This window comes from Pseudonaja textilis, chromosome 2, assembly GCF_049901715.1.
Source record: "Pseudonaja textilis isolate UNSWEBS1 chromosome 2, rPseTex1.2, whole genome shotgun sequence".
Classification (NCBI taxonomy): Eukaryota; Metazoa; Chordata; class Lepidosauria; order Squamata; family Elapidae; genus Pseudonaja; species Pseudonaja textilis.
Genome location: NC_141991.1, coordinates 6,039,830 through 6,181,355, shown reverse-complemented (window position 1 = coordinate 6,181,355; position 141,526 = coordinate 6,039,830). Strand labels below are relative to the sequence as shown.

At 45.5% G+C, this 141,526-nt stretch overlaps 7 protein-coding genes and 1 pseudogene across 12 annotated transcripts in view; 6 read left to right on the top strand and 2 right to left on the bottom strand.

Moving 5' to 3' along the window:
• Window positions 1–4,132, top strand: part of LOC113455009 (uncharacterized) — a 13,206-nt pseudogene extending 9,074 nt beyond the window's left edge. Inside the window, exon 3 of the transcript XR_015742463.1 lies at window positions 537–4,132. The product of XR_015742463.1 is annotated as an uncharacterized LOC113455009 (transcript). The remainder of the gene's footprint in view (window positions 1–536) is intronic.
• A 1,505-nt stretch (window positions 4,133–5,637) lies between these two features.
• Window positions 5,638–9,981, top strand: LOC113455014 (uncharacterized). The gene is made up of 2 exons (XM_087928293.1): window positions 5,638–5,900; window positions 7,486–9,981. The coding sequence occupies exon 2, from the start codon at window positions 7,576–7,578 to the stop codon at window positions 8,977–8,979; it is 1,404 nt and encodes a 467-aa protein (XP_087784419.1). The 5' UTR covers window positions 5,638–5,900; window positions 7,486–7,575; the 3' UTR covers window positions 8,980–9,981.
• A 1,820-nt stretch (window positions 9,982–11,801) lies between these two features.
• On the top strand, window positions 11,802–20,332 carry LOC148126614 (uncharacterized). The gene is given in 4 exon segments (XM_087928486.1): window positions 11,802–12,066; window positions 13,126–13,428; window positions 13,430–14,604; window positions 19,129–20,332. Coding segments are annotated over 3 exon segments (2,499 nt in total). The 5' UTR covers window positions 11,802–12,066; window positions 13,126–13,215; the 3' UTR covers window positions 20,240–20,332.
• Window positions 20,333–28,089: 7,757 nt separating this feature from the next.
• Window positions 28,090–60,158, top strand: LOC113450949 (uncharacterized). The gene is given in 4 exon segments (XM_087923041.1): window positions 28,090–29,828; window positions 43,536–44,324; window positions 49,024–49,153; window positions 53,074–60,158. Coding segments are annotated over 4 exon segments (3,999 nt in total). The 5' UTR covers window positions 28,090–28,181; the 3' UTR covers window positions 54,507–60,158.
• Window positions 60,159–69,764: 9,606 nt separating this feature from the next.
• On the bottom strand, window positions 69,765–85,391 carry LOC113450951 (zinc finger protein 18-like). 2 transcript variants are annotated; one of them, XM_087927950.1, is made up of 6 exons: window positions 85,149–85,391; window positions 83,035–83,871; window positions 77,592–77,706; window positions 77,409–77,476; window positions 73,723–73,843; window positions 69,765–73,135 (listed from the first exon to the last, which is right to left on the bottom strand). In XM_087927950.1, exons 2-6 carry the CDS (start codon window positions 83,722–83,724, stop codon window positions 71,961–71,963), a joined length of 2,169 nt encoding a protein of 722 aa, XP_087784076.1. In that variant the 5' UTR covers window positions 83,725–83,871; window positions 85,149–85,391; the 3' UTR covers window positions 69,765–71,960. The 2 variants fall into 2 exon arrangements, with proteins under 2 accessions (XP_087784076.1, XP_087784077.1); XM_087927951.1 differs by lacking the exons at window positions 83,035–83,871; window positions 85,149–85,391 and adding an exon at window positions 79,047–82,989 and having other exon boundaries at window positions 69,767–73,135.
• Window positions 85,392–85,404: 13 nt separating this feature from the next.
• On the top strand, window positions 85,405–102,725 carry LOC113450942 (uncharacterized). Of its 4 annotated transcripts, XM_087927715.1 has the most exons (5): window positions 85,405–85,714; window positions 88,373–88,481; window positions 92,070–92,759; window positions 97,117–97,240; window positions 99,097–102,725. In XM_087927715.1, exons 3-5 carry the CDS (start codon window positions 92,076–92,078, stop codon window positions 102,090–102,092), a joined length of 3,804 nt encoding a protein of 1,267 aa, XP_087783841.1. In that variant the 5' UTR covers window positions 85,405–85,714; window positions 88,373–88,481; window positions 92,070–92,075; the 3' UTR covers window positions 102,093–102,725. The 4 variants fall into 4 exon arrangements, with proteins under 4 accessions (XP_087783841.1, XP_087783844.1, XP_087783843.1 ...); XM_087927718.1 differs by lacking the exon at window positions 88,373–88,481; XM_087927717.1 differs by lacking the exons at window positions 85,405–85,714; window positions 88,373–88,481 and adding an exon at window positions 85,743–85,887.
• A 4,679-nt stretch (window positions 102,726–107,404) lies between these two features.
• LOC113453668 (zinc finger protein 232-like) lies at window positions 107,405–123,727 on the bottom strand. The gene is made up of 4 exons (XM_087928262.1): window positions 123,493–123,727; window positions 121,762–122,612; window positions 118,690–118,768; window positions 107,405–114,368 (listed from the first exon to the last, which is right to left on the bottom strand). Exons 2-4 carry the CDS (start codon window positions 122,461–122,463, stop codon window positions 113,623–113,625), a joined length of 1,527 nt encoding a protein of 508 aa, XP_087784388.1. The 5' UTR covers window positions 122,464–122,612; window positions 123,493–123,727; the 3' UTR covers window positions 107,405–113,622.
• A 9,729-nt stretch (window positions 123,728–133,456) lies between these two features.
• The window catches only part of LOC113450963 (zinc finger and SCAN domain-containing protein 16-like), an 8,458-nt gene continuing 388 nt past the window's right edge, over window positions 133,457–141,526 (top strand). Inside the window, exons 1-3 of the mRNA XM_026722306.2 lie at window positions 133,457–134,389; window positions 135,163–135,277; window positions 139,757–141,526. The exon at window positions 139,757–141,526 is cut by the window's right edge and continues 388 nt beyond it. Coding sequence (XP_026578091.1) covers window positions 133,607–134,389; window positions 135,163–135,277; window positions 139,757–140,283 — 1,425 coding nt within the window. The 5' untranslated portion in view covers window positions 133,457–133,606 and the 3' untranslated portion in view covers window positions 140,284–141,526. The remainder of the gene's footprint in view (window positions 134,390–135,162; window positions 135,278–139,756) is intronic.

The window sequence follows — 141,526 nt, the reverse complement described above, 5'->3', positions numbered from 1 at the left end:
GGCTATCTTAACTCTGCATGGACAAGCCAACCTGAGAAATGGAAACTCAGCCAACTTAGAGAATCATTTGTTGAGGCTGACTCTGGTTTGGAAAATAAAAACACCTGAAAGAGCCAAGCCCTGGGAGTTTGCAGGCATTCGGTCCCAAGCTGGGAACCCCAGAACTGGGAAGTCAGCTCTGCAAGCCCTATCAAAGAGAAAATGAAAATGCCCAGTTTACTCCAAGCTTAGTCTAAGTTACAACGCACCCCAGTGGTTAAGTAGCGAATTGCAACGATGTCTCCTAAAGCAGTGGTCCGCAGAGAAATGGACCCCCCCAAAAGCAATTAATCCAGGCTCCCCGGGGGAACGCAAGGCTATGCCACTCACATGGCCTGCTGGCCCCCTGGGTTGGGTTGAGCTGAGCGCTTTGGAAGCCCCATACTTTGCCTCCTCGCTCTTGGTGCATAACAGATTTTCTTATGTAAATCCTAGAGATTTTCTGACTCTATTTCTGAAAATGAAATACTCTTCTCCGCTTTTTCTCCTTCCAATAGCCAGTAATACACTGTGACCACAGATTTACCTGGAAGACAACTCCCAACAGATAGTAGAAAAGTAGCTCAAGACAGCACCCACCCAAAAGGATGGAGCCTGGGAAACTCTTGGATCCCCCGTCTGACACAAGCTGCTCTCCAAAAAAACACCCAAAATCCCAGGAATGCTGAGTGCGGGAAATCCTTTGCTTGCAGGTCCCTCCTTTTGACCCACAGGAAGGTCCATGTGGGAAGTGGACCCAGTGAAGGTTTGGAGGGTGAGAAATCTTTCTCTGGAACAGAAGCCAAAGATCTCAAAAGTCCCCCCAGACTAAAAGCCTATAAATGTGAGGAATGTGATTTGTGCTTTGGTCGAAGGTCAGACCTTCTTTCACATCAGAAAATCCACACTGGAGAGAAACCTTATCAATGTCTCGAATGTAGAAATTTTTTCCGTCAAAAAACCACTCTCAGAAACCACGAGAGAATCCACACAGGAGAGAAACCTTACAAGTGTTGGGAATGTGGGGAGTGCTTTGCTCAGAACTCAGGTCTTGGGGTCCATGAGAAGATTCATGCCGGAATCAAATCTTACAAATGCTTTGAATGTGGAAAATGTTTCACCAGGAGTTCATCTCTTCTGAGTCATTGGAAAACACACAGAGAGGAGAAAAGTGAAAAATGCCTCGAATGTGGAAAATGTTTGTCCACAAAATCAGTCCTGCTGCGATATCAGAAACTCCACACCGGAGAGAGACCCTATGAATGCCCAGACTGTGAGAAACGATTTGTGGATTCTTCTGAACTTCGGAGACACCAGAAATGGCACAAAGGGGAGCTGCCCCATAGATGTGGGGAGTGTGGGAAAAGTTTTGTTACGCCAGCCCATGTTCAGATTCATCAGAGAACCACGGGAGAAGCAAATGTGAGAGGTGGACAACTAAAGAGGTTCCACACAGGAGAGAAGCAATACAAATGTGTAGAATGTGGAAAATGCTTTGGAATATGGGACCGGCCCATGGTGGGGTAGGAAATATCTGCTGTGGAAGATTTTATACCACCTCCTCAGCCCTTAAATGTCATGTGAAAATTCACACAGGGGAAAAAAACTACAAATGTTTGGACTGTGGGAGAACATTTGCTCATTCAGGTTCCTTTAGAAGTCACAGCCGAATCCATACAGGAGAGAAACCTCACAAATGCTCAGAGTGCGACAAATGTTTTTCACGGAAATTTTCTCTTGTGATGCACCAACGAATCCACACTTGAGAAAGGCTGTATAAATGCCTGGAGTGTGGGAAATGTTTTGCCCATCCTTCAGCACTTCGGATGCACGTGCGAAATCATACAGGAGAGTAGCCTTACAAGTGCACAGAGTGTGAGAAACCTTTTCATAGTAAATCAAAGCTAAAAATGCACCAGAAAGTCCATAGCAGAGATAAATCTCTTCAGTTGTGAAGAACCTTGGGAACACTTTTTTCAAGTCACATCTTAACATTAACCAAGAACTTCACACAGTAACAGAAAGGAAATGCTACAATTTTTGGTGTGGGGAAAATGTTTTTCCAACTCAAGCAACCTTAAATCCCATCAGAGAGTACACTTTGAAGCAAAAGGGCGTAAGTGTTGGGACTTTGAGGATATTTTTGCTCAGAAAGCCAAATTAATAATTTACCAGAGTGATTACACAAAAGAGTTACGAGTGTGTAAAGAGTAGATATAATGTTTTGTAGAGTGCAGGAAGTCCTAAACTTGTGATCACAACTTGGAATGGATTTCCAATCATAAGTTGTTACAGGTGTAAGTGAAGGCACCCAGGTATATCTGTTAATTTTTACTAGTCTCTGTTGATCAATGAGGACAACTGAAGATTTAGAGAGGAGAAAATGGGGTGAGGGGCGGAATGAAGATGCATCTGGTTGTTTATTTAGCTATAAAGTGTTGGTTTCAATATGCTGGCTGGGAAAGTTGAGGCCCTTTAAAACAGCCGCCATCTTGATTCTTTTGACTTGGACTTGGACTTTGGGATTGAATGGGAAAGTGTGGATTTTGGATGAATTTTCGGAGGAAAAATGTCCTGGAAATTTGGATGGACCCCTATTCTTAAAGGCAATATTCTTATTGGTGGCTACCTACATGTGCCTGACACACTGGTGATTAATTGGGCGATATCTTGCTTAGGGCACACATTATTGAAATGCAGCTAACAAATACCTCGAGGAAAACTACAGACCCGAAAGAAAATGAAACTTAGGATATAATTTTTAAAATATAGAATGGCTGGATTTGAACATTTTATTGGCAACATCTTGAAAAGGCATTTTAAAATGCTGGAAACATTGGACTGATTATTGGGAAAAGTGAAGGAAAATTACTTGAAGGGATGCTGTTATTGGGTGTCAGGTTGAAATTCTATTAGCGAAAGAAAGGAAATATACTGTATTTTCATAAGGCTGGGAAGACCTTGGAATACTCTAACACTGAGTGGAGGTGAACACATCTGGAAGACTGTTTTTTGCTGAAAACTGTTTGAAACCTATTTGTTTCATGTCTAGGAGGGAAAATTTCTGAGACTTGAAGATTGCTAAGTGGAGTGATTCACAAACACTTGGAAATGTTATTGGAATCAAAGCTGGTTAGGTGGCTGATGAAGACCAGGGGAAATCTGGAAGGATTAAACTGACTGCTGGAGGACTATAAAGAATTATAAATATGTACTTTGAGGAATGGGACAGTGAATAGTTTTTCACTAGCTTTTTGATGTGTCAGACAATTTAAGTGTGGGATTTTGATAGATTGATTAGTAATTTCTGGATTTATTAAAAGATAAAATGTTTCAATAGGAAATGATAAACATATCTCAAAAAGAAATGTCATCGATGTCTCAAAGTATCTATAAAACTATAACAAAGAACCATAGGGAGATAAAGGATTTGATGTATGAGACTAGAAAATGTTCAAGAAATAACAATGGAAAATGAACAGGAAACCCAGGAAATGAGAGAATAGAAAAAAAAAGAGGAAGGGAAAGAGCAGATAAAAGAACAAACAAATGCAAAAGATAAGAAGGAAGAGATAATCAAAACAGATGAAATACATCAAGCTGACAATATATTTAGAGACTCAAAATAGAATTGAATAGGCAGGTAAACATTCTTGAAGTGAGGACGGAGACATTCACAGGCCTAGTGAAGATTTGGCCGTGAAAAGCAGAGGTAGAAAAGGGAACACCTAAATCAAGAAAGAATGATACAGGGAGACATAAAACTTCAGAGGAGGAATATGGAAAGCATGCTTAAAAAATCAATAAGAATTGAAATACTAAAACAAACGAGAGATGAGGGGTAGAAATAGAATATTCAACATAAGAGGTGCTATCAAGATTTAGAAAAGAGGTAGAAATTACAAAGAGGGTAAATATTCTTATGTATCCTCCTACCATTCAGCTAGGGGTTGCGGTGGCTCAGTGGCTAAAACGCTGAGCTTGTCGATCAGAAAGGTCAGCGGTTCAGCGGTTCGAATCCCTAGCGCCGTGTAATGGAGCGAGCGCCTGTTACTTGTCCCAGCTTCTGCCAACCTAGCAGTTCAAAAGCATGTAAAAATGCAAGTAGAAAAATAGGAACCACAGTGTACTGCATCTTGCTGTCAAGTATATCCCCAAGTACTTGATCTTATTCGTGACCTGAATTTTCAATAGGTCTGCCAGTTCTTCCTTTTGTCTTGATAGAATATTCTTTGTCAAGATCCCTTTTTTTTCAACATTCACGTTAACATTTACCAGGAACTTCACACAGTGACAGAAGGGAAATTCTACAAACATTTGACGTGGGGAAAATGTTTTTCCTAGTCAAGCAACCTTAAATCCCATCAGAGAGAACACAAAGAGGCAGAAGAGCAGAAGTGTTGGTTGCGTGAGACTGTTTTGCTCACAAAGCCGCATTAGTCACTTACGAGAGTGATGACACAAAAGAGTGATGAGTGTGTAAGGAGTAGATATAATGTTTTGCAGAGTACAGGAAGTCCTTGACTTATGACCACAAGTGAGAATGGATTTCAGGTTATAAGTCGTTCAGTCGTAAGTCAAGGCACCCATTTAATTTCTAACAGACCTTTGTTGATCAACGAGGAGCACTGAAGATTAAGAGAGGAGAAAAATGGGGTGAGGGTGGATCGGAGATGCACCTGATCGTTTTATTTAGAGATAAAAGCGTTGATCTTGAATCTGGTTGCTGAGGATGAAAAGGGGAAATTTCTTTTTCTTGGAGGGCTTTTCTCCCGCACATTGTCTGTTTCTTGTTTTCACACACACACACACATACTTTTATTCCTTCTTCGTTGCCTTTCTCCTCCGTCCTCCATGAAATGGCGAAAGGTCAAACGGGCCATCGTGTAACCTCTGGACCAGGGGCTCTTGCAGATCACTGTCAGCCATGAAGCTATTTGAATTAGAAGCTCCTGGGAGGAAAAATATAAAGTTATTGTGGATCCTTTATTGGGGATTTTGTGAGTCTCTACATTTCTGAAAAGGAAATACTTTTTTTCTACCTCTCATAAACTTGCTCTTTGGAAGCATCAGGGAATCCACACCATCTACTTTCCTGTCTCGGGGGTTTCTAGTGATTCCCAAACAAAGACATGTGAGGAGACCCCTCCCCTCCATGCTCGGAGACCCCCCCATCCAATTTTAATCCTCACAATGGAGGGTCATCCTGTAACCCCCTGCACCAGCGGGCTATTAAGAGATGACCAGGGTAAGACCGGAAGTAAAAGTTTCTGGGCGTGAAAATAAATACTTATTATCCAGTTAGGGACCCCCCAAAAAAGGAAAGATCTGGTGGTTACTGGCACTTTGAACGGAGTTCCTAAAGAGAGAAACCTTTAAAAAAAACACACAAGACACGAGCACTAGGGACAGCCCGTGCCGGGAGAGACGCTCTTCCCATGGTCAGAGGAACCCTCCCTCGGCGGATCAGAGGTGGTTTCGGACCACGTGGCCTTGGCCTCGGAGGGGGCGGGGCTTCAGGAAGGGGGTGGAGCCCGAGAGGCGAGCAGAAGCCCCGCCCACGCCTTTCCTCTCCCACCCTCTGGATCCCTCCGCTTCTGCCTTGGAGGATCCCGGCGCTGGATCCCGCTCGGAGCAGGTGGGGCTGCTCTCTTTCCGGCCTCCTGCCAGGAGATCCTCTCCCCGCCCGGAGGAAGGGAGCTGCAGCGGATCCCGCTCTTCGCCTTCCCGGGTTTCCTTCGGGGAGATCCATCTCTGGCGTTTCCTCCAGGGAGCGGATTCCCCTCCCTCCACCGTCCCTCCAGCGGGGGACCAAGGGGGCTCCGTCCCCGGGCTGGATCTGGCCCCTCCTCGCCCGGGTGGATCCGGAAAGGTAGTTTGGGGTAAGTTTCTTTCAGGTCTCTCTCTGGTCCGTCGAGCACGAGTTCTCCGAGCTTGCCTGCCCCTCACGTGCAGTTGCAAAAACGGCGTAAACGGAGCTTGAAACCGTGTATTGGGGTTTTGCAATGTGCTCTTAACGCAGACTGACCTCCTTGCAAGGGGGAGGCGGGGGGGGGAAGGAAAGATGAAAATGAACTGCATTGAGTTCAGGCTTAGCCCATAGGAGCCTCCCTTCCCCCCATGAACGGTACAAATGGGGGGGAGGGGTGTCCCTCCCTGGGCTGGATCTGCCCCTCCCCCCCCCCAAGGCTCCCCGGATGGATCGGGGAAGGAGCTTTTTGGGGAAAGTTGCTTCAGAAGGTCATTCTGGGGTCCGTTTGAAGAGGAAACCTCTGAACATCCATTTCCCTCAAGGGCAATTTGAAAAAAAAACAAACAGTGAAGTGCACCTTTAAAACATTTGCCGAGGGTCCCATGTGATATTATCACATCCCGAACTCAGTTTTAATCCATCGGGAAGGGGTTGTTAGGGAAAGAAAAGGTTTAGTTGGTTGAATTGAGCAACTGATTTAAGTGTCAAAAATTCAGAATTCCCTCTGTGACTCTGCTGGAGTCCCACTCCTAACAAATGGGCTGATAGATAGAACAAATAATAAATTAACTAACTTCAATAAATTGTTAAATAAATACATTATTCTCCATGACTGATTATAAATGATTAGAAGGAATAATACAATCACTTTTTTAAATGCTTATCCCACACACTTCCAGTTCACCCACAGGCAGGAAACCTCATGGCTTTTGCTGCCTCCCAAAAGGGAATTAAACCAATTGGGGGCTTTTCAGAGGCTCCGCAGGGCGACTTCCGGGAGGGTCTGAAGGCCTGGTGGTCACAGGTTCTTTATGACCCAACTGAGCTCATGTTCTCCCAACCCAAAAAGGGATAATAGAATAATAGAGTCGGGAGGTTTTCTAGCCCAATTCCCTGCTCAGGCAAGAAAACCCATAATATTTCAGATCAGCCCTTCTCCAATCTCTTCTTCAAACCTCCAGTTTGATATTCTGGAAGCAACTTGTTCCTCTGTTTAATTTTTCTCCCTTTCAGGAAATTTCTCCTAATTAGAAGGTTTCTCCTAATTTCCATCCATCCATGGCTTCTTGCCCTACCTTCAAAGCTGCTTGTGGCAGCCCCTTAAATAAGGGAGCCCTATGATTAAGACAGATCCTTTTTCTTCTTAATCCGAAAAAGAGAGGATTGGATAAGCTTTGTTCTTAGGCTAGTGTTTAGTTTGCTTTTTCTTGAAAAGTTGGGCAAAATCTCTAAAAATCAACATTTTTCTTCTTTTCCTTGAAGAGATTGTGATGTGGCAGCACCTTGTATGTTTTACAAAGGACAAGTTTTGTGGCAGTTTTAAGGCTGGTCTTGTTATCAGATATCAGAAAAAGCTGATGGCCAGAAGGCTGCCTTCCATAATTGTAAATATCTTTTGAAAGGCCTACCCAAGGCAGCCCTTTCAAAGCTAAGATTTTGTAACTCTATGAATCTCACAAGGAAATACCGTTCTCTCTTCTTTTCTCTTCCACCAGCAGGAAAGCAACTGTCACCAAAGATCTTCCTGCAACACAACTATCAACAGACAATAGAAAATCCGCTCAAGACAGCAGCCGCCATAAAGCATGGAACGCAGAAAACTCTTGGATCCCCCGTCACACACAAGCAGCACTCTGAAAAACCACAAAAAACCTCACGGATGCTCAGAGTGTGAAAAATCCTTTACTCGCAAGTCCCTCCTTTTGACCCACAGGAAGGTCCATGTGGGAAGTGGATCCAGTAAAGATCTTGAGAGTGAGAAATCCTTCCCTGGAAAAAACTCCAAAGATCTCGGAAGCCCCCCCAGACTAAAACCCCATAAATGTGTAGAATGTGATTTATGTTTTGATCAAAAGTCACACCTTCGTACACATCAGAAAATCCACACTGGAGAGAAACCTTATGAATGTCTGGAATGTGGGACATTTTTCCGACAAAAAGGCACTCTCAGAAACCATGAGAGGATCCACACAGGGGAGAAACCTTACAAGTGTTGGGAATGTGGGAGGGCTTTTATTCAGAACTCAAATCTTTGGATCCATGAGAAGATTCATGCAGGAATAAAATCTTACAAATGCTTTGAGTGTGGAAAATGTTTCACGCAGAGTTCATCTCTTCGGAGTCATCAGAAAAGGCACAGAGGGGAGAAAAACGAAAAGTGCCTCGAATGTGGGAAATGTTTTCCCACAAAATCATCCCTGCTGCGACATCAGAAACTCCACACTGGAGAGAGACCCTATGAATGCCCAGAGTGTGAGAAAAGATTTATCTCTTCTTATGAACTTCAAACACACCAAAAGAGGCACAAAGAGGAGAAACCCTATAACTGTGGGGAGTGTGGAAAAAGTTTTATTTGGCGAAGAGAGTTTCAGATTCATCAGAGAATCCACACGGGGGAGAAGCCCTACAAATGTGAGGAGTGTGGGAAATGCTTTTCCCAAAAACAACACCTTGGAATCCATCAGAGGCTCCACACAGGAGAGAAGCCCTACAAATGCGAGGAATGTGGAAAATGTTTTGGACGAAAGGGAGGCCTTTGCAGTCATCATAAAACCCACACTGGGGAAAAGCCACATCAATGCAACGAATGTGGACAATTCTATCGTACCACATCAGCCCTTAGAAGTCATATGAAAATTCACACAGGAGAAAAAAACTACAAATGTTTGGACTGTGGGAGAACATTTGCCCATTCATCTTCCCTTAGAAGTCACAGCCGAATCCATACAGGAGAGAAACCTCACAAATGCTCAGAGTGCGGTCAGTGTTTTGCTCGGAAAGATTCTCTTGTGATGCATCAGCGAATCCACACTGGAGAAAAACCTCACAAATGCTCAGCGTGTGGTAAATGTTTTTCACGGAAAGTTTGTCTTTTGAATCATCGACGAATCCACACTGGAGAGAAACCATATAAATGTCTGGAATGTGGGAAATGTTTTGCCCAATTGTCATCACTTCGCAAGCACACCCGAACTCACACAAGAGAGTAGCCTTATAAGTGTGTAGTGTGTGACAGATCATTTCATTGCAAATCAAAGTTAAAAATGCATCAAAAAGGGTCAAACCTGTTTAGTTCTGGACAATGTGGAAAACGTGTTTTTGTAAACATGACATCTTATAATTCACCAGAAACATCACACAATGACAGAAGGGAAATCCTAAATAAATTTGGTGTAGGGAAAATGTTTTCCTAGACAAGCAACCTTAAAATTCCATGAGAGAGTGTGCAATCAGGCTGAAGGGCATATGTGCTGATTGTGTGAGGCTGTTTTGCTCACAAAGCCGCATTAGTCATTTACCAGAGTGATGACACAAAAGAGTTATGAGTGTATGAAGAGTAGATATAATGTTTTGCAGAGTACAGGAAGTCTTTGACTTAAAACCACAACTGGGAATGAATATTGGTCATAAGTTGTTAGAGTCAAGGCACCCAGGTATTCTTGTTAATTTTTACCAAAACTTTGTTGATCAATAAGGAGAACTGAGGATTTAGAGAACAGAAAACAGGGTGTGGGATGGAATGAAAATGCACCCGATTGGTTATGTAGTGATAAAGTGTTGATGTTGAATATGCTGGCTGAGGAATATTTCTTTTGTGGAGGGATTTTTTTGTGTGTGCTTTTTTTCATATGTTCAAACAAACATATACAGTATGTTGCAATGTACTGTTACGCTAAATGTTGCAATGTACTGTTACTGACTGGTACGATAAGTGATGGATGGACAATGGAATGTAGCCATGTGATAAGGTGCTGTGTGAAAAAGTACTAGCTGGAGAAGCGGAGAAATGAGAGTAATATGGGAGAAAGGAAAGTTATGGAGATAAGAGTAACTGGGAGGAGCTAAGAAGTAGGAGCATAAGATATCAGCTATGGCATAGGTTTGCATTAGCATAATTATGTAGAAAGCTTCTTTGTCCTGCTATGACGTATGCATGTAGCCTATAAAAGGAGTACCCACCATTATTAAAGTGCCTTTTCATCCCGAGTAAACACTGGTGCCGTGTGTTTATTTACCATGAGAAGGCCCAGGGCTCTGAGTTCAGACCCTGTCGTCGAAAGAAGGCAGGCAGTGAAAAGCCACAACAGTATATTCACAGACATACTGTACATACAGTAGTTGTATTGAGTTTCTTTGTTTGATCTGCGAATATAATACTCAATAAAAGTATTATTCAAAGTAACCAAGAAGAGTGTTTTTCGAGCGTGGACTGGAGTCAAGATGGCCGTCAGATGGCGCCATGCTCTGCAGTCACAGGTCCTGCTGTTTTTTAGCTCTTGTATGTGATGCCTTGTGGAAAAGCTGCCATCTTGATTCTTTTGGCTGCATCCTCCCTCGCTGGATTCTTCCGACTTTGGGATTCACTTCAGGAAAAATGTCTTGGTGATTTGGATGAACTTCTGCTCTTAAGGGCAGCTCAGAGGCGGCCCCCTAAATGTGACACGCTCGCGATCAATAGGACTCGCATCTCCCTTAGGACATAAAGCGCATCTCAGCCTCCTTCACTTTTGTCCATTTTATTATGCTGCAGCCTGGTTCTACTTGTTGAGATTCATTTTTCGCCCATTCATCTACACTCAGTGCCCCATAATGAGAAATCAAAACAATTTTAGAAATTTGCCTGCCAATGTATTTAAAAAAGATAAAAAGCTGAAATAAGACATTGGCAAAAGCATTGAGGAGACCCTTCCCTCGGTTACTCTGTTGAAGTCCCTGTGGCAGCTATTTCACCCTCCAAGACTCTCTGAGGATGAAGAGGGGAGCTTTGCACACCTGGATTGGGTGGGTGGGTGGGGGATTTTCTGCCCTTCTCCCTTGCAAACCCCCTCCAGCTCAGTCAGGTCGGATGGAGGGGAGTCCCTGGAGAGCCATTTTCGGGTCCCTCCCAAGATGGGGAGGAAGATGGGTGGGATATGTTCACTGCCTTGGACTTACTGGTAAAAATAACAAAGGTGGATATAAATAAGGAGAAAAGTGAAACCAGTTCCATTTCGCAGGGGCTTGGCAATATTTTCGGGCTTTGCTTCCCTGTCGTGATGTGTTGCCTCTATGGGAACAAGCAGGAGATGTGAACTGCTCCCCCAAATTCTCTTCTTTCCTGTCTGGGGGTTTCTAGTGATTCCCAAAGAAAGGAAAGGGAGAAGACCCTCCCCCCACATGCTCAGAGACCCCCACCCAATTTTAGTCTTCACAATGGAGGGCCAACGATGCAACCCCTGGACCAGAGGCTATTAAGAGATGATCAGAGCAAGACCTGCTGATGATGATACCTGAAGTAAAAGATCCTGGGAGTGAAAATAAATACTTGTTATCCAGTTAGGAAGGAACTCCAAAAACGGAAAGGTACCCCCCCCCCCCCCCCAAAGTAAAGATCTGCCGGTTTAAACGGAGTTCCTGAAGAGAAAAACCTTAAAAAGGGCTTCTCTGGGTCTGGCTTCATACAAGCACACACACACACAAAGTCACACACACGCACACTGGAGCGGGAGAGGCAGCGCCCACTTCCCCCGAGCAGAGAGGGACACTCTTGCCATGGGCAGAGGAACCCTCGACACCGACGCCCATCGGAGGAGGTTTCGGAGCCCGGGGTCCTGGTTGGGGAGGGGAGATCAGAGGAGAAAAGGGAAGGAGGGGGCCGAGGAGTCGGTCCAAGGGCGGAGCTTCCTGGCGGAGGAGGAGCCAGAGAGTAGAAGCCCCGCCCCCGCCTCTCCCCTCCCACTCCCTGGATCTCCCCTTCCCTCCGCGGCTCCCGCTTCTTCCTTGGAGGATCCGCGCTGGATCCCTCGGGAGAGGCTCCTGGATCCCGCTTGGGCTTGCCGGCTTTTCCTCGGGGAGATCCGGCTCTGGCGTCGCCTGCAGGGAGCGGATCCCTCCCTCCCTTCCCTCCAGCGGGGGGCCGAGGGGGCTCCCTCCCCGGGCTGGATCTGCCCCCTCCTCGCCCGGCCAAGGCTCCCCGGAGGGGCTCCGGGTGGATCCGGGGAGGAGCTTTGGGCGAGGTTGCTTTCAGAAGGTCTCTCTGCGGTCCGTTGGAAGAGGAAACCTCTCAACATCCGTTTCCCCCACGTGCAGTTTGAAAAGTGAGTGAAATGTAGCGTGAAAACTTTTCCCGAGATTGTAATATGTGTGATGTTGTCACAGACTGAACTCGTTTTAATTGGGGGGGGGGGGGCGGTGTTTTTGGGGAAAGAAAAGGTTTAGAGGGTCGAATTGAGCCATTGAGTTGAATATCAAAAATTCAGATTTATTTCCATGAATTGTTAAATGCTTACATAATTGTAAATGTTTGTTAAAATGCTTCTGCTCTGGTTCACCCAGGGCCAGGAAACCTCATGGCTTTGCTGCCTCCCAAAAGGGAATTAAACCGCTTGGGGGCTTTTCAGAGGCTCCGCAGGGCGACTTCCGGGAGGGTCTGAAGGCCTGGTGGTCACAGGTTCTTTATGACCCAACTGAGCTGACGTTCTCCCAACCCAAAAAGGGATAATAGAATAATAGAGTCGGGAGGTTTTCTAGCCCAATTCCCTGCTCAGGCAAGAAAACCCATAACATTTCAGACCAGCCCTTCTCCAATCTCTCCTTCAAACCTCCAGTGATGCAGGTCCTAATCTTCTGGAGGCAACCAGTCCCTCTGCTTAATTGTTCTCACTTTCAGGAAATTTCTCCTAATTTCCATCCATGGCTTCTTGTCCCTCCTTCAGGTGCTTTGGAGAATAACCGCCTCTTCCTTGTGGCAGCCCCTTAAATATTGGAACCCTGTTATGATGTCAGATCCTTTTTCTTTCTTCTTAATCCAAAAAAGAGAGGATTGGATAATCTTTGTTCTTAGGCTAGTGCTTAGTTTGCGTTTTCTTGAAAAGTTGGGCAGAATCTCTACAAATCGACATTTTTCTTGTCTTCCTTGAAGAGATAGTGATGTGGCAGCTGTTGTTGGATGTTTTACAAAGGACAAGTTTTGTGGCAGTTTTAAGGCTGGTCTTGTTATCAGATATCAGAAAAAGCTGATGGCCAGAAGGCTGCCTTCCATAATTGTAAATATCTTTTGAAAGGCCTACCCAAGGCAGCCCTTTCAAAGCTAAGATTTTGTAACTCTATGAATCTCACAAGGAAATACCGTTCTCTCTTCTCTTCTCTTCCACCAGCAGGAAAGCAACTGTCACCAAAGATTTTCCTGCAACTCAACTATCAACAGACAATAGAAAATCCGCTCAAGACAGCAGCCGCCATAAAGCATGGAACGCAGAAAACTCTTGGATCCCCCGTCACACACAAGCAGCACTCTGAAAAACCACAAAAAACCTCATGGATGCTCAGAGTGTGAAAAATCCTTTACTCGCAAGTCCCTCCTTTTGACCCACAGGAAGGTCCATGTGGGAAGTGGATCCAGTAAAGATCTTGAGAGTGAGAAATCCTTCCCTGGAAAAAACTCCAAAGATCTCGGAAGCCCCCCCCAGACTAAAACCCCATAAATGTGTAGAATGTGATTTATGTTTTGATCAAAAGTCATGTCTTCTTACACATCAGAAAATCCACACTGGAGAGAAACCTTATCAGTGTCTGGAATGTGGGACATTTTTCCGACAAAAAGGCACTCTCAGAAACCATGAGAGGATCCACACAGGGGAGAAACCTTACAAGTGTTGGGAATGTGGGAGGGGTTTTATTCAGAACTCAAGTCTTTGGAGCCATGAGAAGACACATGCAGGAATAAAATCTTACAAATGCTTTGAGTGTGGAAAATGTTTCATCCAGAGTTCATCTCTTCGGAGTCATCAGAAAAGGCACAGAGGGGAGAAAAACGAAAAGTGCCTCGAATGTGGGAAATGTTTTCCCACAAAATCATCCCTGCTGCGACATCAGAAACTCCACACTGGAGAGAGACCCTATGAATGCCCAGAATGTGAGAAAAGATTTATCTATTCTTATGAACTTCAAACACACCAAAAGAGGCACAAAGAGGAGAAACCCTATAACTGTGGGGAGTGTGGAAAAAGTTTTATTTCATCAGGAGGGTTTCAGATTCATCAGAGAATCCACACGGGGGAGAAACCCTACAAATGTGAGGAGTGTGGGAAATGCTTTTCCCAAAAACAGCACCTTGGAATCCATCAGAGGCTCCACACAGGAGAGAAGCCCTACAAATGCGAGGAATGTGGAAAATGTTTTAGACAAAAGGGAGTCCTTTGCCGTCATCATAAAACCCACACTGGGGAAAAGCCACATCAATGCAACGAATGTGGACAATTCTATCGTACCACATCAGCCCTTAGAAGTCATATGAAAATTCACACAGGAGAAAAAAACTACAAATGTTTGGACTGTGGGAGAACATTTGCTCATTCAGGTTCCTTTAGAAGTCACAGCCGAATCCATACAGGAGAGAAACCTCACAAATGCTCAGAGTGCGGTCAGTGTTTTTCTCGGAAAGATACTCTTAACAAGCATCAGCGAATCCACACTGGAGAAAAACCTCACAAATGCTCAGCGTGTGGTCAGTGTTTTTCTCGGAAAGATTCTCTTGTGATGCATCAGCGAATCCACACTGGAGAGAAACCATATAAATGTCTGGAATGTGGGAAATGTTTTGCCCAATTGTCATCACTTCGCAAGCACACCCGAACTCACACAAGAGAGTAGCCTTATAAGTGTGTAGAGTGTGACAGATCATTTCATTGCAAATCAAAGTTAAAAATGCATCAAAAAGGGTCAAACCTGTTTAGTTCTGGACAATGTGGAAAACGTGTTTTTGTAAACATGACATCTTATAATTCACCAGAAACATCACACAATGACAGAAGGGAAATCCTAAATAAATTTGGTGTAGGGAAAATGTTTTTCCTAGACAAGCAACCTTAAAATTCCATGAGAGAGTGTGCAATGAGGCCGAAGGGCATATTGTGTTGATTGTGTGAGGCTGTTTTGCTCACAAAGCCGCATTAGTCATTTACCAGAGTGATGACACAAAAGAGTTATGAGTGTATGAAGAGTAGATATAATGTTTTGCAGAGTACAGGAAGTCTTTGACTTAAAACCACAACTGGGAATGAATATTGGTCATAAGTTGTTAGAGTCAAGGCACCCAGGTATTCTTGTTAATTTTTACCAGACCTTTGTTGATCAATAAGGAGAACTGAGGATTTAGAGAGCAGAAAACGGGGTGTGGGATGGAATGAAAATGCACCTGATTGGTTATTTAGTGATAAAGTGTTGATGTTGAATCTGCTGGCTGAGGAATATTTCTTTTTTGGATTGAATATTTTGAATATTTCTTTTTTGCTTTTTTTCATATGTTCAAACAAACATATACAGTATGTTGCAATGTACTGTTACGCTAAATGTTGCAATGTACTGTTACTGACTGGTACGATAAGTGATGGATGGACAATGGAATGTAGCCATGTGATAAGGTGCTGTGTGAAAAAGTACTAGCTGGAGAAGCGGAGAAATGAGAGTAATATGGGAGAAAGGAAAGTTATGGAGATAAGAGTAACTGGGAGGAGCTAAGAAGTAGGAGCATAAGATATCAGCTATGGCATAGGTTTGCATTAGCATAATTATGTAGAAAGCTTCTTTGTCCTGCTATGACGTATGCATGTAGCCTATAAAAGGAGTACCCACCATTATTAAAGTGCCTTTTCATCCCGAGTAAACACTGGTGCCGTGTGTTTATTTACCATGAGAAGGCCCAGGGCTCTGAGTTCAGACCCTGTCGTCGAAAGAAGGCAGGCAGTGAAAAGCCACAACAGTATATTCACAGACATACTGTACGTACAGTAGTTGCGAATATAATCCTCAATAAAAGTATTATTCAAAGTAACCAAGAAGAGTGTTTTTCGAGCGTGGACTGGAGTCAAGATGGCCGTCGGATGGCGCCATGTTCTGCAGTCAAAGGTCCTGCTGTTTTTTAGCTCTTGTATGCGATGCCTTGTGGAAAAGCTGCCATCTTGATTCTTTTGGCTGCATCCTCCCTCGCTGGATTCTTCCGACTTTGGGATTCACTTCAGGAAAAATGTCTTGGTGATTTGGATGCTCTTAAGGGCAGCTCAGAGGCGGCCCCCTAAATGTGACACGCTCGCGATCAATAGGACTCGCATCTCCCTTAGGACAGAAAGCGCATCTCAGCCTCCTTCACTTTTGTCCATTTTATTATGCTGCAGCCTGATTCTAGTTGTTGAGATTCATTTTTCGCCCATTCATCTACACTCAGTGCCCCATAATGAGACATGAAAACAATTTTAGAAATGCCTGCCAATGTATTTAAAAAAGATAAAAAGCTGAAATAAGACATTGGCAAAAGCATTGAGGAGACCCTTCCCTCGGTTACTCTGTTGAAGCCCCTGTGGCAGCTATTTCAGCCTCCAAGTCTCTCTAAGGATGAAGAGGGGAGCTTTGCACACCTGGATTGGGTGGGTGGGTGGGGGATTTTCTGCCCTTCTCCCTTGCAAACCCCCTCCAGCTCAGTCAGGTCGGATGGAGGACAGTCACTGGAGAGCCATTTTCGGGTCCCTCCCAAGATGGGGAGGAAGATGGGTGGGATATGTTCACTGCCTTGGACTTACTGGTAAAAATAACAAAGGTGGATATAAATAAGGAAAAAAATGAAACAATTTCTATTTCGCAGGGGCTTGGCAATATTTTCGGGCTTTGCTTCCCTGTTGTGATGTGTTGCCTCTATGGGAACAAGCAGGAGATCTGAGCTGCTCCCCCAAATTCTCTTCTTTCCTGTCTGAGGGTTTCTAGTGATTCCCAAAGAAAGGAAAGGGAGAAGACCCTCCCCCCACATGCTCAGAGACCCCCACCCAATTATAGTCTTCACAATGGAGGGCCAACGATGCAACCCCTGGACCAGAGGCTATTAAGAGATGATCAGAGCAAGACCTGATGATGATGATACCTGAAGTAAAAGATCCTGGGAGTGAAAATAAATACTTGTTATCCAGTTAGGAAGGAACTCCAAAAACGGAAAGGTACCCCCCCCCCCCCCAAAGTAAAGATCTGCCGGTTTAAACGGAGTTCCTGAAGAGAAAAACCTTAAAAAGGGCTTCTCTGGGTCTGGCTTCATACAAGCACACACACACACACACAGTCACACACACGCACACTGGAGCGGGAGAGGCAGCGCCCACTTCCCCCGAGCAGAGAGGGACACTCTTGCCATGGGCAGAGGAACCCTCGACACCGACGCCCATCGGAGGAGGTTTCGGAGCCCGGGGTCCTGGTTGGGGAGGGGAGATCAGAGGAGAAAAGGGAAGGAGGGGTCCGAGGAGTCGGTCCAAGGGCGGAGCTTGGTGGCGGAGGAGGAGCCAGAGAGTAAAAGCCCCCCCCCGCCTCTCCCCTCCCACTCCCTGGATCTCCCCTTCCCTCCGCGTGTCCCGCTTCTTCCTTGGAGGATCCGCGCTGGATCCCTCGGGAGAGGCTCCTGGATCCCGCTCTTGGGCTTGCCGGCTTTTCCACGCGGAGATCCGGCTCTGGCGTCGCCTGCAGGGAGCGGATCCCTCCCTCCTTTCCCTCCAGCGGGGGGCCGAGGGGGCTCCCTCCCCGGGCTGGATCTGCCCCCTCCTCGCCCGGCCAAGGCTCCCCGGAGGGGCTCCGGGTGGATCCGGGGAGGAGCTTTGGGCGAGGTTGCTTTCAGAAGGTCTCTCTGCGGTCCGTTGGAAGAGGAAACCTCTCAACATCCGTTTCCCCCACGTGCAGTTTGAAAAGTGAGTGAAATGTAGCGTGAAAACTTTTCCCGAGATTGTAATATGTGTGATGTTGTCACAGACTGAACTCGTTTTAATTGAGGGGGGGGGGGCGGCGGTGTTTTTTCTGGAAAGATAAAGTTTAGTGGGTCGAATTGAGCCACTGAATTGAGTATCAAAAATTCGGAATTATTTCCATTAATTGTTAAATGCTGACATAATTGTAAATGTTTGTTTAAATGCTTCTGCTCTGGTTCACCCAGGGCCAGGAAACCTCATGGCTTTGCTGCCTCCCAAAAGGGAATTAAACCAATTGGGGGCTTTTCAGAGGCTCCGCAGGGCGACTTCCAGGAGGGTCTGAAGGCCTGGTGGTCACAGGTTCTTTATGACCCAACTGAGCTCATGTTCTCCCAACCCAAAAAGGGATAATAGAATAATAGAGTCGGGAGGTTTTCTAGCCCAATTCCCTGCTCAGGCAAGAAAACCCATAACATTTCAGACCAGCCCTTCTCCAATCTCTCCTTCAAACCTCCAGTGATGCAGGTCCTGATCTTCTGGAGGCAACCAGTCCCTCTGCTTAATTGTTCTCACTTTCAGGAAATTTCTCCTAATTTCCATCCATGGCTTCTTGTCCCGCCTTCAGGTGCTTTGGGGAATAACCGCCTCTTCCTTGTGGCAGCCCCTTAAATATTGGAACCCTGTTATGATGTCAGATCCTTTTTCTTTCTTCTTAATCCAAAAAAGAGAGGATTGGATAATCTTTGTTCTTAGGCTAGTGCTTAGTTTGCTTTTTCTTGAAAAGTTGGGCAGAATCTCTACAAATCGACATTTTTCTTGTTTTCCTTGAAGAGATTGTGACCTTGTTGTTGGATGTTTTACAAAGGACAAGTTTTGTGGCAGTTTTAAGGCTGGTCTTGTTATCAGATATCAGAAAAAGCTGATGGCCAGAAGGCTGCCTTCCATAATTGTAAATATCTTTTGAAAGGCCTACCCAAGGCAGCCCTTTCAAAGCTAAGATTTTGTAACTCTATGAATCTCACAAGGAAATACCGTCCTCTCTTCTCTTCTCTTCCACCAGCAGGAAAGCAACTGTCACCAAAGATTTTCCTGCAACTCAACTATCAACAGACAATAGAAAATCCGCTCAAGACAGCAGCCGCCATAAAGCATGGAACGCAGAAAACTCTTGGATCCCCCGTCACACACAAGCAGCACTCTGAAAAACCACAAAAAACCTCACGGATGCTCAGAGTGTGAAAAATCCTTTACTCGCAAGTCCCTCCTTTTGACCCACAGGAAGGTCCATGTGGGAAGTGGATCCAGTAAAGATCTTGAGAGTGAGAAATCCTTCCCTGGAAAAAACTCCAAAGATCTCGGAAGCCCCCCCAGACTAAAACCCCATAAATGTGTAGAATGTGATTTATGTTTTGATCAAAAGTCATGTCTTCTTACACATCAGAAAATCCACACTGGAGAGAAACCTTATGAGTGTCTGGAATGTGGGACATTTTTCCGACGAAAAGGCACTCTCAGAAACCATGAGAGGATCCACACAGGGGAGAAACCTTACAAGTGTTGGGAATGTGGGAGGGGTTTTATTCAGAACTCAAGTCTTTGGACCCATGAGAAGATTCATGCAGGAATAAAATCTTACAAATGCTTTGAGTGTGGAAAATGTTTCATTCAGATTTCATCTCTTCGGAGTCATCATAAAAGGCACAGAGGTGAGAAAAAAAACGAAAAGTGCCTCGAATGTGGGAAATGTTTTCCCACAAAATCATCCCTGCTGCGACATCAGAAACTCCACACTGGAGAGAGACCCTATGAATGCCCAGAATGTGAGAAAAGATTTATCTCTTCTTATGAACTTCAAACACACCAAAAGAGGCACAAAGAGGAGAAACCCTATAACTGTGGGGAGTGTGGAAAAAGTTTTATTTCATCAGGAGAGTTTCAGATTCATCAGAGAATCCACACAGGGGAGAAACCCTACAAATGTGCAGAGTGTGGGAAATGCTTTTCCCAAAAACAGCACCTTGGAATCCATCAGAGGATCCACACAGGAGAGAAGCCCTACAAATGCGAGGAATGTGGAAAATGCTTTGGAGACAAGGGAAGCCTTTGCCGTCATCATAAAACCCACACTGGGGAAAAGCCACATCAATGCAACGAATGTGGACAATTCTATCGTACCACATCAGCCCTTAGAAGTCATATGAACATTCACACAGGAGAAAAAAACTACAAATGTTTGGACTGTGGGAGAACATTTGCTCATTCAGGTTCCTTAAGAAGTCACAGCCGAATCCATACAGGAGAGAAACCTCACAAATGCTCAGAGTGCGGTCAGTGTTTTTCTCGGAAAAATACTCTTAACAATCATCAGCGAATCCACACTGGAGAAAAACCTCACAAATGCTCAGCCTGTGATAAATGTTTTTCACGGAAAGATTGTCTTTTGAAACATCGACGAATCCACACTGGAGAGAAACCATATAAATGTCTGGAATGTGGGAAATGTTTTGCCCAATCTTTATCACTTCGCAAGCACACCCGAACTCACACAAGAGAGTAGCCTTATAAGTGTGTAGAGTGTGACAGATCATTTCATTGCAAATCAAAGTTAAAAATGCATCAAAAAGGGTCAAACCTGTTTAGTTCTGGACAATGTGGAAAACATGTTTTTTTTAAACATCACATCTTATAATTCACCAGAAACAACACAGAATGACAGAAGGGAAATCCTAAATAAATTTGGTGTAGGGAAAATGTTTTTCCTAGACAAGCAACCTTAAAATTCCATGAGAGAGTGTGCAATGAGGCCGAAGGGCATATTGTGTTGATTGTGTGAGGCTGTTTTGCTCACAAAGCCGCATTAGTCATTTACCAGAGTGATGACACAAAAGAGTTATGAGTGTATGAAGAGTAGATATAATGTTTTGCGGAGTACAGGAAGTCTTTGACTTAAAACCACAACTGGGAATGAATATTGGTCATAAGTTGTTAGAGTCAAGGCACCCAGGTATTCTTGTTAATTTTTACCAGACCTTTGTTGATCAATAAGGAGAACTGAGGATTTAGAGAGCAGAAAACGGGGTGTGGGATGGAATGAAAATGCACCCGATTGGTTATTTAGTGATAAAGTGTTGATATTGAATCTGCTGGCTGAGGAATATTTCTTTTTTGGATTGAATATTTTGAATATTTCTTTTTTGCTTTTTTTCATATGTTCAAACAAACATATACAGTATGTTGCAATGTACTGTTACGCTAAATCTTGCAATGTACTGTTACTGACTGGTACGATAAGTGATGGATGGACAATGGAATGTAGCCATGTGATAAGGTGCTGTGTGAAAAAGTACTAGCTGGAGAAGCGGAGAAATGAAAGTAATGTGGGAGAAACGAAAGTTATGGAGATAAGAGTAACTGGGAGGAGCTAAGAAGTAGGAGCATAAGATATCAGCTATGGCATAGGTTTGCATTAGCATAATTATGTAGAAAGCTTCTTTGTCCTGCTATGACGTATGCATGTAGCCTATAAAAGGAGTACCCACCATTATTAAAGTGCCTTTTCATCCCGAGTAAACACTGGTGCTGTGTGTTTATTTATTTACCATGAGAAGGCCCAGGGCTCTGAGTTCAGACCCTGTCGTCGCCAGGAGGCAGGCAGTGAAAAGCCACAACTGGTGACCCCGACGTGATCCAGCAGGACGAGCCAGCTGCAGCTCAGGGACGCCGTTCGTGTTATGGGTCCCTCCCCCCAGGAATCTTCAGCAGAGAAGATATCCTCCCTTAATCAGGGGCGCCATTCGTGTTACGGGTCCCTCCCTCAGGAATCTCCAGCAAAGAAGATATCCTCCCATAGCAAAGTTGTATCTGGCTGCATCCTTATAACGTGGAAAATCTCACAGCATGACTTCAGGAAGAAGTGTGTTGCCCTGACTCCCATCTTGTGCACTGGAAGAATCAGCAAAGCGCGTCGCAGGTATGGGCTCCCCAATTTCGAAGGCTCTGTCCAAGCATGTGGAAGAGCTTCATTTTTTAGTCAGGAAGGCGAACAAATCGCAGAAACTTAGCGGCACAACTATGTATCCTATATCAAAAAAAGCCATCATAAAATTTCTTGTGTTCCTTGAAAAAAATTGCCCCGCTTATCCAGAAGGTGGCACTCTAAGACAATCTATTTGGGAAGAAATAGGAAAATACATCCAGGAGCCTCCGCGAGCCCCTCCTGAAATCCTTCACGCCTGGAGAGCTCTTATGAATGCTATTAATATTCTTTATCCTCCACCTCCTAAAAAGCCTCCTCCACCTTCTAAAAATCCCACGCCTCCATTCGGAGAAAATCTCCTGTCTTCTCCGGAAAAAACTTCTCCACCTCCTGATCCTCCCTCCCTCCTCCTTCCCCTCCCTCCTTCCTACAACCCTCTTGTTTCTGATGTTAACCCTATCCACTCCGATGATCTTCCTGCTTCCTTGCCTGTTCGTAATACCTTTCAGGAAGCCTTGATTCAAGGAAAAATAGATCCAGAGGACCTCTCTTGTTTTCCTAAGGTCCTCCAAGCCCTGGCAAGTGGTGGAAATGCAAATCCTGCTCCTCAATCTCTGCTTTTAACATCTTCCCAACTTGCCGCTTGGCACAATGCTCCCCCCTCCACACAAACAGCTTTTTCTGTTCTGCTTTCAACTGCTATCATCCCAAACTCCTCTTTGATCATGGAAGGGGTGGTCGCTGCCCCCTTTCTTTATGACTCATCCGCTCTTAATTGCCTCTCTCTCAGAGGTGAAAGATCTTTTTCATTTCCTGTTAACACTATAGTAGCCACTCTTGTTATTGCAACCCTTTCCCCTCTATTCCATGCCCTCACGGGCTTGATCGCATCATCCCTAACTGTTTGCTCTCCTTGGCTGTCTTGCCCACACCAGCCCTTTTCACAGCCATTCTTTTCCAAATTGATCCCAAGACAAAAAAGCTATACATCATCGAATGGCTTCACCTCCCTCACACTCCTAGCCATCACAGTTTTCACTGATGGCTCTAAAACTCATGGTGCTTGTGTCTGGTATGAACTGGCACAAGCAACTGACAATTAAGATGCCTCAACCTTCCCCTCTATTAGCAGGGGAAAGTCATAGTTATTTTCATCAAAACAAAAAGGCTCTGGTTAAACAATTTGGCATTTCTCTGCAGTTTGCAAGCAAAAACTTTTCCTCAAGGGATTAATCCCAGGGGCATAGAGGCTTGTGAGACATGGCAAATGGATGTCACTCAATTCTCACCTTTTGCCCCTTGGAAATACCTTCACGTGTCTATTGACACCTATTCAGGGTTCATCATGGTCACCCCTCAAAGGGGAGAAACGTCAAAGCACGTTATCAATCATTGTATTCGGACCTTCGTAGTACTGGGACCGCCAAAAAATCTAAAAACAGATAATGCACCAGCCTATATCAGCTCTCAATTCTCTGAGTTCTGCTTTCACTGGTCCATTATCCACAAGTTTGGGATTGCCTACAATAGCCAGGGGCAAGCTATTGTTGAAAGGGCTCATCAAACCTTAAAATTGGCATTGCAACGATACATGGGGTCAAAAGGCCTTAAAGGCCCCCCTAGCCTCCCAGTATTACAAAATGTGTTAAATGTTTGTCTGTATACGCTTAACTTCCTCAATCTCACTGGCACCCCTCCCCTGTCTGCTGCGTCTCGACACTTTACTAAACCACCTGTTCCCACTTGGAGACCACTTGTCTATTATAGACAGTTACCTGATCCTGCGTGGAAAGGACCTGCCGAATTGATCACCTGGGGTCGAGGCTACGCAGCAGTCCAGCTTCCTGACAGAACTCTTTGGGTTCCTGCAAGGTGTGTCCGCCCATATCACCGCCCACAACCAGCGGAGCCATCATCCGAAAAAGATGACAGCACTCCTCTTCTTCCTGCTTGGCTGTTCGTTTCACTGGACTGATGGGACATCCACCAGCCTTAACGCCCACAAACCACACAACATCACATGGGTCATCAAGGACGCTTATGGACAAATACTCAACTCTACAACTAATTACACCATGATTTCTTCCTATTTCCCCAAATTACATTTTGACTTTGCTGAAATGATTATGTATTATTGACAAAAAAATCATTTTGTATTCAGGTACAATTGTTTCCCAAAATTGATGTATATAACTCAGAAGATTTTGTTTCTTTACTAGAACCTAGACAATATAACCTTAGGGCAAAAAGAGAAGTAGTAACTGCTTTGATGCTAGCTGTACTGCTGGGATTGGGGGCTTCTGGGACAGCCACAGGTATAGCTGGCCTTGTTACTTCTGATCAGCATCTTCGCCATTTAAGCGCCACCATAGATGCAGACTTACGCCGCATTGAACAATCTATAGTTGCTTTGCAGAACTCCCTCACTTCCCTATCTGAAGTTGTCTTACAGAATAGAAGAGGTTTAGATTTGTTGTTCCTCAAGCAGGGTGGGTTATGTGCAGCACTGAAAGAAGAATGTTGTTTTTATGCAGATAGTTCAGGAGTGGTTTTGGATTCTATGAAAGAGTTAGACTAAAAGAAAGGCAAAAAGAACGAGAGGCTCAACACACATGGTATCAAGGTCTGTTCAACTTCTCCCCATGGTTAACCACCTTAGTATCTGCCATTGCTGGTCCTCTTATTCTCCTACTTGTGCTCTGTACTATTGGCCCTTGTATTTGGGGCAAAGTTTTGGCCTTCTTAAAACGCAGATTAAGCCAGTTGGATTCCAACCTGTCACGAACTCAAAAACAGGTAAATACTCTCATATCCCATAAACAAGAAAAGCAACCTTTGCTATCATTCTCCTCGGACTCAGACAACGATGAAATCATCAAAAGTGTTGCAAGCCCCAGACTCGGAGGAGGAGGGGGCGAGCAAGAATCACCATTAGGTAGTGTTAATCTCACTTTCCCAATAAAATAAAAACAGAGGAGATGTTGCAATGTACTGTTACGCTAAATGTTGCAATGTACTGTTACTGACTGGTACGATAAGTGATGGATGGACAATGGAATGTAGCCATGTGATAAGGTGCTGTGTGAAAAAGTACTAGCTGGAGAAGCGGAGAAATGAGAGTAATATGGGAGAAACGAAAGTTATGGAGATAAGAGTAACTGGGAGGAGCTAAGAAGTAGGAGCATAAGATATCAGCTATGGCATAGGTTTGCATTAGCATAATTATGTAGAAAGCTTCTTTGTCCTGCTATGACGTATGCATGTAGCCTATAAAAGGAGTACCCACCATTATTAAAGTGCCTTTTCATCCCGAGTAAACACTGGTGCCGTGTGTTTATTTATTTACCATGAGAAGGCCCAGGGTTCTGAGTTCAGACCCTGTCGTCGCCAGGAGGCAGGCAGTGAAAAGCCACAACAGTATATTCACAGACATACTGTACGTACAGTAGTTGCGAATATAATCTTCAATAAAAGTATTATTCAAAGTAACCAAGAAGAGTGTTTTTCGAGCGTGGACTGGAGTCAAGATGGCCGTCAGATGGCGCCATACTCTGCAGTCAAAGGTCCTGCTGTTTTTTAGCTCTTGTATGCGATGCCTTGTGGAAAAGCTGCCATCTTGATTCTTTTGGCTGCATCCTCCCTCGCTGGATTCTTCCGACTTTGGGATTCACTTCAGGAAAAATGTCTTGGTGATTTGGATGCTCTTCAGGGCAGCTCAGAGGCGGCCCCCTAAATGTGACATGCTCGTGATCAATAGGACTCGCATCTCCCTTAGGACATAAAGCGCATCTCAGCCTCCTTCACTTTTGTCCATTTTATTATGCTGCAGCCTGGTTCTAGTTGTTGAGATTCATTTTTCGCCCATTCATCTACACTCAGTGCCCCATAATGAGAAATCAAAACAATTTTAGAAATTTGCCTGCCAATGTATTTAAAAAAGATAAAAAGCTGAAATAAGACATTGGCAAAAGCATTGAGGAGACCCTTCCCTCGGGTTACTCTGTTGAAGCCCCTGTGGCAGCTATTTCAGCCTCCAAGACTCTCTGAGGATGAAGAGGGGAGCTTTGCACACCTGGATTGGGTGGGTGGGTGGGTGGGGGATTTTCTGCCATTCTCCCTTGCAAACCCCCTCCAGCTCAGTCAGGTCGGATGGAGGGGAGTCACTGGAGAGCCATTTTCGGGTCCCTCCCAAGATGGGGAGGAAGATGGGTGGGATATGTTCACTGCCTTGGACTTACTGGTAAAAATAACAAAGGTGGATATAAATAAGGAAAAAACTGAAACCAGTTCCATTTCGCAGGGGCTTGGCAATATTTTCGGGCTTTGCTTCCCTGTTGTGATGTGTTGCCTCTATGGGAACAAGCAGGAGATCTGAACTGCTCCCCCAAATTCTCTTCTTTCCTGTCTGGGGGTTTCTAGTGATTCCCAAAGAAAGGAAAGGGAGAAGACCCTCCCCCCACATGCTCAGAGACCCCCACCCAATTTTAGTCTTCACAATGGAGGGCCAACGATGCAACCCCTGGACCAGAGGCTATTAAGAGATGATCAGAGCAAGACCTGATGATGATGATACCTGAAGTAAAAGCTCCTGGGAGTGAAAATAAATACTTGTTATCCAGTTAGGAAGGAACTCCAAAAACGGAAAGGTACCCCCACCTCGCCTCCCCCAAAGTAAAGATCTGCCGGTTTAAACGGAGTTCCTGAAGAGAAAAACCTTAAAAAGGGCTTCTCTGGGTCTGGCTTCATACAAGCACACACACACACAGTCACACACACGCACACTGGAGCGGGAGAGGCAGCGCCCAGTTCCCCCGAGCAGAGAGGGACACTCTTGCCATGGGCAGAGGAACCCTCGACACCGACGCCCATCGGAGGAGGTTTCGGAGCCCGGGGTCCTGGTTGGGGAGGGGAGATCAGAGGAGAAAAGGGAAGGAGGGGGCCGAGGAGTCGGTCCAAGGGCGGAGCTTCCTGGCGGAGGAGGAGCCAGAGAGTAGAAGCCCCGCCCCGCCTCTCCCTCCCACTCCCTGGATCTCCCCTTCCCTCCGCGGCTCCCGCTTCTTCCTTGGAGGATCCGCGCTGGATCCCTCGGGAGAGGCTGCTGGATCCCGCTTGGGCTTGCCGGCTTTTCCTCGCGGAGATCCGGCTCTGGCGTCGCCTGCAGGGAGCGGATCCCTCCCTCCTTTCCCTCCAGCGGGGGCCGAGGGGCTCCTCCCCGGGCTGGATCTGCCCCCTCCTCGCCCGGCCAAGGCTCCCGGAGGGGCTCCGGGTGGATCCGGGGAGGAGCTTTGGGCGAGGTTGCTTTCAGAAGGTCTCTGCGGTCCGTTGGAAGAGGAAACCTCTCAACATCCGTTTCCCCCGTGCAGTTTGAAAAGTGAGTGAAATGTAGCGTGAAAACTTTTCCCGAGATTGTAATATGTGTGATGTTGTCACAGACTGAACTCGTTTTAATTGGGGGGGCGCGGCGGTGTTTTTCTGGAAAGATAAAGTTTAGTGGGTCGAATTGAGCCACTGAGTTGAGTATCAAAAATTCAGAATTATTTCCATGAATTGTTAAATGCTGACATAATTGTAAATGTTTGTTTAAATGCTTCTGCTCTGGTTCACCCACAGGCAGGAAACCTCATGGCTTTCCTGCATCCCAAAACGGAATTAAACCGCTTGAGGGCTTTTCAGAGGCTCCGCAGGGCAACTTCCTGGAGGGTCTGAAGGCCTGGTGGTCACAGGTTCTTTATGACCCAACTGAGCTCATGTTCTCCCAACCCAAAAAGGGATAATAGAATAATAGAGTCGGGAGGTTTTCTAGCCCAATTCCCTGCTCAGGCAAGAAAACCCATAACATTTCAGACCAGCCCTTCTCCAATCTCTCCTTCAAACCTCCAGTGATGCAGGTCCTGATCTTCTGGAGGCAACTAGTCCCTCTGCTTAATTGTTCTCACTTTCAGGAAATTTCTCCTAATTTCCATCCATGGCTTCTTGTCCCGCCTTCAGGTGCTTTGGAGAATAACCGTCTCTTCCTTGTGGCAGCCCCTAAAATATTGGAACCCTGTTATGATGTCAGATCCTTTTTCTTTCTTCTTAATCCAAAAAAGAGAGGATTGGATAATCTTTGTTCTTAGGCTAGTGTTTAGTTTGCTTTTTCTTGAAAAGTTGGGCAGAATCTCTACAAATCGACATTTTTCTTGTCTTCCATGAAGAGATTGTGATGTGGCAGCACCTTGTTGTTGGATGTTTTACAAAGGACAAGTTTTGTGGCAGTTTTAAGGCTGGTCTTGTTATCAGATATCAGAAAAAGCTGATGGTCAGAAGGCTGCCTTCCATAATTGTAAATATCTTTTGAAAGGCCTACCCAAGGCAGCCCTTTCAAAGCTAAGATTTTGTAACTCTATGAATCTCACAAGGAAATACCGTCCTCTCTTCTCTTTTCTTCCACCAGCAGGAAAGCAACTGTCACCAAAGATTTTCCTGCAACTCAACTATCAACAGACAATAGAAAATCCGCTCAAGACAGCAGCCGCCATAAAGCATGGAACGCAGAAAACTCTTGGATCCCCCGTCACACACAAGCAGCACTCTGAAAAACCACAAAAAACCTCATGGATGCTCAGAGTGTGAAAAATCCTTTACTCGCAAGTCCCTCCTTTTGACCCACAGGAAGGTCCATGTGGGAAGTGGATCCAGTAAAGATCTTGAGAGTGAGAAATCCTTCCCTGGAAAAAACTCCAAAGATCTCGGAAGCCCCCCCAGACTAAAACCCCATAAATGTGTAGAATGTGATTTATGTTTTGATCAAAAGTCAAGTCTTCTTACACATCAGAAAATCCACACTGGAGAGAAACCTTATCAGTGTCTGGAATGTGGGACATTTTTCCGACAAAAAGGCACTCTCAGAAACCATGAGAGGATCCACACAGGGGAGAAACCTTACAAGTGTTGGGAATGTGGGAGGGGTTTTATTCAGAACTCAAGTCTTTGGATCCATGAGAAGGTTCATGCAGGAATAAAATCTTACAAATGCTTTGAGTGTGGAAAATGTTTCATCCAGAGTTCATCTCTTCAGAGTCATCAGAAAAGGCACAGAGGGGAGAAAAACGAAAAGTGCCTCGAATGTGGGAAATGTTTTCCCACAAAATCATCCCTGCTGCGACATCAGAAACTCCACACTGGAGAGAGACCCTATGAATGCCCAGAATGTGAGAAAAGATTTATCTATTCTTATGAACTTCAAGCACACCAAAAGAGGCACAAAGAGGAGAAACCCTATAACTGTGGGGAGTGTGGAAAAAGTTTTATTTGGCGAAGAGAGTTTCAGATTCATCAGAGAATCCACACAGGGGAGAAACCCTACAAATGTGAGGAGTGTGGGAAATGCTTTTCCCAAAAACAGCACCTTGGAATCCATCAGAGGCTCCACACAGGAGAGAAGCCCTACAAATGCGAGGAATGTGGAAAATGTTTTGGACAAAAGGGAGTCCTTTGCAGTCATCATAAAACCCACACTGGGGAAAAGCCACATCAATGCAATGAATGTGGACAATTCTATCGTACCACATCAGACCTTAGAAGTCATATGAAAATTCACACAGGAGAAAAAAACTACAAATGTTTGGACTGTGGGAGAGCATTTGCTCATTCAGGTTCCTTTAGAAGTCACAGCCGAATCCATACAGGAGAGAAACCTCACAAATGCTCAGAGTGCGGTCAGTGTTTTGCTCGGAAAGATTATCTTGTGATTCATCAGCGAATCCACACTGGAGAAAAACCATATAAATGTTTGGAGTGTGGAAAATGTTTTGCCCAACCTACAACACTTCGAATGCACACCCGAAATCATACAGGAGAGTAGCCTCACAAGTGTGTAGAGTGTGAGAAATTATTTCATTGCAAATCAAAGTTTAAAATGCATCAGAAAGAGTTAAACCTGTTTTGTTGTGAACAATGTGGAAAACATGTTTTTTTAAGTGTCACATCTTATAATTCACCACAAGCAACACACAATGACAGAAAGGAAATGCTAACATTGTTTGGGTGTGGGGTAAATGTTTTTCCTAGTCAAGCAACCTTAAATTCCATCAGAGAGTACTCATTGAGGCAAAGGGGCATAGGTGTTGGTTGTGTGAGGTGTAGAGTTGTAATTGCAGGAATGTTCCAATCTCAGATGGCAAACCTCAGATAAAGAATGTTTCCAAGCAAATACAACTCAGGCAAACAAAGTCACTAATCTATGGATAAAGGAGGATTAGAGAGGGGAAGTAGACATATGTTAGACTTTAACTAGAGATAATTAATTGTATGGATTACTGTACTAAACAGTAACCAAAGTTAAGCAGTAACCAAAGTTAACCAATGATGGAGGATAACTAAAAATGTATATAAATGCAAGACTATACTCCAATAAAGATCATCATCATGATTCAGTTGTTCATGATCAAACAACTCGACTGCCTCGTCATTATAACAAGTGGCGCCTGAACAGGGACCCTCTTACTTCGTCCGGCAAGGATTTGGTGCACCTTCAATCCTTTGTGGTTTCTTCAACCTTTTGGTTTCTGTAAGTATGGGGTCTTCGCTTTCTGAGGAACAAAGGAAGCATGTAGATGAATTAGGCTATTTGTTGAAAAAAAATAATGCCGAGGTAACACAGCAAAATCTCTTAAGGCTGGTCCAGGAGATTGCAGTTCAGTGCGTATGGTACCCAGAAAGGGGGTCTTTAAAATTAACTGATTGGGAACGTATTGGGAAAACATTGCATACTGAACCTAGAGCAAAAATAGAGGTTTTTTTTAAAAAAAAAACAAATTTTATTGATTTTCAAAAACAATACACAAACAAACAAAACATACAACATAGAAACATAAAACATCTTTTCTGAAAGCAGCTTGATCCCGGGTTACATCTCTTCATACAGACACAAATTCAAATTCATGCTCATTTTATATACCATTCCATATCTTATTGCCATTTTACATTTTCTATATAGCTTCTCCCCTCTTTTAACTTTCTTAGTTTTATTTTATTTATCTCATTTCAGTTCAGATCATTATGCTTATATTCTTTGTCCTGTTTCCAGCTGTTTATTATCTTTTCTCTTTAAACAAAATTTCTCCTGTAATCACTGATTGGAGTATGACGCCTTTATCTCTTTCCCTTAAATTTATAACACTTAATATAGTACATAATTTCCATTTTGATTCTGCTTAGTACATTCTAAAGTGACACTATTTTAAAAAGAGAAAAAATTATAAATATATAATTAAAACAACAATCCATACCAGTTCAAATCTATCATTAATATTCATTTAAATCTTAAACATTTTTCACATTACTTTTCATTTAAGTATCATACTTCTATGGGAACACTTATAAACTTCCCATAATTATTTCCCCCCCACTTCACTTATATTTTAAAAACATTGTGTCATTAAAATGTTCCCATTCCTTCCTAATTCAATTCTCTCATTTATTCCATTTCCTTCCTTTTGTTCACAAAAGTTTCACTGAATTACACTGAGTATTTATTATTTCTAATACAAATATAACAATACAATATTATATACCTTTGCAGAATCATTTTTTCAATTAAGTTTTTACCCATTATCTCTAAATAAATCCTGTTTCTTTACATCTTGCTCCACACCTTTGAGGCTTCTCATCCCTTCCTCCCTCCCTTGCTTCTTCTCTCTGCCCTTTTTACCTCCTTGTCTCTCCACCTCCATTTCCCTCTTCTGTATTCCCCCTTTCTGTTGCTTTCTAATATTATATCCACTTTTCACCTTATTTTTCTCTTTTTTGGTTGTTTTTTAGATCTTAAAGTCTCCATTTTTTTTCCTCCTTTCCCATTTCTTCCCCAAGTAAAGTTACTTGTTCATTAAAGATGGCTTCTTCTTTGTCCCAATCCTCTTGTTGCGCAGTCCTTTCTTGTAATTTCTCATGGGTACAAATCACCATTTCTAAAAATTGAAAAAGAGAGCCAAGGGAGCCCTTCCCTTCTAGTTCCTCCTCTTTGTATTTTTTGAATTCCATTTTCAGTTCATCCACAAGTGTTGACATTGTAAAAAAAAAAAAATTTTTTTTTCAAACAACCACCCAAGTGTTTTTAGTCATTCAAATAAAATTTCCAAAAGTCCCAAAGTCACTAAACAATCCAAATAACACACAAGCTGTTTCTTTTGACACTTTCTTCTTTTTTCACTTTCTCTTCCTGGGGTTACTGTTTAGTTACAAAGTTCCAATTAAAATGTATCTTTTAGAAGTCTTGTTAATCAGATTCTTTTAAGTTCTAGGCAGTCTCCTTCCAAATCTTACTCCTATTCTTTTCCTCTCCCTTCCCACTTACAGCAAAAAAAAAAAAATAGTGTTCAGAAATCCTTATTATCCCCTTGATATTTAATTATCCAGTTTAATTACCTAGTGATGCCAAAGTGGGTTTTTCCGATTTCTCATTCATTTCTGTTCGCTGTCAACATTAGGAAGGAGAGTGAAAAAAAACCTTTCCCTTTTGACTTTCATTCGCCGCTTCCGAGTCTTCTTTGGGAGCAATGTATCTTTTACAAAATTTAAATTCCAGGGTACCTTAGATGTTGCTTTTTGTCCCAGTCAGCCAAAAACTTTCACTTCTTAATTTCCTCCTGCACTTTCTTTTCCAGCTGAGTGCTTCTTTGAGACGGCCATTTCTGATCGCCTCTCTTACCATCTTCGAAAAGGGAGTTTAGCCGGCTGGGGAGGAGAGGTGCGATTCCTCTTGACCCTGCCAGATGTCCCCTGTCTTCACCACCTCTACGGGGTGACTTTAGCCCCGAAGCCAGCTGGCTTGGGACACTCCAGCGGCGAGCGCAGGCAGAAACCGCGCACGATCGCGGATTCCTGCCTCCCCGAAGTGCTGCAAACCAGAACCAGTATCAAGCAAAAATAGAAGTTTTGCATGTGTGACATTTATGTAGGCATGTAATTGAAACATTTGGTCACAATGAACTTTCTCTTTTAACACCTGCAACTTCACGTTATACTAATGCTGTCATTTGTCCCCCTTCTTCACCTGAACGTATGTCTTCAATTCCCTCAGCTCCTGCAGATACAGGGAAAAAGCCTCCTTACTCTATTGTTCAGTCTTCTTTTCAGAAAATAGTAGAGACTTGTAAAAGGGATGCCTCTCTCTCCGGAATAGAACTTGCAGAATTACTGTCTGTTTGTCCAGTACAGTATCGTCCTGGTCAGAAGCCACAGCTTGGACTGCAAGTAGCAGAATGGGAGGGTCTGCCTTATCAGATCTTAAGAGAATTAAAAAAGGCAGTTGCAGACTATGGGATTAGTGGTAATTTTACAAGAGGACTTGTAGAAGGAATAAAAAATGGTTATACAATGATCCCTGAAGATTGGAACCAAATATTTCGCATGATTTTAACATCCATGCAATATCTGGTTTGGGAGAGTGAATATATGAGACATGCTCAAGCTGCTGCTTTAAGAAGAGGAGGAGCATATACAGTTGAGCAGCTATTTGGTTCTGGACCGTTTGGTACAATTCCTACTCAAGTTGTTCTTCCTCCAGCTACGTTAACTATTGTTTTTGAATGTGTCTTTCATGCTTTTCTTAAGATACCCCAAGCTGGAGAACCTAGAGCAAATTTTTCAAACATTCGACAGAATGCCAATGAGCCTTATGCTGACTTTGTTGAGCGTCTGTCCAAAGCAATTAGACAGCAGTTTGATCATCAGGAAGCTGCTGGTGAACTTCTTTGCCAGTTAGCTATTGAAAATGCTAATGCAGATTGTAAAAGAGCTTTACAGCCATTAAAGGCTACTGCTCATTACACTCTGGCAGATATGCTGCGAGTCTGCCAGGATATTGGATCACAAATGTATAAAATGCATATGTTAGCAGCTGCTATTCAGAAAGGACAGCGACCAATTGGTAACTGTTTTAAGTGTAAGAAGCCTGGCCCCTTTCAGAAGGACTGTCGTTCTACACCTTCTATACCTCAAAATCGTCCTAAGAAGTGCCCTATTTGCAAAAAGGGATTTCACTGAGCCAATCAATGTCGGTTTTGGTCAGGAAACTTGCCAATGGGTGTGGCACCCACCCAGAATCCAAAGCATGCCTTTCCCATCACTCTGACTCCTCCAGCAGTCTCTCTCACTCCTCCCCAGCCACAGCCGGTAGCGCTGGGATCGATTTAATCACTCAAGAGGAAATTGAGTTTAAATTTCCCATGGAAGTTAAAATAGTTCCATCTCAGTTTAAAGGTCCTCTTCCTTCGGGATTAGTTGGCTTAATTTTGCCTTGTTCTTCTGCACACAAAAAGGGCTATTTTGTTGTGTCTGGGGTAATAGATTCAGATTACACTGGTATCCTCATGATTCAGATTTGGGTGAATCTTCCTCAAGTTCTTCCTTGTAATTCTTCTGTTGCTCAATTGCTGCTTCTTCCATATGAAATTCCATCTCCTGGTATAGTTAATCGTGGGAATGCAGGATTTGGATCAACTTCCTTATCTGTAGGCTTACTTCATCAGCTGAACTCCTCTCATCCTTGTTAATGCTCTTCCTTAATAAAAAACCATTTCAAGGGTTATTGGATACTGTCATCTCCTCTTTACAGTGGCCAGTACAGTGGCCAAAAATGACAGTTTCTTCATTGTAGGGAATAGGAGGTTCTGCAGCTACTTGGCAGATTGTTCAAGAAATTAATGTTACAACATCTGCTGGTAAGTCCTTTTTCCTACAACCATACAGATATTCATGCTAATGCTTGAGGCCGTGATATCCTTTCTCTTCTTAATATCCATTTGATTCTTGATGGCTCTTTCTCTTAAATGGCTCTGTTCTACGCCGGTTTGGGTGGAACAATGGCCATTATCAAGGGAAAAACTCACTGCTTTACAACAATTCGTTCAAGAAAAATTGGCTGCTGGTCATATAGAACCTTCTACTAGTCCTTGGAATACTCCTGTTTTTGTTATAAAAAAGAACAATGGGAAATGGTGTTTCCTTCATGATTTAAGAGAAATTAATAAATGTATCCAACCCATGGGTCCTTTACAATGTGGTCTACCAAATCCTAACTTAATTCCCCTACACTTTGCCAATATTTCGTGGATAATGCCCTTCAACCCTTTTGGAATAAATTTCTTTCCTATTTAGTCTATCATTATATGGATGATATATTGATAGCAGCCCTGGATTTTGATGAATCTAAGTTGTTAAAATAGTTAACAGATATTGTGGCACAACAGGGATTGTATATAGCCTCAGACAAAATTCAAAAGGTAGAACCTTATACCTACTTAGGACATAGAATGTTGCACAATTCCTCCATTCCAATTCTTCCTGAATTGCAAGTACAGAAATCATATATATTAGTACAATGGCAAAAATTACTTGGCATTATTAATTGGGCACGCCCATTCTTCTACATTAAAACTGGTGATATGTTGCCCTTATTTCAGTCTTTGAAGGGAGCACAATCACCAGTACATCTAGTTGTATTAACTGATCTTCAAAGAACATGCCTTCAAGAAATATTGAATAAGTTTAAGCATCGATATGTGTACAGGATAACATCCTTAATAATAGGACTTTGCTTAGCAATTCTTCCCAGTACACCCTTACCCATGGGATGTCTTTATTCTAATGCGTCCCCGCAAGCGGTCAACATTCATGAATGGATTAATTTGTTAGCTAGTCCGCCTAGAAACATTTATCCTTATCAATCAGCATTAGAGGATTTGATTATTAAAGGTCATAAACGAGCCTTATATCTTACAGGACAGGATCTCATTAGCATAGCTTTCACTCATACAAAAGTTGAACATGAGCATTTGATGATGATTTCAGAATCATATCAGCCTTTTCTCAATATGTGGGAAACTTGTTGTATTCTTTATCCAAGGATCCTAGAATAGTGGTTACTACTACTTTAAATCCGGCCTTTTCTTCCTTTTTTGTGCAAAATCCTATTTCTAAAGCTCTTACAGTCTTTACTGATGGATCACCTACAAGGGGTGTGGTTGTCTGGCAGATTTAACAACAATGTATTCTAAATTTACTGCCACGCAGACTTCAGTTCAACGTGCTGAGCTGGCTGCTGTGATTTTGGCTTTACAGTTGTTCAATGACCAACCTATTAGCTTGATCGTTGATATTCAATATGTGTATTTAGCCATGCAATCTCTTCCCTTTTCTTATTGTGCTCTCTTTGGATAAGAATTTGTTATCCTTGTTTTTATATTTAAAGAATAGTTTGGAAACTAGTTTGTATTCTTTGTATGTAGAACACATTTGAAGTCATACTTCCTTTACTAATGCCTTGACTGAAGGAAATTGGAAGGCAGATGAATCCTTAAAGGATGTTGCGTCTTTGTTTGCCAGTCATTCTTATTTTCATCAAAATGCCAAATCGCTTGCAAAGCAATTTAAAAGTTCATTATCTCAAGCCCGGGATATTGTCCGTGCTTGTCCAGCTTGTCGGCAACTGGCAGTTCCCTTTCCAGTGGGTGTCAACCCACGAGAACCCAAGCTAATCAAATTTGGCAAATGGATGTAACTCAATTTTCAACCTTTAAACCATACTGTTATCTTCATACTCTATTGACACTCATTCACACTTCCTTTGGGTTACTGCTTCAAAACATGAACGTACTTCAGATGTTATTTCTCATTGCCTATCCTCTTTTGCTGTAATGGGTCGGCCTTCTCAGTTTAAAACTGACAATTGCCCCGCTTATATTAGTAAGGAACTTCAAACCTTTTGTCAGAAATGGAATATTACTTTAGTGCATGGAATTCCTTACAACTCTCAGGGTCAAGCTAGAGTTGAGCGAGCTCATTGTACTTTTAAGGCATTGCTTCAGAAACAATTACAAACTGAGTCTGGCCCTTACCATCTGCGAAAGATTCAAAATCTCATTGCTGTAGCATTATATACTTGGAATTATTTAACCTTTTTAGATTCTCTTGCAGACTCACCTGTTAATTTGCATTTTCGAACTACTGAATCTTTAGCAAGGCCTTTGGTAAAGTATCGCCAAGCTCCAGATCCAACCTGGAAAGGCCCTACACCGCTGATCACCTGAGGTCGTGGTTACGGCACCATGGAAGATCCTTCTACTCGACAAGCAGTGTGGGTTCCAGTGCGCTGTGTTTGTCCGTATCATGGCATGGCATCAGGACTTCACAACCCGATTCCAGATTTCAATCTTCATCTGAACATGGAAATCCATCTTCCAAGGTTGACGCGCCCGCAACCCATCACTTGGGGCCAGATTAAATCTACTACATATCAAGCTCAACAACTGCAACAGGCCTCATTACCTCAGACTCCTGAAAATCTTGTTGCTGCTGTTTTTGCTATTATTACTGCTAACTCTGTTACCGTTTTACTTTGTATTTTCTTGTTTATGGTTAATGGTGTTTCTGCTCAAAATGACACTTCTGTGGTTCGTCTTAACCCTAATTTGTGGGTTCGTCATGCCCAATACATGTTTATGACCCATGGCACAAATATTACTTTATACTATGAGCCCCCAATGGCATTTGGTCAAATTTCTTTTGCTCCTAACTTGATCGTGTCTTCTACATTTATTGTCTCACAACTACAATCTATTTCACACTCCTGGCTATTTTCTATACCCCCTATGCAATTGAATTCTGTCCGTTGGCGTTACTTGAAAGTTAGTCAATTTACAAAGGGTCTGTGTTTCTGTTGTCACGCTAAACACACTTGGCTTCATAATTGGTCTGATTATGATGCTGCTCGGCACATATTAAAAAAGCTAGGGAATTATAGTTATTGTTCTGACTACTATTGGTTGTCAAGTACCTTTAATTCTTCTTTGCATGGAATTAATATAGCTCCTAATATGTATCCTGACAATTTTCCTATTTTTAATGCCTCTGATCAATCTAATACAGGATCGATATGTGCTGGTTGGCAGCTTAAGGATCCTAATATATGGTTCTTTTTTGATAAATATGCTACTAATGTTCATCCTCAGAATTATCAATGTCCAAGTATAGGTTATTTTACTCTACCTGTTCAAATAGGTATGCTCCCATCAACTCGACAGCGCCGTTCCTCTCTGGGGCCTACATGTAATGATGAAGTGATTATTGACACAGTTGTCTTCTGGTTCTACATTTGGCCGTGCATTGGCAGGGGCCGTTACAGGAGTCCTTACTCTAGGCTCTTATCCTGGCATAATTGCTTAAGAAAACAGACAATCTATTCTTGGTCTCACCTGCAGACTTGAAAAATCCATCAATGCTACCGCTGCTATTATTCGTGATTTGCAGCATTAAATAGAAGACTTAAATTAAGATGTCTTACAGCAGTGTTTTGCCATAGACTATCTTTTAGCCTGTCAGGGAGGGTTCTGTACGTTAGTTGTTTGCCGTGGATGTGCTGTGCATTTTCATTCTTTGAATAAAACTATTGAGGATGAGCGTGCCAATTTACAATCATACATTCAAAATAATACCCATGCTCATTGCTCACCTTTTGAGTGGCTAACCAATTGGCTCCCTGATTGGTCTTGGCTCAGAAAGTTTTTCTTTTATGCCATAATTATTATTATTGTACTAATTGCAACCTGTTGTTTTATTCAGTGCATTCCAGATATATTCGCATTGTTTCGTCCCGCTTCCCCCTCTCTTAACCCTCTACAATTGCGATACACTTATAAATCTTTGAATCCTCCATTTAAAATAAAAAAATGAGGATATGTAGAGTTGTAATTGCAGGAATGTTCCAATCTCGGATGGCAAACCTCAGATAAAGAATGTTTCCAAGCAAATACAACTCAGGCAAACAAAGTCACTAATCTATGGATAAAGGAGGATTAGAGAGGGAAGTAAACATATGTTAGACTTTAACTAGAGATAATTAATTGTATGGATTACTGTACTAAACAGTAATGAAAGATAAGCAGTAACCAAAGTTAACCAATGATGGAGGATAACTAAAAATGTATATAAATGCAAAACTATACTCCAATAAAGATCATCATGATTCAGTTGATCATGATCAAACTCGATTGCCTCATCATTACATTTTCTATTCTATATTTTCTATTCTACCTTATGATTCTTGACGAATGTATCTTTTCTTTTTATGTACACTGAGAGTATTTGCACCAAAGACAAATTCCTTGTGTGTCCAATCACACTTGGCCAATAAAGAATTGAATTCTATTCTATTCTATTCTATTCTATTCTATTCTATTCTATTCTATTCTATTCTAATCTACCTTACGATTCTTGATGAATGTATCTTTTCTTTTTATATACACTGAGAGTATATATCCTTGCGTGTCCAATCACTCTTGGCCAATAAAGAATTCTATTCTATTCTATTCTATTCTCTATTCTATTCTGTATTCTATTCTATTCTATATTTTCTATTCTACCTTGATTCTTGACTAATGTATCTTTTCTTTTTATGTACACTGAGAGCATTTGCACCGAGACAAATTCCTTGTCTGTCCAATCACACTTGCCCAATAAAAAGAATTCTATTCTATTCGATTCTATTTGATTCTATTCTATTCTACCTTATGATTTTTGATGAATGTATCTTTTCTTTTTATATACACTGAGAGTATATATCCTTGCGTGTCCAATCACTCTTGGCCAATAAAGAATTCTATTCTATTCTATTCTCTATTCTATTCTGTATTCTATTCTATTCTATATTTTCTATTCTACCTTGATTCTTGACACTTGCCCGATAAAAAGAATTCTATTCTATTCGATTCTATTTGATTCTATTCTATTCTACCTTATGATTTTTGATGAATGTACCTTTTCTTTTTATGTACACTGAGAGCATTTGCACCAAGACAAATTCCTTGGGTGTCTAATCACACTTGGCCCATAAAGAATTCATTCATTCATTCATTATTCATTCCAAATTGTACACTAAAAATCTGTAGAGATTCTCAGTCCATCCAGGTCATGGGTTGTCCCAAAGGTGCTTTTTTTTTTTTTTTCTTTTCAGGCGGGAACTGGACTTTCTTGTCGTTTCCTTTGAAGACCATTTCAAAGAAACCATTCAAAGGGTTCTTCCCTCCCGCCTTTTGCCGCTCACCCCCTGGCCCGCGAAGGGTTAAAACCATCGAGTTTGGCACCGGCCAGAAGGACCAGGAAGAAACTTGCGCGGCGGTTGGGTTCCTTCCTGTTCCTGGAGGGGGAGGAAAAAGGGGCGGGTTGCAAAGGGAGGGGGAGAGAGGGGAGAGAGAGAGAGAGAGAGAGAAAGAAAAAAAAACCCACCCGAGGTTGGTGGGTTTTGCAGTCCCGGGTTTTTGCTTTCTCTCCTGTCCCGTTGCAAGACCCGGGTTTCGGTCCTGCTGCAGAGGTGAGTTTTGGAAGGGAGGGATGCAAAGTCGGGGCTACGCCAAGCCCGCCCGATCTCTGTCCGGGTCCCGATGGCGGTTCCGCGCGCGGCGGATTCGCTACAGAGAAAATCTTTCCTGCTCGCTTCTCGGCTTTGCAGCTCCCCCGCCCCCGCTTGCACGCTTGCACCCATAAGGAACAGGTCCTTGCGCGGGTCGCAACTATCGGTCGATCAGAATGAGAGAGCTGGAGGGGGGACCCTTGGAGGTCTTCTAGTCCAACCCTTTGGCTCAAGCAGGAGAGCCCTACGGTACCCTTTCAGGCGGGGGGGCTGTCCAGCCTCTTCTTTAAAAGCCTCCCGTGATGAAGCGGCAGCGATAGGATGGAAGCACAAGCCGAGGGAAACGTTGGTCATACCCTTTTAGTCAGGCCAAGGAACAGGCAGAAGTCTGTCCAGAAACGTGGCTTGGCTTGGCATGTTGGCCTCCCGAAAATGCCCCTCCCCGTTTTCAGTCAATCCCCCCCACACACCCCGTTTTGTTACGAAGGGTGTGTCTGCAACTTCTTATTCTTTCTTTTGTTTTTATCTATAGGTGATTCTCTGCTGGAGGCATAGAGTTACAGCAGGACACAGGGCTCCTGCACACCTGAGGAATATCACTCCTTCCTTCCTTCCTTTCCTTCTTTTCTTCCTTCCCCTCCTCTGATTTCTCCCTTCCTTCCTTCCTTCCTTTCTTCCTTCCTTTCCTTCTTTTCTTCCTTCCCCCTCCTCTGATTTCTCCCTTCCTTCCTTCCTTCCTTCCTTTCCTTCTTTTCTTCCTTCCCCCTCCTCTGATTTCTCCTTCCTTCCTTCCTTCCTTCTTTCCTTCCTTCCTTCCTTTCCTTTCCTTTCCTTTCCTTTCCTTTCCTTTCCTTTCCTTTCCTTTCCTTTCCTTTCCTTTCCTATCCTTCTTTTCTTCCTTTCCTTCTTTCTTCCTTCCCCTCCTCTGATTTCTCCTTCCTTTCTTCCTTCCTTCCTTTCCTTCTTTCTTCCTTCCCCTCCTCTGATTTCTCCTTCCTTCCTTCCTTCCTTCTTTCCTTCCTTCCTTTCCTTTCCTTTCCTTTCCTTTCCTTTCCTTTCCTTTCCTTTCCTTTCCTTTCCTTTCCTTCTTTTCTTCTTTCCCCCTCCTCTGATTTCTCCTTCCTCCCTTTCCTTCTTTTCTTCCTTCCCCCTCCTCTGATTTCTCCTTCCTTCCTTCTTTCCTGTAAGCGCCATTGAGGTCAATGGGCTTCTACTCCAGGTAGGTGGGACTAAGCTGCAACACCTGGACAAGGACATAATTTTGACAAACTTATGCAGTAACTGGGAGAGGGATCTTGGAATCTTAATGGACAACCAGCTGAATAGGAGCCAGCAGTGTGCAGCCGCCGCCAAAAAAGCCAATGCAATCCTAAATTGCATTAACAGAGGGATACAATCGAGATCAAGGGAGGTACTGATACCACTCTAAAAAGCCTTAGTAGGACCACACCTAGAGTACTGCATCCAGTTTTGGGCACCACATTATAAAAAAGATATTGAAACTCTAGAAAAAGTAGAGAGAAGAGCAACCAGGATGATGAGGGGACTGGAGACTAAAACATATGAAGAACGGTTGCAGGAACTGGGCATGGCTAGTCTAGTGAAGAGAAGGACCAGGGAAGACATGATAGCAGTCTTCCAACATTTGAGGGGTTGCTACACAGAAGAAAGGGTCAAGCTATTTTCTAAAGCACCTGTAGGCCAGACAAGGAACAATGGATGGAAACTGAACAAGGAGAGATTTAACCTGGAAATAAGGAGAAGCTTTCTGACAGTGAGAACAATCAACCAATGGAACAGAAGTTGCCCTCGGAAGTTGTGGGAACACCATCACTTGAGACTTTCAAGAAGAGATTGGACTCCCATCTGTCAGATATGTTGTAGAGTCTTCTGCATGGGTGGGTGGGGGTGGACTAGATGACCTATAAGGTCTCTTTCAACTCTGATTATCTGTTAAGTGCCATTGAGGTCAATGGGCTTCTACTCTAGGTAGGTGGGACTAAGCTACAACACCTGGACAAGGACATAATTTTGACAAGCTTATATATATTTTAGCTCAGTAAAGCCTGCAGTTCTACGGCATTAAATATCATTTGAGCTGAGCAGGTGTCAACAGGTACATCAAGGTGAGTGAGGTTTTGCGGTGCTACTGATGCCTCCTTAAGTTCAAAAATGCATTTTTTGGGGTTTGAAGGGCCACTGTGCAAACTCAGGAACAAATGCAGCTGCTTTAAAGAGGTACCAGTCGTTGCACAGTGCTGCTTCCCATTTACCGCAATATTTTTTCAAACTTGGCAACGGGTGGATATATGGAATTCCAACTCCCAGAATTCCTCTAGGCTATAAGTTCACATCTCTTAAAGTTGCCAAGCTTGAATAACACTTGCCTAGAGAAATCTGTAGCCCTGCCCCCTAAATTCTCAGCAATAGCCACGCTGACAGAAGAATTCTGGGAATCGAAGTCCAGAGTCCCAGAATTTTTATTAATGGCCATGCTACCTGGAGAATTCTGGGAACTGAATTCTGAATTATGCACTCCCAAAGTTCTCCGCTGTGATTGGAGAACTCTGGGATCCATTGTCAGTGTCCAGGCAGCATGGCCAACGGCTGAGACCTGTATCTGTACTCCCAGAATTCTCTGCAATAGCCACGCTGCCTGGAGAATTCTGGGAAATGAAGTCTAGAGGGTACCCAGATTGGAGAAGGCAGCGTTGTGGTTCGCCGGCAGCCGGTGCAGACAGCAGTGGAATTGGACAGTGAGGAAGAAAGGGGACCAGTTAGGGAGTCGGGAGAGGGCACGGATGAGGGTCCTGCGTCTAATGCAGAGATGGGGCCAGGACCATCTGGGACTGGGGTGCTGCCTTGGGAGTCTTCAGAGTCTGGCAGCAGCGAGGCAGAGGAACAAGGGGAGCCTGTTCCCAGTGCGCGTGTGCGCAGAGCTGCTAGAAGGCAAGAGCAGCTGAGACAAAAGGGGCGACTCAGGAGTAAGGCTAGGAAGTGATTGCCCCTCCCATTAGGGATAAAAGTCAGGCCAAGATGACGAAACCTTTGCAGGAAGCAAAGTAGTTTGATCAGTTCAGACTCATTCCTAAAGCTCTTGGTACTTTGGTTGGGTTTTTCTTGTACTTTGGTTGGTTTCTTTTCTAGTTCATTTGATATTTCTGCTTTTTGGCAGCAATTCACAAAGCTGAAAGGTGTGTGCTTATCTTGGGGATGAACAGACTTGTTTGAGATTAATTCCGGCTGGGAATGAAAACAATTCCCAGTGTTGCAATAAAATATGTCGTTGTTTTTAAAATAAATTTGTGCGCGATTACGGTCTACGAAGCCTGGGTCAGAACAGGCAATAATAGTTCTTCTGTCTCAGCTCTTTTAAATAACGCAATGTAATGACCTTGATGTCCTTGTGGCAGGTAGATCTCTTGAGTGGCTGCGAGCCGACCAAGGTTGGACTTTTCTCACTTCAACCAAATTGGGACCCAAAGCCAGTAGATACAAAGAATCGAAAGGGAAGGAAGAAAACCCGAGGTGACTCAAAGTCACTCTGGCCTGGAGGAACTTGAAATGGCCTCCAAGGAGGAAGAGGAAGACGTCATGAGCCCCCGGGATCAACAGGATTCTCGTCCAGTGGAACAGCAGGAGGAGAAAGCGGGAGGACAGAATGTGGCAAGTCCTGGAGATGTTTCTGAAGGAACTGGGATGAGCAACCACGTTAGCCTGCTGAAAAATGAAGAGAAAACATCACACGGGAAAGACGCCTCAGGAATGGAGGGAAGGTCTCCGTCTCAACCTGGGCATGCTCCCTTCCCGGCTTCCCAACCCTGGGATGATCTCTTCCTGACCTCCATTGAAAAGGCCGTCAACACCCACCCCGGAAAATGGATGTCTCAGCTCATCCCAGGCCTCAAAAACGAAGGAGGAGCATTGGAGGACAAGGAGGTTGGAGACTACGGGAAGGTGAAGGCAGCCATCTTGCGGGTGGACGCGATCAGCACTGAGGTCCAGCGGCAGCATTTCCGTCGGTTCTTATACCGAGAGGTCGATGGTCCCCGCGAGGCCTGCAGCCGCCTCTGGTTCTTGTGCCACCGATGGCTGAAGCCAGAGAGGCACACCAAGGAGCAGATCCTGGAGCTGCTGATCCTGGAGCAGTTCCTGGCCATCCTGCCCCTTGAGATCCAAGGCTGGGTCAAAGATGGCTGTCCTGAGACCTGTGCCCAAGCAGTGACTCTGGCTGAAAACTTCCTCTTGAGCCAACAAGAAGTGGAGAGACCGACTCAGCAGGTAATAGATTTCTCAGTAGAATAGATTGGTTCTGCAGAATAAGAATTAGAATAGAATAGAATTCTTTATTGGCCAAGTATGATTAGATATACAAGGAATTGTCTGATGCATATGCTCTAGTATACATGAAAAGATACATTCTTCAAGAATCGTAAGATGGAATGGAATGGAATGGAATGGAGAGATGGAGAATGAATAGAATAGAATAGAATGAATAGAATATGGATATAGAATAGAATAGAAAGATAGAATAGAATAGAATAGAATAGAATAGAATAGAATAGAATAGAATAGAATAGAATAGAATAGAATAGAATAGAATTATTTATTGGCCAAGTATGAATAGATATACAAGGAATTGTCTGATGCATATGCTCTAGTATACATGAAAAGATACATTCATCAAGAATCATAAAATGGAATGGAATGGAATGGAATGGAGTAGAATAGAATAGAATAGAATAGAATAGAATAGAATAGAATTCTTTATTGGCCAAGTATGATTAGATATACAAGGAATTGTCTGATGCATATGCTCTAGTGTACATGAAAAGATACATTCATCAAGAATCATAAGATGGAATGGAATGGAATGGAATGGAATGGAATGGAATGGAATAGAATAGAATACAGTTCTTTTTATTGGGCAAGTGTGATTGGACACAAAAGGAATTTGTCTTGGTTCAAATGCTCTCAGTGTACATAAAAGAAAAGATACATTCATCAAGAGTCAAGAATCATAAGGTACAACACTTAATAATAGTCATAGGGTACAAGGAGCAATCAAATCATACTAGGAAACAGTCAATATAGATCATAAGGATACAAGCAACAAATCACAAGTGGGAGGGGATGGGCAATAAGGAGTGATGAGAAGATTAGCAGTAATAGGAGTGCACACTTTGTAAATAGTTGGACGGTGTTGAGGGAATTTTTTGTTTAGCAAAGGGATGGCATTTGGGAAAAAACTGTCCTTGTGTCTAGTTGTTCTGGTGTGCAGCGCTCTGTAGCATCGTTTTGAGGGAAGGAGTTGAAACAGTTTATGTCCGGGATGTGAGGGGTCCGTAAATATTTTCACAGCCCTCGGGGTTCAGGTTTGTGCAAAGCGTTCCAAGCTTAAAACATTTTGAAGGTTGAAACAGTTTGGGGTAGGATTCCTCCTTAAGGGGGCATAGAATCAGATCTGTTTCTTCCCTCTTCCCCGCTCCCTCCCAAGAGATTGCAATTGGTTTGATCAACCTTACCTTCTGCACGCTGAAGTTTTTAACAGTTGTTCAGTTGTGTTTATCTGGATCTTCGGTCAATAAGAACAAGATCTGCAAATCTGTTGAATGGCAGTCATTTAACAGCATAAATGGTATGATGCGCAAGGAAAGAACTGCACCAGGGATTCCCCAACTTGTGGGCCCCGGCCCACTACAAGGCAGGCTGTGGCCTAATTGCCACCGGGCCACTTGAGTGGCTGGCCGGTATGGAGCATTGTGGGCGGTTGCTGCCCCACTCGCACAAACGTCTGGGCCACTCACATGCCCATGCAGCTCCTCCTCCCGCTGTTGTGATTAGCCGGCAGCAGGTGCAGATGGCTGAGGAGAGCGAGGACTCAGATGAGGGGCCAGGACCATCGGGGAGTGGACTGCTGCCTTCAGAGATTGTGGGGGCTGGCAGCAGCAGCGATGAGGAGGTTCCCGAGGAGCCTGTGCCAAGTGCGTGTGCGTGCAGGATTGCTAGGAGAAAAGAGCAGCGACAACAGCGCGGGCGACTCGGGAGTAAAGCTACAAGGTAACAGCCCCTCCTTCAAGAGGATAAAAGGCAGCTGTGCAGCGAACGTTCTTTGTAGGAAGCAAAGACGTTTTGAAACTCAGCCTCGTGGACATTACAGTTGGTATTTGAAGACTCTTTGTGTTGCAAACTATTTCTTATCTATTGGTTTTTGGCAGCCTTGCGAAAACTTGGCAAGGCTCTTTCTTGTCGGAGCTAATTAGTTGGAAGAGCCTTTTTTTCTGTGAAGAAACAGAATTCATCGATGAAACATTAAAAGGTTGTGCTGCTGCCTTTGTCTTGTGTTTGCTCTCTTGGAAACAGGTTTGGGTCAGAACACCCGTAAACTCATCCCCTCTTTTTCCCCCTCCCCCTGCTCCGGGCCGCCAACCCGGAAAGGTTGGGGAACTCTGCCCGATACGGAGGGCAGAGGAAGAAAGCAAATTCCCGCCACTCATTTAACGGATCTTGTAATAACTGAGAAGGGGAAAAAATTAAGGTAAAACTCATCATTACGTAATCCTGAAGAGGGAATCCAAGAAAGTTAAACTTGTCCTCTGTTTATCTAACCTGCTGAGTATCGGCAGTCCTTGACTTACGACCGTTCATTTAATGACCATTCAAAGTTACAACAGCACTCCCAAAAAGGTGACTTACCTTGGCCACGCGCTTACGATCGTCCCAGTGTCTCCATAGTCATACGACTGTGATTCGGGCACTTGTCAACCGGCCAGCATTTGGAAAGATTACATCATCCTCTGGTCGTGTGGTCGCCATTTGGGGCCTTCCCAGCCAATTTCCAACGAAGTCCATGGGGAAGCCAGCAACTGGAAAGGTTGCCAAGCATAATCACCCGGTGTCTTGTTCAGCAGCCATGGTGATTCGCTTAATTGACTGTGGTAAAAAGGTCATAAAATTGGGCGAAAGTTGCCTCGCTTAACAACTGTATGTCTTAACAATATATTTCTGGTCCCAGTGGTAGTCATGTGTCAAGGACTACTTATTTCTCTAGATCAGTGGTTTTTTTTTTAAGATTGGCAACATTAAGACCTGGACTTCAACTCCCAGAATTCCCTAGCCAGCCTGTTGGTTGAGGAATTCTGGTGTCTGCGTTCCAAGCAACAACCTCCAAAACGGGTCAGCCAACCTTTTGGACCTCCGGGACCACCAAACTTATAATTTTAAATCCTGCAGACTAGAGACCCTGGGAAAATCTCCCCAGAAAGTCTGCAGGAAAATTCCCCACCCTGTTGTCCTACCGATCGATCATTCTTTATTTGGGATCGCAGGATACTGTCTCCAGCTCCGTTCTCGGGGAGACAGAGAGAGACTTTTGGCTTCATGCAAGGAAAGCAGCAGAAGCAGCAGAAGTCTTTCTTTCTCTTTCCCCAAACTCTGCCAGAAATGAGTCTTTGTGAGATTCGTCACACCGGCGCAGCCTCTTGGAGTAGAATTCCTTACAGGGTCCCAAAGACTCATTTCTGGCAGAGTTTGGGGGAGAGAAAGAAAGACTTTTGCTGCTTTCCTTGCATGCAGCCAAAAGCAGAAGAAAGAAGCAGAAAAAAGCAGCCCGGTAGTCAGGAGAGGCACCTGGGGTGAGTGGGGCAAGTCCCCCGCTCTCCTCTGTTTCCCCACTCCCCTCACTACCTCATGTTCTCAATGCAAGTGATGCCAGCCTTGTGTTCCAGCGGGCCACGTGGGCGGCGCAGCCTTGTGTTCCCGCACAGCCAGGATTAATTGCTTTGGGGGTGACATTTCTCTGCGGACCGCCAAAATTTTCTCACGGGCCACCAGTCCACTGTTTGGCAACCACTGCTCCAAAACAGACAACTCTTGAGACAATCGTCTTCTCAAAGTTCCATTTTATTAGAGGTGTCATACTGGCACGTCTGGGAAAACCCGAATCTGAAAGTTCCGGGTGTTCCCTTCTTAAAAGAAAAATCAAAGATCCAACCCCTGCCTTCATCAGTCTGTTCTGACCCAAACCTTGCTCCAAGGGAACAAACACCAAACGAAAGTAACAGCCAAACCTTTTAATGATTCTTTACGAATTCCGTTCCTTCACGGTTAAAAGCCTGTTTCAAACTAATTGTCTCTGATAAGATCGAGCCTTGCCAAGGTTGTGCAAGGCTGCCAAGAACACTAGACAAAGTTGCCAAGAAATATTTCAAACACAAAGAGTCTCCAAACACAAACTAAGATATTCCGAACATCCACAAGGCTTGAGTGCAAAAACTTCTTTGCTTCCTGCAAAGAACTCCGGTTTCTCAGCTGGCTTTTATCTCTTAAGGGAGGGGCCATTACCTTGCAGCCTTACTCCTGAGTCGCCCGTGCTGCAGTAGCTGCTCTTTGGAGCAGCCCTGCGTGCAGGCGCACTGGGCACAGGCTCCTCTGGGTCCTCTTCATCACTGCTGCCAGCCTCCACAATCTCCAAAGGCAGCATTCCACTCCCTGAAGGTCCTGTCCCCATCCCTGCATCACACACAGGCCCCTCATCTGAGTCCTCGCTCTCTGAGACCTCAGCCGTCCGCACCTGCTGCTTGCAAACCACAACACAGTCCATCCCAATCATGTCTTCGTCCCATCTGGAGTCTATCCCCAGTCACTCGCCTCCAGGTGCAGGGTGAAAAGTCCTTGACTCTCCTAGAAAGAATGTTGTTATGGCTAATCATCCACTGCTCTATTTTTTAAAAAAACAAAAAACCCTCCCAAATTCCCAGGCGCTAAAAATGGCGGCCTAGAAGCTCCAAAAGAAAAATGGCTCCCCAAGCTGACATCTGGGAGTTGAAGTCCGCCTATCTTAAACATTGCCAAGTTGGAGAAATACCGCTCTCGATGATTTTTAAGTCGGGGGGGGGGGAAAAATGTAATCTATCACAATTATGGAACTCTTCCAGTCTGTTCTTCTCGTCCTTGAATGGGCTTTTCCCTGCTTTTCCAGGTGTCTGAGTCACTTGAGGAGACGGGCGCGAGCTCCCCAAAGGCCAGTGACCAAACCTTGTCAGACACTGCGCCGAGTCCACCGTGTTTGGAGGTTAAACAGGAGCCGCCTCTGGAGGACTCCTCTTTAGGTGAGACACAACTCATGCGACATTCAAAGTTTCCGCGAAGTGCATCGCTTTATCTCGGAACCTCCCGGTAAGAGATTCTCCTGCATCCAAATTCCATTTTATTCATTGAGGCTGGGAATATCTTCCGCTCGAGCCTGGAGAACTCATGCCAATTAACAATAGTCCAATTCAATTAAAGGTGAGCTTTGGGAGAAAGCCAAGGCCTCACAAGGCAGAAAGGAAATAGAGTAAGCCAAAGAATTCTAGACAGACCCAAGGATGCTTTTTTTTTCAAAGAGACAACTGGACATCGCCAAGGTCTTGTGGTTTCATCAGGGTAAGGAAGATACTTAGGGACGATTCATATCCTGGTCAGTGTCTTCTCACTTTACCATCGGGCGGAAGATACGGAAGTATAGCCAGCCAGACAAACAGGTTTAAAAACAGCTTTTATCCATGGGCTGTCAGACTCGTAAATACAACTACAGTCTGTCAGCCGGCGCTCCATTCAAAATCCAAGAAAGAAATACTTAAGACTCTTTTAATTAGAGAAAAGATATCTTTTACTGGAAATGAAGTGGTAGCAACGCGAAGATTCTGAATCTGAGGAAATAGGCGCGTAAATCACATATACAAAGCGATGGAAACGTTCCCACCCCCAATAGTTCAAATGAGTCTTCCAGTTAAAAGTTGCGAAGAACATCATGTGGGCATCTTCAGGTGGTGATGAGGCTTCTGTCCGTTGACCTTGGCATTCTTTGATAAAGGTTTGCACTGCGCAGAGGAGAGAAGGCTAAGCAAGGAATAGAAACCTAAGCAAGAATGCACTCTCTCTCCCCCCTCCTCATTTTATACAATGCTAGTTTATACCACCTCCAGCTCGCTTCCCAACGTGTCCCCGCTCCTCCCCCCCGTTACTTATGGCAGCCGAAAGATGCAAAGCAATAGTAGAAGATCTTGAAGGCTGACACAGTCACTCCATGGATACATATATGTTATGTCTCACCTATATTCATAGATGAGAAGACAAGGTTTCAAAATTCAAAATATTCAAGCAGAAACAAAACCGAATTCAAAAGGCTTAAATTAGCACAGTTGTCCAGTCCTTGGCAGACTTCCCGGAACCTGTCAGGCTAATCAGAATTGTCCATAACTCACAAGGCCACTTCAAATGTATTCTTCCGACTCATCAAACACTTTGCTTCCAAGTAAAGCTTGAGAGTCAGCACGCCTCTTTAAATCACCTGGATAGGCGTGTCAGTCTCTCCAATCAATGTTTGTCTTGACGCTTCCCTTCAGATTGACGTTTCCTGGTTCTTCTAGTTCTGGCGTCAATCCACGATCTGACAGTTTCCTCGCTGGAAACTTCTGTCTCATTTTGTTGATCATTTTCTGGCCTGAACGAAGCCGAAGGTTCTGGGGAGGATTGTCTCTGCGACAATCTCTCATCCTCCTGGCTCACGTCTGTGTCCTCTGATAATTCAGACTCCACATACACAGCAGGCTCCAACCTTCCATTGTCAGAGTCATCAGAGTCAAAACTCCCAGCAGGATCGATCCTTCCAGTCACAACACATATACATATGACTGGTTTCTCCCTGATTACTTGTATACCATTTTCTATATTATTTATGTTGTATGGAATTTGTGTTATGGATAGCAGGAGCAAAATCAATTTTGTTGTATATATATGTACAATGACAATAAAGGTTATGATTGTTATTATTATTTCTGGTTTTTCTTTGAAGACCTTTCACTTCTCAGCCAAGAAGCTTCTTTAGCTCTGACTAGATGGTGGGGAATGGGAGGATTTCTACTCCATGCAGGACAGCTGGTTATTTGCATCCTTTTAGAGAGTCGTTGAGGCCACCTGGAGGTTTATCTGTGTCCTCAGGGTCACCTGAATAGAGCAAATGGCTGTGGAGCCTTCTTGGAACTGTTGAAAGGACCTTGTTGTAGACTGGAGACAAATGATGTATCCCTTTCCCTCTTAAACACATCAGCACTAGAGTCAGCAGTCCATCTGCATTTAAAGGACACAGGCCACTCTTTTGAAGACAACAAAGTCCATATTTTGGACAGAGAGGTTTGAAAGAGGGGTCAAAGAGGCCATCTATGTCAAAACAGAACAACCCTTTCTCAATAGAGAGGGAAGGATATGACATCATCTATCTCCACTGTACAACACAGTCCTTTCAATAGTTCCAAGAAGGCTCCACAGCCATTTGTACCACTCAGGAGACTCTGAGGACACAGATAAACCTCCAGGCGACCTCAACGACAGGCTAAAAGAATGCAAATGACCAGCCATCTCCAAGGAGTATACATCCTTCCATTCCCCACCATCCAGTCCAAGCTGAAGAAGCTTCTTGGATGAGAAGTGAAAGGTCTTCAAAGAAAAACCAGAAAAGTCCAGTTGTCTCCTGAAAAAAGCACCTTTGGGATAACCTGGAGGACGGAGAATCTCCCTCGACAATTCTAGACAGAGTTCTCATTGGAGGCACAAAGAGCCGGGTTCAAATTATCCTACTCCGGACACGGGATGTGAAGGCCTCGCTCTGTTCAGAAACCCCCTAAGCCTGGGAAGGGGGAAGAGAAGAGAGGGATGACCAGCACCAAGCAGGATGGGCTCGGTTGCAGTGGTGACAAGGGAACCATCGGAAGAGCCTGAAGGATCAGGTTGAGCGAGAAGATCATGGAGAGAATTCTTCTGTGTGATTGTTGTCGACACCAACTGGATGGCCCATAATTAGCCAACCATAATTGCAAGAAAAGTGTCTCTCTAAAAAAAAAAAAGAGGTTTAATGTCGATGTCAACTCATAAAATATTTCTGTGGTCTTTTTAGAGTTGCCAACGAAAAGGGACGGGGGGAGCAGCGCGGCAGCTTGCATGCCATCAATGTTTTCAAATATATCGTAACTAAATGACTGAAGTTTCTGCCGCACAAAATTCTAATTGGAGAACATGAGAGATGACCCTGGGCTATGGATGTCTCCCATTGGAGAATATGAATTACGATACGCCCAGGAGGTGGGGGGGAAAACCAGGGTCAAGGGTGATAATTAATGATGTGCCTCAGAGTCAGCTACACCCAGGCAGTGCTGGACATGTGAACTCCCAATAAATCCTTTTGAAGTTTTGGAAGTTTGGCTCGAGACTCATGATTCAAATGGGGGTGACTGCCGGAATCCAAACAGTTGAGAGACATTATTGTTAGTATTATTATTATTATCATCATCATTCACATTGTCAATGATAACTGGTGTCATCATCACCCTTGTAATTGAACCCTTTTCACTGCTAGGCCCCACCCCCCTTTTCTTCTCTTTCCTTCCACCTTTCCCAGAATTACTGCTGGAGAATCAATCCATCCATTTTAGGAGAACCCATGGACCAAATCGCTGGAGATGGAGGCTCAGATTATTCTACGAACTGAAAGGATGTTTGGCAGTTTTGAAATGATTTTTAACAATGATATATGATTTTGCTGGCTTGATTCAGGGAGTCCCGGTGGGGCAGTGGTTAGAATGCAGGATTGCAGGAGTTTGATCCTGAGCGGCTCAAGGTTGACTCGGCCTTCCCTCCTTCCGAGGTCGGTGAAATGAGGAGCCAGATTGTTGAGGTTGATAGGCTGATGTGGTAAACAGTTCAGAGCAGAGGTCTCCAAACATGGCCATTTTAAGACCTGTGGACTTCAACTCCCAGAATTCTCCAGCCAGCATAGCTGGCTGGAGAATTCTGGGAGTTGAAGTCCACAAGTCTTAAAATGGCCACATTTGGGGACCCCGGCTCAGAATGTGCTGTAAAGCACTATGAGGTACTAATGCAAGTGCTGTTGCTATTTCTTCATTTGCCCCTTTGATTTTAAAGAACACACCTCTGAACAAACCCAGAACCATTTTAGACTAACGTTGTCCCCATTCGTTTCGGTTTCTTTTAGATGATCGCTGCAGAAGTAAAAATGACGCTGGGATTCTCCGGCTGGCAAAGAGTGAAGCCGAGCTGCAGCCCAAGTCATCTGAGGGAAGCACCACGGACTCCGTCCCCATTTCAGATCAGCAAGGAGCCATCTCGGAAAGCCAGCTGAAGCCAGAGCACGCTGCCTTGAGAAAACCTCCAAGGAAGAGGGTTCAAAACTCCATTTCTTTGGTGGAGGGTTACCAAAATCTCGGCGTCACCCCGACAGAAAAGAAAGACGCCAACGATGAACCGGCTGTCAAGATCATTCTATGCAAAGAAACTTTCAGCCAGGGTTCCGACCACACCGGGAGGAAAGTCCACAAATGCTCGGTGTGCGGAAAGTGTTTCAGCCTTCGTTCGCGCCTGATCGTCCACGAGAGAACCCACACGGGTGAGAAACCTTACACGTGTTCGGAGTGTGGGCGAAGCTTCAGCGTCAGCTCCAGCCTCATCGCCCACCGGAGAACCCACACGGGCGAGAAGCCCTACAAGTGTTCCCATTGTGCGAAGAGTTTCAGCGTGAAGTCTGGCCTGATCGCTCACGAGCGGACGCACACGGGAGAGAAACCCTACAAATGTCTGTACTGCAGCAAAAGTTTCCGCCGCAACTCGGGCCTCGTGAGCCACCAGCGAATCCACACAGGAGATAAGCCGTACCAGTGCTCGGTGTGCGAGAAAAGCTTCAGCGACATCTCCAACCTCATTACCCATCACCGGATCCACACGGGAGAGAAACCTTACAAGTGCTTGGAGTGCGGGAAAAGCTTCAGCCAGAGCTCGTACCTCAACAGCCACCAGAGAATCCACACGGGGGAAAAGCCATACGAGTGCACCGAGTGCGGGAAGACTTTCAGCGTCAGCTCCCGTCTCCGGAAGCACCAAAGGAGCCACACCGGAGAAAGACCTTTTGTCTGCTTGGATTGTGGGAAAACGTTCAGCGAGAGCTCCGATCTCCTGGCCCATGAGAGGGCGCACACGGGCGAGAAACCCTTTCGCTGCTCCTTTTGCGGGAAGTGTTTTCTCCGCAGCTCTGAGGTGGTGAGCCATGAGAGAATCCACACAGGTGAGAAACCGTACCAGTGCGGGGAGTGTGGGAAAAGCTTTAGTGTCAGCTCGCGCCTCAGTGCGCACCGGAGGATTCACACGGGAGAAAAGCCATTCCAGTGCATGGTGTGCGAGAGAAGCTTCAGTTACAAATCCCACCTCATTACTCACCAGAGAATCCATACCGGGGAGAAACCATTCCAGTGCTCTGTCTGCGGGAAAAGTTTCCGGGGCAGTTCCAGTTTGGTGGCACACGAGAGGACTCACACCGGAGAGAAGCCATACCGGTGTCTGGATTGTGGGAAAAGCTTTACTCAGAGCTCAAACCTCATTAGTCATCAGCGAATCCACACGGAAGGGAATTCCTGAGATCTCCCTGAGATCTCTGTCGATTCTCAGTGGGATCTTCCTTTTCTGAGGGAGACATTGGTTCTTCGGTATTTCGCCGGCAGTTCCACCTCTTCACTAGAAGGGGGGTCCATTTTCAGCAATTTTGCACTAACAAAAGGTTTCCTTTCTGAACACTGATGTTACAACAAACCGGCAGGGGTGTGTGGGCGTCCACCAATCTATCCAGACCAAAATACGGGAGATTTGGGGAGATGCTGATGGTTCGATACCTGGAGGAGGTGATCAAAGGGGTAGATAGATTGTCACACCTTCTGTCCACTTTGGATCTGCCATGCAGGGCTGAGGGAATTTTTTTCTCTTTTTCCAGAAAGAGAGAATCCGCCAGGTGTGGAATAGAATGAAAACGTCTACGGTAAAGAAGGACTTCCATTTTACTTATTTCATTTTTTTGAGATCTAAGATCCGCTTTTTAGAGTTGGAGAACCTATAAAAACTAGATGAGGAAATTCCGCTTGGGAGGAAGAAATTCTAGTTTATGGGAAGCAAAATGGCAGACACGCTCGTGTTCTCACAACAAAATAGAAGTCCTTCTTTACAATGGAGGTTTCCAGGGCCGTCATATTTTCCAAGGAGAAGAAATATTAAAAAGGAGCGGGTATACACAGGTTCATCATCTTAAGACTTAATAACTAAATTTAATTACAGAATTATTCGGGGAGAGGGCTTCTATTTCCCCCCCCCACACACATACACAATTCCCCCGTTTCCCCCCATCTCCAAAAAATTAAGGGCTTCGATTTTAGAAAAATTAGAAATATTGATTTGGCTGACGTACAGGCCTGTCTATAGCTCTGGTTCTCCAGAGAAAAGGATGAAAAGGAACTGGAGGTATTTCAGAAATGTCCCAAAGGTGTTTCGTTTGTCTTTTTCCCCCAAGAGATAATTGGACTTTCTGGTTTTTCTTTGAAAGACCTTTCGCTTCTCATCTAAGAAGCTTCTTCAGCTCTGACTGGATGGTGGGGAATGGAAGTCAGAGCTGAAGAAGGTTCTTGGATGAGAAGCGAAATGTCTCCAAAAGGAAAACCAGAAAGTCCAGTTGCCTCTTGAAAATAAAGGACCTTTGGGACAATCATATCCTGGGATGACTGAGAATCTCCATAGATTTTTCCCGAAACGGTTTCTACTAAGAAAGAGAAGGTTTCTAGGACTGACAGACCCAAAGATTCAAACACTTTACATTTGACCGTGGTCAGTTACAAGGACTGGAGCCTGTTACATGATTGAGCACGTTGACATACAGGCAGGGGTGGGAGTCAAAAATCCCAGCAACCGGTTCGCTGCCCGGTGGGTATGGCCAAGGTGGGTGAGGCCTACCAGATCTTCCTATTTTCGGCATCTGGTGAGTCTCTAGAGCTCGGGGGTGGCTATTTTCACTCTCCCAAGGGTCCAGAGGCCTCCCCCAGGCCTCTGAGAGAGCGAAAACAGCCACCCCGGCCTCGGGAGGCCCTCCGGAAGCCGGAAACAGGCCCATTTCCAGATCCCAGAAGGCCCATTTTTTTCTACCTCCCAGAGCCTCCACGCCGACCCTGCACTTATCCCCATCGAAAATGGGCCACGTGGAGACTTGCTGGAGGGGAGAGGCCTGCCGGTCGTTTGAAACGCCGGTTTGGTGAACCAGCTGTAACTTTTAACATCTGCTTCAGCCCGAACCGGTCTGAAGTGGTTGAATCCCACCCCTACATACAGGTAGTCCTTGACTTACGGCCACAATTGGGACCAGAATTCCCGTTGCTAAGCGAGACCACCGCTAAGTGTACCGTAGTTGATTTTATGACCTTTTTTTTTCCCGCTCGGGTTGTTTAAGCAAAATCACTGCGGTTGTTAAAAGTGAATCAAATGGTCCTTAAGCGAATCTGGCTTCCTCCGTTGATTTTGCCAAGAAAGTAAAGAAAGTCCATCACGTGATCCTGGGATGCTGCAACCATCATAAATACATGCTGGTCACTAAGTGCCTGAACTTGGACCATGTGGATGTGGGAATGCTGCCTGAGTTACATTTGGTCCTCAAGTTACAACAGGTTTGCTTAGTGACCGTTCAAAGTTACAACGGCACTTATGGCCATTTTTCACTCTTATGACCATTGTCGCATGATCTCCATTGGGATGCTTGACAATTGACGCCTATTTATGATGGTCGCAGTGTCCTGGGAGATCATGCGATCCCCTTTTGCGATCTCCTGACAAGCCAAGTCCATAGGGAAGCCAGATTCACTTAACAACCGTGTCACTAATTGAACATTAAGTGGTTCGCTTAATGGCTGCAGTAAAAAAAAACCTCGTAAAATACACCAAGTCTCCCTTTAACAAACGTTTCCCTTTAACAAACATCTCCCTTAGCAACATGCATTTGGGGGGGTGGGGCTCAATGGTTGCTGTTAAGTCGAGGACTACTTGCGTAAGACTGAGGACCAGTCATAAATCACTTCAATGCCATTGCAACTTGGGACCGTCACTCAATGAGTGGGTTGTAAGTCAAAGACTATCAGTATAATCAAATGCGGTCTGTTTTATGAGGATGATGTGAGCGCAGTTAGACCACAAATTTCTGTGGTGAAGTGAGAAATTAGTTAAGCGAGTTTTGCCCCAAAATTTTATGAACTTTCTCGCCTCAGTTGTTAAGTGAATCCCTGCAGTTGATCAGTTAGTAACCTGGTTGTTAAGTGAATCCCAGCTTCCCCATTGACTCAAAAGGTCGCAAAAGGGGCCTGGGACCAGTGGTGGTATGCTACCGGTTTGGGCCGGTTCAGCCAAACTGGTAGTAAAAAAAAAAGCCGACAATCAGCTGAGAGGAGGAAAAAAATTCTGAGAGGAAAAAGGAGAGAAAAGTGCAGGATCGGCCTTTCCACCCGTTCCTGCGCTTTTCTCTTCTTCATCCTCTCAGCTGATTGGCGCTGCAGGTCTCAGCTGGTGTGGGGAAAGCTGCGCCTGGGGGTTAGGCAAAGCACGCCCACCGAACTGGTGGTAAAACAATTTGAATCTCATCACTGCCTGGGACACAGCGACCGTCGTATATATGAGCCAGTGGCCAAGCATCCGAATGTTCATCATGTAATCATGGGGGTGGGGTTTGCTGCAAAGGTCATAACTGTGAAAAAGGTCCCTTTTTTCAGGGCCGTTGTTACTTTGAATGGTCCCTGTTGAGGTAATTCCCCGTTAGGAGAATGAGCGCATATGGGGAGACGTATTTGAGAGAAGTGTTTGAATAATACACACACAGCACACAGATACACTGTACAGTAAATGTAGGTTTTTACTTCTAGAAAGGTTAAGCAAAGTCCAAACAAGCAATCCAAAGTCATTCACAAGTTAAATCAGTCAGTTTTTAATCCAGGGATAATCCAAATATCAAAGTCCAATGTCAAAAAACAGTTCAGTATCAGACTTACATTAAATCCAGTAATACCAGTCAATTAGAAGAAATGGAGGAATGGCAATACTTTCCAACAGAAGGAAACAGACTGAGGCATGCTCTCTTCTGAGAGTAAGACTAAGACTAAAACAACCCAGGTTTCTGGCTCCATCTTATGGCTGTTTGAGTAACCACACCCAATTGCAGTTTTTAGCATGCTCTTAAAGAGACAGTATTAAAATGTCTATCCTGGTTTATATATTTCTAACCCAAATACCTGTTAGGTTGCTTTCATTCCTAACAGTCCCTAAATGAATTGTTGTAAGTTGAGGACTACCAGAATTGTTTGGGGGGGGGTTGGGTTTGGTCATAAAGGCAGTCTCTGAGTTACTGCTATTTAACTAGGGTTTGATAATATGTTGGCCCTGAAAAATGGGAGTTACAACCAGTCCACAAAGTTATGACCGCCCCACATGTGGGCGTGTGACCACAATTTGGATGGTATTGGCAGTTGACTCACATTTCCAACCGCTGCAGTGTCTCGCCATCACATGATCGCAATTGCCGACCAATAGTGTCAGCTTCCAACAAGCAAAGTCAAGAGGATTTGCTTAACAATTGTTGGCGATTTGCTTGATGAATGTTGCAAAAAAAAAACCAACAGGTCGTAAAATCAGGTGCATTCATGCCTCACTTAATGACTGCTCCAGTCCCAATATCGGTCATAAGTGCAGGAATAGATAACTGTGATGACCCGGGGCGTGGCACAAAGGCAACACAGTCAAATAAGCAAGAAGAGTCCCTCTAATACCTCCAACTTTGCCCCCAAAGTCCAGGTTACCTTCAGCTAGAGAAAAAGCTCTCTCAAAAACAGTCATTAAATGGAGGAAATTCAGTCAGAACACAAAGTACGTACAAACTGACTAAAAATCCACACAAACCACACTGCAGTAATTAACTACAGGGCAGGAGAAGGAATTGCAGGCTTGAAAGGCCAGCAAAACACACACAGTTGGGAAGATGCCAGGAACCCAGATAATGAAGGGAATCAGGGCCCTTTCCTCCCCCCATAAGCCACTCAACTCATGTTGCTCCCTTCTCCTTTCCTCCCTACATGCCCTAGGATGAAGAGGGGGTGGGCCTGGATCTTCCTCCAAATTCCCCCTCCCTTGCTGTACCTCTGCCCTGCTCTGCCCAGCCGGGCTGTGCCCTCCCCTGATTTCTTCCACAGCCAACGGAGCCACACTCCCACTCCCTGTCAGCTGTTCAGCGTCCTCCTCCGAAGCAGATTCCGACAGGGGCATGACATAGGTGGTTCAAGCTTGGCATGTTGGCCTACCTACACATCTGCAGAAGCTCTGTTCTTCTCTGATCGGAGTCACGACATATTGTTGAGCCACAACAGGGGTTGGTTTTTTTTCTTTTTTCTTGGCCCATTGTAGAAAACCAGCCAGTTGCAGGTAGTCCTCAACTTATAACAGTTCATTTAGTGACCATTTGAAGTTACAATGGCACTGGAAAAAAAGTGACTTATGACTGTTTCTTCACTCAGCTGTTGTATTATATATACCCATGGTCATACGGTCAAAATTCAGATGCTTGGCAATTTGAATTTTATCTCACTTGTATTATGACCTCCGCGGTGTCTGGAGAGGTCACCTTCTGATAAGGAAAGGAGAAGCTAAATTCATTTTTAACAGCCATATTACTCGCTGAACTGCAGTGATTCGCTGAACAACTGTGGCAAGAAGGGTCATCAAGTGAGACAAATCTCACTTAACAACTGTCTCACTTACCAACGGGCATTTTGGGTTCAGTTGTGGTCAGGCTGCAGCATAACACAAAGCTACTAACTTCCAGTGTTTTCCCACTGAACAGTTCCAACCTCTGCTTGGCGTTTGGGTAAAAATAAGAAATCATATTTTTAATGTTCAGACCAAGGAGCAAATCTTAGGTACTTTGAAAAAGAACAAGAAAAAACAGAGGAAAAAGAAAGTCTTGGTTAAAAAATAAAATAAAATCCTTACAGGTTCTAGAGATGTGGTCTAAAAGTGAGATATTCAGTTACGTTCCATGTGCAGCTTGGAAGTCCACTTCGATTTGATTTCTCCCAACTAGGAAGTGCAGGGAGACATTTCTGTTCTTCCAATTAAGCTACTCTTAATTTTGGAAGTAGTAACCGCCCCTATTAAAAGAGAGGGATCCGGCTTTGTCTGGTTAAAAGGTCTCCAAAATAAAAATGTCATTCACAGTTCCATCTACTTTATGCTGCTTGTAGTTTTTGACACATAACCTTTTCATTTGTGAAGTATGTTTCTGTTCTTCTGGGGAGGAAAAAAACCAGTGTCACCACACTATAACAAAGATGTAACAGATAATCAGAGCTGGAAGGGACCTTGTAGGTCATCTAGTCCAACCCTTCCCCCCACCCCCCCCAAGCAGGAGACCCTACACCATTTCTGAAAGATGGCTGTCCAATCTCTTTTTGAAAGTCTCAAGTAATGAAGCTCCCACAACCTCTGAAGGCAAAGCTGTTCCATTGATTGATTGTTCCAAGTTTCTCCTTATTTCCAGGTTAAATCTCTCCTTGTTCTGTTTCCATCCATTATTCCTGTTGAGACTAAAAAAAGTACAGGAAAGAGCAACCAGGATGATGAGGGGACTGGAGGATAAAATATACAATGAACGATTGCAGGAACTGGGCCTGGCTAGTCTAGTGAAGAGAAAGACCAGGGGAGACAGGATAGCAGTCTTCCAATATTTGAGGGGCTGCCACAGAGGAAGGGGTTAACCTGTTTTCCAAAGCACTTGAAGGCCAGACAAGGAACAATGGATGGAAACTAATCAATGAGAGATTCAACCTAGAAATAATAATTTTTCTGACCCATCAACCAGTGGAACAGAAGTTGCCTTCAGAAGTTGTGGGAGCTTTATCACTGGAAGCTTTCAAGAAGAGACTGGACTGCCATCTGTCAGAAATGGCGTAGGGTCTACTGCTTGGGCAGGGGGTGCGGGGTTGGACTAGATGACCTACAAGGTCCCTTCCAACTCTGATGATCTGTTATCTGTATTAAATCCTTAACCAAAGAATGAAATGCTGGTTGAAGAGGAGAAAGTACGTGGAACCTGGAGGTTGGTGGGTGTGGGGAAGGGACTAATCTCCTTGGAGTTCAAGATGCAACAGAAATCAGACGGTAACCATGCATCTCATCCATGCAAAATCTGCCCCTCCTCCCCACAAAGCTGCCCCTCCCTTTTTAATGGAGATGCCTTCGTGCCCTCACTGATCTCACCAGTCTCAGCTGCGGTGGTCCCAAATTACTTTTAGATGCTCTGTTGTGGAAGTGACGCTTTCCCCTCTTATCCCAGTTCAAAACATCCCATCTGGACGACCCATGGCTTAATGGAGGGTGAAGACTTATGATGACGGAAGAGATTCAAATCTTAAGATTAATATCTCCCTTGATAAAATGAAGATTTAAGGTGGGATTTGACTGAATCCTGAGGTAAAATGGGTTTGATGCAGGTGCTACCCTGTTTCTCCAACAATAAGGCCTCCCCCAATAGGAAGTCCCAGCATGTTTTATAGGCATGAAATGAAATTAAGCCCCTCCCCCCCCCAAATTAAGGCCTATATTAAAACGTGCAAAATGGGGGGGAATGGTGGGGGGGGCTTGCCGTTAGGAAGTACTTGAGTTGCACACCCGGATATGGTGCTGCCTGTGTTGACTCCGATACAAAGTCCACCAACGCTGAGGTCAACATCCAAGCCATCGCCGCCCGCCCGCCCAAAGATGCAAGGGGGGGGAATTAAGTCACCCCCGAAAAGACAGCCTAGCCATTTTTTCGGGTCTCAAAAAAAAAAATGAGACCCGGCCTTATTATATGAGAAACACGGTAGTTTCAATATTACTGTTAGGGCCCCAAATAACTCCATAGCAAGCAGAACTTGGGAGGCAGCCATATTCCTTCAAGAACAATTTTATTGGAGATATCGTATTGGCACAAACTGGTGAAAACTGACTCTGAAAGTTCCCGCGATTTTCACCCGATTAAACAGAAGTTCTCCCTTTCCCCACACAGTCACATTGCTCAATCAAGGTGCTGGCTGGTCGCCTGGTAACCAGACTCCTCCTCTCAGCAGTCACCTGTTGGAATGTCCTTGGTTCCCACAGGAAACTTTTATTTCGGCTACAAAAAAAAACAACCCACCATCTAACTATGCTCCCTCTCCCTATCGCATCTTTGCATTGTGGCAATCCTGAAGCCTCCAAAATGGTCCCAGCCAGGTTCGCTTCAGAGCTGACACTTACACTAACTAGGTTAGAGGCTAAACTGCAACATGCCAGGTTAGTTTGGGTTCATATTCTCTCAGTTAGCTTTAAGATAATTTGGTTTTGGCTTTCTGAAACCAACCCCTGGAACCAAAAAGGTTGGGAGGCACTGCCTTAAAACAAAGGCAGACTCACAGATTTAAGCGAGGGTCCTCAATCTTTTTTGATCGCAGCGTAAACTGATATGTCAACAGCCCTTTCCCTAAATCAGGGGTAGGGAAACTTGGCTCTTTTCTCACTTATGGACTTCAACTCCCAGAATTCCTGAGTGAGCCATTAAAATTTCCCCATCCCTGGCCTACTGGTTTTTCAGTTGTGGGGGAAATCAATTTTTGACTTGAATAGGTCTGTTTAATATACAATTGTAGGCCATTTGTATATTAAACAGTCCCATTCAAGTCCAAAATTATGACATTTGTATATTAAACAGTCCCATTCAAGTCAAAAATTAGGACGTTTGTATATTAAATAGTCCCATTCAAATCAAAAATTGATTTCCCCCACAACTGAAAAACCAGTAGGCCCGGGATGGGGAACCTTTTATGGGTCACTCAGGAATTCTGGGAGTTGAAGTCCATAAGTGATAAAAGAGCCAGGTTTCCCTACCTCTGCCCTAAATCATTTGGCATTGTCAAAGTGACTCAGTCCAGGACAGATAATTATTATCAGAAGCAAATAGGGCTCGGTTGCCCATGGGTTGATTCCACCCCCCCAAGTTTTATTAGATTTTTTATTTTTAAGTATACATCAATATCAATACATAAACAGTGTGGCCCCTGGTATAATTCATTTTGATACAAACATCAGTAATGATAATCATAATAGTTATATTAATCAAACATATAATAATAGTATTAAGATACATGGGGTTTTTTTTAGTAATTCAATATTTCAATGTTCCATTTTAATGCCAATGATATAAGCGTACATGGTAATATCCTTTTTATTACCTACATTCTTTTATATAAAAATTATATCTGCTAATATTCCCCCTATTTCTTATCTCTACCTCTATTCTAGCTTCTAACCAGGTCACCATTGCTAATCCTAGTATTAATACATGTTTATATTAAGACATAGCCCTTCATTATTTGGTTGTTCAAAGTCACAATACGCTATTCAAGTACCAGTCTTCCTATTATTTGAACATGTCAGAGTGCACACAGTGTGACTAGGTGACACAACCCAGGAGCAAATACAACACACAGGTTTGTATTTACATATAGTGGTTTTATCCCTACAAAAGCATATAAACATACAAGTACTTTGATACAGGCCTTGAACAAACAATCGGTAATCAGCTACACCATGGAAGCACACATGGAGAGAGAGAGAGAGAGATACGCCCTCACAGGATGTCTAATATTACAGCCTCTTAAAGTGGTAGCAGTCAAATAACCCTGCTGATTCATTGCTTACATCATCATTACAATATTACAACATTACAAACTTACGACAGCTGGTTTGCTATTAAATCATTATTACCCTGACAGAAGCTAAAAATATATATAAAATCCCTTTCTATCCATCATCTCTCATCTGTTTTAGTACTTCAATTCTGATTCGTTTTTTGGCTTGCCTCCCATATTCCTCTCTTGGAACTTTATCAACATCTGTTTCTTCACCACTGACTGAATATTTCTCCCATCTCTATCTTCCTAAGTTGCCAGGTCTCCAGAGTATCCACCCAAACTCCAATCTCCCTTTCAAAAATATCTTCCAGGTTATCTGATTCCATTTCTTGGTTTATTTCATCTCTCATTATTGTCTTTATCGTCTTCTTCTCATCTTCTTGCTTTGTTTGCTGGTTTGTCCATTCTATCTTTTCTTCCATTCTTTCTGCTACCTCCTCTCTTTCCTGGACTTTTTGATCTTCAGTCATCATCAGTTGTAACATATTTTCCATTTTCCCATATATGCCTTGTAATAGGTACTTTATGTCTCGGTAATTCTTTTCCATAGTACCCCTAATGTTTTGAAACAACAACACCATTTCTCTTGAAATCTCATTCCTTTCCCCGATGAAGAATCTTGTCTTAATTTAATAAATCCCGCTCTTACTCGTCCAAAAACAATATATTCCAGTCCAATGTTCCTCCTCAGAAAGTTCAATAATCATATTCTTTACATCTCAGGATTATTAATTCCATTTAAGAATCCAGGCAGCTTCCGTAAATCAAAAGTCACTTTACTTAAAAGTCTTCCTTATTCTCACAATTCTCCAGTAATCATAAAATAAATAGTTATAGAACAGTAAATATCACCACAGTCCTCCAGATGTATGTTATTTATTTCTCTTATCCATTAGGGGTCTGATATATTCCATTCACCAGTAGATGGCATCCTCAGCTTAGGTTTCAATGTTGTTTCAAGTTTTATAGATTTGATTAATCCAAATTTAGTTCAATTTATGGAACCAAAATTGGCTATTCAAGACAATTCAAATAGATAGTTGCAACATTTTATAATGCCTTTCCAAAACAACGCCTGCCCAATTTTAAAGTCCAATTTTCTATGTTTTAAAAGGTCTTTAGCTTTTCTCCCTTTCGTTCTTTTCTTTCGGGTCTAGGATTTTTCTCTCTATGGTTGTTCACCACTTTGAGAAATAGTTCTAAGAGTCTCTTTTCCTGGATTTTCCTCTTTCTTTTTTAAAGTTAGGGTCTAAATAAAAAAGAATATTCTCACCCAGCTTACCAAGAAGTAGGCTGCGGTCTATTTTGTAGAATGCCTTATTGAAGTCTTAAGTATCAGAGGTGGCATTCAGCAGGTTCTGACCAGTTCTGGAGAACCGGTAGCGGAAATTTTGAGTAGTTCGAAGAACCGGCAAACACCACCTCTGACTGGAGATTTTACAGTATCCTTCCCTTGCCACACCCACCAAGCCACACCCACAGAACCGGTAGTAAAAAAATTTGAATCCCACCACTGCTAAGTATATTATGTCCACAATATTTTGCTGGTCTACTAATTTAGTCACTATGTTGAATAATGAAATAAGATTGGTTTGGCATGATCCAGAAGTGGTATTTAACTGGTTCGCACCAGTTCGAATGAACCGGTAGCAGTTATTTGGCATGGGCCGCCAAAACCAGTGGTGACCCCTGGCTGGCCAGGTTCCCCACCCAGTCGCCCGGTTGCTCACTTGCCCCGGTCGCTCTCCTAGCTTTCCCTACCATATGGCGGCCGTGGTGCAGCTCGGGCGGATGTCCCGAGGCTGCTATACATGTGCACTGCGTGTGCAGCCGCTACACATTCAACACGCATGTGCAGCAGCCCTGGGACATCCACCCGCCTGTCTGCCCTCCTGGAGCATGTTTTCTTCCTTCTCCCAGCAGACGTGCCTCTTCCAGCCTGACCCAGCCCGGCCCGCAGGTGGGTGAGCAGATATTCCGGGGGTCCTCACCACCCCCTTGTCGTGAGATACCTGCAGCTGCTGCATGCTTTTTTTGGTGTGGCTGCAGTCCAGCCAAACTTGGTACACAGATGACTTACCCCCTGGAAACAAATACTGTGGGGGGTAAGACACTCCAACACCCCTCGGTGTGTGTGTGTGTGTGCGTGTATATATGTGTGCGTGCGCTCCTTAAAATGGCTTCTACTGTACAGCACAGAGGACTTGCCATGGTAACAGCTTCACAGTACTCCACAAGGGGGCTCCCTCTCAGCCCTCCGAGGAAACATCAGGCAATTGGCCAAGTGCAATCAAACGCTACAAAAATGAAACACTAGCGTAGACGAACTCCCAAAGAGAGGAATAGAAGACTTGTGATGCTGCACGAGAGACAGTACAACAGCACGAGTCCCAACTGCAGGATTTTCCTGTCTAATACAGGATTGGGATAAATACCCGGACAATGCCATATTATCGCCTAGTTATTATTAAAACCCCAAGCCCTGAATGCAGTCCTTTGCCCTTCCTTCATAATGAGAACTTTGTAGATGAGACAAATTGCAACTATCATTATTGGGTAGAATCTCTGTAATTAAGATGAAAGTTTTACCCAAAGATGCTTTTTTTTGGTTCAGACTTTTTGGCAACTGATAGTCCATTTAAACAATGGCAGATGGGTATCTCTAAGTTTATAGAGCAAGGTGAAAAAAAAAACCCAAGAATTAGATACAAATTATTGCAGGACACTAAAGAAACTTTGGATTTATCAGATTTAAAATTGTATCGCTTGATGCTTGTTGTTTGGTCTGGAAAAAATAGTGGGCAGCATTGCAAAATAAGGTTACTCAACCCTGAGAGACATGAGTTAATATTTGGATGGCACAGCTATTTATGGTATAAGCCCGTGATGGCGAACCTATGGCATGCATGCCACAAGTGGCACGCAGAGCTATTTGTACTGGCACACGAGCCGCAAGCAAACTTAGCTCACTGCGGATCTGCATGCCTCACAGTTAATTTTTTTCAGTTGGTTTGAGGCCTTTTTAGGCCTCCCACAGGCTTGGAAAAAGCAAGGCTTTTCAGGATGAAATATAGGCCCGTTTTGTCACTTCCTGTAATATTGGAAGTGACGAAACAGGCCTGAAAAGCCTTGCAGAGGCTTTTTCCAAGCTTCTGGGAGGCCGAAAAAGGCTTCAAACCAGCCAAAAAATCAGCTGTGAGGCGCAGTGCAGGTAAGGGAGTGGCGGGAGAGGGGGATTGCATGCATATGCACGGGGCGTGGTGAGGGGGCATGCACATAGCATTCTGGGTGCTGGCATGCGAGTCCATGTGTGCTGGTATACGTGCAATTTTTGGTACAGGAGCATAAAAAGGTTAGCCACCACTGGTATAAGCTGAAAGACACTGTGGTAAAATCCTCAAATATTATCAGACAGAGTAGCCCAACACATTGTGCAATTAAATAAACAATGCAAGCTTCAAATCATTCAAGCTTTAGGCACCAACAATAAGTTATAGTCATGAAAAGGTCGAAGAGTTTTTATGACGATGAAACCCGCCTTCAAGACAACGAAAAATGCAGATACAAAATATTAATGGAGGACTTTAATGCAAGAATAGGAAGAATAATACCTGGAGAAAAAGCGACGGGCCCATATGGAAGTGGCAAATGAGATAATAGAGGCCACAGACAAGTAGCTTTTGCTGAAGGATGGGAACTTTATATCATGAACTCATTCTAAAAGAAAAAAGCTAGCAGGAAATGGACATGGAAGAGTTGTATTTATTTTACCTTTATTTATTTAAAAAATTTTCCTTGTATTATTGTATTTTATGCTTTGACAAACTAATACAATTTTGAAATTGGATAATGAAATACTTGCCGGCTTTTGGAATATGCCTCGGATGGAAGAAATGGAGGCTTATAAATACAGGTAACCCTTGACTTGCGACTGACACTTCTGTGGCTGAGAGAGACAGCTGTTCAGTGAATTTTCCCCCATTTTATGACCTTTTTTCCCCACAATTAAGTGAATTGCTGCATTGTTCACTTAGTAACAAGGTTGTTCAGTGAATCTGACCTCCCCGTTTGACTTTGTTTGTCAAGGAGGTTGCAAAAGGAGGATCGCATGACCCTGGGACACTGCAGCCGTCATAAATGTGAGCCACTTGCCAAGAGCCTGGAATTTGATTGCACGTGATCATGGGGATGTTGCAACGGTAGGAAATGTGAAACACGATCAGAAATCCACATTTTTCTAGCACTGTTGTGACTTTGAACGGTCACTAAATGAACAATTGTAAATCGAGGACAAGGAATTTAGGCTCCTTGTTTTAAGCCCAAAGATCCACTGGGTTGAGAAGTATGATGTCATTTATTCCACCCCTGTGATGACCCAGGGTGGGATACAAAATAAACACAAATCACAAAAAACAGGTGAAGCCCCTTTTATTCCTTCACTTTGCTTCCAAGTTCCAAATATCCTTGACTGGAGACAAAAAACTCCCACACAAGTAGTTACAAGAACGAGGAAATGCCGTTTAAACTAAAAATGGCATTTAAATTATAAAGAGTAAAAAACAACACAAACCAGGCAAGAAAAGGGCTGGAAGACGTCCACAGATATCAGAACACATACTGGGAAGGACACCAAAGTCAAAGAGGAACAATAAACTAGAGATATTTCCACGCTTTGTTTCCAGCGCTCGCCCATACGTATGTCCGTCCTCTTACCCAGTTGTCACAGGTGCAGCCCATGAAGAGGATCAAGGCCCTCTCCGCCCCAGTAGACCACGTTTCTCCCTTATCCTCTCCTCCCTGCGTGCCCTAGGATGGAGAGGGGATGGGCCTAGTTCTTCCTCTGAGTGCCCGCCTCTGCCCTTCCCCAGCCTCCTCCACAACCTCCAAAGCCACACTTCCACTCCCTATCGACTCTTCCTCCTCTCCCTCAGAGTCAGTCTCCAACAGAGGCATGACAACTCCCTTGTTATATATTCCAATATACATATAAATTAATCCAGGCTGTAACCTCACCCTGCCCAAACCCATTGAATATTATGCTTTAATCAATAATCAGGAGTGAATCTGCGAACATCTTAGTGGTCCCCAATGTTTTTTGTACCACGTCCCGGTACAAAATGATCCACGGACCGGTACCGGCATCAGCATGCACGACCAAAGCAAGGCGAGCCGGGCGACTGGCCAGCCAGCCATCCCCCGCTTCTCCCCGCCACCTTCAACACCTCCTTTGTACCTTCTCGTGGTCGATGGGCTTTTCGGGCTCTTTCTTAATCTCCTGAGTAACGCGAGACTCCACCGCCATCGGGACGGCTCTTCATTCGAAGCCACCACCCCCCTTCGACAAAACTAAGGCGTGAGGATTCCTTCAGCACCCAAACGCCACTTTCCAACCGATGACCGACAAGCTCACCCGGAAGCACTTTCTCAAGCACCGTCAAAACAAGATGGCGGCACCCAAGCAAAATAGGCGGCCCGGTACAAAATGATCCAAGGACCAGTACCAGTCCGGGGCCCAGTGGTTGGGGACCACTGATCTAGAGGCAAGCAAAGTTATGTCGCTTTTCCTAAAGCCCTTATAACCTTAAATGGTTATTAAGCGAAGGGTTGTAAACTAAGAACCACCTGCGTTCAGGAATGGGCTGCTGGGGGTTCGCAGGGGTTGGGAGAGCCCGTAGTTAAGATTCTGTGCAGTTCGGACAACTCCCAAATCCCACTCCTGGCTGGCCCTGCCCACCCCACGCCTCCCCTCCCAGGAGTCTTCACGTGGCCCATTTTGGATGCAGGTAAGTACAGGATATGCACGGAGGCTGAGGAAGGGCAAAAAAACGGGCCTTCAGGAAGTTCAGGAAGGCCGGAAACGGGCCTGTTTCCAGCTTCCAGTGAACCTGGGGAAGCCATTTTCACCCTCCTGGAGGTTCAAGGAAAGCCTCCAGAGCCCGGGGAAGACAAAAACCACGCCCACCCCGCCATGGTGCAAGAGGCCAACTAGGCCGTGCCCACCATGGCCCGGTCCACCCAACAACCGGGCAGAGAACCACCCAACACCCAACAACCAGGCAGAGAACCACCCAACACCCAACACCCGGGCAGAGAACCCGTTGCTAAAATTTTTGAAGCCCACCCCTGCCTGCGTTGCCAACAAACGGTAACCATTTAAGCAAGAGAGTCCCGAGAGAAGACATACAGGGAGCACCGTATGTATATTGTGCATATTTCACGTGCATCTTTTTAATGAGCTTCCAAGCTCCGTAAAGATGGCAGCTCGGACAGAAAAGTCATGGAGTTCAGCGTAGACATGTTAAGAGCGGAAATGGAAACACCAAGGCCTCTGATGGAACGAAGAAGCAGGTTAACAGAATAACAGAATTGGAAGGGATCTGGAAGGTCTTCTAGTCCAACCCCTAACAACTCCTGGAGGCAGGCCTTTCCACTGATTCAATTGTTCTCATGGTCAGGGAATTTCTCCTTGGTTCTAAATTGCTTCTCTCCTTGATTAGTTTCCATCCATTCCTTCTTGTCTTGCCTTCTGGTGCTTTGGAAAATAAGTTGACTCTCTCTTCTTTGTGGCAGCCCCTCAAATAGTGGAAGATTACTATCATATCCCCCCCAAATCCTTCTTTTCACTAGACTAGACATACCCAATTTATTTTTATTTTATTTATTTATTTGGTTTGTCAATCGCTTACAAGATAATAGGTATAAGTAAAAACATAGTTATGAATACATGGATACATATAAGAAAAAAATAAAAATAAAAGAAACAATAGGACAGGGACGGGAGGCACATTGGTGCGCTTATGCACACCCCATACAGACCTCTTAGGAAAGGGGTGAGGTCAATAGTAGACAGTCTAAGGTTAAAGTTTTTGGGGTTTGGGAAAGAAACCACAGAGTCAGGTCGCGTATTCCAGACATTGACCACTCTGTTGCTGAAGTCGTATTTCCTGCAATCAAGTTTGGTGTGGTTTACCTTGAGTTTGTATCTATTGTGTGCTCTTGTACTGTTATGGTTGAAGCTGAAGTATTCATTGACAATTAGGACACTGCCATGTATGATTTTATATACCGTACTTAGATCGGACCGAAGACGGCGTAATTCAAGGTTTTCTAGGTCTAGAATTTCAAGTCTGGTGGCATAAGGTATTCTACAACGAATAGAGGAGTGGAGAACTCTTCTTGTGAAATATTTCTGGACTTTCTCAATTGTGCTAATATCAGATACGTAATGTGGGTTCCAGACTGATGAGCTGTATTCGACTATTGGTCTAGCAAATGTTTTGTATGCCCTAGTTAGTAGTGTGATATTACCAGAGAAAAAGCTCTGTAAGATTAGGTTAACAACTCTTAATGCCTTTTTGGCTATATAGTTACAGTGGGCTCTAGCACTTAGATCATTAGAGATGAGTACTCCAAGGTCCTTGACAGAGTTTGGATCATCAACAAGGTCTTGACTATTCAGCCTGTAGTTTATTTTCTGATTATTATTATTTTTTTTTTGCCAATTTGTAAGACAGAGCATTTATTTATTTATTCCTGCAACCGTTCTTCATATGTGTCAGCAACTGGATTTTTCCCATTCAACCAAAGAGAATGAACTTCTAATCACTGGATGTTTATTGAGATGAGACAATTCATGTAGGGATTCAAAGCAGCGTCTAACGTCACTCAGGCATGCAGTGATAAAGGAGTTTAAATCCCCTCCCCTTATCTTGATGTATATTTTGTCAAACAAAGACACAACACGTTAATTCCCCCTCGCCGCTTCTTTGGGAACGATCTTTCGAAGAGTTTCTCAGGGCTTATCTTCCGGAGCTGGAATTTTTATGGTCCCTTGCTGTCTCTTCAAGAGGTGATAGGTTTCTGGACATCTGCCCCGCCCAACCTTCAGTTATATATCATGTGTAGGTTATACAAATTCAATATATTCAGGTTACATCGAAAAGGATTACCTATACCAACTTCCCTCCCCGCTTCTTCTTCCACGGAAGAATGGCAGATACACGGATCTGACAATATGTTTTAGTCCTCTAATCATCTTTGTTGCTCTTCTCTGCACTCTTTCTAGAGTCTCAACCTCTTTTTTACATCCTGACAAGCAGAACTGGAGGCCGTATTCCAAGTGTGGCCTTATCGAAGCATTATAAAACGGTATTAACATTTTACGTGATCTTGATTCTATCCCTCTGTTTATGCAGCCTAGAACTGTGTTGGTGTGTTTGGTAGTTGCAGCACACGGCTGGCTCATATTTAAGTTATTGTCCACTAAGGACTCCAAGATGCTTCACACAGTTACTGATACCTGAGCCAAAAGCACCCCTTAGCTTTCAAGCGCCACTAAACCGTTTGCAGGATTTGGTGGAAAGTCTAACACGGCCATCCCCGTGTTAAGTTTTTGGGGAGAATCTGCCAAAAAGTTCCCGTCAGCGTGGACCCTTTGATGCAAAATCAAGTTGGTGCTCTGGCTGAAGCTTTTCCCACACTCGGAGCAGATATACGGCTTCTCCCCGGTGTGGGTTCTCTTATGTCTAATAAGGCTCGATTGATCCCGGAAGCTCTTCTCGCAATCCGTGCATCCGTACGGCTTCTCGCCCGTGTGCATCCGCTGATGCGCATTGAGGCTGCCCTTGTGGCTGAAGCTCTTCCCGCACTCGTAGCATTTGTAGGGCCTCTCCCCCGTGTGAACCCTTTGGTGCTGAATGAGACTCTGTTTGTCGGAGAAAGTCTTGTTGCAATCGGCGCACTGGTGCGGCTTCTCCCCTTTGTGGATCTTCTGATGCCTCAGGAAGTTGGTGCTCTTGTTGAAACTTTTCCCGCACTCCGAGCACCGGTATGGCTTCTCCCCCGTGTGGATAATTTGATGGGAGGCGAGGTGAGCGCTCTGAACGAAGCTCCTCCCGCACTCTAAACACGTGTACGGTTTTTCTCCGGTGTGGATGATCTGGTGGGAGTTCAGGTGGGCGCTGCGGCTGAAGGACTTCCCGCATTCCAAGCATTTATACAACTTTTCCACTTTGGGGGTTCTCGGCAGTTTCTGCTGGTTGGATGGACCGTAAACGCTTTTGCTTAAATCAGAGGGTTGACGTGGTCCATCGGCATGGGCAGCCTGATACGAAGGAGGAATTAAAGGGCCCAGAAACTTTTCTCCTTTTTCCAGAAATGTATATGAACCCTCTCCTTCAGAAAGCACTTCCTTGTCTCCGGCGTTCTTCCCAAAGATTCTTTTCTGAGGTTCAATCTCAGCAGACATTTCCCAGTGATCACTGGGGCATCCATTCCTTTCCTCTCCTCCCTGGCGGTTTTGCTGGAGTGAGATTTGATGGACCTCTCCGACTGGGCAAGGAAGGGATTTATCGATCCATTCTCCTTGTTGGTTTCTTTCACAGTGTGCGGGTTGAACTCGGCTCCAGGCTTTCTCTTCGAAAGGTTCCTGGTCAGTTTCTTCAGAGAAATCGCCACAGAGTTTTCCCTCTGTCTCGCTTTTCCATTCGGATCCTGTTGGAATTAAGGTTGGGAGATTGGTTAGAGCACAAAGCAAATTATTCAGAAGTAGCCTCTTCCAAAATATTCGGGGTTTCCAATGAGAAAAAAAAGTTCTGAATAGAAAGTTCTGTGGCAGGACCAAGAGACAGCAGAAAAGAAGAGAAAGAACTGGACAAAAATCACAAAATACAAAACCTGTCACTGCTTCTGTGTTTCCCCCAAAATTATATATTTTTGCCACCCAAAAAGGCACCAGGTTTTATTTTTTATTTTTTGGAGGGGTGTGTGTGTCATCCACTGACTCACCTCACTTGTGCATGTCGGCCCTGACCTCCTTTTCGTTGTCCGAAGCCTTCAAGAACTTCTTGTGTGGCCTTGTTGGCCACAGAAGAAATGGGCCGGTGTCAGAGTGTGCAAGGCCCAGCGGCAACCATATTAAGGTAAATAGTAGGGCAGCTCCAACCTTCCATCCCCACCCTACCTTAATTTAACCCGTGTACCCTGGAGGGGGCGGAGTCTTAATTAGGGCTTATTTTGGGGGTAGGGCTTATACAGATTGTCCACTTGACCGTAAGGAAAACAAGAGAAGGCCTCCTTACCTAAGTGGTCAACATTGGCGTCCTCATTCTCCTTCTTGGTCTCCACATACAGCAGCCTCCACCCAGCCTCGGATTCAACCTGGCTAATTCTGGAGATTGTGGCCACTTCCTCCGGCAATACCTATAAAGGAAAGGACGGCATTGCTCTCTATCAGCCCCTCGGACACTCGACAAAAACGGTTTAAAATAGGCGGCAAACACAAACACAATTTTCAACCATCAGGGACACAAGGACCCTGCAAATTTTTAGGTGTGGCCTCTAAAGCTCTTTGAGGTCAGACTATTGGGGTACATGTTTAGAGGCTCAAAGCTGAGTATATTAGAGAGATGCCAAAGGAGATCACAGGTCAGAGGCGGGGATTCAGCAGGTTCTGACCAGTTCTGGAGAACCGGAAGCGGAAATTTTGAGTAATTCAGAGAACTGGAAAATACCACCTCTGATTGGCTCCGCCCTCATCTATTCTCTGCCTCCCGAGTCCCAGCTGATCGGCTGGGTCTTCTTTGGTTACCCTACACAGGAGAACGGAGCTGGAAAGCAGGCTAGTGGGGTGGGGAGGGAACAGGGATTTTGCAGTATCCTTCCCCTTGAAATGTGGTGGTAATGGAGATTTACAGTATCCTTCCGTGCCGCGCCCACCAAGCCATACCACGCCCATCAAGCCATGCCCACAGAACTGGTAGTAAAAAAAAATCGAATCCCACTACTGCCACAGGTAGTCCTCATTTAATGTCCACTCATTGAGCGACTGTTTAGAAATACAACAGTGCCGAAAAAGAGGCGTGGGCAATGGGATGGCCTCACCGTTGTGGCCATCGCAATGTCCCCTTAGTTACGTGACTGTGATGGAAATTGGATCACAATTTGGACGTCGCGGCGTCCCGCAGTCAGGTGATCTCACTTACGACCTTCTTCGCTGATGTCGGACAAAGTCAACAAGGAAGTGAGCCCTTCTCAAAACAGCCAACCTGCTTCTAGGCTGCATTAACAAAGGGAGATCGAATCAAGATCGCATGAAGCGATAATGCCACTTTACAATAATGCCTGGGTAAGGCCACACGTGGAAGAGTGTATCTGGTTTTGGTCACCACGATGTAAAAAAGATGTTGAGGCTTTAGAAAAAGTGCAGAGAAGAGCAACCAAGATGATTAGGGCAGTGGTCCCAACCTTTTTTGTACCAGGGACCAGTTTCACGATTATTCATTCTTTGCGGCCTGGTACAAAATGATCCACAGACCGTCCCCCGCTTCTCCCCGCCACCTTCAACTCCTCCTTTGTACCTTCTCGCGGTCGATGGGCTTTTCGGGCTCTTTCTTAATCTCCTCCTGAGTAACGTGAAACTCCACCGCGATCGGGACAGCTCTTCGTTCAAAGCCGTCCCCCCCCTTTGACAAAACTAAGGCGCGAGGATTCCTTCAGCACCCAAACGCCGCTTTCCAACCGACAACCGACAAGCTCACCTGGAAGCACTTTCTCAAGTGCTGCCAAAACAAGATGGCGGCGCCCAAGCAAAGTAGGCTTTTTCTTTGTGGCCCGGTACAAAATGATCCACGGACCGTCCCCCGCTTCTCCCCGCCACCTTCAACTCCTCCTTTGTACCTTCTCGCGGTCGATGGGCTTTTCGGGCTCTTTCTTAATCTCCTCCTGAGTAACGTGAAACTCCACCGCCATCGGGACAGCTCTTCGTTCAAAGCCGTCCCCCCCCTTTGACAAAACTAAGGCGCGAGGATTCCTTCAGCACCCAAACGCCGCTTTCCAACTGATGACCGACAAGCTCACCCGGAAGCACTTTCTCAAGTGCCGCCGAAACAAGATGGCGGCGCCCAAGCAAAGTAGGCTTTTTCTTTGCGGCCCGGTACAAAATGATCCACGGACCGGTACCGGTCCGGGGCCCAGTGGTTGGGAATCCCTGGATTAGGGGACTGGAGGCTAAAGAACAGTTGCTGGAATTGGATATGTCTGGTTTAATGAAAAGAAGGACTGGGGGTGACATGATAGCAGTGTACCAAGAAGCAATAGATGGAAAGTATTGAAGGAGAGGACCAACCTACAACTAAATAGAAATTTCCTGACAATTAATCAGTGGAATGACTTGCCTCCACAAGTTGCGGATGCGCCAACACTGCAGGTGTTTAAGAAGAAATTGGACAGCTATTTATCTGAAATGTTATAGAGCTTCCTGTCTGAGCAGGGGGTTGGACTAGAAGACCTCCAAGATCCCAACCGACTCTGGTATTCTGTTCCATTGTTCCCAAATCCTCAAAACAAAGATATGCACTAAGTTAAATGGCTGTGCTTCACAAAAGGCTTAATTTTAGATGGGAAAATGGACAATTCTGGACATTTATTTTGACTGAAGAAATATTTGGGGCAGGTTTTATCAAGTGGCTTGATTCTGCAGAACGTTCAGTGCCTTTCAGTAAAGTAATCCCATTACTGGATCAACTGATCTATCGCTCGGTCTATCATTGATTGATTCTAGTAGCCTGAGCCACTGGCTGAATGGAAGAAATCAAAAGAAAAGAAAATTCTCTGCAAAGGTCGTTTCTCACCGTTTGCAAAGCGAGAATGTTTTGATCTCCTAATCCAGATGCAAAGCAGAGGATGCGAAATTATTTGGTAGCCCAAAGTACCTTGATTACGTGCTCTAGGTGGCTACTCTTTTTGGATTTGAATAGTCTGCTTTATTTTTTTATTATGATTTGCTTATTTTTCGAGCTAGATGTGATAAACATTTTTAAAAAACGGTAATGTGGCAAAGTGAGCATTTAGCTCTTTTTCATTAGCCTTGCAGAATTCCAAGTCAATGAATTACAAATAGAACGGGCCTCTAGTAGTTACCACCAGTGATATGTTTATTCCTATTTCTTGAAGGACTTGTTAAAAAATTACTTCTTGTAAACTCACCATTGGAGAAATACCTAGCACAGTGATGGCTAACCTTTTGGGGCTCCTGTGCCAAAAACTGTGTGCCAATACGTGGAAGGTAAGGCGTGCGCCCCACTCCACCCCCTGCACATGTGCAAGCAATTCCCCACTGCCGCCCCTTACCTGCATCGTACCTCTTAGCTGATTTTCAGCCCATTTGAGGTCTTTTTCGGCCTCCCAGAGGGTCGAGGGAAGCCTCTGCAGTCTTTGCAGGCCGAAAAAAATGGGCTCGTTTTGTCACTTCTGGTATTTCCAGAAATACAGGAAGTGACAAAACGGGCCTGGTTTTCAGCCTGCAAAGGCTCCAGAGGCTTCCCTCGAGCCTCTGGGAGGCCGAAAAAGGCCTCAAACAGGTCGAAAATCAGCTGGGAGGCGCGCACATGCACAGTGAGGTAAGTTTGCCTGGGGCTCATGTGCCCACACAAATGGCTCTGCATGCCACTTGTGGCACGCGTGCCATAGGCTCGCCATCACAGACCTAGCAGAACCAGTTATTTTTTAAAAAAAACCATTTCCTAAACAGAATCTGAGGATAGAAATGACAAACCATTGTGTGTCCCAGTAATATTTTACAGAGGGAGCTATGCTGGTTGAAAGTAACTTGAATGCGCTATTCTGTTTTCTATGTCAGTCAGGAACACAAAAGTAACCCAGTCCAAACGAAAGAGGGTAGGGGGAAGTAGAAGGAGAGATCACTCTGCAGATTTCCTGAAATTCCTGAAGGGAGAATAAGAAATCTAATAAGTTTTCCCTTTCTTACTTGATTTGGAGGTTCAACCACTGTTTGAGCTCCATCAGGAAAACCAGAAAACTTCACTCTTTGTATTTCTGTAAGGAATAAATGATTTAAAAATGCATGATTAGCAAAATGAGGAGGTATTCTATAGAAGAGAAGAGACAGCAAAGATAAAGACAGATGGGTCATTGGAGGATCTTCAATTACCTCCTGAGGGGTCCCGACTTGGATCTTCCCAAGGGATCTTCCTGAAAAATAGTTCCCCGGGGGGATTGGATGGATTCTTCTTTCCCTCAAGATCTCTGATCTCCACAGTGCAGCCCTTCAAATAGGAGAAAGGGAAAAAGAAGCAGAATTAATGTTTTGTTGTTGTTAGTTGCGAAGTCGTGTCCGACCCATCGCGACCCCACGGACAACGTTCCTCCAGGCCTTCCTGTCCTCTACCATCTTCTGGAGTCCATTTAAGCTCACGCTGACTGCTTCCAGCCACCTCATTCTCTGCCGTCTCCTTCTTCTTCTTTGGCCCTCCATCGTTCCCAGCATGAGGCTCTTCTCCAGTGAGTCCTTCCTTCTCATTCGGTGGCCAAAGCAGTTGAGTTTCATCTTCAGGATCTGGCCTTCGAAAGAGCAGTCAGGGATTGATCTCCTCTAGGACTGACCGGTTTGATCGCCTTTGGAGTCCAAGGGACACGTAGGAGTCGTCTCCAGCACCAGAGTTCAAAGGCCTCCGTTCTTCGGCGCTCAACTTTCCTTATGGTCCAGCTTTCTCAGCCATACCTCGCAACTGGGAAAACCGTAGCTTTGACTAGACGCACTTTTGTTGGCAGGGTGATGTCTCTGCTTTTTAATGTGCTGTCTAGATTTGCCAGGATTAATGAACATCACATGATGCTCCAACACTGGAAATTTTTAAAAAGATGTTGGACAACCATTTGTCTGAAGTGGTGTAGGGTTTCCTGCCTAGGCAGGGGGTTGGACTAGAAGACCTCCAAAGTCCCTTCCAACTCTGTTTATTCTATTCTATTCTAATTTCTTTTCTATTTCTATTCTATTCCTATTCCTTAATCTATTCTATTCCTATTTTATTTTTATTCTGTTCTGTTCTATTCTAATTTTTCTATTCTATTTCTATTCTAATTTCTTTTCTATTTCAATTCTATTCCTTATTCTATTCTTATTCCCATTGTATTTTTATTCTACTCTATTTATTTTCTTTTCCTATTCTATTTACATTGTATTCTATTCTCTTCTGTTCTATTCTAATTTCTTTACTATTCTATTTCTATTCTAATTTCTTTTCTATTTCTATTCTATTCCTATTCTTATTCTATTCCTATTTTATTTTTATTCTATTCTATTTCTATTCTATTCTGTTCTAATTTCTATTCTATTCCTATTCCCATTTTATTTTTATTCTATTCTATTTATTTTCTTTTCCTATTCTATTTCTATTCTATTCTATTAATAAAGTGGAGCATTATATTCGGAACACAACCTCAAAGCCCCCAATATCCATCACTGAGGTTGAGTGAAAAAAAACAATGGAACAATGTCCCACAAGAATTCGTGGGAGATCTCCCCCTATGAAGGCCAGAGAAGTTTGGGAAGGAGGGGTGAAACATGCCAACACGTGTCTGAGCTCCCTAGACTAAAGTGCCTCACCTGTGGCTGGACCTGCTCCTTCGGCGGCTCCTCCGCCTGGCTCAGGAGGAAGCCTTCCAGCAAAGCCACCGCCTGGGAGCTGGTCTCTGCTCCACACTCCCGCACCCGGCTCTCCATCTCGGGGGGCAGAAGGACCAGGAGCTGCTCCAGAACCACCAGGTCCAGCATCTGAGCTTTCGTGTGCTTTTCTGGTCTCAGCCATCGCCTACAAAAGTCATGGAGTCGGTTGCAAAGTCCTCGGGGACCCTCGGCCTCCTGGTAACGGAGGCTCCTGAAGTTCCAGGGTTGGATTTTTGAGCGCCCGGTGGTGGTTTCCTCCATCATGCGTGCGACCCGGGATTGAACCCGGTGGAGGGCCGGGCACGTATCTCTCTCCCTCCTCGGCCTCTCTTTGCAGGGGAAGAGCCCTCGCAACCCGCCCTGCCCTCACTTCCGGATCTCTCCCCGGCAAGTCTCTCCTGCAGCCTTTTCACGCCCGGCGGAGCTCCAAGGGTTAAGGAGAGCGAGTGCTAGAAAAGTGGCAAGGCCCTCCCTCCCTAGCCTCCTCTGGAAAACCAGCCAAAACCTTCGCCCTCCGGTGGCCAAAAGCGGGGAAGCGCCTGATGCCCCTTTCTCATATCTGAATCCGAGGGCTGAATCGGAGTCATTTGAATCAGAATAGAGCTGGAAGCTCTAAAAACGACTCTAAATGGCAGAAAATGAAGAGGAACCAAAGAGCCTCTTTGATGCAGGTGAAGGAGGAGAGTGCAAAAGTTGGCTTGAAACCCAACATAAAGAAAACTAAGATCATGGCATCCGGCCCACTCAATTCCTGGCAAATAGATGGGGAAGACATGGAGGGAGTGACAGAGATTTTATTTTCCTGGGCTCCAAGGTCACCGCAGATGGGGACTTCAGCCAAGAAATTAAGATGCTTTTGCTCCTGGGGAGGAAAGCTATGGCAGATCTAGACAGCATACTAAAAAGCAGAGATATCACCCTGCCAACAAAAGTGCATATCGTCAAGGATATGTGTTTTTTTTTCAGTTACAAGGTATGGCTGAGAAAGCTGGACCATAAGGAAGGCTGAGCGCCAAAGAACGGAGGCCTTTGTACTCTGGTGCTGGAGACGACGCCTACGCGTCCCTTGGACTGCAAAGGCGATTAAACCGGTTAGTCCTGGAGGAGGCCAACCCTGACTGCTCTTTTGAAGGGCAGATCCTGAAGATGAAACTCAAAAGACTTTGGCCACCTCATGAGAAGGAAGGACTCACTGGAGAAGAGCCTCATACTGGGGAACGATTGAGGGCCAAAGAAGAAGGGGTCGGCAGAGAATGAGGTGGCTGGATGGAGTCAGTGAAGCAATCGGCGTGAGCTTAAATGGACTCCAGAAGATGGTAGAGGACAGGAAGGTTCCTGGAGGAACGCTGTCCATGGGGTCGCGATGGGTTGGGCACAACTTTGCAACTAACAAGAAGAAGGGCAGAGAGGGACCATTTTCAATGGGGGGAAAGGAGGAAGAAGGCTGTCCTATCTCCTCGTTTTCTTGTTTCTTAATGTTGAAGCTCCTCTGAATTGACTTAATAATTGACTCCTCTCAGGGGGTCTCCTTCCCATTCCAGAATTCTGGAACAGGATAGAGCTGGAAGGAAGATCTTCTAACCCAACCCTTGGCTCAAGCACGAGAACCTCCTGTTCCATTCCAGACAAGGGACTGTCCAGTCTCTTCTTCAAAACCTCCAGTGATGAAGCAACCACAACTTCTGGTGGCAAGCTGTTCCACAGGTTAATTGTCCTCACTGTGAGGACAGTGCCTCCTTAATTCCAGGTTGCTTCTCTCTTTTGATTATTTTCCATCCCTTGTTTCTCTTCTTCAGTGCTTTGGAGAATAAGTTGACCCCCGTCTTTTTTGTGATAGCCTCTCCAATACCGGAACACTGTTATCATGTCACCCCTAATTCTTCTTTTCTCTAGAATAGCCCAAACCCAAGTCCTGTAACTGTTCCTTAAGTGTTTTATATTCTCCGGGCCTTTTTAATCATCCTAATTGTTCTTTTCTGCACTTTTTCCAAGGTCTCTTTTGCAACGGTTAGGACCAAAACCAGATGCAATATTTCAGGGGTGGCTTTACTTATAAAGTGGAACTAATACTTCGTGTGATTTTGATTCTATGCTTCTGTTTATACAACCAAGGGTTGCATTCTGGACCGCTCTCCATGGCTGTTCTTCTGGGGCAGAGGTCTCCAAACTTGGCAACTTTAAGCCTTGTGGACTTCAACATCCAGAATTCCTCAGCCAGTTCTTGGGAGTTGAAGTCCACAAGTCTTAAAAGTTGCCAAGTTTGGGGGAACCCTGTTCTGGGAGATAGTGATAGGCCTTTCCCAGGATGATTTTCCTAAGGTCGCTCCCTGCTGCGTTCCAGCCACAGTAGAACAAATATCATGAATGTTCCATGGATGGATTTCTGCTTTCTTCTGGCTTGAAAAAAATGCCTAGCTGCGGGACAGGGTGGAAGCCAGAGCAGAAGAGATATTTTGAATGCTCAGTGGCCTTGAAGGTGGGTTTTCAGCTGACAGTTGCTGAACCTGAAGTGAAAGCCAGCTAGGGCCTACAGATTGGTGGTGGTGGTGGGGGAATTGGGTGCAGGTGGCCCAACTTCTATTTCAAGGCATTTTCTTAAAAATCTCTCCTTATAAAAAGTCTTGCTTGATATGCTGGTGTCTCTGCTCTAAAGGAAGCCAACATACGTTGGGGACCGGAGGTTAAAAGATACAAAAAACGGTAGCTGGAATTGGGTAGGTCTACTTGAGGAGTCTCCAAACTTGGCAACTTTAAGACTTGTGGACTTCAACTCCCAGAATTGGCCGGACAGCATGACTTAGCTGAGGAATTCTGGGAGTTGAAGCCCACAAATCTTAAAGTTGCCACATTTGGAGACCCTAGGTCTAGTTAAGGCTAGGGGTGACATGATAGCAGTCTTCCAGTTATCTCAGGGGCTGCCCCAAAGAAGAGGGAGTCAAAGCTATTCTCCAAAGCCCCCTGAGGGCAGGAGAAGAAGCCATGGGTGGAAACTAATCAAGGAGAGAAGCAACTTAGAACTAAGGAGGAAATTTCCTGACAGTTGGAACAATTAATCAGTGGAACAACTTGCCTCCAGAAGTTGTCAATGCTTCAACACAGGAAGTTTTTTAAAAGATGTCTGAAATGGTATAGTTTTTCCTGCCTAAGCAGGAGGTTGGACTAGCAGACTTCAAGGTCACTTCCAACTCTGTTTTCTAATTCTAATCCTAATTGACAAATGTATCTTTTCTTTTATGTACCAAGCATTTGCACCAAGACAAATTCCTTCTCTGTCCAATCACACTTGGCCAATAAAGAATTCCATTCCACTTCACTCCTATTCCTATTCCTATTCCATTCCATCTATTCTATTGCATTCCATTCCTATTCTATTTCTATTCTTATTCTATTTGATTCTCTCTTTACTCTCCTCTCCTTTCCTCGATTCCTATTCCATTGGTTGCAAATGGCGACTACGCAACCATGGGACCCCTACGACCTTGTGGTATCCACCTAATAATGGCCACCGGGCAGTCACAATCGCTATGTGATGTCACACTGCACGATCCCGTCACAGCCCAAGAGGTCCTCGGTGCTCTCTTGAGCTTGGTTGCTTTCTTGCCGATCTTTCCTCACTCCAACGAGGGGACATCGCCACTGCTAGATAACATCATTAGCCCCGATGACATCATCTAGTTGGGTGATGAAGGTCTGCAAGAAACACCACCCAGGGACAGGGAGCACCAAGGACTCTGCAGGTCAACCGGGAGCTACAAATCTTCTCCCTTATTGATCCTAATTCTCGTTGGTACACACGTCCTAGCTGCAATTGCACGGGTGATAAATAGATCAAGGTGAGGGGCAATGAAAAATGAGTTGGACAAGGACCAAGAATGCAACCATGCCATCAATACTCCTCACACTTCATAAGAAAGGACCACTGAAATACCCCTGGGTGGTGTTTCCACAGGCTGAGCTCTTCCTTCTTCCCAAGGAAGTCTTCGACCAACACCACTGCCTGGGAGCAGTTGTCTGGGCCACATGCCCGGACCCAGCGTTGCATCTCCGGCGGCAGGATGGCCAGGAACTGCTCTAGGATCAGCAGCTCCACGATCTGCTCTTTGGTGGACATGTCCGCCTTCAGCCACCGCCGGCAATGTTCCTGGAGTCGGCTGTAAGCCCCTCGGGGCCCTTCAGCTTCCTGGTAACGGAAGCGCCGGAAATGTTGACGCTGTTCCTCCCGCCGCTGGGCTTCCCTTTGCAAAATGGCTGCCTTCACTTTCCCATAATCCCCCTTGCTGCACCCGCCCAGGTTCAGAAAGGCCTGCTGGGCCTCTCCGCTCAAGGCTGGCTGGAGCTGGGGTACCCATTCCTCCTTGGGCCACCGACAGGCCTGGGCCACCTGCTCAAAGGAGTCCAGGAAGGCCAAACTGTTTTCCCACAGATCCACGGGTGGCTTAGAGCTCCCCGGACATGGAGTCTCCACCGTCTTCAGGAACTCCCGCCACTGAGCTTCCCACTGCTGAAGGGATCCCTCATCCGGTTCCTGCTTGATCTCTCTGCCCGTCCCTTGGGGCAGGGGTTCCTCTCCGCGAGGGTCTTTCTTTGGTGGGGGATCCCTCAGATCCCGCTCTTCCATTGTACTTTTCAGACGGTCTCCAGGCAAAAGCTCCACCCAGCCCGACGATCCAGAACCTGCCCCCGGGATCCAAACTGTTGCAACTATGCTGGCATTCAAGGGCAATTCCTCAGGTTTTGTGGATCCTTGTCGGTCAAGGAAGAAAAGCTAAAGACACAAAAGGAATTTGCAAATCAGCCAGAGGAAACGCTGGGTGGCTTCAGGCTGCTGGGTTTTTTTAATCTCGCCTGATTGAATAAAAATAAAAAGCTAGAAATATTGCAAATATTAATGTTTAATAATAGAGCACCACACCAGGGGTGGTTGATTAACTTAAGAGGCAATCCTACCTCCGCTCTGCATTCCTGCTCCTTTCTTCATCCATCTTTTAACTGTAATTTTATCTTTGATTGGGATTCCCCTTTGGAAATATTTTATCTTTTATTATTTTAATACCGTAAGTCTGCTGAAGTTGTTTCAAAATGAGACGGGTGGCAAATAAATCTAATAAATATATAAAGTGACAAACCAAGCTATCTCTTAACACCGATGATGTTACCTCATCAGGTAATGAAACGTCTGTAAGGAAGGAAACCAAGCTCAGAGAGCATCAAGAACCCCTCATTTCAACCCTGACCTCCAAATATTCTTCTTTATTCCCTCTCTTGAGAAGAAAGATCACATTCTTCCAATAATACAACTGAGGGAGGATACTCTCTTTCTGACCTACCTCACAAAATTGTTGTTGGGTGATAAATTGGGGTTTTCTATTTATGCCACCTTGAGCTCCTGAAGCAAAGGGCTATATAGATGCACAGGAATTTTTTTTTTTTTAGTCTTTTAATGACCCCTTAATCCAGGGGTCCTCAAATTTGACAGCTTTCAGACTTGTGGACTTTGAACTCCCAGAATTCCTCCTCCAGCCATGTTAGCTCAGGAATTCTGGGAGTTGAAGTCCACAAGTCTTAAACTTGCCAAGCTTGAAGACCCTTCGTCTAGTCTAATGAAGAGCAGGACTGATATGATAGCAGTTTTCTAACATCTGAGGGACTGTCACAGAGAAGAGGGGATCAACCTTGTAGACAAACAGGGGTCTTCAAACTTGACAGCTTTGGGGACTTCAACTCTCAGAATTCCTCCTCCAGTCATGTTAGCTCAGGGATTCTGGGAGTTGAAGTCCACAAGTCTTAAAGCTGTCAAGTTTGAAGATTCCTAGCCTTAATCCCTTGCATGGGGTGGAATCAGCGCAACTGAATGGAGCTAAGCGTTCACTAGATGCACAGGAATCAATAACACTAAGAACAATGATGATAAATAACGTGTATATTTAATGTATAGCATTACTGCAGGGTGTTATATTCACGTGTGTCATATATACTCTGTATTACAATGTACAAACAATACACATGTGATAATCGTGTAATAGGATGAAAAATCAAGTTTACCTGCCTCCTTTTTCCAATTTTTCCCCCCACTTTGCACTACAAAGGCATCCGAGCGTCCTGTAAACCTTGGTTTCTGCTTCCACACGTTGCATCAGCTCTTTTCTTCCTTCCGGCTGTTTGCAATTGTGATTTAAAAATAATTTAAAAAAAAAAATTAGAGAAACCCCGCTGGGAGCTAGATGTGCTTCCCGACCTCCCAAACTCCACGCTTCCTCCCTCCCACACACACAAAAGCCCATTTCCGGGGGGAGGAGCCAGTCTAGGAAGCGGACTGCAACGTTTTACATCCTTTGCAATCGTTTGTGGGTTTTTTTTAAGGCAAAAAGGAGATACGTCCCATCTAGCCCACTGCCGGTTAGATCTTTCTGATCGTCTCTTTTTTGGGGGAGAGGTTTTTGGGGTGGGGTGGGGTGGGGTGTTCGGAGAGGCCTTTTGTCCTCCTTTGCTCCTAAGGAAAAAAAAAAAGATGTATTTCTGCTTGTCCAGAGAGACCCCGGCTCGCTGATAGAATCGACAGAGCTGCAGCATCCTAGAGGGGGCTCCCGCCGGAGACCATAGAGTTGAGGGTGAGGAGCGTATGTGTGCGTGTGTGTGTGTTGGGGGGGGTCCCAAGTGGTGGACTTCCGGCCTGGGTTCTTTAACGGGGCATTTCCCCCCCCCCTACACCCCGCGCGGTGGGTTGGAAGCTCCTCCGGGCTCTCTCGTGCTCCGAAGCGGGGAAGCGGCGGTGCGAAAAAGGGTGAGTGGCGGAGAAAGGAGGGCGCAGGCTCGAGGTCTGGCCGAGAGAAAAGAGGCGTGTGCAGCAAACTGCCGCGGGCTGCAGGTTAAAAAAAAAAAAGAGAGGTGGGGGGGTATCTCACCTCCCCCCCACCTACCATCTCTCCTTTGGGGGTGGTGGATTTTTTTGCAGAGCAATCAAGCGGCTGGATCCCAAAAGATCCCCCAGGATTTGCTCCCTTAGCTGGGAAAGAGCCCGCAGGAGGCGATTCCCCCCCTTTTTGCGAGGGACTCTCCCGGTTGATGTAGCAGTTAAGGTGTGCAAGAAAAATCTGTTTATTATTTAGTAGGAACTTTTGACTTGCCTAGAGAGAGACTTGCCGGGAGAGGTTAGAAACAAAGCAGCAGCCGCGGGCGGGAGGTGTCGTGTGTGGGGTGGGGGGGGATCCGTCCGGATTCAATTAGATCCGCCTTCCTCAATAAATCTCTTAAACGTTGGAAGAAGAGGGGAGTCGAGCTGTTCTCCCAAAGGCAGGACAAGAAACCAATCAAGGAGAAAACCAACCTAGCAATTAAAAGACAAATTTCCTGACAGTTTTAGAACAATGAATGGGTGGAAACAACTTTGCCTCCGGAAGTGGTTGAACTGTTGCTCCAACACTGTTTTGGAGCTTTTAAGTTGTTAAGAAGAGATTGCACAACCGTTTGTCTGAAATGGTGTAGGGCTGTGTTGGCGAAACCTATGCCACGCCTGCCGAAAGTGGCATGTAGGGACATTTTCCCTCTTCCCCCCCCTCCCCTCCCCCGGGCAGGCGAGAGGTTGCCTGGAAAAGCCCCACTGCCATGGGTGGGATTCAAATTTTTTAACAGCCGGTTCTGTGGGCGCGGCTTAGTTGATAGGCATGGCTTGGTGGTCATGGGATTGGCTGGGTGTGGCCACCTCAACATCACTCACATCGAGGCTCGCATCTCCTCGTCTGGCCTCTCATGACTGTGGGGATGCTGCAACAGTCGTAAGTGTGAAAAATGGTCATAAGTCACTTTTTTCAGTGCCATTGTAACTTTGAATGGTCACCACACAAGCAAAGTACCAGCAAAGGAGGGAAAAAAAAACTCCAGAGACTGTCCAGAGACAGGAAGTCTAGTCCTGCCAAGAATGTAATAAGGGTTAATGGAGAGGCAGTTTCTGTAAGCAACACCAGAATGTTTCCTTCCTGCCTTCCTTACAGGATTAGGCCAGTAATTTCGTCTAACAACCGGTTCTCTGAGCTGCTTAGAATGTTAACAACCGGTTCTAGCGAATAGATGCAAACTGGTAGAATCCCACCCCTGCCCACTGTGTGTGCGTGGCAGTGCACGTCAGCTGAATCAGTAGAAACAGGGTATCCGATGTGCAGGGGCGGAGGGGGATGCGCGGAAGAAATCGCAAGGAGGCAGTTGTGCGTGTATGTGCAAAGATGCGTGGCATGCGGGAAAAATTGTGCGCGCATACTCAGATGTGTGGCGTGCGAGGAGGGAGTCGTGCGCATGCATGAAGACCTGTGGTGTGCGGGGGAGTCGTGCGCGCAGGCACAAAGATGCATGGCGCGCATGGAATTGTGCATGCATGTGCAGATGCGCGGTGCACGAGGAGGGAGTCGCACGTGCACGTGGAAAGATGCGCGCCGCACCACAGGCGGCACGCAGGCCCATTTGTGCGGGCACACGAGCCCCAGCCAAATTTACCTGCACTGCACATGCGCACGCCTCCCAGCTGGTTTTCAGCCCGTTTGAGGCCTTTTTCAGCTTCCCAGAGGCTCGAGGGAAGCCTCTGCAGCCTTTGGGGGCTGGAAAAACAGGCCTGTTTTGTCACTTCTGATACTTCCGGTTTTGTCACTTCCGGTATTTGGAGGCTAAAAAAACTGGGCCCATTTTTTGGCCTCCAAAGGCTGCAGAGGCTTCCCTCGAGCTTCTGGGAGGCCGAAAAAGGCCTCAAAAAAATCAGCTGGGAGGTGCAAGCATGCGCAGTGCAAGCAAGGAGGGGGAGTTTTCATGTGCATGTGCAGGGGGCAGGGCACATTGCAGTGTGGGTGCCAGCACATGCATTTTCGGCACACCGCAACAACAAAGTTCACCATCACAGCTCTGTATCAACACTGTTTTCAAGCATGGGAGCTGTGCTGGTTTTTAGTTCAACTGTAGCGCTCAGCCATGCGAATCAGCTGAGCTAATAAACAACAGAATATAGGAGAGGTGAGAGCCGGGGATGGGTGGGTGGGCAGGCCTGCCAGAGGTGTTATTTACCGGTTCTCAGAATCAGTCAAAATTTTCACTACCGGTATACCTGAAATGGTCCGAACCAGCTGAATACCACTGCTGACCCAGTCCCCCTTTTTGATAGTCTACCTTCCAGTTATTATCTTATTCTGATTATAAATAGGCAGTTTATTATTTTATGGGGAGGAGTGCTTGCTTATGTCTTTCATACCTTCTCTGCTCCCTTGTTTCTTTTTGTTTCTTTTCTTTAGTCAAACCAGCCCATATTTTTTAAGATTCCACTTGTCTTGTGTGTCTTCTCAAAGCTGCGAGGTTAAGCCTATAAACGGAGCTAAGGTGTAACCAGGAGTGAGAATAAAGGTAAGAGTGGGGGAAAAAAAACTTTCCCAAAAGTTTAGCAAGGTCAACTCTATGTTTTTGTTTCTAGAGTATTAACATTCACATTCTGGTGGCAACTTACGAGTCAAGTTGTAGATACTATAAAACAGGCTCTTGTGTGGTTTTTTAAAAAAAATTTTTAGTTTTAGGCGCTAATTTTGGACTATTGGAAGTATCCGAAAGCCAGCTGGGTGACTTTTGGTTAGTAACTCTCTCAGCCTTACGCCACCTCACAGGGTAGTTGTTTGTGGAGAAAATATAAGGAGGAAGTTGTGTTGGATACGTTTGCCACCTTGAGTTATTCGTAAAAAATAATAAAAGGCGGGATATAAGTAAATAAATCTTTGAAAGGTTTCTCCTGCCCATCCTTAAAACCAGTGTTGTGATATAGGGAGATATAGGACCTATCTGCTTCCAGACTCCCTTGCAGGCAGTTCTCGACATGTCAGAGTGTACACAGTGTGACTAGGTGAGACAACCCAGGAGCAAGTACAGCATACAGGTTTGTATTTACATATAGTGGTTCTATCCCTCAAAAGCATATACGCATGCAAGTACTTTGATACAGGCCTTGAACAAACAGCAATCGATAATAAGCTACACTATGTAAGCACACATGGAGAGAGATACACCTTCACAGGGTCTCTCTCATATTACAGCCTCTTAAAGTGGTAGCAGTCAAATAACCCTGCTGACTCATTGCTACCATTGCATCATCATTACAGTATTACAACATTACAGCAGCTGGTCAGCTATTAAATCTTCATTACCCTGACAACTTATGACTTTAACAGAGCCCAAGATTAAAGTCAAAAGTTGCTGCAGTCATAAATTGCAAATTGTGGACAAGAGACCACCAGGCGTGGCAAAGCAGTTGCAAAGGTGAGCCAGTTGCCAAGTGCCAAAACTGCAATCACACAAGTATGGGTGTTTGTGTGTGGCCCTTGTAACCCCAAAACCAAGTCATAAGTAGCCCTGTGAAGGTCTGTCGTAACTCTTGTCAAGAGTATATTCATGAACTGGAATTGAGCTTGGGAACAAGGTCAGCCAGTGAATAAGTATAGCAACTAAGTCCGCTAATGAGGTCTCTTTGGAAACTGAAACTAGAAGGAGCCTAGGCGTGGCTCTATATTAAGCTCTGCAGCTCTGAAGCTATATTAAGCTCTGAGTCTGTCTATTGGAATGAAACTTCTTCTCTCGTCTGCTGTGTGTCTTGCTTGCCTGCTGAACTAAAGTGAAACTGATGTCCGTTTCTGAGCTCCTGAGTTGCTGTTCTGCTCTGAACCTGTAACATGCCTGCTTCTGTTTGAGTTTGCTCCATGTTGGAGAAATCTACAACTGTAAAATTTACAATTTATAAAGAAGTTAAATGAAGCCTCAGCCAACTGTGTTTACTTTTCTGGCGCTGAATTTACTCTGCAATATTCTGAACAACTCTGAATAGTTATCAAGTGACCAGCTGTAAGTTCAGGACTATGTTAAATGTATTTTTGCTGATTTACAGTAAAATGTGAGGAAAAAAAATGATAAGAAGTACCACAATCAATATTTCTAGTGTCCATTATTTCAGGAAGAAAATTGTAGCATTGAAATTGGATCACTATACTACTGAAATCCGGTACTGGAGGCCCCATGGGGTGGTATAAGGCTTATGGGTTACCCAGTCCCTTATTGTTTCAGGTTACAAGGCTTGCTGGCTGGAATGGATGGAAGTTAAATCACTTTCTGTGCATCAAATTGCTGTACGGTTGTATAGGTAGTCCTTAACGTACAACCACAATTCAGCCCCAGATATCTGTTGCTAAGCAAGACATTTGTTAAGTGAGTTTTGCCCCGTTTTATGACCTTTCTTGCTACAGCTGTTAAGTGGATCATGGCAGTTGTTAAATTAGTCACCCGGTTGTTCAGTGAACCTGTCTTCTCCATTAATTTTGGTGGACAGGAGGTCACAAAAAGAGTCCAGGACACTGCAACTGTCATAAATATGAACCAGTTGCTAAGCATCTGAATTTTGATCAAGTAACCATGGGGAGTCTGCAATGGTCGTAAGTGTGAAAAATATTTTTTTCAGTGCCGTCATAACTGATTGTGTTTTCCTGCATCGGATAAGAGTACATCTCTGTCCTTCTGCCCTGGCCTCTTTACAGAGACACGGTTGAGAGCATTTTAACATTTTAACATCACTTTGGTTTGGTGGTAGCCGTGCCTCCGACAGAAAGTCCCTACAGAGAGTGGTAAGGACAGCCGAGAAGATTATAGGAAGCTTACTTCCTGCTTATAAGCACTACATGAGCTTAGAGCTCACACCCACTTCACCGTCTGTTTCTGTTGCTCCCCCCAAGAGGAGGTTTTGAAGTATTTCTAGTAGGACTACCAGATTCTGGAACAGTTTTGTTCCCTGGACCCTCCGTCTGGTAAACTCGCAAGATTTGTTTTTCTCCCCATGTACATGTATACCTCCAAACTACCCCCAAAATAAGACCCAGTCTTTTTTTTTCTTTTTATTTCCAAAAAAGGCTTTCGGTCTTATTGTCAGGGGATGTCTCCCATTGTTTCACCTCATGGCGGCAGCATCAACAACCCCGCCCAGCAGGAGGTCTGTGCGGCCTCTGCCGATCCACTTCTTCTGTAACTGCTTGCTGCCGCTTAGGCGCAGCGTCCCCGGCCTCTGTTTCATTGCCAGAGGCCTTCAGGAAAGGTCTCTGCAGCTGAGAAACAAGCTCCGGATTAATGCGCCTCCGATTTGCCGTCAGAAGCCATCAGGCAAGGCCTCTGAGGAAACTCAGGCCGGGGGCACCATGCGCATCAATTTAGAGCTTGTTTCTCAGCTGCAGAGGCCTTTCTCGAAGGCCTCTAGTGGTGAAATGGAGGCCGGGAGAAATGTGGCAAGCGGCCGCAGAAGTGGGCCGGCAAGGTCAGGCAGGTGTCAGGTTATGGGAGGCCTGGCTGCAACTGTTCTAAGGTAGGTGGGTGCAGGGCACATGGGATACTTTCCACCACCCTAGGTTGATTTTCATCTATATGCCTCACCCCACCCTGTGGAACGAGGTGCAGCGGAGTGGGCGGGGTATTAACCAAGGTTTATTTTGGACATAGGGCTTATATTGAGCAAAAATCAAGCTAAGGCTTATTTTTGGGATAGGTCTTATTTATGGGGAAACACTATAGGTCCCAAATGGTGATCATATAACCTTTGTAAATGTGAGCCAAGTACCCAAATAACGATAGCGCTTAGACTTATATACCGTGTCCCGCTGCTTTACAGCCCTGTGTAAGCAATTTACAGAGTCAGTGTATGGCCCCCAACGGTCTGGGCCCTCATTTTACCCACCTCAGAAGGATGGAAGGCTGAGTCAACCTTGAGTCCTGATGAGATTTGAACTGCCAAACTGCCGGCAGCCGGCAGTCAGCGGAAGTAGCCTGCAGTACTGCATTCTAACCACTGCACCATCACGGCTCTTGACCAATGTTTCGCTTAGCAACTTAAATGGCGGGCTCGATTGTGGTCCTAAGCTGAGGACCGCCTGTCCTTTAAGGGGTGGGATTGACAAGCTGTGTTTGCGTTCATAGGCCACCATGATGCTGGGACAAGAGCAGGATCCCGGAGGAGAGAGCCAGCCCCCCCTTGCACCCGTGCTCTTCTCCAGAAGCACAAGTACTCATCAGGAAGTGAAGGTGGAAAATCAAGAGGATTTGGGTGAAATCTGGGAGACTCAGTGGCAGGAGTTCCTGACCACAGTGGAAGTCCCCCAGATGCTTCCGGAGCCTTCCCCGTGGGAGGATGCTCACATCTTCCTAGCCTCATTTGAGCAAGTCGCCAGAGCTTTCCAGTGGCCCAAGGAAGAATGGGCGGCCCGTCTCCGGCCCACTTTGGGAGGGGATGCCGAGCAAGCCTACAGCAGCCTGGAGGCGGAGGACAGAGAGGATTATGGGAAAATGAAGGCGGCCATCTTGCACGCCGATGCGATGAGCCGGGAGAAGCAACGGCAGCACTTCCGGCGTTTCTGCTACCAAGAGGCCGAAGGGCCGAGGCAGGTGTACGATCAGTTGCAGAGCCTTTGCCATCAGTGGCTGAAAGTGGAGAGGCATTCAAAAGAACAAATTCTGGAAATGCTGATTCTGGAGCAGTTCCTGGCCATCCTCCCGCCGGAGATGCAGAGCTGGGTCAAGAGACATAACGTGGAGAGCAGCGCTCAAGTCATCTCTCTGGCGGAGGATTTCTTGCTCAGGCAGAGGGTGCCGGGGATAACGGAACAAGAGGTAGGTGTGCGGAGCTCTTTTTCTTTTCTTTATTTTACTTTGGAGTAACACTGCTCTCACTGCTGCCACGTCACTGGCATCCGCTTGAACGACAAAAGTTTTCGGGGTCAGGACGCTTCAGCACTGGTGTGTCTTTTGCAAACAGTCCTTTCAGTGTTTCAAATGCCTTTTGACAGGTTAGGTCCCACCGTAGGGGTTTGTCCCGGGTGCCGTTTCATTCCTGGACTCCCATTTTTTAGGAAGTCCATCATGGGTTCGGCGATCCTTGCGAACGAGGGGACGAATTGTCGACAAGACATTTGCAAACCCCAGGGAGCTTTGTAGCTGTCTGCGGGCGCAAAGGGAGCTTGCCAGCCCAGAACGGGTTGTTCTCTTCTTGACTGTAATCGGACAGGAAACGACAAGGCGGAGCCCCAAACAAAACACAGAAAGCCCTGAACTCAGAATGAAACAGCCCCGTTTTGGAACCTACTGACAAAAATCTAGCGAAATCATCGGGATTCAGAACCATCTCTTTCTCCCTCCTACCGTGTTTCTCCAAAAAGATGAGCCGTTTTGAAAAGGAGCCCTGTCATGTTTTTGAGTTCACGCGATCAGATTTAAGCTCCACCCACAAAATTAGCTCTAATTAAGACCCCCCCCCACTCCAGGGTGCAGGGGGTGGGGTGAGGTACACAGGTAAAAAATAAGGTTGGGGATGCGGTGGTGCTGGAGTTGCCTTACTTACCTGGACTCGCACACCCTGACACCTGCCTCGCCGCCTTCCGTGGCCGCTTGCTGCCACTCGCATGCATTGCCCTCAGCCTCCGTTTCGCCTTCAGATGGCAGGCATCTAAAGGCAAAACGGAGGCTGGGGTGGTGCGTGCGAGTGGCCGCAAGTGGCCGCGGAAGAAGCGGGCCAGCAGCAGACTCCTGCTGGGCAGGGCTGTCAGTGCCGCCACCACGAAGTAAGTTAATAATTAGAACCCTTCAGAAAGAAAGCCTTATTCTGTCCCAAACCTTGTTCCAAGGAAACAAACACGAAAGAGAGGTAAGAGCAAAACCTTTTAATGATTCCTTACGAATTCCGTTCCTTCACGGTTAAAAGGCTGTTTCAAACTAATCGTCTCTGATAAGAACGAGCCTTGCCAAGGTTGTGCAAGGCTGCCAAGAACACTAGACAAAGTTGCCAAGAAATATTTCAAACACAAAGAGTCTCCAAACACAAACTAAGATATTCCGAACATCCACAAGGCTTGAGTGCAAAAACTTCTTTGCTTCCTGCAAAGAACTCCGGTTTCTCAGCTGGCTTTTATCTCTTGAGGGAGGAGCCATTATCTTGCAGCCTTACTCCCGAGTTGCCCATGCTGCTGCAGCCGCTGCTCTTTTATTCGAGCAGCCCTGCGGACACACGCACTGGGCACAGGCTCCTCGGGAAACTCTTCATCACTGCTGCCAGCCTCCACCATCTCCGAAGGCAGAATTCCACTCCCTGACGGTCCTGGCCCCATCCCTGCATCACATGCACGCCCCTCGTCCAAGTCCTCGCTCTCCGAGACCTCAGCTGTCCATACCTGCTGCCAGCGAAGCACAGTTGTTTTTTGGGGGCGTGGGGGGGAGAGAAAATAAGACCCAGACTTCTTTTTTGGAGAAACACAGTAGCTACAATAGTCCTTGACGTTCAACCACAGTTGAGCCGAAGATTTCTGTTGCTAAGTCAGAATTAAAGTTTGAGTTTTGCTCCATTTTTACGACTTTTTCTTGGCCCGTTTCTTAAGTGAATCACGGCAGTTGTTAAAGTCAGGAACACGGCTGTGAAGTGAATCGGGCTTCGCCTTTGACTTTGCTTCTCAGAAAGTCGCAAAGGGGGAATTGCGGGACACCCCCTCCCGGGACACTGCAAACCGTCATAAACGCGATTCAGTTGTCAAAGCATCCGAAAGTAAATCACGTGACCCTGGGGAATGCTGCAAAGGTCATAAGTGTGGGAAAATGGTCTTAGGGACGTTGTAACTTCAGATGGTCACTAAACAAACTGTTGTAAGTCGAGGAGTACCTGTGCACGTAATTTACATTCAGAGGCCTGACAACCGGTTCATCTTTATGACGGTCATAGCGTTCCGGGGTCACGTCATCCCCTTTTGTGACCTTCTGACAAGCAAAGCCAGAGCGGAAGCCAAATTCCTTTAACAACCATCCTACTAACTCAAGGGCCTTCAAACCTTCAAGCCAGTCCTTGAGTATCGAAGGTTTGTCTTTAAATGAATCCAAACTCCAGCTCCTCTTTAGGACAATGATGGTTTATTCAACAAACAACAAATATTCTAATCAGGCAAGAATGGCTAAAAGCCAGCCAAGGTTAGCGCTGGGTTTGAGTTTGCTCTCTTTCCTTTTATTATCATTATCTTGAGACATACCCCACACCGCACCCAGGCCTATACTCAGTTCTAGTCCTGGCCACACCTAACACATTATCCCTAAATGCTATTAACCCTATAACATGTCTACATCCCTACCCTATTCCGACCCACACTAGCTGATCCCCACCATGGTGCCACCTTCACCATGTCTTAAGTCAATGCTTAATTACCGCCTATATGTGCCCCAACCCCCTCTAACAATATGCACCACATCAATACATGATGCGGCCATTTCCAGCCCCGCAGTTGATTCAGAATCCATCCTGCAGCCCATAGTTGCTTTAGAATCCATCCTGCAGCCCATAGTTGCTTTAGAATCCAGCCTGCAGTTGCTTCAGAATCCATCCTGCAGCCCATAGTTGCTTTAGAATCCAGCCTGCAGTTGCTTCAGAATCCATCTGCAGCCCATAGTTGCTTAGAATCCAGCCTGCAGTTGCTTCAGAATCCATCTGCAGCCTTTCTAGTTGCTTAGAATCCACCTGCAGTTGCTTCTGCATAGAATCCATCCTGCAGCCCATAGTTGCTTTAGAATCCAGCCTGCAGTTGCTTCAGAATCCATCCTGCAGCCCATAGTTGCTTTAGAATCCAGCCTGCAGTTGCTTCAGAATCCATCCTGCAGCCCATAGTTGCTTTAGAATCCATCCTGCAGTTGCTTCAGAATCCATCCTGCAGCCCATAGTTGCTTCAGAATCCATCCTTCAGCCAGCAGTTGTTTCAGAATCCATCCTGCAGCCCAAAGTTGCTTCAGAATCCATCCTTCAGCTAGCAGTTGCTTAAGAATCCATCCTGCAGCTAGCAGTTGTTTCAGAATGCATCCTGCAGCCTGCAGTTGCTTCAGAATCCATCCTGCAGCCCACAGTTGCTTCAGAATCCATCCTATAGGTCCCAGCTCTGCTGAGTCATTCTAAAGCAACCTTCAACACCATCGCCTAGCACACAAGCAGCAATACAGGTCAGCAGAGCTAAGGTGATATTCTTCTCTGCCAGCTGACTTGTTGTGAAGTGTGTTCGGAGCTGACGGGCTCCATAGCGAACTCTGAGCCCGACGCTTGGCAAGTTTAAGCCTTGTAGATTTCAGCTCCCAGAATCACAGAGCTAACGTGACTGGAGGAGGAATTCTGGGAGTTGAAGTCCACAAGGCTTAAAGCGGTCAAGTTTGAAGAGCCCTGTACTAACTTAACAACTGCAGTGATTCGCTCAACAGCTCTGGGAAGAAAAGTCGTAAAATGGGGCAGAGCCCACTGAGCAAATGTCACGCTCAGTGACACAAATTTTGGGCTCAGCTGCGGCCGCACGTCGAGGATTTCCTGTACATAAGTCCCCACACGTCAGCAATTGGCAGCTGCCTCGGCCGAGTGCATCTTGTCACAAGTGGAAGCAGAGGGTGAAGGTCAGGGGAGAGTGATTGGTGAGTGTAGGATGGCCAAAAGGGTGAGGAAGGAGGGCGGGAGATAAGGCGTCAAGGGGTATTAAACCGAAGGTGGGCGGGGTAGGGGGAAGCATGGAGTCCTCCCCTAACAACAGCACAGTCCTGGCCTATCAACCATAACCAGGACTAACAAAGCTGCATCACTAAGCGGCACCGTCACATGACGTTTGCCATGCTAGTGATGCCTTGCTTAGTCACCAAAATCCTGGCCCCCTAGTAGCTCATTAAGCCAACCCAGAGTTGTCTCCCCTGGTGGCCCAGTGGTTAAACTGCAGTATTTCCAGGCTGACTGCCTACAGCCTGGAGGTTCGATCCTTACAAGAGCTCAAGGTAGACTCAGCCTTCCATCCTTCCGAGGTCCATAAAACGAGGACTCCAGATTTGTCGTGGGCAATAAGCCGACTCCTATTAGCTGCTTAGAGAGGTGCTGTAAAGCACTGTGAAGCGGCGTATTGAGTCTTCGAAGCGCCGTTGCTATTAGCGCCGCTCTTTCTTGCGATCTCTCACATCCGGTTGGTTATTCCTGTAGTGGGAAGAGGAGGAGCTTGGTCCTAGGCCTGAGTATACGCAGCCCCTGGAGAGAGGGCCATCGGATGCCGGGCAGAAACTACAATTTTCCAGGGAGCTGAAGGTGGAAGAAGATTCTGATGCCGGTAAGATTTGAGGCGTTTGTTTTCATTGAAAGCCTTTTTGTGGCAGGCTGTCCAATCCAGGCGGTGAGACTCCAAGGGGCGGCATTTCCCATCCAAGGCATCTTTTAAGATGCACCTTTGTCCTTCTGCTCCAAAGTAAAAAATAAAAGATGTTTTTTTTTTGTAATATAAATAAATTTTATTAATTTTACAATTAAAACAAACCAACAACACATACATAAATGAAAGAAAAAAAGAGAGAAGAAAATAGAAAGAAAGAATAGAAAGCAATTAAAAACATTCCCATTTTCAACAGTTTGTTAGGAAAAAAAAATAGATCTAACAAAAATAAAAGATGTTTTTCTGCTCATCCTGGGCCTCCTTCCTTGTCATAAAGCGGTGTTTATTGATCCCGGCCACTTTAAGGTACGTCGACTTCAGCTCCCAGAATTCCCCAACCAGACTTTTCATAACTGATGGCCCATTATAAGTTTGGAGTAACTGGTCATTAAGTGAGAACTACCTAACTTTAGCGTAGAGAAGAGTGGTAAAGCATAAGAGAGAGTGTAGAGAAGAGCAACAAAGGTAATTAGGGGACCGGAGGCTAAAATATAGATGAAGAACGGTTGCAGGCACTGAGTATGTTTAGTTTAACGAAAAGAAGGACTAGGGGAGACATGATAGCCGTCTTCCAATATCTCAGGGGCTGCCCCGAAGAAGAGGGAGTCAAGCTATTCCCCAAAGCACCTGAGGGCAGGACAAGAAGCCAAGGGTGGAAACTAATCAAGGGGAGAAGCAACTTAGAACTAAGGAGAAAATTTCCTGACATTAATCGTTGGAACAACTTGCCTCCAGAAGTTGTGAGTTCTCTAACACTGGAGGTTTTTAAGAAGAGACTGGACAACCATTTGTCTAAAATGGTATACGGTTTCTTGCTTGACCAGGGGGCTGGACTAGAAGACCTCCAAGAGCCCTTCCAAGTCCGTTACTCAGTGATGACACCTTTTCCTTTCTTGATACCAACTGGTAAAGGCTGTCTTACAATTCTAGGCACACAACATCCAGGAAGTGGATGGATCTGAAAAACCAGAAAGTCCAGTTGCCTCTTTAAATAAAGCAGCTTTCGGGACATCCGGGAAGTAGTTTCTTCGCAGTCAGATATCGTTAGTTCTGTTTAAGCATATTCTCGTGTGTCTTGAGTACTCTCTCATTGGAGATGCGTTGTTAGTGTTTGGGGATAAACCCCCCGAGTAGAGTGCACAGCAGCAGTCAAGCCAGGCAGCCAAATGAGAGAGAGGCTGGGCCCAAGAGTATACACACACTTGAGACAAAAACACTGTTTGTGGTTTTTAAATAGATATTTAATTCACACAGAGATTAAGAATAGTCATTCAGTCCATATGTCAGTATCCAGTTTATCCATCCAGTTACCTAGTCTTTTAAACAGTAAATACAATGTCTTTATCTGCTTGTTAATCTTCTTCTTCTGATACCTTTCTCTCAAATACAATGCTGAGTATGAAACAGCTCACCAAGCAAACATTCCTTGTGTTCAGTAGAGAGAAAATATCTTGCACAGTAGACATCTCATACAGGAGGAAACAGTAGGCAAACAGACAGCAGACAGACCAGAGACCAGTAACACCAGGAACCACCAGGAATCAGACCAGGGACTCGAAACCAGTATCAGAAACCAGGAAGTGTTACGTCTCTCTCACTGCCTATTATTTCAGCCTGCAACCGCACCCATAATTATGCAATGACATTGCAGTTTGGAGCTTAAAGTTGCAAACGCTTAAACCTAGGTTTTATATATTCATTCACCCAAACCAGTTGGTGTATCCATATACCCAACATGCGTTTTGTCGTTTCTGCAGATCTTTGGAACCTGCACGAGAGTGAAAATCCCCTGCAGGGAAGGACAAAGCAAACAGAGCAACCTGGGGTGCCTCCGGAGAGAGCGAATAGCGTTGCTCTACCTTTTTGTGATCCAGAAGAGAATCTTGGAGGACAGCAGGGAGTCTACCGCATGGAGGGGACTCCGTTTGTCATCAGTGACGAGGATGGTATGAAAGCAGAAATCATTGTCTTCTGTTCAGACACGCAGAAGGAGAAAATGAGGAAACAGTGCCTGGTGTGTGGGAAAAGCTTCTCGCGAAACTCAGCCCTTACCCGGCACGAAAGGATCCACACGGGAGAGAAAGCATACAGATGCTTCCAGTGCGACAAAAGTTTCTACGATAAGACAGCCCTGAAAAGACATCAAAGAACCCACAATACCGATCGAGGTTATCCTTATGTCTCTCAAACCCAGCCAGGTGAGAGTTTGCCTCTTCCTTCCTCAGACCAAATCACACAGAACATCTGCGGCGAATGTGGGAAACGATTCGACAGTGTACTGGACCTAAATGTACATAAAACAATTCACCAGGAGCAGATTCCCAATGGCAGGACAGGGAGTGGAGAGACATCTGGAAAAAAACAAATTCTGGAGCCGAAGAAACACCCGGAGCCCCTTGCTGTACAGAAAACTTACAAGTGTCCCGAGTGCGAGAAAAGCTTCATTTGGGTTTCATCGTATCACAGGCATAAAAAGATCCATTTGAGGAACAAATCTCTCCCACTTTTGTATCAAAACAAAAGCTTCAAGCAAGGGTCCCATCTCATGAAATTTCAGCCTTCCCTCATTGGAAAGAATCTCTATAAATGCCCTGAATGTGAGAAGAGTTTCCCGGCGCTCAAATCCTTGGAAGAACATAAAAAACTCCACCAGACAGTAAAACCAAACAGCTCTTCACAAATAGCACTTGAAACAAAAGACAAAACCTGTTCGGAGTGCGGGAAGTTTTTTGATCGGCTGTCCCACCTAAAAAGGCACCAACGGGTCCATACGGGTGAGAAACCTTACAAGTGCCCGAAATGCGAGGAGAGGTTCATGTGGCAGGGAGCTTTCGTAAGACACCTGAAGGTCCATAAGAAGCAGAAGCCAATGCCTCTGGTGCCAACGGTGTCCGTTTCACAGGAGAAACCTAATCAGTGTTTGGAGTGCGGGAAGTCGTTCAGACAACACTCAGACCTCACGCGACATTGGCGAGTCCACACTGGTGAGAAGCCCCACAGATGTACGGAATGTGGGGAGTCCTTCATGTGGCCTTCGTCTCTCAATCTGCATCGGAAGAAGGTCCATAGAGGGAAGCGATTGGTCCCCCTCCTCCAAAAATTACCCCTGGGGCAAGGGAGATCCTACAAATGTTTCGAGTGCGGTAAAAGATTCGACCGTTCCTCGAGTCTAATAAACCACCAGCGCACTCACACCAGAGAAAAAACGTACCCGTGCACCAGCTGTGAGAAGAGTTTCATGTGTGCTCGCTCTCTTCTGAGACACCGAAAGATCCACGAGACCAGGAAAGCAGGAGGCCCTTTGCCCCCGAAACCCACTCTGGGAGATAAATCCTATGTCTGTTCCGATTGCGGGAAACGCTTTGTCTATTCGTATCTCTTGAGTCGGCATCGACGTATCCACACCGGAGAGAAACCGTACAAATGTGCCAAATGCGGCGAGAGCTTCAGGTGGGCTTCCTCGTTTAGCCTGCACCAAAAGAAGGTCCACGCAGAAACGAAGGCGGCTCATCTCCTCCCAAGACAGTCGGACAGGCAGAAAAAACCATACGAGTGTTTGGAGTGCGGGAAAGAATTCAGGATACCTTCCCATCTCTCAAGCCATCAGAGCACTCACACCGGGGAGAGGAGGCACAAGTGCACCACTTGTGGGAAAAGTTTCTTCTGGCAGTCCTCGTTATCGGTGCATCGTAAGGATTTTCATAAGAGCGAGGAAAAGGAACCGGTCCCCGCTTTGCAACCCGTATCTCAGGGACAAGGCAATTCCAAACCCCAGCAGGTCCCTGCTGAAGAGAAAGCTTTCAAATGCTCCAAGTGCGAAAAGAGCTTTGCGGGGTTTTCAGCTCTTCTGCGACATAGAAAGATCCACGAGAGAGAGAAACTCGGGCTTTTTTTCCAAACAAGACCAGACACCCCAGGGAAATCGTATCCCTGCACCGAGTGTGGGAAAAACTTCAATTGGCCATCCCGCCTCTTAAGACATCAGCGCATCCATTCGCAGGAGAGGCCCTGTCAGTGCCCTGATTGCGGAGAGAGTTTTAGATGGGATTCGGCTCTTAAAGCCCACCAGGAGAAGACCCATAAACAGAAGCCAGCAGTCTCTTTCCTGCCCAAAGAGGACGCGGTCAAAGCGGAAAATCACCCCTGCGCGGAGTGTGGAGACACCTTCAACTCCGTGTCGTCTCTTATAAAGCATCAGAGCATCCACGCAGGAGAAAAACTCGATCAATCCAGCCACTGCGAAGAGAATTTCCCATGGAATTCAGCCCTCCAAGAATCCCCGAAGGCTTGTAAGGAAAAAGAACCGGACTTCCTGCTTCAAAAGCTACCTAGTAAATGTGGAACCACCTACCCTTGTCTCCAGTGCGGGAAAATTTTTCCCAAATCGAAGCTGCTGCAGAAACACAAACGGATCCACCTCAAGGAGAAGCGTTACACCTGCACTGAATGCGGGAAGCATTTCACACAATCCGCAAGCTTGAAAAGACACTGGTTCACTCACCAAAAAGAGAAGATGTTCCACTGCTCGCACTGCGAGAAAAGCTTCGTATTCAAAGATAGCCTCACGAGGCACGAGAAGTCTCACTCTGGGCTGGCAGAGCTCACCGTGCAAGTATTGGACAAAGAATTCCTCGCCACTCCGGAATCACCCCAATGCCTCGCGTCGGAACCCGACATATGTGGCAGTCCCCTAGAACTCCAAGCAGAGAACCCCATTCCATCTTTGAATGCTCCGGAAGTGGTGGCGACATGATCTCAAAGGGGGACCAATCGATACAGAAGCCAGTATTAAGAAATCGTGCTGCGTGTTTCAGCAGCAAACCTGAGGAAAGATCGCCAGCCCTGTCAATTTTAACGGAAGAAAACCTTCCGGAATCTTCTCTGAGCCGTAACATAATGAAAGCGATGGTCCCACTGAAGGGGACGGGGAAGGGCAGAATATCGGCAAACCTTGAGTTTTGCCTGTCTGGGGCCACGTTGGTTTGTGCTTCCCGGACCCTTATTTACAGTTTAGAAATTCCAACATGGATGTCCATCTGACATCTGACTTTTGTTATGGAACGCAACGTCATATCAGTTGGCTCTTGTATATTGGTAGATGCAGATAGTTGAGTTGAGTTGAGTTGGGTGGGGCAAGAGGGAACAGACTCAGGGTTTTCAGTATATTGACAAAAACTAATAAATGTAAAAAACAAGGAAATACGTTTGTGCCATGTCACCGAAAATACTGCGGTGTTGATTCTTGTGTGAAAGTCCTCAGAGGTGTAAGTAATACAATGGTTGGGAATTCTTTTGCATCGTTCAACTTTTATCGTCTTGATCACAATCTGTTATTTGTTCAGTTTTATGGAAGGGAACTACTAATAAACGCAATGTACAGAATGAACCAATGGGGCTTCTGCTGTTCTTCCTTAGGAGTGATTTGGATACCTTACATCATCATCCCAGAGTACATTTGTGAACACCCCCAAGTCTAATCTTGACACCCCCAGGGAGGTGAGAAGAAATCTGGAAGCTGTTGCAAGGGTTGGACCCATATTGGCCTAAGCTGTGATTTGTTTTGAGCCTTGGTCTGTTGAATAAACCGCATTTAGCTGGGCACTCACAACATAATGTTCAGAACCAGAGGTCACGCTAAGCTATAATCGGATAGGGGGGTGGGTTCTTTTATTTGGAGGTCCTGTGCGGTGGTGTGATTCAAACTGGTGTAACAACTGGTTCGGTGATCCTTCGCGCACGTGCGCACCAAACGCGTGCTCCTATTACTTACCTTCAACTGCAGTGAATGTTGTGAATAAAACAGCTGAGACGCGGCAAACAGCTCTGCTGCGTGAATCAGCTGTGTTCTTAAAAAAGATGAAATAAAGCACAGGAAAAAGCAGGGGAGGGTGGGTGGGTGGGCCCACGTGCTCGTTGGAGCAAACTTGTTTGGAGCCAGCTGATCATCGGAACTAGGCATTTGTCTAAAGCGGTCCGAACCAGGAGAATCACCACCCCTGGTCCTATGCCAGGGGTATCAAACTCAAAGCCGGGGTGTTTAGATCTGGCCCATGGGGCCACTCTGGAAACCGCAAAGGCCTGGCCCCCAGTACCTCTGCCAGCAAAAACTGAGCTTCGGAGGGCTGATGCGGCCCTCCCAGAGCCCATTCTTGGCTGTGATGGCCTCCTGAAGCCCTCTACCAGTGAAAACAGAGACCTCTGTTTTCACTGGCGGAGGGCTGCAGGAGGCCATCACGGCCTAAAATGGGGCCCAGGAGGATACGTGTAGCCCACCTGAGCTCTTTTTCACTGGCGGAGGGCTGCAGGAGGCTGTCATGGCCTAAAATGGGGCCCAGGAGGATACGTGTGGCCCACCTTAGCTCTGTTTTCACTAGTGGAGGGCTGCAGGAGGCCGTCGCAGCCAAAAAACTGGACCCAGGGGGATAGGTGTGGCCTACCTGAGCTCTATTTTCACTAGCGGAGGGGTGCAGGAGGCCGTGACGGCCTAAAACAGGGCCCAGGGGGATAGGTGTGGCCCACCTGAGCTCTGTTTTCGCTAGTGGAGGGCTACAGGAGGCCTTCACGGCCAAAAACGGGATCCAGGGGGGTACATGTGGCCCACCTGAGCTGTTTTCACTGGCAGAGGGCTGCAGGAGGCCATCGCAGCCCAAAACTGAGCTCAGGAGCCTGTTTTCGCTGGCAGGGCACTCGAGCCACCACAGGCACCCCGACATGAGTGACATCGAGCAGGTCACACCCACCCCTTGACACGACCCTGATGCAGCCCTCAATGAAATGGAGTTTGACACCCCTCCCTATGCTGTCGAATTCTGCCAGTCGTCGATGGGCTGGAGTACAGGTTAGTCCTCGAATTACCGCCATTCCTTTAGTGCCCATTCGAACTTGAAAAGGCACTGAAAAAATTGACATACGCTTTTTTTTCCCCCACACTTAAGACCGTTGCAGCCATGGTCACATGATCAAAATTCAGACGCTGGTTCATATTTATGACGGTTGCAGTGTCCCAGGCTTATGCTATCTCCTTTTGCGACCTCATCAGCCAGGTCAATGGGGAAGCCGTATTGAGTGAACATCCCTGTTACGAACTTTTAACAGCTGCAGCGATTGGCTTAAACCACCATAGCAAGGAAGGTGGTAAAATGAGGCAAAACTCACTTAATGAGCTGTGGTGGCGCAAGTGGTTAGAATGCAGTACTGCAGGCTACTTCTGCTGCCTGCCGGCTGCCTGCAATTTGGCAGTTCAAATCCCACCAGGCTCAAGGTTAACTTAGCCTTCCATCCTTCTGTGGTGGGTAAAATGAGGACCCAGATTGTTGGGGGCAAGAGGCTGACTGTAAACCGCTTAGAGAGGGCTGTGAAGCACTGTGAAGCGGTATATAAGTCTAAGTGCTATCACTAACAATTGTCTTACCTAGGAACAGGAATTTGGGGCTCAATTGGGGTTGTAAGTCAAGGACTACCTGTAGATACAAGCAGAATGAGACTGATCTTAAAGAATGATTTTAAAGATAGATAGATAGATAGATAGATAGATAGATAGATAGATAGATAGATAGATAGATAGATAGATGATAGATAGAGAGATAGATGATAGATAGATCGATCTTTGGTTATTCAGGTTTTCTCCGCGTAAGATTGGAAGTATCTAGGCAACGTTTCAATGAAGTCTCATTCATCATCTTCAGGCTTGTGTCTTCGGCTCTGTGCTTCTCAGAGATGTGCCTCTGAGAAGCACAGAGCCGAAGACACAAGCCTGAAGATGATGAATGAGACTTCATCAAACGTTGCCTAGATACTTCCAATCTTACGCGGAGAAAACCCGAATAACCAAAGATCCACATACAAATACCCGCGAGAACCTCAGAAAACACATATACACAGACACACACACAACCATCGCATTGCCATAGAAAGCATGTTTTATTATAAAGCCTGTTAACATGATGGATTCCATAGCCGAAGAGGAGGAGGAACTGAAAACAAGGGAGCAAAAGAAGCCGGGAGATAAAACAGTTTTTTTTGGGAAGAATACATTTCAAATAAATGAACCGTGTTGGCTTGAGAGACGAGCCGAAGTGCCTCGCAATGCAGGGATTCCACATTTTCATGAAATTTTGGCCGGGATCTGTTCTCCAAGTTTGCTGTTTAGTTCCCGGACATTTCGTTACCAAACTAGATAACATCATCCGCGGTGTTTTGGGCTGAAGCGCCCTGACCAATCGCAAGACCAACATGTTGTGGCCTGCCAGCGGCTGGTGGAGCTGGCAGCAGTAGTGAGGTTGTTGGGGAGGGACCCTGGGCCATTCCTGGAGGCTGAGGAAGGCTCAGATGAGGGCTCTGCATCACAAACAGAGATGGGGCCAGGGCAGGCTGGCAGTCATCATCTGCCTTCGGGCTCCGACAGCAGTGAGGCGGGGAAGCTTCTGGAACCGGTTCCCAGCCTGCGCATGCGTAGAGCTGACAAAAGGAAGGCACAATTTAGAACTCAGGGATGACGTGGGAGTAAGGCCCGAGGTGGACAATGAACGGCCCCTCCCATCAGGATTAAAAGAGAAGTAAAAGGAGAGGGGGCTTTTGCAGGAAACAACTCGCTCATTAATTCCTTCCTTCGTTGCAGCCTCGTGAAGATTTGCCTGTATAACCCAGCCCTTCCCTGTCAGCACTGAGTGTGTAATTTTACGGGGCAGCGTTCCAGGATTGATAACGGTCTGAGCTCATTAGTATACCTTCGGCAAGACTGTTTGCCAAGCCTTTGGCTGACTGTGAATAAAATAAATTCACATTAATGTAATAAAAGAGGTTTTTTTGCTCAGAATTGACTTAGTGCTTTTTGGGAGGCCTAGAACAGAACACACCTGACCATCTACAACCTATATCAGAGGAAGCTGGCTGGAGAATTCTGGGAGTTGAAGTCCACAAGTCTTAAAGTTGCCAAATTTGGGGAGCCCTGACCTATATAAATGAACAAGGTACTTCACCCAACACCAACCCCACCACTGAAGATGTTACCTAGTTTGCTAACGAAATATCCGGGATCTAAAAACAGCAAGCGGGGAGAACAGACCCAGGGCCAAAACCTCATGAAAATGTTGAATTAACTGTTTCTAACTTTCATGAGAACTAGTACCTCTGTACTTCAAGCAAATCTCAAGAAAGTTGAGAACAACGTCCTGTGAACCCTGTTCAAAGGTGACAACTTGTGTTTCCTTGGGCCCACATCAGAGGGGGAAAAAAAGAGTTGTGCAGAGGTGGATAGGTGGGAAAACAAATGCTACATTCAGAATTTATCTCTTTCAGGACTCTCTTGTCTTGACGCATCCTTGAAATTTTCTTAGGATAGAACTTGGAGCATACAATCTTTCTAGTTCACGGTGTTTTCAAACCTGGCCACTTTTACAACACGGCGAACGTCAATTCCAAGAATTCCCCAGCCAGCGTGGTGGCTAGAGGATTCTGGGAGTTGAAGTCCATGTGTTTTGCCAAGTTTGAAAAGCACTGTTCTAATTGGATCCACTGTCCCACACAAGAGCCAATCTGATGCTTCCAATGGTGGGGGGGGGGCTACAAGCAGGGCAGGAAAATGGCCGCCTGACCTACTGTTGCCGGGTTATCACTTCACGTGATTGACAGCCCCGAACGGTTGCTCATTCCTTTCGTCAATGCTACAATGAGGGATGTTGGACAAACAAGTAACAGCGACAGTATGGGCAGCCCACGGCTTACGACCGCAGCCGAGACCAGGATTTCCATTGCTAAGCGAGGTGGTTGAGTTGCGTTCGATTTTACAACCTTCACGGCCTTTGTTACTAAGCAAAGCGTGGCAGTTTGTTAAGTGAATTGCATGGTCATTAAATGAGTCAGTTTCCTCCTATTGGACTTTGCTTGTCGGAAACCAGCTAGGAAGTTCACAAGGTGGTCATCACATGACTCGGAGGTCTTGTAACTCATAACTCTATGTCGGATGCCAGCTACTCTAATGAAAAGAAGGACCAGGGGAGACATGATAGCGGTCTTCCAATATTTGAGGGGCTGCCACAGAGAGGAGGAGAGGGTCAAGCTATTCTCAAAGCACCTGTAAGCCAGACAAGGAATAATGGATGGAAACTGAACAAGGAGAGATTCAACCTGGAAATAAGGAGAAACTTTCTGACAGGGAGAACAACCAACCAGCTTTGCTCTCGGAAATTGTGGGAAAGCCATCCCTTGAGAGTTTCAAGAGGAGATTGAACCCTCATCTGTCAGAAATGGTGTAGGGTCTCCCATCTGGGCAGGGGGGGGGGTTGGACTAGATGACCTACAATGTCCCAACTCTTCCAACACTTTTCCAAGTGTTTTAACAGAGAATTCTTCTGTTAAAACACTTTCTGACAGTGAGAACCATCAATCAATGGAACAGCTTTGCCCTCGGAAGTTGTGGGAGCACCATCAATGGAGGCTTTCAAGAAGAGATTGGACTGCCATTTGTCGGAAATGGTGCAGGGTCTCCCGTTTGGGTGAGGGGTTGGACTAGATGACCAACAAGGTCCCTTCCAACTGTTAATCTAATACAAGGGTCTTTAAACTTGGCAAGTTTTAAGACTTGTGGATTTCAACTCCCAGAACTCCTGAGCTAACATGACTGGAGGAAGAATTCTGGGAGTTGAAGTCTACAAGTCTTAAAGCTGCCAAGCTTTGAAGTCCCTTGATCTAATATCTAACTGCCTGATGGTCGTAAGTGTGAGGTATTTTTAGTGCTGTTGCAATTTTGAACAGTAGCTAAACAAATGGTTTTAAGTAGAGGACTACCTGTGGTAAAAAAATTTTGCAGGGGGTTGAAGGTTGAATTGGTTTCCTCAGATTCAATAATGAAAACCAGGGTAGTGCACAGGTAGCTCTTGACTTATGACCGCTCCTTTTCAGTGACTGTTTGAAGTAACAGGTAGTCCTCAACTTAAGTTTCATTTACTGACCGTTCAAAGTTACAACGGTACCTGGGGGGCGGGTGGAATGAACAATGGCCATTTTTTCACAGTTACCACCTTGGCAGCATCCCCACGATCGCGTGATCAACGTTCATTCAGATGCCCGGTGATGGGTTCACATTTATGACCATAGGGAGGGGGCATGTGATTCCCCCTTTGCGACCGCCTGACAAGCAAAGGCAACGGGGACGCCGGATATGCTTCACCATCACGTTGGATAACTTAAGAACGGCAGCAATTCATTTAACGCCTGTGGAAAGAAAGGTCGTAAAACGAGGCAAAGCTTCCGGAACAAATGTTTCTCTAAGGACTGCCAATCCACCTTATTTCAGAAAGTGAAGAGTCTTGAAACCAGAGGTGATATTCAGCAGGTTCTGACCAGTTCTGGAAAACCGGTAGTGGAAATTTTGAGTAGTTCGGAGAACCGGCAAAGACCGCCTCTGACTGGCCCCGCCCCCATCTATTCTCTGCCTCCCGAGTCCCAGCTGATTGGCTGGGTCTCCTTCTGTTGCTCTGCACAGGAGAATGGAGCTGGAAAGCAGGTTAGTGGGGTGAGGAGGGAATGGGGACTTTGCAGTAACCTTCCCCTGCCACGCTCACCATGCCACGCTACAGCCACAGAGCCGGTAGTCACGAATTTTGAATCCCACCGCTTGCTTGAAAAACCGAAGGATTTCAAAGGAACGTTTTATTAAGCCAAAGTGATAGCATCCGATTCAAAGCTAGTCTAGGGAAGAGAAGGACCAGGGGAGACAGGATAGCAGTCTTCCAATATTTGAGGGGCTGCCCCAGAGAGAAGAAAGTGGGGTCAAGCTATTTTCTTAAAGCGCCCGAAGGCCAGACAAGGAATAATGGATGGAAACTGAACAAGGAGAGATTCAACCTGGAAATAAAGGAGAAACTTTCTGACAGAATAATCAGCCGTTGCCCTCGGAAGTTGTGGGAGCTTCATCACTTGAGAACTGCCATTTGTCAGAAATGGGTGTACAGTCTCCCACTTGGGCAGGGGGTTGGGCTAGATGACCTACAAGGTCCCTACCAACACGGATTCTCTGGAAAAGCAAGGCCTGACTATCCTTAGGCAAAGACCAGTATAATTAAAGCAGCAGAGACCCCCTCCTTTTAGCTAGAATGTTAATCTCAGCCACTCCCCAGGTGTGGAGATGATGTTTCCAGGTCGCTCTTGAGAAAACAGGTAAGCATACAGTCGTATACCCCCTCCCCCTCCGCTGACTTTGAGCGTGGAATAAACTACATGGCTTTCCCTGCTATTTCCCTCAAGAGGTGGGCTCCGGGCACGAGGATGCCAGTTATAAAAACACCATTTGCCACAGGCACCCCTTTGAATGTGGCAGTATTACTTTTTGAGATCTGACCAAAAGTCTCACTTAAACCTTGTTGCAGAATTCTGACAACTGCAAGAAACAAAAAACCCATTAAAATTGCATTGGTCGTACAGGTGACCTGATTTACAACGGTCACAACTTCATAGTCTCAAACTGAGGAGTACCAGTACTATTCCTGATTGGGCCAGGTAGTAGATGGTGATTTTCCTTCCTCCTTGGGTGTGGTTGGCTTTGTTGACCTGCCTGAGCAAACCCCTTGGAAAAACGTTGCATGTGATTTTTGCAATTCGAGCGGATAAAAGCAGAGGCAGTCCTCGACTTACACAAGTTCACTTAAGCGACCGTTCAAAGTTACAAGCACTGGGGGCAAAAAAAAGAGGGACTTAGGGCCCTATTTCACACTTAACGACTGTTGCAGCATCCCCGTGATTCAGAGACTTGGCAGCTGTCCCATATTTATGACAGTTGCAGTGTGATCCCTTTAGAACCTAGAACAACAGAGTTGGAAGAGACCTTGGAGGTCATCTAGTCCAACCCCCTGCTCAAGCAGAAGAATCTATTCCAAATGTTAGCCTCTCCCTAGGATCGAACTCGCCGCCTCCTGATTTGCGAGGCGAGAGCTCCACCTCTAGGCCACCACACTGGACTAACCCTAACCTTAACCCTAACCCTTTTGAGACCTTTGGACAAGCCAAGTCGATGGGGGAAATCCAGATTCACTTCTAACAACCGCGTTCCTAACTTAACAACCGCAATGATGATTCGCTTTTAACAGCTGGGCCAAGAAAAGTAGCAAAATGGGGGCACAGCTCACTTAACAACTGCCTTGCTTAGCAATGTAATGTCAGGAGTCCAGCGATCGCCCTAATTAAATCGTGAGCCTCGAACCAAGCTTCAAAAAACTTCCCACAACTCCCCCATTAGCGGGGTTGTTAGCAATGTAATGTCAGGATTCCGCGATCGCCCTAATTAAATCGTGCGAGCCAAGCTTCAAAACTTCTCACAACTCCATTAGCGGGGTTGTTAGCAATGTAATGTCAGGATTCCAGCGATCGCCCTAATTAAATCGTGAGCCTCAAGCCAAGGTTCAAAAAACTTCCCACAACTCCCCCATTAGCGGGGTTGTTAGCAATGTAATGTCAGGATTCCAGCGATCGCCCTAATTAAATCGTCGAGCCAAGCTTCAAAAACTTCCCACAACTCCCCCATTAGCGGGGTTGTTAGCAATGTAATGTCAGGATTCCAGCGATCGCCCTAATTAAATCGTGAGCCTCGAGCCAAGCTTCAAAAACTTCCCACAGCTCCCCCATTAGTGGGGTTGTTAGCAATGTAATGTCAAGATTCCAGCGATTGCCCTAATTAAATCGTGAGCCTCGAGCCAAGCTTCGAAAAACTTCCAAGAATTCAATAGGAGCAACATACCGGCGTGACCTGCATAAAGCTGACTCTGGCATACGTAATTACCCTGCTTCTCCTCTTCCCCCTGGGTGTGCCATAAATCAGTTTCTCCAATTAAGCACATCCACACGGGCTAGGTGTCATCCATCACATTCTCCAATTAAAGTTTTAAGTTCATTTGCCATAGGCTTCTTCACACACACTTTTTTTTTTTCTTTTGGCAACTTGGAAACAAGCATAGGAATGTTTTTACAAATCGATGTGTAAAATTTTTAGGTCAATTGTGACTGTCCTTCGAGGACTATCTGAAGTGCCCTAAATCTGGATTTGGGCATTTGGATTTTCTACCCCCAGATTAAACTAGACAGGCCTGTTCATATTTTGCTTACCGGATTTATTCTGCATTGGCTAGGCATACAATCCCTTCTCCCACTCCATGAGGACTAAGGAACGGATGTTTCCTTTTCCCTGTTTTTTATTTTTATTTTAACCCTCCCCGTTTTTGAAGTGAAAGCCTTTTTCGGCACCTCCCCTCAAATGTAAAAAAACAAACAAACACATCAGCGTGGAAATGGCAGAAGAGCAAACGCAGAATTGGTTCACCAAGTCACTGCTCGGCTTGCGAAAAAATGTTTAAATCTGAAACATCCCCCCGGCTTCTCAAAAGAGAAAGGTAATCATAAAAAATAATAATAGTAATAAATACTTGGCCTTTGTATAGCACTTTTGAGCAATTGAAGCCCCTCACATATAGTTATCTTGAAATTGAAACAGTGTGTAATCCTCAGAGTGAACATATGGAAACGTTTCTCAACCTAGGTGGCTTTAAGAAGTATGGTATGGATTCAACTCCCAGAATCCCCCAGCCATGAAAGTTGCAATCCTAAGTTGCATTAACGGAGGGATACAATCGAGATCAAGTGAGGTACTAATACCACTCTATAAAGCCTTAGTAAGACCACACCTAGAGTACTGCATCCAGTTTTGGTCACCACACTATAAAAAAGATGTTGAGACTCTAGAAAAAGTGCAGAGAAGAGCAACCAGGATGATGAGGGGACTGGAGGCTAAAACATACGATGAACGGTTGCAGGAACTGGGCCTGGCTAGTCTCGTAAAGAGAAGGACCAGGGGAGACATGATAGCAGTCTTCCAATATTTGAGAGGCTGCCACAGAGAGGAAGGGGGTCAAGCTATTTTCTAAAACACAACAAAGGCCAGACAAGGAATAATGGATGGAAACTGAACAAGGAGAGATTTAACCTGGAAATAAGGAGAAACTTTCTGACAGTGAGAGCAATCAACCAATGGAACAGAAGTTGCCCTCAGAAGTTGTGGGAGCTTCATCCCTGGAGGTTTTCAAGAAGAGATTGGACTCCCCATCTGTCAGAAATGGTGTAGGGTCTCCTGCTTGGGCAGGGTGGGTTGGACTAGATGACCTACAAGGTCCCTTCCAACTCTGATTATGTGTTATCTGTTAAAGCTGGCTGGGGAATTCTGGGAGTTAGAGTCCACATGTCTTAAAGCCACCAAGGTTGAGAAACACCACCATATATGGTAAATTAGTACTACTAAGCCCATAATACAGAGGGGTGGGCTGCAGCCAAGAGAAGACCGCTTGAAGGGAACCAAAATGACCCAACAGTGATGTTCTACTTTGTAGCTGGTACATGACCAGCGCATCAAAAGATAAAAGCCGGGCAGTGCTTTTTGGATCTAAATCTCAAAAGGTTTCTCTTAAGTGCAAACAGCCCCCACATCCCCTAAAGGCAGCTGGTACTGGACATTGTGGTCTTCTGCAGCTGCAGAAAAAGCAATGGTTTGCTTTAAATCCGAGGTCTCCAAAACATGGCCACTTTTAAGACTGGTGGACTTCAACTCCCAGAATTCCTCAGTCGACCAGGCTGAAATTCTGGGAGTCGAAGTCCCCAAGTCTTAAAACGTTGCCAAGTTAGGAGATCCCTGCTCTTAAGGGGGTTAAGCAGGTCTCTCCGCTGCTCCGAAGTCCTTTTGGGGGTTCAAATCTGCAGCACTGTGCCAATCTAAAACTTAAAAAGATCTTCTCCCTCAGCTTCGAGGTGGAGAAACCATCCGGCCCAGAATAAAATGTCTTCCTAACAAGGCCTTCCTTGCCTTCAGCTCACCCTCCCGATTTTGGTTTTGGAGAATTCAAATTGCTCACGCTGTAGCGAGTCACGTCCTGAGAGAAGCTGTCATCCCACCCAAACGTGGTCATTGTAGGCTGAGTTGCCCTACTCCCCAAACTGATCGACTGGGCTTGCGGGGAGGTTGAAGGATTTGCCAGAAGAATCGTCCGCCGAAATGAATTCTGGCGGACATTTTTTTTTTTTTTGGCAACTTCACTGGGCCAACTTTGCACTGGAGTGAGATTGCTGTAGATCACATCCATCACCGGTCATCTGGAGTTGTTGACAGGGCCCTGAACCCAAACCCAAGAGTGATCATTTTGTTCCCTGCCGCCGCCCTCCCAGATGAGCCATGGATGCCGGAGGAGCTCCCCTCTCCCAGGAAATATCCAAGGAGGGGCCACCGCTAACTGACTCTCGCTCTCTCCCGCTCACTCCCCCGAGTGCGTCTTTTTGTGTGCAATCAGGTAGAGGCCTCGGGTGAAACTTTTCCCACAGTCCAAGCACTTGTAGGGCTTCTCACCCCGGTGCGTCCGCTCATGGGCTGTGAGGTTGGAGCTGCGGCGGAAGGCCTTCCCGCAGTCCGCGCAGCTGTAGGGCTTCTCCCCGGTGTGAGTCCGCTCGTGGACGATGAAATCCGAGCTCCACCGGAAGCTTTTGCCGCAGTCCAAGCACTTGTAGGGCTTCTCGCCCGTGTGAGTCCGCATGTGGGTGGTGAGGTTGGAGTTCCGGTTGAAGCTCTTCCCGCAGTCGGTGCACTGGAAGGGCTTCTCGCCCGTGTGGATCTTCTTGTGGCGGATGAAGTGGGAGCGGTGGTCAAAGCTCTTCCAGCAATCCTGGCACTTGTAGAGCCGCTCCTCGGTGTGGATCCGCCGGCGGAGCACGACGCAGCGCTTCTGCCGGGGGCTCTCTTGGATCCTCTCCTGGAAAAGGATCCCGCCGAGATCTTTGTAGCCCACTCTGCATGGGATCGCTTCGGAGCCTCTCTTGGTCGGGAGAGAGCCCGAAGACCTTTCAGGCCTCATCAGCTCATTCTCCGAAATTTTGCCCAATCCGGACCGTGGCGAGAGGTTGTCCTGGGTTTTGGGGAGCGACGTCCTGCCGGTGGACTCTCGGTCCAGGTAATCTTGGGCCCAGAGAGGTGGCCGCTCCTGTTCATTCAGCAGCCTTCCCCCTGCTGGAAGAAGAGTAGAAGGACACGGTGAATGTGTGCATAAAGCTTACAGATAGATTTGACCTCTTCCAAAGTCCCATTGACTGCCCCGTCCCCCCAATATGATCTCATTGGGGATCTCAGCCATAGGCTCAGATTTACAACTCGTTTGCGGAGTCCCATAGTCACATGATTGCAATTTACAACATTTTTGTCAAAAACTGCTACTTGCTTCCAGTTTGGGACAAAAACACCCGACAGTGAACAAAGGGTTCGTTGAACAACCATACAGTTTACCTCCTAATGACTGGCTTCACTTCATGACCATGCTGATTTAACAACCACCAAATAGTTTGTAAAATCAGGTCGATGTTGATGAGCCATTTTAGGATCATATAACTGTAACGGGCAGGCTCCCATTACAGTCAGGACTGCCTTCCCTAAGTCGATGCTGTTCAAATAAGATGTCTACCTTCCCGTCCACTCCGTTGCCCATGTTTGCTGAGGAGGATGGGAAATATAGGCCACCACATTGGGAAGGGCTTACAAACTTACCTCCTAATCTTCAACCCACAAATAGGCCACGGCCCGGTAGCGTCCTATGGCCCACGGGTTGGGGACCTCCTGTTCAAGTCGAATTGGCTGCTCAGGCAAGAAACCCTATACCAGGAGCCCCCAAATTTGGCAACTTTAAGACTTGTGGACTTCAACTCCCAGAATTCTCCAGCCAACTAGGTTAAAGTTGCCAAGTTTGGAGACCTCTATCGTATACCATTTCAGACAAATGGTCGGAGCATTCACAACTTCTGAAAGGCAAGTTGCTCCGTGGATTAATTGTTCTCACTGCCACGAAATTTCTCCTTAGTTTTTGTTGTAATGACGAGGCAGTTGAGTTGTTTGATCATGAACAACTGAATCATGATGATCTTTATTGGAGTCTAGTCTTGCATTTATACACATTTTTAGTTATCCTCCATCATTGGTTAACTTTGGTTACTGCTTAATTTTCGTTACTCTTTAGCACAGTAATTAACACAATTAATTATCTCTAGTTAAAGTCTAACATATGTTTACTTCCTCTCTCTAATCCTCCTTTAGATTAGTGACTTTGTTTACCGGAGTTGTATTTGCTTGGAAACATTCTTTATCTGAGGTTTGCCATCCGAGATTGGAACATTCCTGCAATTACAACTCTACAAGTTTTAAGTTGCTTCTCTCCTTGATTAGTTTCCACCGTGCACGTGTGCTAATTTTAATTTACTGTCACAAATATTTTTTTTTTAAAAAATCATTTTTATTTTATTTTATTGCATCTGTACTTTTAAACTTGAGCTAAAATAACCCGGATACTTTTGAATGGTTTAAGCCATTAAAAAAAAAAAGGATAAAATAAACAAATGAATTTATGAATGAATGTATTGATTTATGAAACTTATGGCAGACCTGCCAAAGGAAAGCCTGGCAGTGGAAATGTACAAAGCTGGCCTCAGAGAGATGCTTCTGAGTGCCGATAATTAACAAAGGTAAGTAATAGAAATGCCAAATTAAAAAAAAAAGTAAAATGGCCGCCCACCAAACTTTCTCAAGAGGCAAAGAACTTGGGTGTCTGTTCTCATTTCCTGGGCTGGAGAGGATGGTGTTTCCAGCATTTGAAAAAAGTTAAGATTCTATCCTTTCCATGAATCATCCTTTAATTAAATTTCTGCCACTCCCCCAGGCTTTTTCAATAAAGCACTTTAGTTTCCACCTCATCTGTGTCTTCATTACCTCTGAATCCGAGATCTGCATGTTTACTCTGGCAAAACAGCAGGTTTCCAACCTATGCCAAAAGCCAGAATCACATAAACCAAGCGGTCCTTGGTACTCTCTGGTCTTGCCTTTTTTGTTTTTAATAAATAAATTTTATTGATTTTACAATTAAAACAAACCAACAACATATACACAAATGAAAGAAAGGAAAAGAAACAAAAGGAGAAGAAAATAGGAAGAAAAAATAGAAAACAATTAAAAACATTCTCATCTTTAAGTTTGTAGCTGTGTGTATATGGCATAAATTAAGGGTTTAAAAAAAAGAGAGAGAGAGAGCTTGCCTTTTTTTCTTGCAAAGGTTTCATTACCCCCAAAAAGAATTACACTGCCATACATCAAGAATATCTCAGAAACCACCAACAGATTCCTACAACCACAAGGAATCAGGGTAGCACCCAAGCCCAATTAAAGCCCTTCAAAACATCCTAAGCGGATCAAAAGACCCAACAACCCCAGAAGAAAGTCATCTATGACAGGGGCCGCCAATCTTTTGGACCTCACGGACCACAAAACTCATACTTTTAAATCCTGCGGACCAGAGACCCTAGGAAAATCCCCCCAAAAAGTCTGCAGGAAAATTCCCCACCCCATTGTCCTACTGATCAATCATTCTTTATTTGGGATCGCAGGATACCGTCTCCAGCTCCATTCTCGGTGGGGTGGGTGGGGGAGAGACTTTTGGCTTCATGCAAGGAAAGCAGTAGATGCAGAAGTCTTTCTTTCTCTCCCCCAAACTCCGCTAGAAATAGTCTTTGTGAGACTTGTCGCGCCGGCACAGCCTCTTGGAGCAGGAGGCCTTGTAGGGTCCCAAAGACTCATTTCTGGAGGAGTTTGGGGGAGAGAAAGAAAGACTTTTGCTGCTTTCCTTGCGTGCAGCCAAAAGCAGAAGAAAGAAGCGGAAAGAAGTAACCCGGTGGCCAGGCCAGGCCAGGCACTTGGGCAAGTGGGGCAAATTCCCCCCCTCCCCTCACTATTTTGTGTTGTTTGCAATGCAAGCGACACAAGCCTTGTTTCCACGCAGCCTGGATTAATTGCTTTGGGGGTGCCATTTCTCTGCGGACCACCAAAATTTTCTCACAGACCACCAGTGGTCCCCGCTCCACTGGTTGGCAACCACTGATCTATAACATACAATGTAAGGACAATGCAACAACAATTGTGCGTGTGCTTGCGTGCATGCCCACACACAGAAGGCAATGTGTGCACCCCCTTATGCCCCCTGCACATGTGCGCGCAATTCCCACCCCGTCACCCCCTTACCTGCACTACACCTCCCAGCTGATTTTTGGCTTATTTGAGGCCTTTTTCGGCCTCCCAGAGGCTTGAGGAAAGCTTTTGCAGGCCGAAAAATAGGCCCATTTTTTGACTTCCGGTATTTCTGGTGGTTGATTTCTGCCCAAGACAATTAGTTGACCCAGGCAGTCCTCAACAATTTGAGCCGATTTTGAATTTATTAATTATTGGAACTATAATGAAATTTTTTGAATAATGAACCAAGAATATGTGATGAATTTACAAATAAGACACATACAAGTACAAGGAGTATTGAATTAGAAATAAGAATTTTAAAAATTATATAAAGAAATTTGTATTTTAAGATAAGAGAATAATTGAAGAAAAATAGAAAAGGTTAAGACATGAATAGAAATATATGGAATAAATGTGAAGGATATTAGAGAAAATTTATAGAATTCATAAATGTAATGATATGATATGAAATGAATATGTAACTTTAAATATTGTATAAAGAATCTGTATTAAGAAGAGAATATTTGAAGAAAAAAAATGGAAAAATTAAGATATGAATAGAAAATACAAGAAGAAAAATACGATACGAAACTGAATATGAAAGGCAAAGATCATAAGGTCATGTTTGTATAGAAATGTAAAAATCTGGAACTAAGCTGTTCACTAAGAGACAATTTATGAAATATAAAAAATAAAAAACTTTGGGGGAAAAAAAACAAAACAATTTGAGCCGACAATGTTCACTGCTAAAGCAGTGAAGTGAATTTTGCCGCATTTTACGACCTATCTTGACAGAATTGTTAAGTGAATCAGTGCGGTTGTTAAATTAGATTGACCCCTTCCCCTCTGTGGCAGCCCCTCAAATATTGGAAGACCGCTATCCTATCTCCCCTGGTCCTTCTCTTCCCTAGACTAGCCAGGCCCAGTTCCTGTAACCATTCTTCATATATTTTAGTCTCCAGTCCCCTCATCATCCTGGTTGTTCTTCTCTGTACTTTTTCTAGAATCTCAACATCCTTTTTATAGTGTGGTGACCAAAACTGGATGCAGTACTCTAGGTGTGGTCTTACTAAGGCTTTATAGAATGGTATTAGTACCTTACTTGATCTTTGTAAAAGCCTCCACTGATGGAATAGCCACTTTGGTTAGTTGATTTGATTTTCATCTCACCTTTATTTTTATTCCTACTTCCTATTTTCCAAAAAAAAACAACCCTGTAAGGTAGATCAAGCTGTTCGATCAATAGATTAGGACACCGAGGGGAGGAAACCCACTCCCTTTACAATACCTAGCTTTCGAGAGGCCCCCAAGCAGACTTGATGGATCCTTGGAAGATTCACCGTCATTTCCTCAAAGCAATCCTGGCCCTGAAAGAACAAACAAAGGACCAGCCCATTAATTCAAAGGAACCGGTGATACTGAAACAAACAAACAAAAAAAATAGGACAATTGGACAATATAACATGGCAATCCGGCTTTTATTAACGCTGGGAAAGTAAACCGAATTGCAGCAGGCAGCGCCACCTAGCCAAGCTAAGCTGAACTTGGAAAACTAAGAGAGTCAAACCAGGTTAGGGGTTGAATGGGAGACCACAAGGAAATCTCTAGATAGGAAATTTAGAGAGAAAAAAAAATCACCCAAAAGAAAAAAAATGATGCCCCCCCCCCACCAATTCTAATACAGGTAGTCCTTGACTTACAACCATTCATTTAGTGACCTGTTGTGGCCTATCGGCCGGCGGCCCCTCCAGCACCTAAATCAAATGAGGCAGCGTCTGAGAGTCAAGGGTCAACCAGAGAACTCCAAGGGGGAAGAGAGAATAGAGACAAGAGACGGACCCTGGGCCGTCCATCAGTCCTCACATGAAGAGTCAACAGCTCCCAGGTCTGGAGGTGGCTGATGAGGAAGAAGAGGAACAGCTGGGTCCAGTGCCTGACAAGCAGCTACACAGAAGGCAGAGGAGAGGAGAGCAGTGGAAATCTATGGGCCGATACTTGGGACGGAAGAGTCACCTCTCCTAGCAAAGCCCCACCCTAGCTGTGGGGATAAAAGACACGGGTAGAGATGAATAGATGGGGCAGACAACTGTTCATCTAACTGCCGGACTGATTTGTTAGCCTGCGAGGAAAGAGAAACTTTTTTCCAGGGCCGCTGGTGCTCCTATTAAAGGAATCATTGCTTCAACTACAGTGGGTTTGTCATCTTTGGGGACCTGGGTCAGAACATGATCATTCAAAGTTACAACGGCCATGAAATTGGTGCTTTATGATGGTTTTTCACACTTACAACCTATCATGCCCCTGTTGGGAGTCTGACTCCGAGGGAGAGATGGAACAGCTGACAAGAGAGTGGGAGTCTGGCTCCAGTGGCTGTGGAGGAAACTGGGGAAGGGCACAGGCCGGATGGGCATTCAGAGGAAGACCCAGGCCCATCCCTTCTTCGTCCTAAGGCAAGCAGGGAGGAGCGGATAAGGGAGAAACATGAGTGGCATGGTCTACGGGGGAGGAAGGGGCCTTGATCCCCTTCGTGGGCTGCAGCGGCGAGGACTGGTTAAAAGGACAAACTGCGCATGACAAAGTTGCTGGAAGCAAAGTGTGCATTCTTGTCGGAGTTTATCTGTGTTTTGGCTTCCTCCCAACTGTGGTTGCTGCGTTATCTGGTAGAAGTGTGCAATTAATCATCCTTGCCTGCCGTAGTAATTCCTTCAGTGTGGTTTCTGTTGGGTTTTTTATTTCGAATTAATTTTACTTTGGGTGCGGACTGCAATTACTCCCTCCGTAAACTGTTTTAAAAGTTTGATATCCTGCCGAGGATAATTGGACTTTGGGGCCAAGTTGGAGGCATGAAAGGGACTTTCTTCTATTTTTGTAACTTGGTTATTTTTGTGTCACGCCCCAGGTCATCACACAACACAGCGTCCCCATGGTCACGTGATCAAAATTCAACCGCTTGGCAACTGGCATGTATTTACGACAGTTGCAGCGTCCTGAGGTTACACGATCCGCTTTTGCGACCTTCTGACAAAGCAGAGTCAACGAGGAACCCAGATTTGCTTTACAACCGTGTTGCTAACTTAACAGCAGCAGTGATTCACTTAACAACTCTGGCAAGAAAGGTCATAAAATGGGGCAACTGTCAATTCATAAAACATTCCTATACCTGTTTTAATAGTTGCCATTAAAAAATAAAGGGGGGGGGGGAGAGGAAGGAAGTCTGGGAGAGTAGTGCAGCAGTTTGAAATCGAAAGTACATTCCTACTCTTATCTTTAAAAGATTGCAACTTAAACTACCAGATCTTTTGCCCCCAAATATATTGAATATATTCAATTGGAGAATCTGATTTAAGACACATCCAGGAGGGTCACAGGGGACTCTAAATTACGGATGCCAGAGTTGGCTTCCTACAGGGCAGGGCCAGTATGTCGCCTCTAATAAATCCTTTGAAATTTCCTGAAGTTTGGCTTGAGAATCATGATTTAATTAGGTCGATCCTGACAGCAACACTCACTTAAGCCACTGTCTTGCTGTATTGTGGTCAAAAATGCCCTTGAATACCCCTGCTGTATCCTGATCGGACCACGTGACTGATTTGTTTTGAGAAAGTGAAAAACTTCTACTTTAATTAGGTGAACATTTCAGGAACGTTTAAGAGTCGGTTTTCACCAGCCTGTGCCAACATGGCATATCCAATAAAGCTATTCTTTGAGGAATCTACCTGCCTCAAGAGTTTTGCTTATTCTGGGAGTTGAAATCCACAAGACTTAAAGTGGCCATGGTTGGAAACCCCTGAGCTAGACAGTCAGTTCAGTGTAGTACCCTGAGCTACAAATGAAGAGATCCTGATTTCTAACCCTGTCTTAGGTATGAAGCCAGCTGAACGTCCTGGGGGAGAGTGGGGAAAATTGTTCTCGGCCCTAGAAAAGAGGCAAAGAAAATTCACTTCCAAAAATCTACCTGAGAAAACCACAGGGAACGGTCTGTGCAGTTGCCGGAAGTGAAGACTTGACTAAAAGGCACAAAATATATATAAAATGGCTAAGCATTTTTGACGAGCTTCTGGGGATTATTGTCAGCTTTTTGCGGGGGTCACTGACAATGCCCTTGGCTCAAGACACAGTTCAAGGTTCCTTAAACAGTTCCTCACAACTACAAGAGGTCAACAAGAGCTCTATAGGTCAATCCACCAAGGCAGGGGTCTTCAAACTTGACAGCTTTAAGACTTGTGGGCTTTAACTCCCAGAATTCCTCCTCCTGTCCTGTTAGCTCAGGAATTCTGGGAGTTGAAGTCCTCAAGTCTTAAGTTTGAAGATCCTTGCATGAAGACAAGGTGGAAAAACAGGACACAGGACCAACGCTCACCAACTGGGCCTCCTTCTGCCTTAGGAGGAAACCCTCAGCAAGGGCCACCGCCTGGGCACAACTCTCCGGTCCCCGGTCCCGGACGCAGCCTTGGATCTCCGGGGGCAGAATGACCAGAAACTGTTCCAGCACCAGGGTCTCCAGGATCTGCTCCTTGGTGTGCCTCTCTGGCTTCAGCCACCGGTGGCAAAGCTCCCGGAGACGGTTGCAGACTTCGCGGGGCCCTTCGGCATCCTGGTAGCAAAAATGCCGGAACCGCTGCCTCTGGGCCTCCGTGTTTCCGATCTCTTCCTCACAGACTTCTTCCTTCACTTTCCAGCCAAAGACCTGCGGGGTCATCCCGCTGGAAGGTTGGATCCCTTTGGAGTCACTAAAAGCCACCAGTTCTGGCAACGGAGAGGAGACCCAACTGGGATGCGGGGCCTGCACCATCTTCAGGAAATTCTGCCACTGGGCTTCCCAGCGCTGGGCCAGGCCCTCGTCCGGTTCCTGCTTGATCTGCAGTGGGGACCCCCGTCTCGGTATTTCGGTGGGGCCACTGGCCTGGATGACGCAGGATTCCTTCTGGACTTGCTCGGCCGGCTTGGCACAGGCCGTTTCCTTCTCCTCCATTTTGACTGTCTTTCCTTGAGCAGCCTGGACAGGGAGGTGCAGGGACGAGGGAGCCCCCCTTTCTTTCCGGATCGCTTTGCTGGAAGCCATGGGAGGGATACTTATCCCATCTCAGGCCTGGATTTCCCTGACGTTTCTTCCTTGATGTTCTCCAGGGATGTTCTTTTGGGACGGTGGAGGGAAAACTTTCCCAAGCCAAGACTTACACCGAGGCTGCCAATGGGGTGCAGCCTTCTCCCCTATGTCAAAGAAAATAAGAGAATAAATAAATGATTTGTCTAAATCATTCTCTACCTTGGCCACTTTTAAGACCTGTGGACTTCAACTCCCATACTGGCTGGGGAATTCTGGGAGTTGAAGTCCATGGATCTTAAAGCCCTGACACCAAGATTGAGAGACACTTGTCTAAACCAGTATTTGTCAAGTTTAAGATTTGCCGACTCCAACTGCCAGAATCCCCCAGTCAGCATGGCTGGCATGGGGAATTCTGGGAGTTGAAGTCCACTGGTCTTCCAAGTGGCCAAGGTTGAAAAGCAATGGTTAACAAACTATAGTTCCATTAACTTATCTGTAAGATAGACAGACAGACAGACAGATAGATAAGCAGATAGATAGATAGATAGATAGATAGATAGATAGATAGATAGATAGATAGATAGATAGATAGATAGATAGATAGATAGATAGATAGATAATCTTCTGCAAACATACCCAATCCCAGCACCTCCAAAATATTTGGCCGAAAACACCACCCTCCCCCGGAGCAGGTGCCTTCCAGCGGGATGGGATTGCCAACCCCCATCCTCCCCAGCCGGCTGAGCACCATGGGATCGGGATCCAACCCATTCCGAAAGACCGGTTGCAACCGGGCCAGCCCTCTTGCAAGCCTTCCTCCGGCGGAGGGGCCGGGGGGGCGGGGGCGACTGAGCTTGGTCCACCTGCTCTGGAGGTGGGAAGGAGGAGTCGCCTTGCACCAAGGTCTCCCCCCCCCAAAAAAAGGGGGCTTTTGATCGACGCGTTATCAGCCCCGCGGATCTTGCAAGCAACCTTGCATCCCCGTTTCTGCGGGTTTTTTTTGGGGGGGGAGGACGTGGGGAGGTGGGGGGGGGCTTCACTCACTTGGGCAGCAGGTCCTCTTGCGCCCCTCAACGCCTCCCCCTTGGCCCCGCCGCGCGCAATTGCAGGGGCGGAATCCCGAAGCAGCGCCCCCTTGCAAAGGAGCTGCAGGAATGGAGGGTGAAGGCGGAAAAGGGGAGGGAGGGAGCTGCTCCTTGCCAGGGAGACCCCCCGACACACACAAGCACACACGCACCCGCCAAAGGCAAGGATGGCCGCTCTAGCAGCCGGCCACTCTATCGGATTAACCCTTCGGCCGGGTCCCCGCAGCGCCGCAAAGCCCTCCAGAGGCTGGTGCAGCCTGAAATGGGGGGCTTGGGAAGGGAGGAGGGGAGGATTTGCCTCTAGCAACGCCTGGGGAGGGGGTCGTGGGGAAGGGCCTGAACGAAAAGGAAAGGAGACCCCAAAGGGGCAGACCTGGATGACTTGAGAATCATCCGTAGACTCGTTAGTCCCTTTTCAGCTCAACCTACCTAAGAGACAGATAATCAGAGTTGGAAGGGACCATATAGGTCATCTATTGGAATATCCATTGGAAAGCTAATTCTTCACCAAGTGAGAAATCAAATAAGTCCCTAACCAACCCTAGCCTGACAACTTTGTGGTCCAAAAGGTAGAGGGTGAAACTAGAGGGACAGCCATACTGGGCTGAATGCTTACAAACAGAGAAGAAGTGATAGAGGGAGTTGTAACTGCAGGAACCTTGGGTGAGAGTGACCGTGATATTGTTGGAAGAAATATCCTTCTGGCTTCAGTTCCATGTTGGGAAAAAGACACTGGAAACATGGAAGCTGCTTAGAAGGTTTAATGGTGGACAGCAGGACCACATGGCTTGAAGCTCCAAAGAAAGATGATCCCATGCTCCAAGGTGAAGGAAAAGAGAAGGAAGGGCTGATATTCTGAGAGTGACTGGGTTTTATAACCTTTGTTGGGATTTGAATTGGAGCTTGTATTATGATTGGTTGTCAGACTCCCATGATGTCAGCATCCAGTTTTGTTCACCATATTATAAAAAAGATGTCGAGACTAGAAAAAAGTACAGAGAAGAGTAACCAGAATGATTAGCTTGGGTGGGGGGGTTGGACTAGATGACCTACAAAGTCCCTTCCAACTCTGATTATCCGTTATCTGTTTAAAAAGTCCAACCCCCCCACCCAAGCAGGAGACCCTACACCATTTCTGACAAATGGCGGCCCAATCTTTTCTTGAAGGTCTCAGGTGATGGCAACTTCCGAGGGCAACTTCTGTTCCATTGGTTGATAGTTCTGTCAGAAAGTTTCTCCTTATTTCTAGGTTAAATCTCTCCTTGTTCAGTTTCCTCATAGGGTTGTTGTTGTTGTTGTTTAGGGGGACAAATTGTTTAGGCTCAAAAAAACGGTACCTGGGAGAGGGACCTTGCAGTGGATGATCACTGAAATGTGAGCCAGCTGTAGCCCCCCCAAAAGAAGCGCTAATGCAATCCTTGGTAATATAAAAGGAGGCATAGAATCAAAATCAGCTGAGGTATTAGCAGCAAAGATGATTAGGGGACTGGAGGCTAAAACATACAAAGAACAATTGGGCATGTCTAGTTTGATGAAAAGGATTATGGGTAACATGATAGTAATGTTCAAGTATCTCAGGGGTTGCCACAAAGAAGAGGAGTCAAGCTATTCCCCAAAGCACCTGAGGGCAGGAGAAGAAGCCATGGGTGGAAACTAATCAAGGAGAGAAGCAACTTAGAACTAAGGAGGAAAATTCCTGACAGTTAGAACAATTAATCAGTTGCCTCCAGAAGTTGCAAATGATCCAACATTGGAAGCTTTTAAGAAGAGACTGGACAGTCACTTGTCTGAAATGATATAAGATCTCCTGCTTGAGAAGGGGACTACATTAAAAGTCCTCCAATCTCCCTTCCAACTCTATTCTGATGACAATGAAATTACGGAAAGTTTGTGTGCAGTGTTTTCTCTCTCTCTCTCTTTCCCTCCACCTTTTCTTGAACTGATGCTTTTTCACATTTTATGGGGAAAAAATAAGAGTTTCTGCTGAATCACAGACAAATTAACCTGATTGAAGTCTTTTGCATGCAGAAAGAATAATTGCTTTTTGGGTTGTTGCATTACGTACATATGTTGTAAAGATGCTAAAATTGTCCTCTGGGGTCTTAACACATCGTTTAAAATAAGCATCCAAAACAAACAAAATCAGGACTGGTGTATATATATATATAATTTTAATAAACATGGGTAGGAACTAGCAGTTACTTTGGAAATACAGAAATAGCAGGGAGGGTATAAAAATACTGGTGCAGAAAACATGATTGTCCATTTTTAGAAATTAGCCCTGCCTTCTGGTTGGGGGAAAATAAAGACTCAGATCAGGATACAGAAGGTTGGTTTTGCTATATGTTTTGCTAATGCCAATTATCTGTCAACTTCCGAAGAAGTGCTTGGGTTTGTTAGTCAGAGCCTTGACATTATGATCTTAAGAACAATCTAGTTAGAAATAAAAGTTTGCAGCAACTGAAAATAAAAATGTTTTTATTAGCATCACGAAAGCTCTTTCTGAGTAGTGTGGATGTGTAATGTGTTGCTGCCAAATTTTTCCCACCATTGGTTCCTTGCCTATTGTTGTGTTCCTTGCCTATTGTTTGTTCTTTTTCTATATTTTGACTTCAAGAATCATGCAGAGCAGCTGACAGTAATGTCCACAAATTTAATACAAATATATATTAAAGTATATGAAGAAGAATTATAGCCAGTGCTCTGTAAGGCATCTTGGACCAAGCGGAAAAGCAGGCATTTGGGCTTAGAGATAAATGTTTCCCTGTGCCTCTCCATGTTTTTATTATTATAAAAAAATTAATTAAGAGCTTCTGCTGAATTACCTCAGAGCACAACAGAGTTGGAAGGGACCTTAGAGGTCTTCTAGTAGTCCCAACCTCCTGCTCAAGCAAGAAGCCCTCTACCATTTCAGGCAAATGGCTGTCCGGTCTCTTCTTACAAACCTCTAGTAATGGAGCACCCACAATTTCTTGGAGACAAACCATTCCACAGATTATGATTAACTGTAAGTCAAAAACGAATAATCTAAGCTTCCACTTCAGAGTAAAAATCCCCTCGTGATAGAATTCCCTCTGGTTCCAGGCTCGAAATTTTGGGCCTGGCCAATCTGGAACTGTGCTGCCTGCGGTCCTATCTAAGCATAGTTCACAAAATTGTCTGCTACAACATCTTGTCTGTCAATGACTTCTGCTTCAATCACAATAATACACGGGGAAACAACCGATGCAAACTCAAGGTAAACCGCTCCAAACTCCATTGCAGAAAACACGACTTCAAGCAACAGAGTGGTCAACTCCTAGAAGGTCCTAACGGACTCCGGGCTCCCATTGTTACAGCTTCAACCCCTCAGAGCTTCCACCTCACAGTGTCTACCGTGGACCTCCCCCCATTCCTAAGGTCCTTAAAGGGGCCATGCATAAGCGCACCATGTCTTACTGTCCCCATTTATCTGTATTTACTTCCTTTGTTGTTGTGTATTTTCATACTTATATTTGTCATCTAGTATATGTTTGACAACCAACCAACCAAGCAAAATAAATAAATAAATAAAAATAGAAAACACATACCCTTCTCTCTCACTGGAATTCTCCTTTGTGGCACAAAGGACCAGGCTCAAGATTATCCTACTTAAGAGAGGTGATGTGAAGACCTCACTCTGTTCAGAGGTCCATAAGGCTGGGAAGGGTGGAAGCAGGAGTGGGATGAAACCAGCATTACTACCAGTTCGGTATTTGCGCTATGGGCGCGTGTACTACACCATTTGCTGAGGCACCGGGACAGCTGATAAGCACTGCTTGCGGGTGCACAGCATTTCAAAAAGCACTTTTTTTACTGCTTTTTCAACCTCAGCTGTGCCGCACAAAGCGGCTGAGGTTGAAAAAGCAGGAAATAAAGGTCAGGTAAAAGCCTGGGCAGGCGGGTGGGCCAAACAGCAGCAGAAACAGAATCGGTTCGGCGTCTGCTGCTCTTCAGAGCTACCGGTTCTATAGAGCTGAGCAAACCAGTAGTATCCCACCCCTGGGTGGAAGGCAAGAGAAGAGGAAGGTAAGCAACAAGGAACTTGGTTACAATGGTGATGATGAGGCCACCATTGGAAGATCTGAAGGATCAGATCGGTGGAGTTCATGGAGGAATCCTCTGTGAAGTTGCTAAGAGTCAACAACACCAACCTGATGGCACCTAATTAGCCAGTTTGCAAGACGAGGGTCTCCCTAAAAAGAGAGGTTGAGGCATCTTTTAAGGTTGGCAGATTTTATTATTTCAATTTTTAATGATAATTGGTGCCCCCATCACCCTGATAAGCGAGTCCCTCTCCTTCACTGCTGGACATCTTCTCTTGCAGTCTTCCAATATTTGAGGGGCTGCCACAAAGATGAGAGGGGTCAAACTATTTCCCCGAAGCCCCAGAAGGAAAGAGGAGAAACAACAATGAACACTAATCAAGGAGAGAAGCGAGCTAGAACTAAGGAGAAGCTTCCGAACCGTGAGGAGAATTAAGAAGTGGAACGATTTGCCTCCAGAAGTTGAGTGCTCCAACACTGGAAGTTTTAAAGAAGAGATTGGACAGTCCCTTGTCTGAAATGGTATAGGCCCGTGATGGGGAACCTGTGGCACGCAGAACCATTTGTGCGGGCATGTGAGCCCCAGCCATCTGCACCGCACATGTGCGTGCCTCCCAGCTGATTTTCGTCCTGTTTGAGGCCATTTTTGCGCTCCCAGAAGCACGAGGGAAGCCTCTGCAGCTTCAGGAGGCCAAAAAACGGGCCTTCCGGAAATACTGAAGTGCCCGTTTTCAGCTTCCGGAGGGCCTCTGGAGCTTTGGGGAGGCTGTTTTCGCCCTCCTGGAGGCTCGAGAGAAGCCTCTGCAGCCTTGGGAGACCGAAAAATGGGCCTTCCAGAAATACCGAAAGTGCTGAAATGGGCCGGTTTTTCAGCCTCCCGAGGTTGCAGAGGCTTGTCTCGAGCCTCCAGGAGGGCAAAAACTGCCCTAAATGGGCTGAAAATCAGCTGGGAGGCATATGCATGCACAATGCAGATAAGGGGGCGGGGGTGTTGCACACTTATGTGCAGGGGGGACAGGGCGCATTGCATTGTGGGTGCCAGCACACACACACACACACACACGCTTTCGGCACACCACCCCCAAATGGTTCGCTATCACTGGTATAGGGCCTATATACTATAGGGTTTCCTTTTATAGCAGGGGGCTGGACTAGAAGACCTCCATGGCCCCTTCCAACTCTGTTCTGATGATGTTATTGTGATGATCTAATCACGTATGCATCTAATATAGGTACATAAAGTTGCAGGTTTTGCGTCAGGTCCAAGTTGCTTTTATATGGTTTCCTGATATAAACCTTGGATTCAAGAACCCATCAGGCTAAGGCTGATAATCCATTCCAGAGTTCACTATAAGCAGTTAATCGTTGCTTAACCAGGAGCACATTGGGGTGGCTTGCTAAAATATATTACATCCTAAATCATGATTTACAAACCAATAATCATACCCATCAGTGCATGGAGCACTGTTTCTCAGGGTCAGCAAGTTTAAGCTGTTTGGACTTCATTTCCCAGAATTCCCCAGCCTATTTGATTTGATTGATTAATTGATTGATTGGGGTTCCATTTTTCCTCTGCCAGCTCTGGATGCTACATAGGTTTGGTAGAAAGAGAATGACTGGCTCAAAATCCACCCAAAGACCTGGCTTGTGTTAACTTCCATGCTAGTATTTCTCAGGGTCAACAAATGTAAGCTGTGTGGACTTCATTTCCCAGAATTCCTAAGCTGGGGAATTCTGGGAAATGAAGTCCACACAGCTTACATTTGTTGACCCTGAGAAACGTTGCTCCGTGCACCGATGGGTATGATCACTGGTTTGTAAACCCTGGTTTAGGATGCAATATGTTTTAGCAAGCCACCCCAATGCAATCCTGGTTAAGCATTAAGTGCTTATAATGCCGGTAGAACTCTGGAATAGAATATCAGCCTCAGCCTGACATCTATTCCTGGGGATGATGGGTTCTTGAATCCAACTTTTACACCAGGAAACGATATAAAAGCAATTTTGATCATGATGCAAGACCTGCAACTTCACGGACCTGTATTAGATGCATATAATGTCATGATCATGTTTACATTAGATCATCCCAATAACATCATCAGAACAGAGTTGGAAGGGACTTGACTAGCGTTCCTGGGGATGATGGGTTCTTGATCCTGGCATGAAGCCAGGACTTTGGGTGGAATTACCCTTTTTTTATCAAATCTATGGGGAGGGGGGTGTCTTCAAACTTAACAACTTTAAAGCTTGTGGAGTTCAACTCCCAGAATTCCTCCTCCAATCATGTTAGCTCAGGAATTCTGGGAGTTGAACTCCACAAGTCTTAAACTTGCCAAGTTAGAAGACCCTTGATCTTCTAGTGTCTAGAGCTGTGGGGGGTGGGGGCGGAAACGGAGCCATCAATCAATCAATCAATCAAACCCGCCCTGCCCCAGGCAATCTCCCAAACCTATTTCCCCCAATCTTTTGTGCCCCCTCCCCCCCCCCCATTAATAGGTGAATGGCGTCCCCCTATCCTTTCCAAGGTTTTTAATTAAGGTTTTAGGTTTTTCCCACCTCTTGAAAACCTCCTACCGGTATCTCACCTTGAATCGTTTCCCCACCCACCTCCAAACGGGGCGGGGCCAGAGGAGGCGGGGGGGCGTCTTGCAAAAGTTTTAAGATGGGCAGATCTAAATTCGCACCCAGATCTGGCATCGTGCAAAAAGGAAAAAGAAGAAATAAGAGGACGCCGGCGTGAGCCTTTCAAGCCCAGTTTTCCTTCCCACTCAAGCGGGATCCGAGGTGAGTTTTTTTGGGGGAGGCGAGTGGGGGGAGAAAGCAACGTGGTTTGCAGCTAATGGATTTCTCTAAGTTCCATTTCTGAATTGCTTTTTCGTCTGAATCCATTTCTCTGCGTTTGGGAGTCAAAGCCTGCGGAACTCACCGCTACTCCGCTTCTCTGGATGCGTTTTTATTACCCGACTTGCTTTAACGTTTATCTATCCAACATCCATATCCTGGCAAGGATGAATAACCCCCTTCCGTTCTTATGCAGTTCTTATTTTAAAAAGGATTTTTTTTTATTTTGGGGTTCAAGAGAGTGGCGTTGAAGGTTCCCCACCGGGATTGTCCGCCCCTCCCCCCCCCCCTCTCTCTCTCTCTCACACACACACACACACACACATGATCTGGGATTTCACGCGTGGAAAAGTGGGGTAGCAAAATGGTTGATCCAGGAGGAGTCGTGGGCCGGCTGAGGAAGACGAGCAACATCGCTTTGACTTTCCGAGGGGCGGCATATAAATTTAATAAACCGGTCGAGATTGCAATAACGCTCCTATGAAATTCCTAGAGACGTTTGCAAGAAATAGTATTTCAAATGCATTAAAACGTGCATCTCTCTCTCACACACACACACCCGTGATGGGATTACGGCCAATCCCTCTACATCCAGGCCTCCTCCGGTTAAGAAGGAAAAATAAATAAAAGATCTCTTCCCTCTTTTTTTTTTAAGTTTCCTGTGTCTCATTCACAGGATCGCGTGGCAAGGAGTCCCGTAGGCCGCTGCCTGTTGAATGTGTACCAAATTGTGAGGTTTGGGCCTGGCTGCGTTTACACACGTGCTTTATACTTCATTATCTCCCATTTCATTGGGCTTTAAAGTCGGGTCAGCCAGGCAGGAGGAGGTTTGCTGGTTTAAAAGAGAACAGGCAAAGGTGATTGGTGGCTTAGTGTTTCCACCAATTAGTTTAAACCATGATAAGATCGTCTGAAGTTTCTTCTCTTAATCGGTAAACTTAATTGGAAATCTGTGTCTTGGGTATGCTATAAAATCTAACTGATGGATGGTTTATATATACCACTGTATTAAATTATTATGCCATAATCTTTTCTGACAAGTAAGTTTTGTGTTTAATACACCCTCTGCTTTTAAATTAGGGTGTGTGTGTGCGTGTGGAGTTTTTGCAGATGGATTTTGAAAGATTTAGAGCCAGGTTCCTGCAAAGTATTATAAATGTTCAGATGACCTGATAAAGGGTATTCTCTAAATTGAGTGTGTCTCACCAAGGATAAGAATTGTATCCTGCTTAAGTTGGGGGTTAGACTAGAAGTCCTCTAAGGTCCCTTCCAACTCTGTTATTCTGGTAACACGCCTTGCCCCCTGGCTGACCTCTTGCCAATCTAAGCCTATTTAAAAGGGGGAAGACAACCTTTTGTCTTGCTAAACAGTTCCCACCTTCCCATCTTCCCTGGTTTCTTGGGTCTTCAAGGAATACAAATAGCTTACAAATGGATTAGCTGCACCTGGTGGTAGTGGCGCCTCAGGGAAGTGGTTGAAATGCTAATCCTGAGACTGATTGGGTTGAAGAGAAGATAAATGTCCACCTCAGCCCACCCACCTTCCTTGGAGCTGAATAAAATGATCCTTGTCCTTAAAAGAAAGTAGGAAACCACCGCCCCGCAAAATAGGTTGGGCATTTTAAAAATTAATCGTTTTGATTCTGGCTCCTAATGACTTTTTTTTTAACTTGGAGGATCAAACTGAGGAGTGGTGAGATTACATATCTCACTCGTGATTTTGAGAAGCCTTCTTCCAACAACTTGGATGCATAAAATGAAATTGAAAGTTAAAATACAGCGTATTTTAATAAATAAAAAAATTACAGGTAATCCTCAAGTTATAACATTTCATTTAGTGACGGTTCAAAGCAAGGGTCTTCAAACTTAGCAAGTTTAAGCCTTGTGGACTTCAACTCCCAGAATTCCTGAGCTAACATGACTGGAGGAAGAATTCTGGGAGTTGAAGTCCACAAGTCTCAAAGCTGTCAAGTGGGAAGACCCTTGATTTAGATTTATGTGTTTCAAGCATGGCCACCTTAAGACTTGTGGACTTCAACTCCCAGAATTCCAGAATGGTCAAACAAATATATATATTTGCCAGTAAGTAAGACAGAGCATTTGTTTGTTGAGATTTGAAATTGCCATTTGTTTGACCATTCTGGAATTCTGGGAGTTGAAGTCCACATATATATATATATCAGAAAATAAAATACAAGCTGAATAGTCAAGACCTTGTTGATGACCCCAACTCTGTCAAGGACTTTGGAGTACTCATCTCTAATGGATTTAAGTTCTAGAGCCCGTTGTAAATACATAGCCAAAAAGGCATTAAGAGTTGTTAACCTAATCCTGCGTAGCTTTGTCTCCGGTAATATTGCACTACTAACTAGAGCATACAAAACATTTGCTAGACCAATGCTTGAATACAGCTCATCAGTCTGGAACACACATTTCGTATCTGATATTAGCACAGTTGAGAAAGTCCAGAAATATTTCATGAGAAGAGTTTTCCACTCCTCTACTCGTTGCAGAATACCTATGCCAGCAGACTTGAAAGTTTAAACCTAGATAACCTAAAACTACTCCGCCTTCAGTCCGATCTAAGTATAGAATATAAAATTATATATTGCAATGTCCTATCTGTCAACAAATACTTCAGCTTCAACCACAACAATACATACAAACTCTAAGTAAACTGCACCAAACTTGATTGCAGGAAATATGACTTCAGCAACATTGTGGTCAATTCCCAAACCCCCAAAACTTTAACCTTAGACTGTCACTATTGACCTCACCCCTTTCCTAAGAGGTCTGTAGGGGGTGTGCATAAGCGCACCAATGTGCCTACCGGAGGGGTGGGATTAAACCAGCGTTACTACCGGTTTGGTGATTATGTTTTGCAAACCGAATCCTTTTATGAGAGTCCTTTGCTTCACAAACTGGACTTTGTGCTTTCTTTGTAAGTGTTTTTGACATCCCTCAAAATCTTACAAGCGATAATTGCATTTTCCTTCCTCTTTTTTTTTTGTAGCTGCCTGGAAGCTTGCTCCCGCAAAACCCTCCAGATCTTTGAGAGGCAGCCAGAATAGAAATTCTTCCTCGCGTCTCCACTTTGGGTGCTTCGGTGGTTGCCATTTTAAACGGCTCTTTGCAGGGGTTGGGCAAGGCGGTCCTAACTTCGGCCAAATGAGGAAAGCAAAGCTGCGGAAGGAGAAAAGGGACCTCCGGCAAGAGCTGGAAATCAAGATGGAGGTGGCCAAGAAAGGAGGGCTACGGGACGACCCTCCAAGTTTGCAGGCTGAGCTGGGCTTAGGAGCTGGGTCCCAGCCCTCTCTCGCCCCCCAAGCTGGAGGGATAGGGGGATTCTTGGAAATGCCCCACCACCAAGAGGACCAAAGCCTGCATAATCTGTGGGAAACGCAGTTCCAGGAGTTCCTGAAGGACACCGTTTTCGAGAAGCAGCTGCTGGATGATCTAACTCCATGGGAGGATCCTCGGGCCTTCCTGGCCTCCTTCGAGAAAGTTGCCGTGGCTTGCCGCTGGCCGAGAAAAGAGTGGGTGACGCGGCTGCTGCCAGCTCTCAGCGAGGAGGCCGAGAAGGCTTTCATTGCCCTCTCCGCCGAGGATCGGGAAGACTACTGGAAGGTGAAGTCAGCCGTCCTGCACCGTGAGGCCATCTTCAGAGAGAAGCAACGACAAAAGTTCCGCCGGTTTTGCTTTCAAGACGCCGAGGGACCACAGCAAGTCCTCGCCCGGCTCCAGGAGCTCTTCTGCCAGTGGCTGCGGGTCGAGAGGAGCAGCAAAGAGCAGATTCTGGAGCTCCTGCTTCTAGAACAGTTCCTGAACATCCTGCCGCGGGAAATGCAAAACTGGGTCAAGGAACGTACTCCGGACACCTGCCTGGAAGCTGTCGGTCTGGCCGAGGAGTTTCTGAGACGGCTCCAAACAGCTGAAAGGAGTGGAGAACAGGTGAGGAAGGTGCTAAGCAACAGGGTCATTATGTGAGACGTCGCTTAATGACCCTGTTAAGTGAGTTGCAGTGGTTCGAGTGCCGTCCTGCAGGCTACTTCTGCTGACTGCCGGCTGCTTGAAATTTGGCAGTTCGAATCTCACCAGGATCAAGGTTGACTCAGCCTTCCATTCTTCCGAGGTGAAGATTGTTGCGGCGGAGGCACTTTGTAAACCTCTTAGGGCAGTAAAGCGCTGTGAAGCAGTATATAAGTCTAAGTGCTCTTGCAAGACCATGATGGATTTTGGACCTCATTTCTGCCCCTTGTTGTGGAATTTCTTATTAAATGTGCAAACTTCCCAATGCGAACTTTTGTGAACTGTCACCGCCGGTGTTCTAATATAGCAGTGGCATTTAAGACATATATACCGCTCCATAGCCATAGCATTTAGACTTATATACCACTTCACAGCGCTTTACAGCCTTCTCTAAGCGGTTTTACAGAGTTGATCTATTGTCCCCAATGATCTGGGTCCTCATTTTACCCACCTCGGAAAGGATGGAAAGGCTGAGTCTACCTTGAGCCTGTCAGAATCGAACACCTGACAGTGGGCAGACTTAGCTCTGCAATACCGCACTCTATCCGCTGCACCATTAACGGCTCATTATGCTACTGAGACTCTTCGGTTCGTAACCTTCATCTGGGCAAAAGGATGTGTCATTGGTCAACAATTTTTGTATCAGTGTGGACACTGTAGCAGCATCTGGGCTTTTTTTTCCTCCTCCATTTCAGGGGCCAGTAGAAGCAGAGACTCAGCCAGAGATGGCATCAACGCAGAGACCAGACAGGACAGACAGGCAGCAGCAGCAGCAGCAAATCCTGCCACTACCACCACAACTTTATCCCAGTAAGAACTTTTTTATTACTGTTTTTTAAAATGCACCAATTACTATCCTGCTATCTAAATATAGGAGTGTCCCATTGGCTTGGCAGAGGAAGCTTCCTCTATAGCAGTGGTGGTGTCAAAACTTGATTTCATTGAGTTTGTGTTTGACCTCGGGGGTTTGTGTGGCTGGGGTACGCATGGCCAGCTTGACGTCATTTGTGTCGGGGAGGGGGCACCTGTGTTGGCCAAGTGCTAAGGCAGGACTTCCCTTAGACCCTCCATCACTCTCATTATAATCTCCTTCCTTCCTTCCTTCCTTCCTTCCTTCCTTCCTTCCTTCCTTCCTTCCTTCCTCTTTTTCTACTTTCTCCTTCCCCCTTCATTCTCCTTTCTTCTTCCTTCCCCTCTTCCCTTATTCCTCGCTATTCCTTCCTCGCTCTCTTCCCATCTTTTTCTTTGACTTCCCTCCAGGGGTGGGATCCGATCGGCAAAATAACCGGTTTCGGGGAGCTCACGCATGCATGTCAAACGCACGCTGTGCACGCTACAGGCTGAGGCAAGCGTTGATCTGCTCCAGCTGACGTGTGGCACTCAGCTGTGCCGCGCAAAGCAATTGAGGAGGAAAACGCAGCCACTAAAATGGGGGTCACCAACCTTTTGGACCCCAGGAACCACCAAACTCAGTTTTAAGTCCCGGGGACCGCTCATATGAATTTAGACTGATGGTGGCTTGTTGACGTTGGTGGGGGGGAGAGAGAGAGAGAGAGAGAGAGAGAGAGAGAGATGTGACCTAACCTGTCCCTACCTCTCTCTCTCTCTCTCTCACACACACACACACACACAGGCAGGGATGGGATTCAAATTTCTTAATAACCGGTTCTGTGGGCGTGGCTTGGTCATGTGACTGGCTGGGTGTGGCTTGTATGTAAATATTATAAATATTTATGTAAATATTTATTTTTCTATTAAAAAAGAGCAACTTTTACCCAAAATCAGGCAAATCAGGCAGGCAGATTGAGTTGCTCACAGGATCACAGATTCATTCAGAGATCTATCTTTCTGCCATCGGCTACCTGAGTCTGCACTGAATAATAGAAGCTTCAGTCCTAAGGAAGTTTCTGCTTCTGCTTAAAAGCAAAGCCGAAGATCTAAAGATAGCTAGAAAGAAAGAAAGAAATCCATCAATTCCCTGCTTTCTAGCTAATCTGAATCTGCCAGCACAGCAGAAGAGCTGATGGTCGGAGTGGAAAAAAAAGGAAAAATAGCAACTTAGCAGGCAAGCTAAGGAGTGAGTAGGCGGGAAGGCTTCTCACGGGCCATGTGGGTGGCTCAGCCTTGTGTTTCCATGCAGCCTGGATTAATTGCTTTGAGGGGTGCTCTGGGGGTGACATTTCTCTGCAGACCACCAACATTTTCTACTGCACTAAACGACAGCCTAGAACCTGGGCAGGCGGGTAGGCCAAACAGTAGACCAAAACCTTGTCCCAGCAAACCGGTTCGCTGTCAGCTACTCTTCAGAGCTACCGGCTCTATAGAACTGTACCGAACTGGTAGGATCTCACCTCTGCTTCCCTCTTTCCCTTTCTCCTTTCCTGTCCTTTCTTGCATGCTCAAATGCAAAAGGAGAAACATTTCTCCTTTTGTTTGGTTTTTAGTTTGTTTTGCTATCGCTCTGCCAGCGAAAACAGCGCCTGAGGGGACTGCGTGTGGCCACCAGGGCCCCGTTTTCGACTGAAAACTGAGCCTGAGAGGGCCCCACATAAGCGTTCCCAAGTTCTGTTTTCGCTGGCAGAGGCACCGCGGACCAGTTCTTCGTTGTTTCCAGGGCAGCCTTGAGTTTGACACCCCTGCTGTATAGCGACTGGAAATTGCTAGGGCTAATGGGTGCTGTAAGTAAAAGATTAGGTGCCAGGTTTGCGGGTTGCACTCGAAAACAGCCGTGGAGTAAAAGTGGGATAGAAAAAGCAGCGCAAACACACCAGATTTTGAGGAGGTCACTTTAGCTGGCTCCCTAAGAATCAAATTTGGTACACTTCGGCTTTCTGTTTGTGCTGGGTACGATCTGATGGAGAACACGACCTGTTGGCAGCACAAGAAAATATATAAAATGAGAGTATTTTATGGGTGAATGATGAGGAAACTTGGTCAGGGCTCCTGTTCAGGCCTTCAGATTCGAAGTTTACCCTTTGTCAGGCGTTTGAGTTGGTCTAGAGAGGAAATCAAAACCGTGAGTAGTAACACTCCTATTCTATTCTCTATTCTGTTTTATTCTATTCTATTCCAATCCTGGGAATCCTTACCTAGTCAGTAGTATTTTTTCAAATGTAGATATGTATTGGACACACCTGCTTTCCAACCTAACCACAGCCAGCTGCATTCTTCATGCAGTTCCTTACACATTCCACAGAGATCAGTCCTAAAAAGGTTGCACACTCCTACCTTAAATGGAATTATTTCAAAAATTCGGGGAAAGATGAGTAGTTCAGGCTTGTTTTCAATCATTGTGAGTCCTCTTTGTCTGAAATATAGTATATGGTCTGCTTGAGCAGAAGTGTGGACTAGAAGACCTCAAAGGTCCCTTCCAACTGTGTTCTTCTGTTATTTTAAGGTTACAGACTCTTGCAAGGCTGAAAACTTCTCCCCTCTCTATATTTACTTTCCAGGGAACTAAGGAAGGTCCTTTCCGTGATGCTTTCCACAACCCCATTTCTTCTGTGGGCTGAAAGTTCTCTTCTCTGACCATTATCTAGCCCAGTGTATCTCAGCTTTGGTAACTTGAAGAGCGTGGACTTCAACTCCCAGAATTCCCCAACCAACATGGCTGGCTGAGGAATTCTGGAAGTTGAAGTCCACGGCGTTTAAAGTTGCCATGGTTGAGAAACACTTAAGTTCCAATTCTGCCTCCTGTCTCCCAAGGTTATTCTCGCATCTACACCCTTGGTTGTTGAAATACAGTGTCATGCCCCTGTCAGAGTCTGAATCCGAGGAGGAAGACAAACAGCTGTCAGGGAGTGTGAGTGTGGCTTTGCTGGCGATGGAGGAAGCTGGGGAAGGGCAAAATCCGGCTGGGCAGAGCAGGGAAGAGGGAGAGCAAGGGAGAGGGAGTTCAGAGGAAGATCCAGGCCCACCCTTCTTCACCCTAGGCCATGCAGGGAGGAACAGAGAAGGGAGCAATGTGGGTTGTGTGGCTTATGGGGGAGGAAAGGGCCCTGATTCCCTTCATTAGCCACAGCTGGGAAGAGAGTTTAAAAGAGATGCATACTGAATGCGGCAACTGCTGGGAGCAAACCCGAGTTTATCTTTTGTTGACTTTGGTTATCTGTGTTCCTGGCCGTCTTCCCAGCCGTGTGGAGTTACTGCCTTGCCTTCACATCTGGAGTTCTTGCTCCTGCCCTGCCAAACTAATTACCTCATCTTGCCTTAACTGGACTTATAGTTACAGTTTTTGTTGACCATGTTTTGGACTTGATTCTCTGCAGCCAAAGGCTGTTCCTAGGAGAGTTTTTCTCCAGCCCAGAAGGTAACTAGGACATTGGGGGCAAAGTTGGAGCTAATAAAGGGACTCTTACCGATTATCTGACTGTGTTGCCTTTGTGCCACGCCCCTTTGGGTCATCACACTCCTGTGTTCTATGCAGGTAGCCCTTGACCTACAACCACAATTGAGCCCAAGGTTTCTGTTGCCAAGCGAGACAGTTGCTAAGCGAACTTTGCCCTGGTTTATGGCCTTTCTCGCCACAGTTGTTAAGTGAATCATTACATTGGTTAAGTTAGTAACTTGAGTTGTTAAATGAATCTGGCTTCCCCGTTGATTTTTGCTAGTCAGAAAGTCGCAAAAGATGATCACATCACACACACACACACACACACACACACACACCGGGACACTGCCACCGTATGAGTCAGTTTCCAAGCGTTTGATCCTAGGGGTGCTGCGATGGTTGTTGTGTGAAAAACGCTCATTGGCCACTTTTTTCACTGCTATTGTAACTTCGGTCACAAAATGGAATAGAAGGGAAGGGAGGAGAGGAGATATCTTGGGGTCTTCTAGTCCAACCCTTGCTTAGCCAGGAAACCCTATACCAAGGGTCTCCAAACTTAGCCACTTTAGGACTTGGGGACTTCAACTCCCAGATGACCCTAGTCAGCATGGCTGGCTGGGGAATTCTGGGAGTTGAAGTCCACATGTCTTAAAGTGGCCAGGTTTGAAGACTCCCTGCCCTCTACCATTTCAGACAACTGACTGTCTCTTCTTAAAAACTTCTTGTGTTGAAGCATTGACAACTTCTGGAGGCAAGTTGATCCACTGATTAATTGTTCTAACTGTCAGGAAATTTCTTCTTAGTTCTAAGTTGCTTCTCTCCTTGATTAGTTTCCACCCATTGCTTCTTCTTCCCTCAGGTGCTTTGGAGAATAGCTTGACTCCCTTTTCTTTGTGACAGCCTCTGAACAAACAAACTGTTGTAAGTCCTGAGCATATTCCTACTCTTCCTTTCAGCAGGTTGCAAACAGACCAGCAAGAAGAAAGAACTGCAATGCGGACATTTTGGAGATGTGAAGCTCCGAGCGGTATTTCCTGGCAGAGCCAATTCTTGCCATTGGAAGCAAAGAAGAGACGTCGTCGTCCAGCCGCGCCGTCGTTCCGAGAGGCTGCGGAAGAGCCACCCACCCATCCAGGTGGAAATGCTCTCTTCAACGCCCCGCAGAGTGAAACCGAAGCTGAAAGAACGGCCACCTCCTGCTTCAAAGACCCCCAAGGACCAAACCCAACACTGCGAGGATTGTGGCAAGGATTTCAACGGAATGGCGAGTTTCCTCCGGCACCGTATACGGCACACGGGAGAGAAACGCTACGAGTGCTGTTTTTGCGGGAGAGGGTTCTGCTGGTGGTCAGACCTGGTCCGCCACGAACGCCAGCACACCGGGAAGAAGCCGCACGAGTGCTCCTACTGCGGGGAAGGCTTCGATCGCAAGTGGCTATGCGTCCAGCATCAACAGACCCACCTGCAAAACAAGATGAATCTCTGACCCGACGGGAACAACAACAGCAATAACAAGAAGAAAAGAGAAAGCTTTGCAGCTTTGAATTCAAACAGGAATCAGCAATAGCGCCTCGTCCAGTTTTTAGCGTTATCTTTCTCTGAAGTAAAAAAAAAAATGGCGTAGGAGAAAAGCAGGCCAGAAATCACCGACTCTTGTGAGATTTGGAAAATCCCTCTCTTACCGGGGAGAATTTTGAAATGTCCTGAGATTTCAGCTGTCTAATATATTTTTCTTGAACTGAGGAGAAACTGAGGTTGTATTTTATCACCGAGCCATAAGGGATCCAATATCTATTGCAGCTGGTTGCAGATTCCTGGTGTGATTTTTTTTTTTTTTATCCCATGCAAAGTTGGCCATCTTGTTATTTTTTTTTCAACGCTTTTTATTCAGCCAGCTTTTCATTTAAAAAAAAATAATGAAAAAGCTATGCTTGCGTTGCAATCAAAAGTTCCCAATTTCTTTTGTGCTTGTTGCTTTATTGACAAAAAAAAATATACGACTGGAACTGTCGATCTGTTTCCCCGGGTTCCACGAGATTAAGAGAAGCTTGGGAACTTGTTTTTTTTCAGTTTAATGAGAAACAGACAGTCCTTGATTTAAGACCAGAATTAGAGTTGCACATCGTGCTGGTCGTTAAACAGCTGGAAACTGGTTTTAAATTGAGGACTTACTTGCCTGTATGTTCTGTTCTCTCCTGATTTTTGCAAAGCTTTCCAGATGCTGCTTGCGTAGGTACTTCGTTTCACAGGTAGCTGATCTCAAGAATGCATGCTTACTAGGAGGCCAATTTATTGGCAATTTACTGATTGAATAAATTACTGCCTTAATAACCAATCAAAGGAAAGTCATTAATCCCCTTAATAGGATCAGCAGTTTTTTCCCCCCAGTCTTTTATTCCCTGTACATGTTAACTTTTCACTCCCCAAATGGCTACCCCACGTAGCTTATGGGATTTGAAAAACTGAAATCTACCTGCTCAGGGCCCAGGGTAGGTTAAAGGGCAGCAAAGCAGAGGTTTAAAAGGCGTGAAGCTCTTTAGATATATTAAAATCTCAATGTGATATATGAACGGCACAACACAGGTTGTGGTTTCTTCTTTTGGAGTATTGTTCTCAATCTTGGCCCCAGTTTTTCGTAACGTTGATAGCCGTTTGGAAGATTTTGCACAAGTCCCAAAAGGAAGAAAGAAAACCCTACAGTATGATAAGAATCTAGGTCACAAAGATGG

Coding starts and splice junctions, on each gene's coding strand:
- LOC113455014 (XM_087928293.1), top strand. CDS start 7,576: ATGGAACGCAGAAAACTCTTGGATCCCCCGTCACACACAAGCAGCACT.
- LOC113450951 (XM_087927950.1), bottom strand. CDS start 83,724: ATGGAAGAGCGGGATCTGAGGGATCCCCCACCAAAGAAAGACCCTCGC. Junction 77,707..83,034: donor TGTGGAAACACCACCCAGGG/GTATTTCAGTGG, acceptor TCCTATTTGAAG/GGCTGCACTGTGGAGATCAG. Junction 73,844..77,408: donor TGGTTGAACCTCCAAATCAA/GTAAGAAAGGGA, acceptor TTTCCTTTATAG/GTATTGCCGGAGGAAGTGGC.
- LOC113450942 (XM_087927718.1), top strand. CDS start 92,076: ATGATGCTGGGACAAGAGCAGGATCCCGGAGGAGAGAGCCAGCCCCCC. Junction 92,760..97,116: donor CGGGGATAACGGAACAAGAG/GTAGGTGTGCGG, acceptor TTATTCCTGTAG/TGGGAAGAGGAGGAGCTTGG. Junction 97,241..99,096: donor GGAAGAAGATTCTGATGCCG/GTAAGATTTGAG, acceptor TCGTTTCTGCAG/ATCTTTGGAACCTGCACGAG.
- LOC113453668 (XM_087928262.1), bottom strand. CDS start 122,463: ATGGCTTCCAGCAAAGCGATCCGGAAAGAAAGGGGGGCTCCCTCGTCC. Junction 118,769..121,761: donor GGCAGAAGGAGGCCCAGTTG/GTGAGCGTTGGT, acceptor TTGTTCTTTCAG/GGCCAGGATTGCTTTGAGGA. Junction 114,369..118,689: donor GGGGGCCTCTCGAAAGCTAG/GTATTGTAAAGG, acceptor CTCTTCTTCCAG/CAGGGGGAAGGCTGCTGAAT.